The sequence below is a fragment of the Numenius arquata genome, chromosome 9, assembly GCF_964106895.1.
Source record: "Numenius arquata chromosome 9, bNumArq3.hap1.1, whole genome shotgun sequence".
NCBI classification, from domain to species: domain Eukaryota; kingdom Metazoa; phylum Chordata; class Aves; order Charadriiformes; family Scolopacidae; genus Numenius; species Numenius arquata.
In genome coordinates this window covers 20,388,924-20,533,102 of record NC_133584.1, presented here as the reverse complement: position 1 = coordinate 20,533,102, position 144,179 = coordinate 20,388,924, and the positions used below count along the sequence as shown (strand labels likewise).

The window sequence follows — 144,179 nt, the reverse complement described above, 5'->3', positions numbered from 1 at the left end:
TTCACAGAAATAACCTTCTGCTGCCACTTCTATTTATAACTACTTCCCTGACCCTTAATGATTCACCAGTTATGTTAGCTTAATGGATGTGTCTGTTTATGCCCCTGTCTACTCTACACTTTCCTCTGTGCTACCGACAGGATCCAACACATCTGTAAAGGAAAACGTCAGTCTCTTATACACTTTCGACTGTCTCTCCTGAATGGTAAATCTTAGATAACAAATAAACAAACAGACAGAGCAGCTGAAATATGTCTTTTTAAAACAGAGAACATTTGTATTTCTATAATATTTACATAAAAATACTATGAGCTATACACACAGGCATGATTATATTCAAAGACATTCTAATGCTTCAGCAGGACTATCCTCTTGCTTGAAAACAGGCATGCACAAAACTTTTTACAGGACCAACTGCATGACTCGAACACCCTCTGCATATTATTACATGCTGCTTGTGAACCTAAAGCACAACAGCAGCTCAAATTGTCAAAAGCAGCTGAAGTTTTAGATGCAAAATTTCTTTGCATGTCAATGCAGAAAAAATCCCCACAGAAAGTTTGTATGCAGACAGTCAAACAAACAAATCAACAAGCAAACAGGAACCAGGTCTTGCATGCAACTTGTTCCAAAACACAGCCAGGTTTTGTTTTCAAACATGTATTTTTTCTGCAGACAAAGATTCCATGTTTTATTTTCCTGTCCAAGAAAATGGACATTCGTCAGCCTCCCCATCACCATCTTCCCGCTCTCTGTTGCTACTCAGAACTTTTCAGCCATGAAGGCATTTGGAAGCATTAGTGTCAGACCAAGGGAAACAGCCCCATTTCTTTCATCCAGTGCAGGGAAAGGAGACTCTCAGGAGAGTAAGAAACCCCCCAGCCAAGCTTCGAGCTGCATTCAGAGACTGGCAAGCCTTTAAAACCTGGGAATAGCTTTTGCAAAAGTCCTGCAGCCTGGGAAAAGCAGGAGCAGTGTTGCTGCTGGAGGCAGCAACCATCCCACTACTTAAAGCACTGTCTCAAACGTAACTGCCCAGAAGCTGAGGTGGAAGAGCCCCCACAGGGGCTCTGCACAGAGCAGCCTGCACAGCCTCAGCCAACAAGTAGCATGAAGGACTTGGCACAGTTTCAGCACAGTAAGAGACATGCAGCAAAACCAGTGTCAGTGTTTAGAACACTGGTGTCAGAGAGCTTCTCCGGCCCTCACTCCATCAGGGAGAAGGAACAGCGGCCTGCCACCAAAGGGGAAGGACTGCCTTATTTGTCTCAGTTTGTGTGTGATGTGAACCAAGGTATTTTAATTCCTGCATTCACATGAAACATCTGATATGAACTTAGGCTGGTTTCAGAGATATCTTTTTTATAGCACAGTCTTAAAAGAGATTCAACTGGATAAACAGAAACAGCAGGAAAGTCAGGAGGAGCCTTAGTGTAAGGACAGGAATGATGAAAGGACAAGGGGAACCTTCCTACCTGAAGGACTGGAGTGACCCTCCTGTAAATACAGTGTACCCACTGAGCCACATCCCTGCTAGCCCCTGGGACCCTCGGCAGCTCCCTTCAGAGAATGACTCCTGATCCTCCTGCACCATCAGCCAGAAAACCACACACACTGCACAGTGATCTTACACATTTAATAGCGCTAGCCTTTCTTAAAACAATGTTTTTCTCCTTGAGTTTTTTCACTGTTTTATAAAGGATATATTCACCCTCTGAGATGAGGGTACATATTTCAACTCACAGCAGCAGCTGTGAGAAGGGCAGGGAAACACAGCCCTTCTTCCCAAGGGGGCTTCACCAAAGGAAGACAGCTTTAAAATTAAGCCAGAGCTCCGCTCTGTTCTCAGGATATACACCGAATTAGTGAGTGAGCCCTGATGCCATCTCTCAGTTTGTACCAGTCCCCCCTCAGCAGACCTATACACTTAGCACTGCAGGCAGCTTGAATCCGGGCTTTTTTTTTTGCACAGCTGCATGGACTGCGGCCACTTCAAACCAACCAAAAGGCAGGTGACATCTCTGCAAATAACTAAAGAAATATTGGCTGCTTCTCCAGTACAGACATCCTGTTTTCATCAGTAGCTTGGGCATATTCACATTTTGCAATCATTCTCCTTGGCTATACACACAAACTCCTCATGTACCCACTGCCAAGCAGAATTTCCACCCCTGGTATATTGCACACAACAAGTCCACCAGCAGCATGAACACAATTATTCACACAGAGCAGCCACTCTCCTGTAGCAGGTCCTGCCAGGGCAGGCTCAATGAACTACCTGCCTCTCCTTGACACCTACCATGGTCCTTCCATAGACTATGGATTGGACGTTCCCTCACGTCACAAATGCGGGCTGAGTTCCTCCTCCTATGCTTTACCAAGGCGCTCTCACTCCTAACAGGAACATTTGAAAGCTCCCATATCTGAGCAGGCTGCAACTCTCTCATACTCTTCCTGCAATTTCTGAGCAGAGATTGTCAGTTATCCTGTCATAGGTGTGGGCCCTTGTCTTGCTGTTTTAAGACGCTAGGCCCAGCCGTAAAACTTCCAATACCACTGCAAAAAATTAAGCTGGTCAATTCCCAGAGTTTCATCTTTGTCTGTTTTTTGCTTTACAATTCCCTCCTACAAAAAGCTGGAGCAGACAGACACACAGCCTGACCAAAGGTTTCTAATTTTGTTAGTCTGTCTGATGGAAAGCATAAGGGTTTTAAAGATTTATGTTTAAAAAAAAAAAAAAAAAATATCCATTCCTACATTGACAGCCTCAGTTTCCTCACCGTGGAGCACATACTGGGATTTAGCTGGAGTTCTGCCAGGCATTTAGGGATCCCCCATCCTGGTACACACCTTCCCCTCCACAACAGAGAGACCAGCCTCCCCTCCTTTCATCAAGGCCTGCTCTGGCAAGAATAATCCCTTCTCCTTCCCTGTGTGCCCCTCCTTCTCCCAAACTTCCTTGTTTTTCAAGCCCTTACTCAGACACCTCTGCCAATTGCTTATCCCATTTGCCACTCTACTCTCTTCAGAGCAGACTTTAACATATTTCCTTTGTTCTTTGCCATCTTCACACACCCTTTAATAAGCCAGGCAGATTTCTTAAAATTTTAGTGTGTCACGCTAGTCTGCCTACTCACTACCAGGCACAAACACAACTCCCACATCTCTTGAGAAATACAAACTTGGAAAGCTGGACGCACACTCTGCCACATTTTTGACCAGATCACTTCCCCAGCCCCGCTGGCCACGCAGCTGCCTAAAGGCATGTGCCGAGGAAGGGACAGTGAGGGATCGCAACAAGAGACCACGAGTGGGAGAGAACAGCTCTGTCCCTGCGGCAGCGATAACTGTTGGTGCTGCCTGAAACTACTCAGTTAAAACCCAAAGAATGGCCAAATGCAAGCCACCCAAAGGTACATTCACACACTATAGACAAACACAAATAGCTGAATTCCTGTCTTGCAGTGCTCCTGCAGATCCCAGGTCCTCTATTACATTTCTCAGAAGCGATTCCTGCCTTCCTCTGACTTTTTGCTCTCAGATTGAAGGAGGTAGTTTCTGCCTTGGCCAATCTGACCAGTATGAACAAAAAAAGCTCCGTAATTTTTTTGAATCCAGTTAGTGAGAAGCAACTTCTTGTACACCTGATTCTTATTAAGTACCTTTTGAGTTCTCCCCAGAAAACCATTGAAATTAAGTGGCTGTGACATTTGATCTTTCTAGTGAAGATGTAGGGTTAAATTTGCATGTTTTGCTGGCCTTTCATCTTCTGATGATTACATACTTTCTTTAGATAGCAAAATGAAGGCCTTGAGTTCTCATCAGCCCCTTGTACTCTATCGCATTCAGAAGCAATATTACTACCAGACCATTTGGTGGTGTTCCCCTCATTGAACACACCAAGTGTCAGTCCTGGGGCTTCCTGCGAGCTCACTGCCAGCGGTAGCAGCCCAGAGTAACTCAAAGGTGAATTATACATTGCTTGGCTTTGCTCAGCACAGCTCTGGGGCTGCTGGTGGTGTGTAGCACTTTGGACTGCGTGTGGCACTCCAGCACCTGCAATGTGAAATGCTATAATGAAACCATGCTGATGAGGTCTGGCAGCAGGCAGGACAGCAGCCAGAAAAAGGGAGTGACAAACTTCTCATTAAGTAAATCTTTAACCTGATTCTAGGAAGATATTTGAAGTATCCTCAAGTCATATTGAGGTTATTAAGCAGTTCTATACTATACTTTCTTTACAAATTAAGTCCTTCAACCGGATTACCTGTGAACTGTGTAGTCAGTAATGAATCTGCAGCTTCCACAACTTTTTTCTACCAGAGCACTACAGAGATGAATAATTTTCTGCTTCCGTATAGTATTTATGGGTAATTATAGTAGATCCCCGCCTAAATTAATTCAAGCAATCCCTTTTCAGCATTATTGGTTTATTAAGTTCCTCTCTCAACCAACTCGTGGTACAAGAATTTTCTCCTTTCCCTTCAGTCAGAATATGAATATAGGTCAGTGTGTTTATATGGAGTGCTGCATATGGTTATCTTTTGCCACGTTTCACTTGTATATTATTCTTTGGGAGCATGTGGCAGAGCATGAGAGGTGCTGGGTGGCAGAGGGGGAAGGTCGAACACTCCACCGACTCCCTCCTTGCAGGACAGGATACAAATACTGACACTTGCCTTTCTTCTGAGACCTGTAGAGAGTAATCTGCTAGTATCGCTGTAGTGTAACTATCCTAAAAAGGATTCACACAGGCTGGCACCTGGGCCGTGCATCATCTTTGTTTAATTTCTTGGAGGTCATCTATACACCTACAGATGCATGCAACTATAGACTGCTGCAACTTTGCTATCCAGTAGCACCAGTGCTTTCTCACACAGAAGTGACTGAACACTGTGCCCGAGTCCCAGATGTTAGCTCCTGTTCAGCTAGGATGAAGTTCCTTTGAAACTCTGTCATTCTGTCATCACTGTTCACTGCCACCCTCACTTAACGTACTCCAAGAATGAAGTGTCAGACGTTACTTTAGAAGATCAATCACGAACAGAAATCTCTTTGGAAGGAGCACTCAGCAATTCTTCTAACTTGTTACAGAGAGAATCACAAGATATTCACTGGATCCCAATGAGAGCTGAATTTTGAGCTGCAATTTTAAAGTATTAATTGATAATGGGATACTTTCACTGCACAATGGCCATTATAATTGTTTGCGTTTATATACCTACGAACTAGAACCTCATCAGAATCCAGAAGAGGAGGATAAGGAAGTATTAACCTGTGGCAATTAAAATTTCACATTCAGAAAGCATACACAAAAATAATGACTCTAAGAATGCTATTTAGTTTACAAATCATTCCCATAAAAGCCAGGGAAAGTTGAAACTGTCAAATTTAGGCTGAATTCTAGTGAATTACTATATTCAGCCTCTCAGAGGAAGGAGGAGAAAGTCACATGTGAATATATATTTAAAGACTGTCATTTTACTTTGCACCTGGAAAAGTTAAGCAAATTCTATTATATATAGCAAATTCTATTGTATATAGATGAGCCACTTGCCACCATCAGCAGCTTTTGAATATTAAGTTTTTATCCCGCATTAGTAACAACAGTCAACAACAGGGAAAAACCACCTACACTATTGCAGAAGCGAAACTGGGCTGACCTCCCTACTTTGTTAAACTTAAGATTTACCTTAATGAACCTGGCCAAGATCTTCTTTGCTTTCTTTTGTTCCCAGCTCCTCCCAAAGGATCTCATAAACACATCCAAAGAAATATAGGCAACTTTAAGATGTGGGAAGCACTTGAAGATCCTCTCTCCATAGCTACATTAACAATTTTCAAATACTGCTAAGGCAGAGCCTGTTGCTGATGTTGCTTTTGAGTAATTTTATCTGGCAGGATATTTGTAGTCTATTCTTATACAGGCAAGAAGCCGAAAGAAAAACAAACAACCCACCTACCACTACAAGCTAATCCAGGAAAAGAAGGAAGAACGATTGTCAGCATTACATAGATAAAGGAGTATTTTCTTCCTGCCAAATTTCAGGCCTGCTAAACAAACCCACAACCAACAGATTAAAACTAACATAAAATGAAGACGCAAGAATGGAAAACTTGAGCCCATCTAAATACAGGTAGTTTTTACTGCACCCTTGTATCACAGAGCTTTCCAGACAAAAACATCTGATGCTCTTCATCTTGATTCTGCTATACCTGCTGCCACTGTAGCTACAATAGGCAAAAAGACCATACAGGCAGGTAAAGCTAATAGCAAAGAACCCTTATAACAGTTACTTGCTCACTGAAAGCATTCAGGGCAAGCTAAACTTCGGTGTTAATATAGATCCACGAGTCCCCTCCTAACTCCCAAAGATCTCTAGTTAGGTAAATGGAGACTTCTGTAGAGTTCAACAACAAGCAATGACCTATTTTAATTAAATACAATAAGCATTGACCCATACAACATCAATGATTAGAAAAAGGCACCCACCGTCCTCTGAAAAATTAGTCTATGTAGGACAAGTGTCTTTAGTGGCCACAAGGAGTCAGGACAGCCATTGAAAAAGCTAATGAAACTGCTAACAGCTATTGCAGAAAAAACACCTCGTGATACTGCTTCACAGTAAAGAGAAGTTACTTACTGCACGCCAGCCTGAGATTAAATGTAACCCGTAATTCTTCCAATGAGTTGAACAAATAAGACTTCATGTCCTTGTCAGCTCCAACAAGGGTTTACTGGGAGTCTGCTCAGAAGTTTTGTCAGGGAAGCATTTGTGATTACACAGTTGTATAGAATCTGTAGACTTCCACCCAAAAACCAACAAGTCCCCCTCTGTATGAGTGAAAGGTTACAGCTTCCACAGATACTGTTCATGGCCTTACCCTGACCGCTCTACCACTTTCCTTAAGAAAAAAGGGGAAAAAAAAAAAAAATCTCCAAACTTGCACATTCAAATGAGATGACAGGGAACAGGGCAAAGAGATACTGTCTATTTCTCTTTAGCCAAGGAATCTATATGCTAGCCCATTTATTGTGTGGTTATACATCTGCAATTTCTCTGGCAGTCAGACTAGATACCACCATTCATCTAAAATGATAATTTTGTTACTACTTTAATCTGCACCAATCAGCCAACCAGGAGGTGGGGCTGGGAAAGGTTGCATTGAGCAGCTCTGCAGTACAAGACACAGAACAACTACAGACTGCAAACTATAGCAAGATGAATAAAACCTGCATTTATCTCATGTTTTGGTGTAATGCAACTGCTAGGATTTATTACCCTGGGCATATCTCATGGCATGTGAGAATCTCTATGCCTGGGAAGAACGTGGCTGTATAGCACACCACAAAAGTGCAACAACTGATTAACTGATTAGTCAGAACACAGCTATTTTTCTTTTCCCCTGCAGTCTTTTCTCCACTTTTCCCAGAGGCTTAGCACTGGTACCCATGTACACAATACCTTATCTAAGCTCATAACATGTTGCAATCCCGCTGAATACACCATCTATAAAGTTAAGATGCCTCAGCATACCTTTTACAGAGCTACTCAAATATAAAACACCCAGCATCTAACCGTGCCTCTCAAAGTTTTTTTCTCTATCCTCAGTGGAGGTAATTCCCCATGGGCCGTGGAAATATACATGGAAGTTTTATGTATAACTGTCCATGACACAGGAGAGTAAGACAATCAAAACATTCTGATTTTTTTTAATGATACATATTTTTGAACATTTAAAAAATCTACCAAAGATCTGGCAAAAAATTAAGTCCTATTGTCCACAAAGATATTTTTTCTGTGAAATATATTCTTCCATCATCTGAATTGAAAAACCCAATTGGTTCATATATTTCGCCTGCCCTTCCACGTGACCTTGCAGTACCCACCTCACCTTTCTGAGGTCTAACTGCTTATATTGTCCAGCAAGTAACAAACTGATTATGGGGACGCTTCCTTTGAAAATTTTAACAGAATTTCCAAAACACTTTTCCAGGGGGATCTGGTATATTGATTTAAATTAAATCTATATTTAAACCTATCTAAATCTATACAAACGCAACCATATCATAGCAGCTTAAGAAGGTATTAATTCAGCTAGATGAGAGCACCCACTCTAAACTAAATGCAACTCAATTCTGATGCCTTAACAAGTTGTCTCTTGCCAACGAAGACAATGCATGAATTCCAGTGACAAAACAAAATGAACCATCTCATAATTGAGGAAACAGAGAACATAATGGACAGTTACATGAGTGGGGTTTTTTGATGGTGGTAATTTGCTTAGTGACTACCTCAGGTTTGGTTTCATGTCTTAGACACCAAGGAAAACCAAAACCACCCAGGCTTGCAAGTGAAACAGCCTTTAGCGCAACTTCACTGCACCAGTTAAAACCATGTGCTCTATCATAACACTGCAACTCACTGATGCAGATGGGCCACTGACTTTCAGATCCTTTCTTCAGAAGACCATTCAGCAGTTTCTTTAAAGAAAACAATTATCTACTGATAGACCTTGACAGAAATGTGAGGTGCCTAAAATCCTACTGCTAGTTTGGAAAAGGATTTAATCTCTAAAAGCAGGAAGCCTCTGAATTGCTTATTACAAATACAGGGATTTATGATTTCTTTTTCCCTTCTGTCAATAATGCAGACCCAACACATCTCCGAGCCAATGAGACAAAATTCACCCTGCTTCCTGTTTTATCATTGAAATTGACACAAGAAAAAACTCTCAACAGCTGTGCAAGTACAGTAAGGGTTTGGAACAAGCTCTTCCAAGCTGTGGTAAAGCTAACAGGATGCCAGAAGCAGTTACTCTTCTGCCTCCCAAGGCAGAGCTTCAGTGTACACAGAACCACAGTACGATATTTGCAAGCTCGTTTTTCAGCCTTGAAGAGCAGTGCTTCCCATCTCCATAAACTTAGTTTATCATCACACAGAGCATCTGTCTGAAAATCCTACTAAGTGCCTTTAGAGAAAAGAGTATAAAACAGTATCAAATCCTTTGCCAGCCACATACTAGAACTTGGTTTTGCATTGGTTTTGTTTGTTTGTTTTTAAAAGAGTACAGCCAGCCAGTTCAGCTATTTGAGCACAATGTAGCCATCCAGCCCAATAAGCAGAATTAACAGCATCCACTCATCTTGGTTCTGTTATCCACCCTTTGGTCCTCAAACTTCACATTAAATAGCAGTGCAAGTCTTCCAGACTTTAATAGGAACAAGGATGCAGTGAAAAATTAATTAACTGCTGAATTTGACCCCTTTCTATCATTCAAAGCCATTATAATTCTCTGGTTTTGCCACACTATAGGAAAATGTGATACTAAGCAAAATTAAACATTATTGGTTGGAATATGGTGGAATTTTTGTACAGGAAGCCTTTTAATTTTTACAAGAGCCATCCCAACCCAAATTTTAGTGAAAACAACAGAAATGCTCCCATTGACTTCCCTCCACTTTGGATCTGATCCTAAGTCTGCAGTTTTCTTCCACACTGTGGAAAGACAGACTCAGGATAAAGCTCTCTGCAGCTCTATTTATTCAGCTTGTGTCGTGATGGCTTACGAAAAAATTCCCAGTTATTCCTCCAGTAAGGAAATAAACTGAAAATAAGCAGCTCATCAGAGCACCAAAGTGAATGGAAAGATGAGATTAAATGCCAGCATTTTACACCTCTATTTTGTCTTCCTAAAACTACAAAGACACTACGGTTTTCTATCTCAGCAGAATTGCTTCCCATAAAAATCAATAAAAGCATCATCACCAGCCTCCAGGGGAACAGAGCTGGGACTATACAGGGTTCTTTAGAAAAACCCCATCTTAAACTCCAAAAGCAGCATTTATCACTAGAAGCTTGAAAGCCATTTGTGAAAAAAGCCAATCTCAGTATCTAAATGCACTGCAACAGCAGCTGGTCTTGTCAAAAGAGGAAATGTAATTCCCAACTACTCCACTCTTTCCTCTGTTGCTTTCTGCAAACAGCAGAGTGTGGATCCTGCTTTCAAATGAAGTTAGCCAAGGTCCAGGAAACTTCAAGGCTCAAGGTGGCCTCAGATTTCTCTAGCCAAAATGCTTGCAATTCTCCTGCCTAACATGGAGTTTCAGAGCCAGACTGAAATCGGTGATATTGCTACTCTTAGTGTTCTTTCATTTTATAATTTATTGAGTGCTAATACTTTCCTCTCCTCCTTGTACAAAAAGGAGTTTATGACCAGTCAAGCACCAGAGACCTGTGTGCTGTAATAAATCAGGAGCCAAGAGCAGATGGAGAAGGGTTAGGAAGCATACTAAAGTAATTCTTGAGTTACAACTATGGTATATGGTCTACTCAGAAGATTTTTGACCTCATAGCACAGGCATTTGTTTTCAAAGCCGGCAACAACGGCAACAACAAGAGAAGGGCAGCGGGGGGAGAGAGTGTGAGGTGGTGTAGGTTCCATTTAACAAGAACGCACAGACTCTACAGATTTCCACAACGAGGATCAGTGAATATGCAAATCTGATTCTTATTTTTTTTATATATTGGTCCTGTTGCATTATGAAAAAATGCTGCTAGGAGTAAATTCAACCTTTTGCTACAAATTCTGCTGGCATTACATCAAAAGTTGTAACTGAGCTTTATAGATGATGGGATTGGTGTGATTGCTTGAAGTTAACATTTCCATTGTGCGCTAAATTTATACAGTGTATTTGGTCTCCAGACCACATTCCTTTTCCTGCATTCATTTCCATCTGTCATATCATCTCTGTATTTGACCTTGAATGTTGTTGTAGCTTTGGAATACAATGTTTCTGTGGCTTTTTCTCAGGCCACTACTTGAAAAATGTGTTTTTTGTGGTCTCCAGACCAATATGAGGCAGAACAGATAAGACTCCATACTCCCAAAGACAAACCAAATACGGAACCCAGAAGCTCATGCAGAGGTTCTACTGAAGTCAACAGAAGTCACATGTGGCCATTCACCTATGACTTTGAAAGTTTTCATCTTTGTCATTATTGGGGTCAAACCAACATAACTGGCTTACATTTGTCATAGATCAGCTTCTAGCAACAAAAAACATAAAGCAAGTGTATGACAATGACGTCTACTTGAACAGTGTCTGTTCAGACATCACTAACCAATCCCTCCACTGCCACGGCATTCAATTACTGCTCTTCCATTCTTAATACAGCCTCTGACAATGCAGGTTTCCTTTTGCAGTGTTGTATATTTTTCACTAACTTAGGACATTTAAACAAAGAAGTTTGCTTGACTTTTGGCCTGAATACTACTTTTGTTTCATTTAAGTTTTTGAAGAGTACATTAGAATATTTTTCTTTGAGGAAAAGAACAAAGGAAAATAATTCTCTTTGACATCTGTTCTTTTGACTTCCAGCTAATTAGAAAAGCTGTATTGCTGAGTGTTGTTTGCTGTTGTTTTTCGAAAATATTTTCCATCATTTCCCATAAAATCCTAGGCTAAAATATCACTTAAAGCATCACAGAATCTGCCTGTTGCTAAGAAGATGGCATTCGCTCCTTGGGGAAAAAAGATTGCTCTGCTTTTGATATGTGTGTATAGGCATGACAATTAAAAATGACAAAATTTAATGAGACAATATTTAAAAGGAAATAAACCATATTTTTCTACTAGAAATATGCTATTGCCTTGACTTTCTTGATCAGGGCCTGTTTTCTGAAAGCAGCAAGAGGGGTAAGTCCATGTTTCCAACAGTAGAGTTGACCTTACATAACTAAATGGTTCAACAGTCAGCAACACCTTCTTGCTATCTTAGGACGGACCCTTACTGATAGTAAGGGCACTACGTTACAGCATGCCAACAGTGGGAGGGAATTGAAAATAAGTGAAAATGAGCTTCCTAAATAGATTTATCTAAAATAGGCAATTCAACAACAGGTTTGATTAAAAAAAAAATAAAATAATGAATTCTCCTGTTGCTTCATCATAAAACAAATTATTTTATGGATGCGTTGGCACATTTTTTCATAATTGTCAATCTGCAATTTCCTGTATCTGCTGTGTTTACCACAAGGAGGGCTGGTCATTCCAAATTTGCCAACATCTTGCTTTTGTGCTTAAGGAGGTGAGTTGAAAACTCAGGAAACCAAACATCTCTTTTTAAAATTGATATAAATTAGCATCAACAACAATAGTACAGGCTTAGGGTTTCTTGAAGGTACTGCTTTGGACAGGACTTTCTGTACTCCCTTAGCTTTTCTGCCTGGGCTTGCCAAAAAGTTTGCAACGACCAGCTGTAAAGTCAAATGGCAATGATACAGAATAACCATCCACAGGACTTGACCTGCCAGCACCAAAACTAAAGCACCACTTTACGGTAAGGTGTGCGCGTGTGTGTGTGACATCAAATTCAACAAAGTCATTCGATAGTGAGAACAGCTTGCTCAACTTAATATGTCCCCGATACTACACAATATTTTTTTTTTTCAGCACCTGGAGCACCCTTATGCGAGGATAAGTGATATTCCTGCTAATGGTGGGTGCCTAATATTCACAATGAATGTAAAATAGGATGTTCTCAAAATAGTTCTTTAAACTAATGATTCCTTTCCACATTAAACATACATATATCTCTGCTGACTGACTGACAGACAGACATTGAGTCTAGTGGTTGTTCCTCTTATCTCTGTTTTTTATTGACTTATATCCTAGCTAAGTGACTTATATGGTTTTCTTAAAAATTTAAAACACAGTGAGAGCCCAAAATCCAAAACTTACTTTTATTGTCTGTCCTTTATCTTTGAGTTTATGAGAGATAAAAATAAAGGCAGCAAATTCAGTGGACCCACAAGGGAAAGAGAGACATCAACTACGCAGATTACATCACTGGCCGATTTCATCTTCCCAAAACCAGAATATGTTCTATTGAGTTTGATGTGCCAGGACCAGAAATTGGGAAACATATCAAGACAAATATTTTAAGAGCAAATACACATTGTTGCTCCGAGATAGGATTGTTTAAAATATAAACAGTTATGCAAATAGGAAACATATTGCCTGAAATATGAAATGCAATGCACAATAACCAGCTAAAGTAAAACTGGGCAGTCAGATCCTTACTTGGATCTTCTTAGCCTAGCTACTTTGGCATCATGCAGCTGTGCCCTTTTTACATGAACTAAAGGTTTGGTCCAGATGCAAGTACAGATAAGGTGTCATAGAATAGAACGGTTTTGGTTGGAAGGGACCTTAAAGATCATCAAGTTCCAACCCCCTGCCATGGGCAGGGACACCTCCCACTAGACCAGGTTACTCAAAGACCCATCCAGCCTGGCCTTCTCACACCAGAACTAATCAAATAAGGCCATAGTGCTATCATGTAAAGGTGATCCTGCTAATAATTAATATATTTGCGACTTTTTTTTAGAAAATATTTAATTTCCAGCATTTCATCTCTGCAGGTTGACCAGACAACACACAGTTCCCTTCTCGCAGGCTGCACGGTTTATCTGCAAAGCCTACCGACCTTAACTACAGAGGCTAAAATAAACTATACCCCACAGAGAGCTTTGTGTTTCTGCTTTAAAGGGAGACCAGAAGATCTAAACTTTACCTGCCTCAGCTGTCTTTCCTTCAGTCTTGCTCCACTCCCTCCATGCAATCCCACACTCAGCCGTGACTGCCATTAGTTGCCCCTTTCTTCTGCAACACTTTGGTTTTACTTCCTGGACAACAGAAAATCAGGGGAAAAAAAAAAAACACCAAACAAACAGTAAAGCTGTCTGTTTGGTCATCGGACTTTTTAATTCTTCCTGAGAAATGAAGTAAAATTAACTTTTTTCTTTCTTAGGTCAGATGATGTGTTCATTTTTATGGTATTTCCTGGATTTAGTCTCTCCATTCTTTAAATTCTGTCATAAAGGTAAAATTCTTCCCACCCAATCGGAGATATCAAACAAACTAGGGTATACTAAGAGTTTTCTTAGTAGTGATAATTTCTCTAGCTCTTGACTAGTCTTATGTTGGAAAAGGTGAATTCTTAGAGATCACATCTAACATAGGTGTGACTATCCTTAGGCAGTACTGGAAACCTATGATGTCCAGCAAAACTGCAGGTCTACATTTGCAGTTTCTCTCTTTTTTTTTTTTCTTTTTTTTTTTTAAATTATGCTTTCTTCTTTCTCTTCCCAACAGAATTCCCTCAACTTCATCTGAAACACAGACTGTGAGCTACAGTGCATCCATACAGCCCATCGGAACAACAGGACTTACTGTATACCAATAAATTATCCCTGATTTAAGGCCAATGACATTCATGAGACAGTTGTTCCAGGAGAGCGGTAAAGTTTTGCAGAGCTGCAAGAAAGTTTTAAGCTATACAGTTCTTCTCTCTACCTTTCCTTGGGATTTGGCACTCACTAGTTTATCACATCAGTGAAAATCTCCCCCAGTACACACAGTTCCTGTAGGGTCTGTAAATTAAGGAAGGCATCAGGCATTGTGGAATGAATGGGAAGAAACTGGGAGAAATTATTGGTCTTTCTTCACTGCAGCTTCCCCGGAGCTATGGCTGATGGGCTGGCTGAGCACAACACAGAAGACAGCCTCAAACACAAATGGGAACGTTCAAACCTGATTTGACTGGATCAGGACTGAGAGCCCAAGACAATGGCTGGTAATAAAGTCATTGTGCTGGGCTCGGTGCTGCCCACCACTGCAGCTGCTCTCACTTGCCCGGCTGAGAGGGGATTCACATGAGGGTGGCCAACCCAGGTTTAATCTGCAGTGAAGACTTATATTCACACATAGCAAAATCATTTCAAGAAATGAACACAGCTTCTCTGACTGTGTAAACACTGGTATATGTGCACTAAAGGAAGTTGACAAATTTATGTCAGTAAGCTTTTTTAATTAAGTTGGTGCTATAAAGGAGAAGACACAAAGAAAAGTTAAAGATGAGGCTGTAGCACGGATCAGACAAAATTTATCCACCTATCAAGTAGCTGAGATGAGCAACAAATGAACACACCCAGCAACGAAAGTAAATAACGATAGTCAGTTCAAAGGAGAATTGGATCCACAGTTGTGGAAGAAAGCAGAAGCCGCAGCCACCAATTGAACTTGTTAGTTCACAGTGGTGATGGATTGGTTGATTAGATTTTTTCAGGGTTAATAAGGGCAGGCCTCAATGGGTCAATAAGATTCTCTCATCTTGTATACATTTTCCTGGTATGTAAACTGACAACATTAGACAGTCAAAGCAACCAAAAACAAAATCCAAAAAACATGTGATGAGGCTCATTGGTTCCTCAATAGCTGCTTTCCCTTGTCATAAGGTTGATGTGATGAGCTGTGGAATTCTACAGCAAAGCCTGATTGTAAAACACTGCATTTAGTTTTGACCTAAGCACATTTGGGTGGTATAATGATGAAAGACAAGAAGTAAAAGTTAAAATGAAAAGTAAGGAGACAACTGAGAAATATAAAAGCCTAAGGTCTTCACCTTTCTCCCTTCTTTTCCGAGTAATGAAAAAACAAGTCACAAAGAACATGACACCATTCAAAAGAAACACATCCCACAGTGTGTCAGGGGAATCAATTTATTTTACTGAAGTCTTGCCTGACTGTAAGTGGACAGAGTGTGAAATCAAAGCAGAACTGCAGCAGAAGATTCTCAAGAGAGAATCTGCCTACCAAAAAGAAATCAAAAATCATTCGTCCAAGAGCGGTCAAACACCCCAAAATTCAGACCTTGAGAAAGATGTAGATCCTTGGATCCTCCTGGGAAGCAGGTCAGCAATAACTGTGAAAAGGAGGAGACTGAGGCAAGCAGCCTTCAGGCAGGTGAAAACGAGCAGAGCATGTGCATCCTCTCGCACTGAGAGTCAAAGGAAAACAGGCAGAAAAGGAGAAAGGCTGAAATTTCTCTATTGTAGAGAGGGAGCAGCAGATGGCAGAAACTAGCTAGATGCTCAGGTGATGAAAAACTAGACTCCAGGCTGATTTTCAGGGAGGGAGGCACTGTGTATGGGTCTTCAGTGACAGAATTTGCCCCTAAGTTGAAGATTGAAGCCCAGTCAGTGTAAACAAAACTTTTGTAACAGAAACCAACTGCAAACCCGTGTGACATAAATGGACTAGACAGATTACATGGCTCACAGCAAGTGTGAAACTGGAAGGATTTTCAGAGGTCCGTCCCCAGCTCTGGTCTGCCCAGAGCCAGCGTTTATTGAACCTATTCTTAAAAGACTCCAGAGAAGGAGATTCTTACATCTTCTTCTGTTAGCTAAACCATCCCTCATCTTGGGAAGCTTTTCAGAATATGTAAGTCTTCCAAATAAAATCAAAGTGCAATAAAACTTTACATTCAAAGAAGCCTAAAGTTTTACAACTATATTCCAGTCACCCGATCAGCTGTATTTAAAACACTTTGCATTGTGACAGGAAGCTCTTTCTTGAGTTTTTTTTTTTTAAAAAAATGCTCTATTAAAAGTATCAAGATTTAGTAACCACACTTCCACAGTTGATTCCAATTTTCTATAACAAGGAAAGTGTTCCTGGAAACATGATTCTTATTGTTACTTCATGTTGATGAGTTACTCAACCAAAACTAATTAATTCTAGAATGGAAAAGTTGTGTATGTGAGTTAGGCACAGTCTCTGGAAAAAAACACTGTTGTAGATCAGCTCTCCTTTACAGGATAAAGGCAGGAAAGGTAGATAGACTATTTTTGAATTCTACAAAATCCATTCGGGTATTCCTGTGCCTTTATCTTCGTGCTCCCTATTAATACAAGCAGAGCACCATAATTGCAATTATTTTTAAAAGGGCAGGTAGCAAGAACAGAAAAATTACTTCCCAATTTCAGAACTGCCTTTGAAATGTTTATGAAGTATAGGTCATTCCAACTTCTCTACTTGGCCAAGGCACCACAGGGCTGATCTGTTGAAGTGATTTATGTCAGCAGGTAACAACAGCCAATTCAGACTGTCCTCTGCTTTGGCCTTGATCACACCATGGGCTCAGTTGTATTTGAACAAAACTAGTCATAAATTCAAGATACTCTGCAGTTTGCCAACTTATAATGGAATTAAAGAGGCACGAAACTAGGCCACAGCTACTAGATATTTAGCAAACTATCCTCCTGTATTAAAGATGCATTGTCAGCCCTCAAGAACTAAGCACATGCAAGCCAATGTTCCAGATCTCAGAAAAGAAACAGATTATACTCCTTAATTCTCCAAGTAATTGCCATGTTGATTCAATTTAGTATAGAAAGGAATAGATTATGACTATGAAGCAATCTTAGACAAAAATAATCCGCCCTGTTTTACATACCACTGCTTTTTCATATATAGAATTCCTTTTTATCAAGTTGATAAAAAGGAAGTAAAGAGATGTTAACCTAGCTGATTAGTGGCAAAAGAGACCCCAGAAGCTGATACATCAATCTTAAAATAAATGTTTAAACAAATGAGTTTAAACACTCTCGGGAATACTCCCATTTCACTTCATTAACCACAGAGGGTGCTTAACCCGAGTAGTTTTGATTAGACTGCTAAGAGCAGAGCAGATGAAACCCCATCCTAATTGACTGAAGAGGAAGGGGGGAAACTAAAAACTAAAAATAGAAAAACCCACAAGAAAACCCTGCACACACACTGACTTAAGTGGCAAAATTTCTTGAAAAGCCCAGAAGCTGTAGCTCAGTCATCAAGACGACAACCAGGTTATTTCCTGCAGTCCCAGCAATGCAGAGATGCTTTATCTCAGAACAGTTTCTGCTGGATTGCATGTAAAAATCATCATGGGAACGGCAAGGAGACATTTTACAAATGGCAAAACTTGCTACAGGCGAAGTCATCAGTTTGCAGCCTAACCCCGTGCAGGGACATCTGGACAGGGAGATGTGATTCAAGAAGTTCTGAGTCACCAAACTATTGTTATAGCTATTTTTTTCTGCCCCCAATTTTTCCATTTGTGGGTTTTCCATTTTTCAGCAGGTTTGAAAGGTATTGTTTTCATGGCAACTTTCTGCAGGGGCTGGAAAAGAAACCACTCTTTTACCAGCTCTCACTAGAAGGAAGGAAAGAGAAGAAGAAAGAAGAAGGAATTCCCAAAAGATCTGGACAAGTTCGGTTAAATTTAAACATGGTTGAATTACATTACATCACTGAATTGCTGAGAATTGTTAATCAAAGCAGTTTCCCAAAAAAACCCATGAGAGATGCCTGAAGCCACATTTCTGTCTCCTTAAACACCGATTCCAACATGAAGCACCAAAACCATTTGAAGTGGTGGTGAACACCGATTTAGAGTCCCCGAGATTTGCATTTCATCCAGCAACAACATGTAATGTAGGAATGTTAGACCTGAAATGTACAAACAAAAGTAATATCCAAGTGGACAAAACCAGTGATGAACAGACATTACAGAAATAAATCCTTTTGCATCAGGGACTAACAGGATACAAGGAGAGAAAAAGATCTGCATGCCGACTGGCATTAAACTTGGAAGAGTTTGGAGACTTTTGGAAAACGCTGAGTGTCCAAACCTGAGCACAAAACTAATTGAAGAAATTTAATTCAAGAAGTTCAAACAAACAAAGCACAGACTCTCATATTTTTAATTTGTGCAAATGCAGAAAAACACCGTGAAATTAATCTGTTCTGCACTGGGTGGTACCCAAGCCCCCAGAGCTTTAAGCACTTTATGACCAGTCTTTCTGTAAATTATAGAAATTCAGCTCACAGTTGGCTGACAGGTGTCCTGTTTACTGACTCAAAGAGGATTTTCAAATGCAATTTAAAAAAAAAAAAAGTAGGGAGGAATAAGAGATGTATGTATTTTTTTTTTTATAAAAACCAGCAACAATTACCTTCTGGCAATGGTGAAAAATGACTCAGACTGAGAATAAAGGATCATATTTTCTTTTGCAGGAATTTATGGAAAAATAAAAGTAAATCACAAAAACATTATCTGATGTTTTCATTTTCTTTCCTGAACAGCCATACATAGTTTAGAGTGCTCAGACCTACACAAAATAATTCAATTCAATGGAAGTGAGGGAAGTTTCTTACAAGTCCATATGAGGAATACTGGGCAGATCCTTAGCTGGTATAAATCAATGAAGCAATGTTGACTTCAGGAAAAGGAGACTGATTTGCAGTAGGTGTGGGTCTGAGGAAAAGAGAGAGCCCCTACTAAAATAATAACATATACCCCTAAGAAATTTATTTTAGATTAATCCCTATAGTAGATATTTATAAAGGATGGCGTTTTCAGTCTATGCTGATTCAAATCTAATGGTCAGCAACAGATCTGGTAGACACAAAACTCATGGATCAAATTCCTCTCTGGGACACACTCTATCAGCTGAAATAACAAATGTTCTGGATTTGAAACCCTCCTGCTATCTGGCACACATAACCCTACATCTCACCCCTCTGAAAAGTACCAAATATTTGGGGGGGGGGGGGGGAGGGCGAAGTGCAAAACAATAAGAAGAAACCTTTACACCTGCACAATGTGAGCTGCAATAGCCAGTCTGGAGAGAGGGGGCACAACTGGTGCAATAAACTTTCATTCCAGTTTGTGTGTTATTGATGGAGAGAGAAGCAGGTAGAGGATGCCCACAGCTAGAAGAGACCCGCACAGAATCCTGACAAATGCACAGGGAGGCTGTAACAGAACTGCAATCAGCTCCGACAGAAGTGACTGATGTTTTCTAAAATCTCCATATTCCAAACACAGGAAAGGACCTGAAGCAACTCAAATCTGAGAAAAGATAACTAGCCAGCAGAACTACAGAAGTACAGAACTGTGAAATCCCATGGTCTGTCACACACAAGAGGCAAAGATCCCATCCAATCAAAACATCTCTTCCTTATAGAGTGTATATTTACACAGTTTTAATCATGAGTCATGCCAGGACATAAACACACAAGTGAAAGAGAAATCCATTGTTTAAATAGCATCTAAAAGTGGCTGAGAATATGATTAGAAGTGTTGATATTTTTATGCCTTCTCCTAGTGCAATTGAGCCATCAGACACAAATCATGAGCAATACCTGTGTGATGCATCCCTTTCACCCTATCCGGACAATTCTCTTGAGCAAAAGGAAATTTTTCTGCATGACACAATGGTGTAATTCAGAGCTGGCACACCATTCTCACAACAATTTTCGTTCATTAGCTGAAAACACCAAACATGCTCCAAATAACACAACAGCACTTCAGATGTTATGGCCTTCTGAAACAAGGAACATTTCATTTTGCGCAGTTGATTGCAGTCCAACAGGTTCAAGAATGAGAGGCCACGGACCTTGTATTCCCTGAGATTCTTTTGATGCAGAGTTGCTTGGTTGCATTTTTTATTAAACCCACTCATTTATACTTCCATATATAGATATAGAATAACTATGTACAACAAAGCAGTCACATGAGGGCAGGATACAGATAATTTTTAAAGCATCATTTTAAATGCAAGTCGTGAAAACAATCAAAATGTTGGTATGAAGGTTTAACGAAAAAAGCTTTAGCTGTATACCAAGAGGGATATATTTAAGTTTAGGCACCACCTAGAGATGTAAATTAGAAGGTTTTTTTTGCTTATCCTATAGGGCCACTGGGACAGAATGGCTTCTCCGGCTGGTAAGAGCTGCAGCTGCAGCACCTGGGCCCACAGGAAGCCTCGCCTCTCACCAACTGACTCCGCTCAGTGCCTAAAGCTGGTTGCTGTGAGCAGCCTCCCTGTGCCAAATTTAAACAACTTGCATCCTCCTCAGATGAGCTGTGCATCTAAGATGATGTCAATATAAAGCTAGAGAAAAAGTTGGTTTATATCCTCCACATGCTGATCTTGTAGCAATGAAACCAAAGCTCTGTTCACACACGGATGTAGGATCAAAGCATACAGATGAAAGTTAGAAAAACACGCCTTTTTCTTTTTTTTTTTTGTTTTTAAAAAGAAAAACACTGAAGTGACTTGAGAGGGCAATTAGGGCAAAACAGATTCCGTTTGTTCATGACTCCAAGGCTGGAGCCAAGCTTCACAATTCAGCAGCGCAGTTTTCTCTAAATGACCACAAAATGAGAATTGTCATTTATTCTAGAGTGCTGCTCTGAAAGCCAGGAACCCCACCAGGCTAATAGCGCTCGCTGCTGAGGGCAGATTACACTCCCTCCCCCCTGAGCCCATCAGGATTAGCTCTGATAAGCAAACATAAGGGAACCCACAAGAGGCTCTGACAGTGCCACTCAACTGCAATTAACTCATTCTCTCAAAACACAGCAGTTTGGATGAATCAGCAAATACCAGGGAGATAGAGGAAAGAAGAGAGAGAAAATATTTCACAAAAACTTCCGACTACATACTTTAAATAAAACCACATGACACTGCATGACCGAGGCATTTACATGATTATCTAATGATACTGTGCATCAAAAAGTTTCATAGAGACTTACTCAGGTTCTGTTGCAGTAGTTCACTACCCCTATTCATCATGCCCTTTCCAAATCACAGATGCGTATCTGCCTATAAAATCCTCCATACCTGATCCTCTCGACCCTGAGTAGTCACACCACGTATTAAATACAGGCATAAAAATGCTATCTCTGTGACCATGGCAAAGGACGAAGTGGTCACTGTAAGCTCTTGACAGTTATGCCAAGATTGCAGCCAATATTCAGGACACAGGAGGCAGAAATGATGTCAAGAGCATGCAACCCACGGAGTTGCTACTACCCAAGGAGTGCTTTGCTAGGACAGGGAACAGGGACAGCTACCCCAGCACAGCACACTGGGCCTGACCACAGGCCTCTAAGTGAACCAGAAAAATTACAATTTTCTTTCTGATTATTGAACATACATTGAGTATCTTCTTCTACACACAAGGATACCTATCCATGTAACCTCAGCTGTCAGAATCTCTTATCTTTGTGTTAATTTTATGGCCCTTTCAGTTCTCCTCCTTGTGGGATGAAAGCAAGTCTATGGAGGGGAGGGGTCACTGCCAAACATCATCTATATTTAAGGCAGTTTCATGTGCTGGGTCACATAGTGACCAGGCTGAAAAGAAGGCTCTGTTGCTGGGACTTTAAAAAACAAGTTGAAGGTAGTGTGCAGTCACACTACAAGCAGTTGTCAATCAGTTCTTACTGTGCCTTCCAATTTTTTCAGAATAACCAGAAAAATTGGCAGGTTTTCTCTAAGCACGCCATTCTATTATAAAGGAAAAAAATTCTTTGGACGGTTCACATTAATTTCATTATAAACAAGGCCACGGGATTCACTTATTCCCAGTAGCATGAGCTCTGTTAATTCACTAAGCTTACTTACACGGCAAAGGATTTGTTCTTACATATCCCACATCAAAAAAAAAAAAAAAAAAAAAAAAATCAGCCTATTTCAGCTGCTTAAGTTTGTACTACATATTGCTGCACTTACTGAGGTTCCAAGTTCGGGAAGCACACTTGCTCAAGAAAACATGGCAGCACATACTTAATTTTAAGCATGTGCTTTCCGAGTCCCACCGCACTGGTACCCATGACTGAGGAAAGGCTGCAGTACGGACTGGTGTGCTCCTCTGAATCCAGGCCACAGGATACTTAACCGATTCCATTAAGTCATTTTAGATGTTCCTCTGATGAGGAAAAGATTTTCTTTCAAAATATCAGGCTCTGTCTGTCTATGCATACAAGTATGCCACAGATGAAGTGATGAAAGTTTGCAGCATCTGACATACAAATTAGAGAGAAAAGAAGGTAGAGACATGTATAGCATCAGGCCTGCTTTAATTCAGGCACACTAAATTTTTCTGGAATGCAACAGCGGTCACTGCCGTGAAGGTTTCCATGCATGAATAACCACAGCAAAATAACACTCAATGTCTACGGCTGCCTACAGACTCCAGGAAAACTTGGTTGTATACATTATATATTTTAGACTCCCCACGGAAGCAGAAAGTTTCATTTGTAGAGATCAGAGCTGCAAATAATCAAAATGGACCTACAACGTAAGATTCAGTTCTAGACATCTCACATACCAGGAAACACCAGAACTTAAACAGTCAAATCAGCTTGCTCCAGATTTACACTAGTATGAGGGCACTCCAAAGTACCTGCCATTCTAGCTGGTCCTGCTTCTCTCTCATATTTTTGGCATTCAGGGAATGACAGACCCTAATACACTAAAACACACATGCGAATGTGTGTATACACATATACATATAATAACTCAATACTTAGCAGCATGGGTTTAATCAGAAGTAGACCTTCTTACAGACCAGTTTGAGACAACTACAATATTAATTCACAAAGGCTAAATGGAAACTGCAACATGCCTGTAGTTCAGTGAAGCTTTAACAGAGTATCTCAAAATTCTCCAACTAAATTCAAAGTGGATGCCTCCCCAAAAAACAAGAACAACCCCCGCACATCGGCTGCAATGTATTACAGAGGGCCACATAAATTAACAAAAGGTATGGGAACTAAAGCAGGATTCATAATCTACATTGTTTTAGCATGTTTCTTACTAGTAAGGAAGAAGGAACAAGAAGCTTCTTAGCAAGATCACCAGATGAATAATACTAATTCAGAATACCAGTAAACAGAGAGGGGAAAAGAAAAAATACAAAACAAAGACAATGAATCCCTCTCTTCTTGTGATGCTAAATCTTTTAAAATTAAAGGCACTTTAGTATGATGTAGAACCCAGTGTTGCAGATGCAAACACCCTCTCCCTCTCCAGTTCCTGCAGCATCACAGCCCCTTGCCTGGGCTAAGCCTGTGTTATGGCGCTTTGTACTACCCTCCCACTTTCCCCAGTGCTTAGTCTGGAGCAGACTGGGCACCTCACAGGTGTAAATCATACTTCACAGCCCATGGCTTGCCATGAATGGGGTTATTTTGGCTCTCCTATTCCCATTTCACACCCCATATGCAGAAAGCCAGAAGTGGCTATAAAGGAGATTGACAAGGTTACAGACCACATGCTTCTGTGAGCTCTGGAAGCACCATACAAATACTAGTTTCACACATAAGAGAAAGAAAATGAGGTGAACAATTCTCATATTATAAGCAATGCGCCAACTGCCTCAGCAATTTCACATCATAGTATGTATGCCATTTAGCCGTATCCTCTCCACCCTCACCCCCTTCTCTTTTCCCGTGCAGACAGACAACACATCATGCTATAGAGAGATCAGAAGTTACAGTGCCTTGTCATGTTTCCTTCTGCCAAGGGAAAAGGATGTATCTTTTCCCCCTCATTCTCTCTCCACACCAATTTTTCAGTCAGAGGTCTTCCTCGTTCTCCAAAATGGACATTCGGGGCTGTGCACAGGGCTTTAACCACACCTTCAAAACTAAAACTTTTCTAACTCTAGCTAGTTCACTGCTGTAGATGTGAGGAGGTGCAGATCAACTGAAGTTGAAGCAGCACTGAAGTTCAAGAATCACTGTCTGGGCTGAGGATACGCCTGTGGTGCTGTAGTATCCAAGTGCTCCCTCTCATTTGTTACTAATAAGTAAGGTCTCCTGGGCAGGGACAAACGGGCTTAGACACGCTGAAGAAGAAAGGCTAACAATGTCACCAACATGCCCCGTGGCTAACGTTTACAAAGAGACATTTTTACTGCTGCATGGAGATAGGATAGGAAAAAGCCTCGTCTTGGCGTACACACACACGCAGGCACACACAGGCGTGCACTCTGCAAAATTGTTTGAAGAGCTTGTGGTCTTGTTGTTAAATGAGTTGTGAATGTTTCCAAAAAGTCTAAACACTAGACAATGGCAGCACATTGCTGAAGAACGTTTAAGGGATTCAGGCTGATCTGATAATTGCCTGGTAAGACAAAAGCAGAAACAGTTTACAGAAATAAAGAACGTGGGTTTGAATGAAGTTTCAAAAATATTGATCTTTAATTTTTAAGATGACATAGTATACACGGCAAAGAATCAAACAACACTAACTACAAGGTAAAAACAGAACAGACCTTCTGTCAGAAGAGCAAATCCACATTTACACACCCTTTCGGAGGACAGCCATCCAGAACTCCGTGTTCAAAAGATGGAAGTCCCCCCACTTGCTCCAAGCTGTTATAAGACACCCAACCAAGAGAGATTTTAATTTCATACAGTCCAAAGTCAGGAGCACGATGTGAGCACGGATGACTTGAACTTTCATTTTTTCACCCCAAACTTTCTAGATGAAGCAGCCAGGACACGTATAACATAGACGAAACACTGATTTGTGCAAGAACTGCAACTCTGGTCTCGTTTCTATAGTCAAAACCATTTAAATTGGAATTGGATGAATCCAGCAAAAATACATCTGTGAACATTTTCTGGCCTGTTCAAATGCTTATGTTCATACATTTCCACATCAGTATTCTGCACATATCCCACCCCCACATTTAGACAAAAGGAGTGGCCTCTGGCTCAGATGGTCCCTGAGCAACAAATCCTTGCAGGCTAGGCAAGTACAGCTGAGAAAGTACCACCTTATTCTTATTATCTTCCTTTGGCACAGCTATGGGAGACAAAGCACTATGATCGGAGCTGGCACGGCTCTTTCTACAAACACCCAGGCTGGTAAGTGGGAAGCAAGCTGTAGTTTTATGAGAAGAGGGGTGTGCATAGCATCAACCTCCTTGCTCGCACACACGCCAGAAACACTTAACATCCCATCAGGAAACAGGAACAACAACATCTGATCGCTCAGCCTAGGCTGAATACATATAAAAACTTTTTCTAAATATTGAAAGGATCAAAAGTCTATACATCCCTAAAATAATCATCACAATGAACGCTACACGCTTAAGAAAAAATCAAATTCTTTACATTATAATTCCACTAGCAGAAAAAGAAAAGTTTATTTGTTCTACTTTGTTTTCATATGCATATTAAGGAAAAATCAGAGCCTACCTACCACCTGAAAACAATTACTGTGCTCAGATAGACCTCTGAGCAGCAATTGGATCTGTAATGCAGATACCTTAAGTGTATCTAAGCAGTCCTGTAAATTGAGACACCCTAGATAAGAAGGCACACAAATGAAAGTTCTGGAAGACAATACACACGTGCTATTACAAAGCAGTGTCTGTCGTATCACATGCACAGTATCACAAAGCAATAAGCACTGTTCTTTTATATTAAGCACAGCGATATGTTCTAAGTCAGAATTCTATTATAATACTTATTTTATTAAGCAGGAGAAAAAATTAATAAAAAGATGGCAATCTCATGTATTCAGTAAAGTTTGTGCAACATTTTAGCAAATATTTATTGGAGATACAGAGAAGCCATTCCTCTCATAGGTTTGTGATCAGCTGTTGTTACCATTCACTAGGACTGAAATGTAAATTTAAATGAGAAACTGGCAAAGAATAAATACATGTAAGAGATGGAAAAGGCAAGGACTCCAAATTCACTGAATACACAACCTGCTTTTCCACTAGATGAGTTTTAATTACATTTTGCAGATGTTTTTCTGAATCTTTTGCCATACCATGTGAAATTAATTTTTGAGGGGAGGGAACGCAAGAGGAGCTTTTCTATATTTACATGTTAAATAGTATTTGCTGGTCGAGGCATGGTAAAATGTTTTCTGCTATTCAAGGGAGGCACTTTCCAGGGACACTACACACCAGTTTCCAGGTCTGAACAACCCAGAAGAGGCAGCATTCCCCTGGCGTGGGTATGTGCATACACAAAATAGTCCTCTGTCTTAAATAAATTCAGAGTCTTGACATAGGATGGATTCCCATTCTTGTCCCACCAAACTGGAAGCGAAAACTAAAAATGGCCACTTTTCACTGTCATTTTAAAGTTTACAATATTTAGAAAAGTCACATTCCAGCAACAAATGGATTACAAGAAATAGAAAGAAAGAAACTTCTTTTTCCATTACCTATTTTAAGCAATGCTTTGATTTATTGTGAGAGGGACAGCCAAACAAGATAAATGTGTAGATCTTCACTTGAGATGTAGGCAGCAGAGACAGTCCGGTGCATTTTGCAGAGTATTTTGGTTTAAGGAGTTCAAAGAATACTTTCTTCTTCAAAGTCAAATTTCACCACCACCGGTCGGGTCATGTTCCACTTCTTATTTCGATTCCTGTCCTCGATGAACTCCTGGTAAGGATCTTTCTTTGAAATAGCTTTCTTCGAGCGTACATAACCAAAAAAGACAGTTAATGCCAGGAAAGAGTAAAACAACATGACAAAGAGGATGAAGAAATAGGCGTTGTCATATGGTTTGTATTGTGGCTCTTTTTGTTCTGTAGCATTTTTCCTTGTGTCCAGGTTCCTTTCCAGAAGTTGCAGAACACATTGCGAGATGAGAGAAGCTAAAGCTGTTTGGTTCATGTTGGGGAGTTAAAAAGCATGTCAGAAAACACGGAGGGGAGTGAGGATCTAGGGGCCCCAAGCGATGCTTTGCTGAAGTGGGAATCTATTCACTTGCTTTAACAGGAGTTCGATCTGGCCTGTAATCATTTCCTCTTTTGGTAAGGAATGCTGTTAAGCACTTATTGGGTCTCAGTCATTTGATAATGAGGCATTTGCCTGATAAGCCTGCCTTGCCTGTGAAGTGAAGGCTATTAATAATAACAATAGTGGAACAATAACAAATCCCCAAGACATACATCTGCCAGGCAGTTTTAAATGCGTGAGGTGGTGGGAGTTTCCCCCCCCATCTCCCTGCCCCTACATTTGCAGAACAAATCTGCTCAAGTCACTTAGCGAAAGGATTGTAAAAGCACCAGTGGGATACGATAGGGGTCTAGAGACAGGAGAAGGAAAAAAATGAAAGAAAAAAAGAATCACATCCTCAGTTGAGGAAGGTGTATAAGTCCATCTCTGAGTTGAAGCACGTAAACAATCTCATATTTTCTAAAAAATATTTCTAAGTGCCATTCTCAAGTGCTTTCTCTCAGCATCACACCTGGAAGTCTGTACGAGAAGATGGCCTGGATTCTGACACCTTTACACACAGTCCCTAGAGAAAGGCCATCAAGGTCTCCTGCCTGTGGAACAAACCAGCATTCAGGATAATAAAGGGGTGTTGGATGCTGATGTGGTATTTCGACCAGTTGCTATCTGTAAGTTAAACATGACAAATTTCAACTCAAATATGACAGCCTCAGAGCTTACGTGGAAAGTTGGATGTTTTAATATGTCTGTGTAAGTATTAGGACTGGTAGTCTGTAGCTGTTTGCTGCCACAAATATGTGCCACACTGGAAATACACAAGAGAGTAATATCCAAACTGAAAAGAACTGCCTATAAAGTCATTCTGAAAAATGAAACCCTTAGACTGCCGCTGACAAGTGGACTACACTGAATATTTTCAGACAAGGAGCAAGGGGGTTAAGTCTTCTCCAGTGTGGTTTGTCACAGGTCACGTCTACTTGCATGATAATAGCAGAGCAGTGCTCTGTGGATTCCTGCTCCCTATTGTGTTTTACAGGCTAGGTCACTCTAAAGTAAATTGTTGTTTTACAAAGTAGTGAAACCTTATCTTGCTACAAAAAAAAAAAGTCCTTACTGCCACAAACGACAATGCCAGCTGTTTCTGTCTGTGATCTGAATTCTGGGGAGTAAGCACCATGACTTTGAAGTGGAGAGCACATCACCCGACTAGCAGTTTGCCAACTCTGCACTGTTTCTTTAGGCCTGACCCCCTGAACTGATTGTATGATGACTAATTCACATGCTAAGATTGCAGTATATCGGTATCACTAAACAGCCTGCATTTGTCATTAAGGGCTTCTTGTAAAAAGAAAGATGAAAGTGAAGTCTGTAATTTTATATGAGCAGCAGACTATGGTATAAGTACATTTAGAATATGCAACTTCTAGAAGAAATGTTCAGCTCCACATTTTAACTATTTGTTTTAAAATCAGCCTTTAAAAAAGAAAAAGAAAAAAAGAAAGAAAAAGGATGAAAAATCCCCATAAAGAGCAATGCCAAATCCTGTTCTTGGTTAGGGCCAAGTTATGAGACAGATCTTACTCACCTATTCTTGTGGGTAAAGGAGAACAGATTTAGGGGACCTAATCTTGTTTTGAGGAGAGAGAAGAAAAGCTTTATCATCAGTTTAACTACAAATAAAATACATTTATTAAACTAGTATAAAATCTTCAGGGGAACTATGCCCAATTTATATTCATGTAACTGGAAAAGGATTTTCATTTAGTTTTTGCAACTTTTCCAGAACTCTGTAAACTCTTACTGTTTGTTTGTTTTTTGAAGCGTTTGCTTCAGTAAAAGAAGCATGCAATTCTACATAAATTAAATTGGACACATGCTAATCTCTGTAAATTTCTTGCCTGCTTGAGAAACACATGACCTCCGTTGGTCAAGTTTCTGGGGCTTTTTGGTATTGGCAAAATAAATTTAAAAAAAAAAAAAAAGTGGGGTGGGAGGAGGTAGGACACCACAACTGAATAGAGAAACAAGCAACAGAAGTCACATCAGTTAATTCACAGTGACCGTTTTGGGTGCGCCATCAATAAACCGTGCTGTGCCTACACTTCACCATGCCTCTTAACACGGCGCTGCCACACCCTGCTTCCTGAGGTGCACAGTCCTTGTTTCTTAAAGTGTTTTAATTCACATTATGCTATACAGTGAACTGACAGCCTCACATGTCTAAGCAGTTTCTTAATGAAAGGCACACAAAAACTTGTACTTTCTTTCCACACCTTTCAGACTGTCAGATCCACATCAGCCTAAGCCTAGGAGCTAAATTACTGCGTTAACACTGGGCCACGCTTGTCAGTACACAGGCTTCCCATATCCCACAGGCAGCTCGCAAACTCAGAACCCAGCCACAATGCTCTACACCTTCCTTTCCAGACGTACCGTAAGGTATCCAGGTCTCCCCACAGTAGGAGCTACTCTAGGCCAGAGTAAACCACCCTTAACATAAACAATATTACGTTTCACCGGTTTCCATGTGACTACTCATGGTATAACCTCCATACCACCTAAGAAAGGATTACACACAGAGGAAAACTTGTAGCCTTAGTGCTGCCCACTATAGGAAAAATTCAAAGGAATTGCATACACATGTACAAGAAAACTACAAACCAAAGTGCACACATACCATAGCAGACAAACTCTGATGCCTCCAAACTCAAATGGCTAGACTGGGCCTCCAGGCACACTGCTGGGTAAGACGTGGGGGCCTCAGCTGCACTCTGATCAGCCTTGGGAAGCGTTACACCTTCCAGCTACAGCATAGCTTATTCCCTCCTGCTTTGGAAGAGCTGGGAGAGGGAAGCTACTCACTAACGGCCCATAGAACTCACCTGTGCTGCCCTCTTTGCCCTTCCTGAAATGCTCTTGCCCAAACACACCTGCACCAAGTCAGATGATATGACCCAACCCCAATTCAAGGGAGATGTTCATTCACCCTTCTGCTCCTCTAATGTAATCTGGTTTTATAGTAACTTCCGGTGTTTCTGTGCACTGTTTCTGCATCTAGTTGAACAGATCAATGTTCTGTTAGGCTACACAAACAAACATTGCTTTAAAGTTGCTTTTTCTCTCCTTTTTTTTCACCCTCCCCCAAACAGCTAGAAGTACATAATGGTGCTTTGAACAAGATCCTAAAGAGCTATTTCCATGAAGTGGTCCAATTCTTTTTAGAGATGCAAGTACAAGAAATTCTTCAAATGCGGGGGGACAATGAATGAAGATTAAAAAGAAAGTAAAAGATTAAAAGGAAAAGACCATAAGAAAAACTCAAAGAGGGGGGAAAGATCAAAAAGAGGATTAACCATGTTACTTGTTGTTTTTCAGAAATTAAAGAAGTATGGAGGATAAGGAATTTGTTTCCTTTTGGCCCTAGAAAAATGCCAATTATGGTAGCTAAATTGCCAGGATCACATATCAGTATGCTTTGGAAATGTGAGAAATGGATGGGAAATATAAACACAGGGCAATAGCTTACAGTTATGTTATGAATTAAGCCACAAAAATATCAAGATTTAGTCACTGAATAAGCTGCCAAAGTTAATCTTTCCTGATGAACTTGAGCAGAATCAGAATAGAAGCAACAGAACTGCAGTTTCACAGATCAAAATTGCCTTGTTCACTCATCTTTGCTATCTCTGGGTCCTCATGCACCGAAAATTTCCACTAAAAAGCAAAGGAAAGTGCCTAGGTGCACATGGACATAAGATGGAGCTCCTTATCTACTGTGTGTTCTCATTTTATGTGTTTTTTTAAAGCTATAGGGATAAAAACATTAACTCCTCTGAGTCCCTTTTCGGCAAGTGAGCTTGTTATACTATCCACACTAGCACAGCTTTTGTTTTCCTTTATATTTTTAGGACACAATAGCAAAATAACCTTTTGAGAGATGGAGAAACAGCTTCTTTCCAGGTCTTTTAAATATATGGCATTTATGTAGCCTTTTACAGATAAGGATGACAAAAGGAGGCAGGCGGGGACTTCTGCCACAAGCTTGATGAGTGTCTACATCTCAGATATGATTTCCCAAGTTCTACTGGGTAATTTTGCCCAAATGAACTGTTTCTGCTGAGGCTCAGCAGACAGTTTTGCCGTGCTCGGCTCTCACCAAGGTGGGGCAGGCCAGCCTTGCACCCTGCCACCGCAGCTGGGGACAGCTGCCTGGCCTGGGATGACACCTGGGAGGGCCCGGCCGCCCGTGGGACTGACAAAGACCTCACTCCGTCATGATCTCAACACTGAATCAAGACTGGATCCAACAAAATGCTCTGAAACCAAAGCCAGCCTAAAGTGAAGACTCGCGGGAGCAGTCTGGGCTGGACCCCAAGTGCAGTTATTAAGCAAATCCCCAGGAGCCACTCACCAGCGACCCTGATCCCGACCACACCATGTTGCTGCTCACACATAGGTCACCTGGGACCGCCGCAGCACTAATGTAGCTCCACCATGTCCCACAGTAGCACCTGCAAAGGGAGCGGGATTTAGTTTTACGCAGTGCTCCATGTGCCAGGAGCCGAGTACAGAAACAGCACAGGCTGTTCCCAGCCGTTCCCAAAGGACAGACAGGGCTCTGCCCAGAGGCACCCCCCTGCCGGGGTGGAACACCTCTGTCCTGGCTGGTCCCCTCAGCTGCCCCTCAGTGACCCCACATGCTTGAGAAAAATGTGCTTTTAGGGGTACTGAGGGGCCACGGCACCATCTCCCCTCCCCACCCGCTGTGTGCCTTCCCTGGGACAGCAGCACCCCTGAGGAAAACTGTATTTGAGCTTCACCTTCAGGAGAAACCACCCTTCCGGTTTCTCAGAAGATTGCCGGCATGGTTCCTGCTGGCAATCGCCTACCCATCCACAGGGAAAGCTGTGCTATTGCCATTGCATGTGGCAGCTGGACACCCCGGCACTGGAGAGACGAGATGGCTGACCCCTCAGCCCTCACACACCACAGAGCCCAGCCCTACCACCTCTCCTGGTGGGAGAGCCGTGCTATTGCCATTGCATGTGGCAGCCGGACACCCCGGCACTGGAGAGACGAGATGGCTGACCCCTCAGCCCTCACACACCACAGAGCCCAGCCCCACCACCTCTCCTGGTGGGAGAGCCAGCCGAATGCTAGTCCTCTTTCTGCTCACACCCCCAATCTTCCCCAGCATGTCAGAAACCTCCCCCAGCAGCGGCTGTTTGCCCTGCTCAGGGCTGCCTGCCCTCACAGCCTAGTGGCTGCCATGTTGCCGGCCGCTCCCCACAGGACGGATGCTACACAGTGGCTCCCAGTGCCCCCCACTATCCCTGCCCCAGGCCCACCATGGCTACACTACACTGCTCTTAGAAAGCCCTCTGAGCTCTAAAAGAAAAAGCTGAACTCCACACTTATTCACTCAGTTTGGGCAGGTGCCCACCAGCACCGCTCTGCCCCGGGGCCAGTCAGCGGGAAGCCATGGCAGTGCAGCCCACCCTGCTTCCTGCAGCCCCTGGGCCTGCAGCCTGAGGCCCTCATGGAGGCAGCAGAGCGGTGGAGCATTTGGAAAGAGCAGGCAAGAGATGATAAGTTTTTGGTAAGTTATCAACTTTACGTTGATGCAGGCTTTGGGAAAAAGCTCCTTCTGGTGAGGTCCAGCAGAGTAGAAGGGCTCAAAGTTGCTGGAGAGCCGCAGGGGAAAGGGACATGGGAAGGGAGCAGCCATGACACCGAGGGAAAAGGGGTGTCTTCTACCATGTGGAGACTTTAGATGGAGACAAAGGAGAAAGGGTCTGGTCAAACGCTGGGTAATGGACCCGACAGAGGGGTGAAACCCTGACAGGGCTCTGGCACTGCACAGGACCGGGATGATCCCTGCCAGCCCCACCACCCCTCAGACCCACGGGCCCTCACTGGGCTAAAACAGCATTTCAAAAGCCTCTGGAGATGCCTACATTTTGGAAATGATTCCAACACAAGGATGGGCTCCAAAGAAATTTCGTCCATCTCTGAATTGCTGGATTATAAAGTATTATGGGTTAAGGGTGCAGAGTACCTGTAACAATCGTCCTTAAAAAGCTAAATTTTTATGAGTATATCCACTTGAGATCATTAGAAAAAAATGCATGTATATGGGGAGAAAAATACTTGTGTAAATGAAACAGAATATGTGAGAAAAAAACCCATGGATATTTGTACGGGGGCATAAGACAAACTGAGAAGATAATTGTGTACAGCAGAAGCAAAGATACCCATGTGAGAGCTGAAAGGAGAGTGCGGGAAGAAACAAGTAGCTTAACATTTGGTTATGGCCTAAGGGACAAACTTCGCTGAAGATGAAGACACCGAATAGTTAATAAAGCTTCTGAACTGTTTCCAATTCTCAGACAAGGAAGCAATAGTTCTGCTCTTATCAGCAACTGCTCTTTCATATTTGTGTATCGAGCTAGCTTTATTAAATTATTCAGCAAAGGTCAAATGTGATGTGTCTTCCTAGTTTTATTATGATTTTTCATGACATTGCCTGAGTAGTTGAATAATAAACAGTGCATGTCAAAACGCTGCAGTGCCCGAGCTATCCACAGGCTCTGGATTATGAGCCTAACTCGGTCATCAGTTCTGAGACAATATAAATGCATTAAGCGAAGATTTCAACTGTGTGCGAGCACTGCAAAGTGTTGCTTGTGGAACCACGATGGGAAAACAGAACCGTACTCCAGCACTGTGTTTACGTATTGATTTTGAAGCCTGCTTGTACAATAAATACTTTGTAAGTATTTGAACCTGAATAACCATCGAGCTAATTAGCACTTTGCTCCCTGTGACTGATGAGAACTTCCCAGCCTGTGATGAGCTGCCCAGAAGTGCTGGGAGAGAACAGGTAGCGAAAGTCTCACGGACCAAAGGGCCTATTACCTACAATGACCGCTGCAGTCTGCAGAAACAGACTGCAATTTTGGTTATTTTACAATAAACAAATATCTTTAACAGATTCAGATCAACTCTTGCGATTCTTTAAGACAACCCTATGACTCCGTATAAATACATGCACTGATTTATGATAAACGCGAGAATAAACTTAAAGACACACAAGCCTTTTTCAGGCAGTGGCAAATGAGCATTACAATGTCATATATATAAGCTAAACAAAATACCTATCTAATGTCAATTGAACAGAAATTTAGCAATTTAATTTAATGTAGTTATTCATATTGTTCCATATTATGTTTCTCTGGCTCTAGGCAATATCTAGATATCATTGGAAAAGCCAAAAGAAGTTAAAAATGGGATCTTCTAATCAGGATGCAGGTTTTCTTGCCATTACTAAGTGAGCAACAGAATACTGAAGTGAACAATATGAAGAGGTTTATGAATTCAGGCTGCTTTAGTTTCTGATGCTCTCATTGATATTGCCTTAATTTAATTTCTTGTTATTATATACAGATACAGCTTTTGGTAGTCCCCTTTGTAGACTTTAAGGTCCGAAGACTTTATGGATAGAAAACATTGAGAACTTTCATGGTTACTAACACAGCAGAAGCCTATGCTTTACACATCAGCAGTAACCAACAGCACTCTGATGAGAGGGAATACGTTGCTTACGTGTATGAGAATATATCACAGATTCAGACATAACAAACAATTTCCATGCTATAGTCCATCATACTTCTGAGAAAATGCAAATAAGTTCTTGCTACAAAAAAATATTAGTAGCATTTGATAATTTGGGGTAGGTTTTGGATTTCCAAAGTTAAGTTACTTTGCATTTTTTCATTAAGTTTGGAGATCTAAGTTACAGATCTGTAGCCAGATTTTTTAAGTTTGAATTTGCACAAACCTTAATGTGGGGATTAAAAATCTAGCTCTAATTCCACTTATATGCAGAAATGGATTTCTGGGGACATAGATCCTGTTTAGCAATCAGCTATTTTCAGTGAAGGTTTGTAGGCTCAGGGAGGCATTTTGTGCCTTTCAAAATAGCTACAGAAATTTACAGTTCAACAGCATTTGTCAAATGGAAAGATGTGAGTCTTTTCAGCAATATTGAGTAGAAAACCCTCTGTGATTAATGGAGAAAAAATGTTTATTTATAGCTTTTGTTTAAATGGGATACACTGAATTATCCAGGGAAAACAGAAGAATAATAGGTGCCATTAAAAATAATTCTTTTCCTAGCTCATTCATTAAATATGACACATGCTCAAATAAAGGAATAGTAACATATACCAATGTAATGATCTGCTGAAATGCATATATTGGGTATTTTCATGGGAGTGGAGGTTACTTGTAGATAAAGGAAGATTTAAAAGCAAAGAATAAATTAAAGATCATGGTTGTGCCATAAGGAATAAATATTTTTCATCAAAGCCTGTCTCTCAAGAATTTCCAATTCTTACTATCTGTGAGATGACAGAAAATTGTTTAAGCAGCTGTTGTTATTTATTTCCATCTTGTAAAATATGCAAACCCCCCCCAGAAAAAAAGAGGAAGGACCCTGAGACCCATCCTTTCTGCAATCATCAGTGAGGCGGTTTGGGAGTCCGTTACTACGAGCACATTCCTCCGAGCTGTTCCATGGCGGAACACAAACGCAATGACCACGGCTGGCTCAAGCCCCTTTGACTTTCCAAGTGTTCAGGATTCGAGTTCCAGAAACACATGTGGCTCCCAAGAACCTCTTCAGCCTTGACAGTGATAACGAGCAGGATCAACAGTACCCCAAGTAATCCTTCTAGCTCTGTCAAAGATTCCTATGGCACATCATAAATCAGGGAGCTGCTTAGTCCCTCTGCCCCAGGCTCCTCACTTTCTTCGGCAAGAGCTTGTCCCGGCTCCCCGCTCGCATGGCTTGAACGAATGATTTTTCTTCCCATCTGTCTCATTTCCAGGCTCTCCTGTTCCCAAGGAAGTGCTTGGGAGACACTTAAAAAGAGGATGGAGCAGCCAAAATGCCCTCTGTCTAACTTCAGGTCAGGAGAGCACCTCGCCAGCAGCGCTGCAAGGAGGGAGGCAGAAATCACAGCTCTATCCCACCCCACCCCACCCCCCAAATCAGCTGCCAGAAAAGAAAAGGGCAGACAGCGAAGGTGGCGTTTTTCACTCATGCTGTGACAAAGGTACACCCTTTCTGGGAAGGCGTGCTCATACAGATGTCATCCACTTGCAAACCATGCAAGCGAGCAAGCTTCTTTTCTCCTGGTCTTTACAGCAAAGGCACTGCAAGTGGGGGAAGAGAGGCTTATTTGGCCTTTGCAACAAGCCGAGGGCACAAGACAAATGCCAAGGGCCAAGTGTTCCGGCAGGGAAAGGAACATTGAAAAAAAAAATCAGATAAATTAGCAGTTTAGAGCTGAGAATTGATATTAATAAGACACTTTTAAATTTTGTCACAGAAATTAAAAGCGTATCAGAGAAACAGAAACTGGAAGGAAAAAAAGGAAATCTCCTTTCCCCATTTTTCAGCATTTTTTTAATGTTCTCTTTTCAAAAAGTATATTCCTTCCTTTTCCAACAGAAGAGGCCTAGAGTTAAAAGAACAAGCTAAAAATAAAACAAAAATAGAATGCACACAGAAGCAGGAGATGAAAGAAATTCAAGGTGGTTACATCCCCTGCAAAATGGTGAGGAAATTAAATGTCCACAAAGCCTAGTGTGAAGTAAAATTTCCTCACACACTGATGTGCCACTAAAACTTACTCCACTCATTTTGAAGGGTCTTCCCTGTGTTTCTATCAGCTTGTACGTAAGGCTATTAAAAAATTCTTGAGGCTTCCAAGAAAAAAAATAAACTTCAGGACAGATCCCACCCATGACTGATTACAAAGTTCCTGCACTGCATGAAGCCACCCCAGTTGCCCTACTTGTGCAGGGTTTAAGACTGTTTTATTTTCTCTTTAACGCATGGCAAAGGCACGACGCCTTTCTCTTGTTGGGAAGCGCTACTTCTGGTACCAACAGCACTTGAAAAATGCGTAGTTCATTAACAAAGACAGAGCTGGGAGCGGCACATTAGCAGCACCTGGGCACAGAGGCTGCCTGAGGCTCCCGCAGCCCTAGGACGGGTGCAGAATACACTAACATAACCAATACAGTTTGCATTGAAGATAACATGGTTTATTTCTTCATGATATTCAGATTTAAATGTATCAATGTATTTAGCACAATACTACATTTTAGGACAAAATCATCAGTGCTTTGCAAGTCTTCATAATGTTTATTCATTATAAATAGTAAATATTTACTGAACTTTTTACATGAAAGACGTTTGTTTTTTGTTTTCTTTTTTTTTGTTTTTTTTTGTTTGTTTGTTTTCATTGGGTTTTTTTTACAACACACTTGTTGTTGTAGAGGCTGCAACACAAAGATAATATTTCATTTTTCCATCACCCTTAAGACCAATGTGTGAACTAACCTCTGTACTGAACCTAGTCTAACTACTACTTCATAGTCCTTAACGCTAAAAGGAATGTATTTGTGTTCTGCCTCCCTCTTTGTTCCAAGAATAGAGAGAAATAAATAACACCGCCTTCCATCTTCCTCTTCCTCTCAACATCACAAAACACAAATTTATTGACATTCTAAAATGTCACAATGCAAACTTCTTGTAAACCTTGGTTCCTATAATTATATTTTCTATATTGGATATCGCTGTATAATTTAAACAAATGCGTCAAATACAGGTCCATCTCTGTCTATGTCCTGTACATCACTAAAAAAAAAATATAAATGTAAACGTAATCATTTCTTCGTATTGTTTCCTGAAAATGACCTTTAAATCATGATTAGCAAGCTGGATTTTAGTTGTCCAGCAGACTGCAACATTTCTGTATTTTATCATCAGGAATTATGCACTGCAAAAATAAAAGTACCTGCAAAAATATAGTTCTGATTCTATCTCTATAACTTTGGATGATCCCAAAGTTTGTGTGAGGTACACGGTATTGCACATTGCTAGGCAGTCATGAAAAATCAGTCGCATTGCTGTTGATTTTCTTTCTCCCATGTTTGTTCAAAAAGGTACAACGGACTAGGAAAACTCCACATACAAAAAAGGTAAAATCCGTTTTTCATGTTACACAAGATCTCATCTCTTGGTAAAGCAAAACTTGTAAGTGACATTTATTGACAGCACGAATACAAAAGTGTGGTAAGGTAACCGGTAAGTTGCTCTGGAAGTCTTTCGCAGTTATCCTAGCTTCCTATGGACTGTGACATTTCCTCTCGATGACAATTTCCAGTGTGTAAAATGAAAGAGGTTCTCTTGCCCTTGCTTCAGAAACTGAGCAGTTTTACCATTAGACTAAAGTCAGCACTGGATGTCAGATGAGTCAGAGCACACAGAGCTCAACTGCTCTAAGTTTCAAAATGTTCCATTTGTCCCAATCAATGCACACTAATTTCAACAACAAAAAATGGAATGTTTTGCCAGGCAGTGATATTAAATACTGCTCTGTTTTGTATACCCACTTATAATGAACCGTGTCGCGTTTATTTATTCATTATTGCTTTTGGCCTTTGTCTTCTGTAGAGCTTTGTCCAGCCTTCAAAAGTCTACTAATAGCTATGACTGGAGAGAACATCACAAGCCTGCTCCTCTCGGTGGGACTGCCCCAGTTTAGACTGCAGCATGTTGAGAAGATCCCTCGTATCCAAGCCTTGGAGTGAGACCGGAAAACAAGACCAGCTTTAACTTGAAGTGGACAGTTCATTTACGCAATATCTGGCTTCAGATAATGAAAGGCACCTGCAAAAAAGCAAAAGAAGCTTTTCAAGTCATGCTGTGACAACCTCACAGCATGGGGCCATGCCAACTACAGGTTGACATTGTCATATTTAATACTGATATATCAAAGGAAAGGGACTAATATTTTTATTCCTAGGACAAGTTTGACAAAACTCTATGTATCTGGGATTATATACTGTAATGATTCTTGAGCTGACCTCATTAAGAACATGTGTTTCTAATAGTGGAATGCCAGTGGTTATTTCATTTTGGACAACCCTTATGTTTTACCTAATGGCAATCAGGTTTCATGTCTCAACAATTAATAACATCAAGATGTTGTTGACATCACTTAAGAAAATAATTATGCAGCAGAAATCTTGCTCGAACAATCAGCTATCTCACCAGTGTGCTCCACTTGGCTTTGGAGAGAAGTGGTAGTCATCCATCGGGATTTCTGGTCATAATTCTCTTTGTTACAGACAGAAAATACAGACTATCGATACAGGAGTACAATATTGCCCTTCCCGGTGCAAACGTCCAATACTCACTTTGTCCGTACTGTCCATACTGGTAGCCTGTGACAGGGTCCATGCTGTACCCTGTGGTGCTGTAGGTCGGCGGGCAGTAGGACTGGGATGTAGGCAGGCTGTCCAAACTCTTCATGTGATCCAGCCGCTGGCTGCAGCTGGCTGAGACAGTGGTGGTGGGCTCCAGGCCTCCAGTCAAAGGCGACAGGGCATAATCAGTTTGGGGCTGGTGAGGCACACCACCGTGGTTAGTCAGGAGTCCCATTACCTAAAATGAAAGGTCAAATAATAGAAAGAGTTAAAATAGGTGAAGAGCTGTACTGCTCACAGAGCCACAGCAGTTCCCAAGTCTATCATTTGATTTCCTGAAGTTGGTATTCAGACTATGCTTTGAGTATCTAATCCAAAGAGGAAGTGCAATATGGTTGCATCATCCACCAAAATAAAAACTGATGGCTGACAACCAATAAAAAGTGATACCAAGGACAATGAAGGAAGCATCATTTAAAAATCTTTTATGATTTTAGAGTGCCTGATTCTCCCATGCCCCAGCTGGGATCTCTGCAGGTGCTTATTCCTTGAGGACTCAGAAGAGACTAAGCAGCAAGTAGCAGCTCTTTAGCCATGCTGTTCTGAATCATCTACAAACACAGAAAAGCTATGAAAAAGCTCACAATATTTCCCCCCCCCAGATCAGCAGTCATTGAAATGAAATTAATTTGGAGCAGATTACAGCAACAGTACTGATGGAAGTAAAAAAGAATCCCATCACCCAGAACAACGTGAACATGTGGGGAAGGGGCAGAGCAGCCGTAACTCCTGTGCTGCATGCCCTATGTGTCCGTCTCAGAAGAAATTCATGTGAAAGAGTAAAAGTTCTGGTCATAACACCAGCCCTCAACTTCATCCGCTGAGTTAGAGAACCCAACAGAAATGGTCAGGGGTTCCAGACCAGCTTCAAGTCGACTGTGACTCCCTTAGTGAGCTGCTTGTACACAAACAGTTATGAAATCAGCAGTCAAGATTAGTTGAAAAGAGATTACAGGAAAGTACACACCTGTCCCTAGAAAAGCCCAGCCCTCTAGGCCGTAATTTCCAGTAGAAAAGAAAAAAAAAAAATTTCAAAACCATCTGTGCTTTCAAGCAGGAGTGAAGGAAGCTACAGTGATAAATTACTGCGCAGAAATCACTCACACGATATGTTGCTGTGCATTTCCTTTCCCAGCACATCTCTATAGCGCAGTTTGAAAATAAGTACTACTGAGAGAACCGCTTGCTTCAGTTGGAATAAGTTGCACTCCAAAGCCTGAGGAAAAGTCTGCCGCTTATAACGGGTGGATGACATACAGCTTCTGCCAAAACAACATATTCTGATAATTTACAGGTTGTTCTTCCTCTGAAAAGGCGTTACAAATATCTGACATATGCTATTTGATAATCATTTTGCTTTACTGCACCTCTTACCATAAAATAAAAAAATTATTAACATTGGAGTCTATTTTGGGAAGACTAAATCTATGCTCATATGAACACGTCTGGCTCTGTGTTGTTCCCTCTTGAATTGTATTTATTTTCCATTGCAAAAGAAAAGGGATTATTATTGTAGGGAATTTGTGGTCCCAGCACTGAGGGTTTTTTTTGTTTTTTAATAAATAAATGAAACAAGCCCCAGGGGCCATGATTTAAGAAGGAAGGAAGACCCATCCAGGTCTTACACATCTGATAAGGAAAAAAGCAAGAGGCACGAGTACTTCAAAGAGAGACGCCCTGATACCTGCATCAAGAATACAAAACCTCTCTGCATCAGATGCACCCAAGACACCTCACCGGAAAAAAAAGTGCTGAGCAAGAAGTTCAATTACTACCTACAGCACTAGAATGTTCACTTCTGTTTCACTAAGCAGAGCAACATGAGTTTAAGTGATGGTATTTTCTGAAAGTTTCACAAACTGAAGTAATCATGCAAAAAGAAGTTTCAAAATATATCCAGAGACTTTATTTAGATACTTGAAATCTTCTAATTTTTAAGTTAATAACACAAAAGAAGAACTTGGATTCAGGCTGTAAGTTATTTTCTATTTAATTCAAATAATCTTTTGAATGCACAAAACCTATTAAAAGAATTTGAGGTTAACATGAAGCAATTTAAAAAAAATCCCTGGAATCACCACAGATTGAAAAATCATGTTATTCGCACAGCAACCTGCACAGCATATTGTCCTCAAAACCCCTAAGAGCTGAAATAAATGGGTTCTCAACTTTTTCTTTTAAAAATTGGTTCCTGAAAAGTATTAAAATTTCTAAAGATTATTTTAGTAAGTTTTTCTAGTTTAGGAATTACAAATATTTTTCTTGTACCTTTAGAAGTTGATTGGGTCCTGAACATCTAGCATGCTTAATGATCCTACAGTACATCAGCTGGATACAAGACTAGAACCTATGTTCATTTAGGTGATATTAATCCTTGTCCTTTAAAATTAACACTAATAGAGTTAAAATAAGAGAAAGATCCACATAAAACTCCATAGCTTAACTTCAATATTTACATTGAAAATTACTACCTTGGAAAATATTTATATTGGCACAAGTATCATGGTTTTGACTAGTTTAACACACACATGGTTTATCAGAAATCTGAACTAAGCGCACAGCCCTTTCCATTCCCGCATAGCACCCGTGCAATACCAACATCTATGGGGCTTTACCACGTTCTGCTCCAAGTTCAAGAGCAGGGGCCGGGCCGGGCCAGCGTCGCCCTCACAGCCCCGATGGACTCTCTTCTACATGAGCGCTCTCACATCACACAGCCTCTACCTGGACTTGAGGACCAATTGCCAAGTTGGGCAAACAGTTATTTTACCAACTATACACACTTTAACTAAACATTTTTTTCTGGTTTAATATTTTCAATAGGATACAGCCCAAGACAACATCATGTGGACTTTGCCAGCAAAACCACTGAACTCAAAAACTTTGGGACTGGAAGTTATTTTAGAGATCAGCCTTGAAATTTAAACCTGGATCCCGACTTCGTCTCAAAAGCCACTCAAATTTCAGTAGCATCTATATTTGGATGAAGATTTATCTTCTCTGACAAAGTAAAATTAGCATTTGATGAGATTTACGTTTTAAAAAAATTTAAATTAATCAGAAAATACAAATCTTTAGGCATCTTTTTATTAAGCACATATGTACCCAACAGACACTTTGGAGCAGAACTGACGCAGCTCTCTATCTTTGAGGTGGAGAAAACTGAAGTCTGAGCTGTAACCATCTTCTCAGAAATATCTTCTTCAGAGGCCTTCAGAATCATCCTGCAGTTGATTAGTATCTAAATAATTAGATTTTTGGTTGCGTCTGTTTTGAAAGCTATGAGGGCAGTAGCCTCCAGGCAGAAGTCTTTCGTATGGTATGTGCCATGACCTTATCGCCCATACAAGGAGTTCCAGGAAGAGCATGGCTGACTTTCACCTAATCAATTAGAAAGCCATTAATGGGCCACGTCTGCAAGATGCTCAGCACCCTCAGCTTAGTGGTGTGCAAGAGACACACTAAGATCTGGGTTTTGCAACTCAGATCTTCTGCTGGTATAAAACAGTATAGTTCTAAATAGGTAAATAGATGTGATTGTTTTACCATAATTAAGAAAAAAATAAATTTCTTCAATCCATATACCATCCAAATTACTGGAAAATATGTACTTCCCTCTGAATTACTTTGGGAAAACCCAAGTAGTAATTGTCAACCTTGCTGATCTGGGTGCCAAAGAAGTTGAAAGAAAAATCAAGGGCTGATCTAACACCTAGAAACAAATGCTGCTGTAACTACTCAATTTATTTTGGTAAAGAAGTCCTATAAACACATAAGAAAATAAATCAGGCTGTAAGTTTTTTGGCTACATCTATTTTGTTCTCATTTTTTTAAGAACGCACACCAAAACATTGATGCATAGCCTTTGAGCTTATATAATAAAATACAGTATATATAATTGATAAAGTAGTTCTATTGGAAAACAAAGGTGCAATTAGGAATAAGCAAAAAGACGACAGTGAACTGCAACAACCGAACTCTACAGGAAAGTTTTCAGAGAGCACATCCCAAGCAATCCAAAATATTCAATAGGACAAATCCCTTGCTGGTGGGCTCAGCACAGCATCACTAGCTGATGATTTGATCCAGAAAGAGAAATTGAATGATGAAAGCCTTAAAGACCACGTACGCAGCATCTGGTCCATTATCAGCAATTAGAAAATACTTCTATTATCAACAAAATAAAGGCCATTAGACCAAGAAAAAGTTTATTCTATTTAAAAGAAACATTATGCCTGTTAATGTGGTTGGTATTTTAGGATGTAAGCCCTACCATAGGCACAATAAAATTCTCATATGTTTTAATTCATTTACGCATGCCTGCATTTAATATGCTTTGTGACCATGTCTGCAATTAATATGATTTATGAGAAAAGAACATGTGCAATATTTTTTGGGTACAGTGATACGTTTTTTTCCCCTCCTGTGAATGAAAGATTTAATGAAACAGCTCAAGGAAAATTGTTGGCAGTTAACGTATTAAGTTGAACTGACAGAATCATGAGTAAACTTTAGTGGAGTTAATGATATCCTCTTATCTGACCCTGACACATTTGCAGCATGTAATTTACAGAAGCTCTGTCCAGGGAATCTTGACAAATGCTCCTAACGATGTCAGGGCAATGTTCCATTCTAATGTAAAACAGATGTGGGTCAGATACCCTCATTCATCACTAACACTGAAAATTTCAAACTCCTTCTGAGATAAATGGCATTACCTGCTGTTAACTCTTTTCACTGTAGAAAAATCTCTTAAAAACAAAATATTGCACAAGAAAGAACACAAAAAGGATGGCTCCAAAGCATTAGAATGAGATATTTTAGAAGATTAATTAAAATTAATTAGCTACGTGGATCTATACCTATAGGATCCTAGAACCATGTTGCTGATTCATTTTCTATATATGAATATTTCTGCCGAATATATGAAGAAACCCAACAGAAAGCGTTTCCATGCCAAATGGCAAGCACTAGGAACCACATACTTGGTTAATGAAAATAGGAGCAAATACACTGACTTTGAACATCTGATGATCTGACCTTCTGCATACTCATATCAAACGAGACCTCATACTGATTTCACACCACTAGACATCAATGGTAGCTACACTGAAATTAGAGAAGGTGCATTGGTGTACGTTTAGGGTAATTAAGAGGATAACTTGATCCTTCATGAATTATATTTTTATCTACAGGAGATTACTAATGTTCACAACATTATCACAGGCTGTCACTAAACTCGCGTCTTTTTTCAGGTGCTAGATCACGGAGTCACAGGGCTACATAACATTATCAAAATAATTCAAAGAGAAGCTAATTATCTAGCTCCTGGTTGTATAGAAAAGCTTAAAAAATTTCCAGACAAGTGAAAAAGTAAAACAGAAAGCCCAAAAACGAACATATACTCCTAATTTATATATATATTTGAATATATAAATGCACATATATATAAAGTTAAACATCTCAAAACTTTTTCAGGCAGTCTCAGAGACTGAAGATTCCTGAATTTAAATGCTTAAATATGGCAATATTCCATACAGCAGTTGATAACAAGCCTAAATTTGAGATTACTTTGCTCTCTGCCTGTGAATCCTTCTCCTCCCACCTCCTACTCAACCCAAAACACAAGAGGAAGATTCTGGCCATGATGAAAACCAGCCCATCTCTCTCTAGCTGGGCTCTCACACACCTTCCCTCCACAAATGGGATACACAGGTTTGTTCTCTCTGAAAGGAAAACAAACAAAAAATACACCTTTTTTTGTTTTTAATTGAAACAGTATTCGACTTTTGTCTGCTGGCAGGTGGCCAGGGAATGGGATCCGGCAAAGCTTTCACAGGAAGACTCTCACCCAACTCAGCGTTTGGCCCTACAACAGTAGCTATTGCATGATCTACACCTACAAGGCTGGATTTACCATCAGGAAATTGCTGCAAAATCCTAGCCACATAGGTAAAAGCAGTAAGTTGTCCATAAATGTGTAAATGTGTGAGGGAAGAAAAAAATAATGGACAAGCATAAGTGGAGGAATCCAACCAGTAAGGAAGGGTTCACTCATGAGGCTCCCAATAGTGTATATGCCAGGGCCTCTAATCTAGCCAGCACTGGGAAAAACCAAGAATTTTGCCTCTTTGTATTCTGACTCAGCACTCAGTCTTTCATTTTTAAGAAAATTATTACTATTACAGATGGCCCAGCAAAAATTAAGATAAAAATAAAACAGCTATCTCTAGAGAGGTAGGAAGTTTTGAAGGAAATTGAGTCCAATGCATTTGAAGCCATATGGATACGTGGCTTTCTAGAGTGACCTTGCTAAGGATGAAATTCTATTCTTTGTGATCCCACAGCAATATTTGCTTTTCACTGAATCATGCCATGGTATTTTTAATACCTTTCTTTGGAAATCCGAAATAGAGAGCATAATTAAGGATTCCAGTGAGCTATCTGCAATTACTTATGACAAAGCCCACATTAATGTACCAGTCCTTAATTGAATAAATATGCAAATATTCAGGTTCCTGTTGATATTGCTATTTTGTAAATTCATTAAAAATATTACAAGTTCACCAATGCATGCCAGTCATATACTCTATGAAGAGCTGACTCATACTTTCCCTTAACAAGTGGTTCAAATTGAACTACAAGCAGCAAAAGCAAAAAATTATTTTAAGGGCTACAGTGATGCTGAATACTCAGCCTGTGCATATTCTAAGTGGTACAAATTATTATGGAGAAAGATAAGTCAGTTCTGTGAGCAACGTCATTAAAAAAGGGTTAAGAAAACCAAGAAACTTTTTATATATATTCTATCATTTTACTATTACTATTTTACTTAAGATATCTATATTTTTTATTGCATTTCCAAACATTTTTTATCACAAAGTTACAGTACAATTGGCTTAAATCTCCAGAAAAGTCCAGGGCTTTTTCTATCTCTATGTAAGATTTTTCCAAGCTGTATGAGGAGAACTGCATTTTGGAGGCTGAAGCCCCAGAGAGAGAAGTTAAGGTGGACATTCAAAATGTGAAGTCACCTGATTATTGTTGTTGTTATATTAATATATTATATAGGTTGTATATAAATATATTTATAGTATTTAAAATATTACAATATTTACAAAACAAATAATAAATGTTATTATTCTTGCACAGTAGCAATTACGAAACTATTGGATCTCATCTATTTGTACTCACTCCAGAAACGGAAATGATCAATCCCATTGGCTGAACCGTTTTGGTTTTTTTTTTTTGTTGTTGTTGGTTTTTTTAATTAAAAAAAAAATAAATATCAAAACACAGACTCGTGCTCTTGAAAATGATATCATGTGAATTAACTGTCTTCCTCACAAAGAAATCCCTGATATTTGTCTCATGTTCTTGGGTCATTAAGCAAAGAGCTCTCAAAGCCAAGATCATTGTGACAAAGATCATGAGCTTCTCATTGGTGTGGGACTTGGATCCAAATGAAATGTTTCTGTGGGCAACCAGTTGGACAGTAATTCAACAGAAGTTATAGGAAAAAGAATAATAAATTCATAGCTGATTTCCCCCTCCCTCCCCCTCATCCCTCTTAAGGAGGGAATGCAAGTTTTTAGCCACTGGTTCCTGTGTTTCCCTTAAAAATAGAGTTAACAAGACAATATGAACAGATCTAACTGACTCGACAGCTGCATCAGATCCATAGTTCAGGTTAATGAAAACCAAGTGCTCTCGAAGACTTAAGAGAAGCCAATTGCCTAGGATCTATCTCACCAAAAAGAGTTACAGGATAATTCTTAAACTCAGGCAGTGAAATGTTTTGACAGTAGAAGAAAGAAACCTTAAAACAGCTTGCATCTTTACTACTGTTCACGGGAAAGTTTGGAATTTTCTTATCAAGATTTTTCCTGAATTGCAGGTAATGCCATGAGAACTGCAAACTTTGTTAAAGACTGTTATGATCTTCTATGCAAACATTCAACATTCAATCCACTTCCCATTTTGAACCTTCAGTCTTGAAAGCTACTGGTTTGACTCAATTATGGGGAAAAATGACAAGGAAGAGGAAAAAGCAGAGCTCAGGAGTTTTCTAGAGAGCAAGGAGGAAAAAAAAAATTATGTCCAGTAGGAGACAGGTTCTGCACATCTGTTCTTTTTCCAGTAAAAACTTAACACTGCAGTAGTATTTAAGCCTGGGTATCCTACAGGTTAAATACAGGAAGGAAGCGGCCTTGTGGACAGCGATGCGAGCAGAGTGATGCCGCTCCATCTGAGTCCACGAGCAGTCCAAAACAGCAGGCTTCAAAACCAGCAAACTGCCTGGTGTAGGGCAAACTCTGCTGCTTTGACGTTAATAAAAAGCACATGACAAGGTCAAGGGATGCCCATGTACACCGGAAAAGCCTTTTTCCTTATCTTAAATGAAGCAATTAAAAATATTGATATCCTGTCTTAAAAACAATCTGCTCTCTAGTAGGACGGTACACCTGCAGTTGCAAGACAAATGTTTCTGCAGCCGCTCTTCTGCTTTCCATGGAAGAACCAGCGATGACTGTTAATGCTGGGATTGCAAAGTGGCACACTTAAGTCCCGTACGCACATATTAACGCATAGATATGCTACTCCCTAATGATTCTGAGTTAACAAATGTTTCTTAAAAGAAAATGCACTGAGCAACTGAAACCTAATTTGAAAAGGAAATACAATATTCCCGTAAATGTATGCATGAAAGCCAAGAAGCTGCATAATAGGCATAGAAAACATAAAAATATGCAATTTACATATATTACACACTAATAATCTCCATTCTGACATTATATTTAAAGAGCTCTGGCTGAGATAGCGTGCTTGCAGTTTGGCTGCTTTTTAATGAAATACAAACAAGGACACCCCTGGCTACCAGTTCCCCGAGGCATTAATCCCTGTCTTATCCCTGCAAAAGTCAACCCTTTGCAGGTCTGCAAGACAGAGTTTGAGAGAGAACCCGGTAGTAACGGTCAGGTTACGAGTAAACCAGAAGAACAAGGAAAATCATCAGTCATGTAGAGATCTGTAGATCTTGTCTTGATGTAAAAACACATGGCGTATTACCAAGGTGGGACTCTTTCTTTCCATTCCCTTATTCATTTAAACAAGAGCAACAACATTTTATTTCCCAGCCTGAAAGACAGGTATGTTACGGAGCATTCTGCTTCCTAAAACTGACCAAAACATACAGTCTTCTCTAACTTTCAAGTTCACAGCTAACACGATAAAAATAAAATTACAGCACCGTAGCCATCTCTGCTTGTCCTCTGCCTTCACTCAGTGCTTGTCTTAAACAACATACTTGTCCATCATACTCAAGGACAAAAGTTAGAAAGGAAACACCCTGTGTGGAAAATAAAGCTTCCCCGGGGGCTGCGTATCAGACCCTCATTTGGAGTAAATTGAAGTCAAAGGGGAAGAGGAGGTTTAAGTCTACTAAGAATATGATACCAAGAATTTTAATATTAGATTTTGTTCTTCATGTTCTGAGGGTTGTTTTTTTTTAAACCACAAAAGATTATTCAGGCTTCAGACAAAGCCCCCCCTCCTGCTAAATTCACTGTAAATTCAGCTTTACACACAGTATGTCCAGAGCGCTTGCCTGGGAGAGAGACAGTGATGGGTGGAAACATTATGTTAATTGCTCACACACCCAGATTTATTGTGGTCAAAAATCCACCAGCTAGTAAAAGGACCCTCTCTCCTTCTCATCTAAATTCCACACACACAGGCAGGGCACTGCAACATGCCCACTCAGCAGGAAAACTCCTGTTTTCTCTTTCTTCGTGAAATTCCCAGCACAGGACTGCCTTTCGACTTGCCAGCTGCCACTCAGCAGCACCTGGGCGCCTGCGGGAAGATCCCCAAGGACGTGTGACAAAGGGACACGCTGCGACACACCCTACAACTAAGGGACAGTTCACACACAGTAACATCACAACATACACGCCAACATCCAAGGCTCTTCTTTCTGGCATAAAGCACAATCGCTGTTTCGCTGGAGTCCCAGAGCATGTAATTTACATATTTGGGGCTATACCACTTCCTTATATAAGCACAAAGCCTAGGTATATCATGTTATACATACGTATGTTTGATACGTGTCTCTAAGTCATCGTTTAGGCCCCAAAACTGTTTCAGAGAAGCTGTTGGTAACACTGCATGAATTCAGGGCTGGGGTTTTTGTTTGTTTGATGGAAAGATATTTATCAGCCAGTGAAGGTACTAATAATTCAGTTGCCAAGAAGCTGTTCAAAATCTAAATAGATATAAGTAATCTCCTGTGAGATTACTTATAGCAGTGATGAACACAACACCAGATTTTGATAACAAGCCCTCTTCTAAACCTGTTGGTAGAGGTGCAGGACACGACCAGGAGCTCTAAAGCCCTGGGATAGGAAAAGGTTTCAAAAGCCTAAGCAAAACTAACACAAAAGAGAAGTTTCATAGCGTAAAGACAGAGCTGAGTGTAAAGAAGCACAGTAACTGATTAAAGCCATCTAATCTGCTCTGGGATGTCCTTTTGATTATATCAAACCTCAAATCAGCAAGACTTTGAGGGGAGGAAACCTGGCCTCACTTTTTTGTCCCACTTTGCCCAGACGTCACAAGATTTCTTTACTGTTGTGCTCCACTTCTGTGTCCCAGGCAATAAAAGCTTTGTGAAAAGAAAAAAGATCATGTTTTCCATAGCCAGAACCAATATACATTTAAACTGACACTAACAACTACTTTTGATGGATTAACGCTGAGTCCCAGAGATATTTTTGTCAAAATTGTGAAAGCCTTGCACACTACAAAACTGGCCATTTAAGAAAAAAAATAAAAAAAATGAAGCAACTAATATAATGTCATGGCTTTTGTTGGAGATTGCATTTAAAAATCAGAATTCTTTAGAACAAAATCCATTCAAGTCTCATTGGAAGTACATCCGTTTGTTTTTCTGTTGGTATTTTTTTCCTGAGGTTTCAAGCCATAAAGTTTTGTACCCCACTCTATGCTATAGGAATCTGTGAAACTTAATTACATTTACTGTTACAAAAAAGGGTTTATGAACTTTTGCCTTTGGGCAAAAATGTTTATTTCATTGCCTTTGTTATTCATTCTTTTCAACTCCAGTGCCTTTGAACTTTTCAGCTGCACAGAGTTATCACCGTTGCACAGGAACCAGGAACTGTACTCCCGAGATGCAAACCACAAGTTGAAGAAAACGAAGGAGGAAAAGATATACGAGTCGTTATTTTGGCCACCCTTTGTGCCATTAAAATCTCATTTTCTGCCTATTAGAATGCCCTCTCCCTGCTTAGGCAGTGGTGATAGTCAGTGATTAGTGTGTAATTGAGTATAATTGTCTTTTCACTTTTCATTTGTGTCATTCTGAGCTTCTCTCTGTTTTTCTAACCACTGAGAGGAAAAAAGGGTAGAAAGAAGATAAAGCTGTTAAAACTCTCACTTTCAGCCCTGAAGAGATTCCTGATTGTAATTATAGATTGCATCCTCTTTGTGACTTCTCAGAATTTAGTGGACATCTCTTTCCAAGCACCTGGGCAAAGCTCTCGCTAATAAAATAAACTAGCGTCTATTCAAGCTTTAACTAATAATGTCAGCTTCAGACAGATGCTGCGTGTAGGGAAATTTAACCAACCTTTTGACACTCAATTATCAAGGCAATTTATTAACATGATTTCCTAAAAAGAGCTCATGCAAATTAGAAAAACAATTATGGTATTCATGCATTTATATATTGCCAAAGAGCAGTAATACTCCTAATTTATGTATTTATAACTCGATTATAGCTCATCTCATTGCACACTGCTCAGCCCTTGGAACTCTCCTGGTACAACTTGCCTGTAATTTTCCTGGACCATTTGGTAAAACCTTGGTGAGGTTATCCTAAAGAGATATTTTAGTCATAGAAAAACTACGTGATCTACTTCCTATACCTAGCCACTGATCTTCAGGAAAATAGCAGTACATTACAAACTCTTGACAACTGAATGTAAACATGAAGCCTGCATGATTACATTATAAATCACTTGAAATTAAATATAAGCTATGACTCTTGATTCAGCCAGTAGAAGGAAAAAAAAATAAAAAGGAAACCAGCAAACTGAAATCATGTGGCTTGTATAAAGAATACATTATGGTTTAAATTTGGCAATTCATTATACTGTGGCCTGAGGGAATAGACTCTTTGGTTCTGGTATACAGCAAATCCTCTGTCTGAAAACACAGGACTGACCTGAGGTGAAAGGCCATTGCCAATGGCAGGGTTCATGGGATTTGAGGGCCCGGACGGAGGCACAAAGCTGTCTGTATAGCTGGAAAATCCATGCCTGGTGCTGGGGAGGCAATAGGCAGAGCTGCTCTCTGGATTCGAAGGGAGGCTGCTTTGGTGTACAGTGCTTGGAGGGAGAGGCTGAGGTCTATGGACGGTACTGCTCGGATCAGACACGGCTAGAAGCAAAAGAAACATGTTGATATGTTTTCCTCCTTTTTTTCCTGGCATAATAAGTTCATTATGTGAAGCTCAACTTGACAGAACTGCATCAGGACTTGCATCTAAGTACTGGTTAAATAGAAAGGTAAATCTTTAATATTGCTAGGAATTTAACTGGCCAGTAAGATTACACAAATATTCTTATATAGACTGTAAAAATCAAAACAGCAGACACATGCAATTTTCAGACAATCCTTAGAGGGCAGATATTGTTCAGAATTGATACAGCAATATTTTTATATATATAGATTCACACACACATATTAAAGAAATAAAGGAAAAGCTTTATTTGCTTAGGAGACTGGTAACAGGTTTTCCCCTCCTGGTCACAGGAGCTTTGAAAAATTCCCTTAATTAGAACATCCACCAGCAGTTAGGATCTAAGTCTCAAGGAGGGAGCAAGAATAGCACAGTAACTCATTTTATAAAATCCACCTGTAAGGTTTTTCTTAAACGTAAAATCTAGTGTAGCCTAGAGTTGAGGACGTGTTCCCGCCCCCGCAATCCATCAATGTTCACAGAAACTCTGATAACATTAAGACAAATTTTTACCATACTGTGACTTGCTACTATCTGATGTGAAACAAGATGGTCTGAATAGGTGCTTTTTCACTATCAGATAAATATTCAGAGTACTTACAGAAGTCTTCAGTGCATCATCATTAAAAGCAACAACAAAGACAGAATGCAGCTGCTGCCTCCTTCCCTCAGCGAAAGAGACCAATGCAATGGAGGGGTAGGGAAGCGTGTACATTCCTTTACCAACACTGCACCTCTGCCATGCAAGAGGCTATTATTTCTCTAGCTAGCACCCTTCATACGTAACCAGCTCTTTCTTGCAGCAAAACAAACCTGTGTTCTTAATAAGCAGGCTTGCAAAGCCCTCACTGACTTGGACCCAACACCCCTTTTCCACATTAGAGAAGAAAATATTTCTACAGTGGATCAACAGAGAAAACCCCCCCGATAACAGCATGTTAACCAAGTACCTGTTGGCTACTGTACCTTGGGGTATGGAGGTGGGTTGATAGGAGGGCTCAGAGAGCTGGTACGTCGGCAAAGTTGGCATGGCACTGGGTGGAAATCCTCCTGGGATCAGATGGTTGAAAGCCATCAGTTGATTGGCTCCTGCCTGTTTCCTCCATCTAGCGCGACGGTTACTAAACCAGACCTACAAATATTTTAATTAGGCACATTTGATTGTTGTACATTTAATATGGGTGCATCAGAAATAACAGCATTGTATTTTAAATGCATTCAGTGTTGGGGAAGAGAGATACAGAAGATGCACACTGGGCTCAGAGCTCCAAGACAGGAAAGGAGCCCTTTGAACACACTTCCTGGGTTCATCAGACAGGACACAGGAATCCCAAACCCTAGTTCCTCTCAAATACAGAGAGGAAACAAGCTGACTAATGCTTTCAAGCTTTAGTGCTTTTAATAACTATCAATCACTATCCTTATTGTGCTAGATTTAATTAGAAAGGGAAAAGGTTTCTCCATTTGATCTAAGTGCCAGCCAAAGCTATTTGGCCTGGATTGGATTGTCTTTGTATTTAAGTTGCTGACAAGTTAGCGGCATCGCTTAATGCACTGTTGGAAGGTGCTTGTACTTATATATTGGGATACTACATTGCCCTAATGTTCAACAGAACCTTAAGCTTTTAATTTGAAAAATGCAAGCCCCGTGTACAAAACACACAAATCCCTCCCAGCAAGTTTTCATGTATTCACATATGTACAAAACATCTCTTAATAAACTTGACATGAAAAGTAGATCAGCATTTCAGAACCACTTTGAAATCTGTTCCCAGAACAGGGTACCAAACAGATGGTATTTAGATTAGTGGGACATTTTAGCTATAAATCTGCTTTCCTTCACGTCATTCTCAGTTCACGTCTTAAGTTTTCCAAGTCTTAGATGGCTCTTATTGCCTCCAAGAAAGGAAGAGGCAAATGCAGACATAATAAGAGTTGCAAAACACATAGGTTAATATTGATATTACAGTGATTACCATGCCACAAATCAGAAGGGCCACAGCCACAGCAGGGCTGCCTGGACATTAAATTGAGTGCATCTGCACTGCCCTGCCCCAGGTTTAAAGCAGCTTCTAGATTACAGCACTCAGGTCCAGGAGGTGGACAACTGCAGAAAACAAAGTTTGTTTGAGATAAGGGAGGCTAAACAAGCAAACAATTACTCATAATCATACACCTTGAAGCAGCTGCAATGATCATCCATGGATGCTATCAATTAGACAAGACCTTAACCGAGTGGCAGCATCTTACAAGGTACATCTGCACAGTCTGTGGGGCAGACTGGCCTGAAAGCCACTGAGGCACGTTAGCCGATGAGCCATGTGTAGACATATTTGTAAAAGTAAGCTGGGTCTCAGATGTGTCACCCTTCCTGCAAGCAGCCCACGCTGGCTTATGAGTCGGCCACCACAGGCTGGATTTCTCAGTGTAACATCATTTACAAACCGTAAGTGGCCCTTACATAAAAGTGTAACAACATTTTGGACTACACTCTGGGCTTCTCCTCCATTTACTATTTCATAGCAGGAGTGGTTGGACTCACTGGGCCATCTGGTTTCTGATGTGGGCCATCTGTCACCATGTAGTTTGATCTGGCTTCATCCTCTCTTCAGGATGAGATGCTCAGTTCACACAGCTGCCTCCTTCTTTGGCCACAACGTCTACTCCTCAATTACACACTCCCACTCCAACTTAAGATTTAGTACAGAGGGATAGATGGAGCCTCTCTTCTACATCAGAAATTACTCTCTTGTTTTTCTGCTGTACAAACTAACCCTCCTTCTGCCTCCCCACGAACCATTTCTGAAAGCAGCTGGCAGGCACAAGGCACCAGGGCAGAGATGCGAGACCTGTGATGAGCAATAGTTGAGAATGGGTCTAGATTCAGCAATGTTTTACTTTCTCATCCTATAGACATCTATATCCTTTTTCACCTCTCTCCTTACTCTTTATTTCCCTCACTGACATTTAAGTCTAAATTTCTTATTTACTTCTCACAGACTCTTTCCACCTGCTTATGCCTCCCAAAGCCCACCAGTCTCACATTCCTGCAGCAGTATCTTTTGAAGACGACCAAAGAGAAGGAAAAATAGGCAATACATGCTAAAGAGGGAAGAAGAAGCTTTGCTAAAGAGCCAAAGAGCACTCAGGAAGGATAATGGAGGTCAGAGAGGGAGCAGGGAACAGCAAATACATGTTGTAATTAGCCTACCCGGGTCATTAACTACGGCTTTCTCCATGACACTCTCCCTTCTTCAGGTCAAGAGGGTTATCTGGCGATCTTCAAATGCTTTGGGAACAGTAACTGAACTACACTACGTGAGTGGATTTCACCAAGGAAAATGAGGTAACAAGATTTTGTTTCCTCTACAGATAAGCATTTGCCTTCAAGCCCTAGATCTTTGTTAAAATGAGTCAGATCCCAAACTTTAATTCTGTAGTGAGTGACTTGCGTTAATGCCAAGTTTTATGCTTTTATTTACAGGTAGATTTTGGCTCATTTTGTAGATCTACATTTTTCCAAAAGTGCGTGTTAAACATCTGTTATGTATGTTATCATATGTTAACATGTTAATACATACATTATCATATGTATGTACATATCGTGTATATATGTTAATACATATGTTATCATATGTTAAACACATGCATTAAACATCTCTGAAAGGGACAAATGGTATCAAAATGGTATCAAAATGGTATCAAAAACTGTACAGCAGCCCCGTGATGAAGATATTTGCGCAGAGCTCTGTTGCCACCTGGAGCCCCATTAAATTAAGTGGGACTCTGCAGAGACACAGGAACCTGCCTGGGCTGTGCAGAAACAAGGCTGTAAATGACCACCTTGGTCCCATGCGATTGGGACACGCCAAATGGGTGCTACTTGATAGGCCCCCATGTCACATGCTGCTGGCCCAGTTGTGGCTCCAGGCTCATCAGCTGTGGCCACTGCTGCTCCACTGCCCGCCTGCCCCATCAGCCACAGCACACACCTTCTGCTGCTCGCCCTGGATTCTTACTTTCCCCGGGTGGCAGGAAGGCAGACAGCACCTGACTAGCACCACAGTTAGCCCAAAATTAACTCCCCAAAAGCCCTTAAACAAATTCAAAACCGTGGAGCAAGTTTTATTGCCACTAATAGCACCCGTACTTGTCACTACAGAATGCTAGAGGCACATAATAGAAAAAACAAAAACAACCCAAAACAAAATACAGAACAGCCCCACACCTTTACAGCAAGCACCAGGGGTCCGATCCACACATGTACTTGTTTCCCTTTGATTTTAACAGGCTTTGGACCAGCCTTGGTAACGATACTAAAAATAATTTATCTTTAAAATGAGCATAAGTGTGGCGCCAACTCTCACCATCACACATTTTTACAAGTGAACACACTAAAGTTCGGAATCTCTAATTCTGGATGTTTTAACATAACAGTTTTTACTAATCTTACTATTTACTGTCATGGCCTCACCCTTCTCACATGGCTTGAGATTGGGGTTGCAACTGTGTTTAACTCCCATTTTATGCCAGGTAACTGCAGATTTCAGATACTGTGTGTGACAGAACACAAAGAAGAAATAATGTTAACAGTAAGACAGCGGAAAAAAATACAAATAAAAATAAATGGGAGACTTAAGTAGAAAATCTGTTTTGGGAAGTCAAGAAAAAATTACTTTAACTCAAATCTAAATATTTTGTTTACATTCCATGTAATGTTTATTAAAATTACTCAGATCCCAAACTTTGTTCAGTAGCAGCGATATGTTTTCTATATTAACTGAAAGGATTTATTTTATTGATTTTTTTTAAAATCATAGCATTTCACGTAAACTATGCTTGGCTGCCTAGACTTATTCTCAAGAGTTCAGGATTTTTTTATTTATTTTTTTTAAATCAGCCCATATCATGAAGAATCCATTTGTACTATTACCATTAAATAAAGAAATCTTGAAAAAATTTGCCACTATCAAGTCAAGACTTAAAAATAAACCTAGTCACCACAAACCAATGTGTCTGCTTAGAAACAAATTGTAAACACCTGAGAAAATATTTGCTTTTGTCTGTACATTTCCAACGTGATTTAAACACAAGATCCTCTTATGTTCAGCAAATTTCAACTTCCACCAGCATGACAAAATCCCCGTCTTACGAGCAGCCTTTTCAAATCTAGCAGATCTCCATAGGATGCTTCTGTTCTCCCACACCCTCCCTTCCGAGAGGGCAGCGATTGTCCCCTGGATGCAGAGATGCTCAGAGTGTAATGCAGCCCCTGGTGAAGATTCTAAGTGTCATACTATGAGAAAGTGGGTGCCCGCAGTGGGTGCAACAGAAAACTAAGCTATCTTCATCTATTTGATCTGACAAACTACTGTATCTTGTGTGTTGGCTTCACCAGCAACAGCACGGATCTCAGTGGAAGGCGTATCCATCCTAGACAGTCCCTCAAATCACCACGACCACACGGAATTCCCCCATGGAAGCAAAAGCAGTGGATAAGCAAGCTCCTGCATTTTGGAGACTCAAAAATTTAGCATTCTTACACAAACAGTACTGTGTCTGAAGGAATACGATCTACTTGTGTTGGTGTAACATGCAGGAGCTCTAAATTAGATCAGCATTGTGCCTGGCGCTGTGCAAATGCGGACACGGACAGAGGAAACACGGCTTGTCTGAGGGACCCAAGCATCCAAAAGCAACGTCTGCACCAGAAGCCAAGTCATACTCATTTTAGCGAGGCTCTGGCTCCCCAGTTTCTATGTCACTGTCAAAGATAGAATTACCCAGATGATTCAGAAACAAAATTGAACCCCAGTATCTGGCCAAAATTTACATCTCAAAAACAGGACTGAAGAGGATAAAATTTAGAGCAAAAGAAAAAAAAAAAATAGTCCTTTAAGGGAAGTAAGTATTGGAGGCTCCAGTTTTTCAAGCATCTGGAACTGGACTGACCAAAAAAAGAAATCACACCTCGATAGAATATAAAAAAAAAAAAAGTATTCTGCATCAATGTAGAATGGATGAGGTGAACTAATAGGTTTGTCCCGTCTCTATTTTCTAACATTTAGATCCTGCCTTTTATTATCATTTTTCCTTTAAGGAGTTTGCAGTGATCATGCCAACATCTTATTTCGTTGATCTCAACAGGATATTCTTTAAAAGATGCATTTATTCACTTGGGAACACACTAGTGTAATTAGCCTTGACATTTCAACAGTCTGATCATAAACACAGAGTGCTCTATGTGCTTTTAAGGCAAAAAGATCTCTGATTCAACAGGGCAAAACATTCGAGATGTGAATTTTGCAGAAAACCCGTGGATATTTTGTTATACACAGTCCTGACCATTGCAAGCACGAATGCCAAAAACACACAAAGTCAAAAGACTGATGTATTGTTAACGGCACTTCTAATTTTAGACAGAGGGCTTTTGGTTGGTTGAGAGTTTTTTTTCCCCTTTTGCCTTATATTTTTCATGGTAACTGCCTTCCCCACCCCTCCCTTTCCCAAAATTCACATGTCCAAAACCAAGTCTGATTGTCTGAAAGCAGGGAAGGAATCTGGGGTGTGCCAGAAGCAGTGGGGCTGCCTTGCGAAGAGGGGAGGCTGAGGAAGGACACTGGGCTAATGAAGCTGGGTTGCACCAGCCTGGTGAGAGCCGACTCCATTACCTTTGTGAAACACGGCAGCGTGACTTCTAAAGACACCCACAGTGTTCGGTCCTGCAGTCCCTGTTGATGCCAGACCTACACTTACTTCAGCAGCCTTCAGAGCAGCCTCTGCGGGCACTTGCACTCTATTGCCAGTCCATGGGGCTGACACCAGCCCTTGTGCTGGCCTGACCTGACTGGGAGTTCATTCAAAGAACACAAAACAGCAGGGGGACAAATGAATAAAGTTCGGTTTTTTCCTGTTTCCCCCCCCCCCCCCCCTTTTTTTTTTTTTTTTTTTTTTTTTTTTTTTTTTTTTTTTTTGCAGTAGGGCAAATTTTCATGCTGGCTTGCCATGGCATCAGATGAGCTCCAGGGAGAGCACTGCCAGGGACCAGCCATAGCAAGAAGAAAAACAGTAGAAATGGAACTGCTTTTTAGCAATAACTAGTTGGTAAATCAGCTTCACTGCGACATCTGCACACCCCCAGCCTCACAGCAATAAGGTCTACTGCGCACACACAGAGGCATGCCATGTGTAGGCCTGTTTCCTCACAGCATCCCACAGCAGTGCTGCTGGCCTGTGGAGAACAACCTGCTGTGAGCACCAGTGGGAACACCACGAGGCTGCAGGTTCTCCACCTGGGATCTGCCTGGAATGGGTGTTTATGGTGATGGGAAGTCATGCTGGTTGGGGTACAAGGAGTTATCAATGTGATGGAAACCAGAGTTCTTTTAAAACTAACAAGGATTAAAAAGAAAAAATAAAAAATTAAAAAAAAAAAAAAAAATCAACACAACCATGGCGGGGGGGAGAGAAGAGAAAGAAAAACCCACCACCACCACACACAAAATAAAAATACTAAAAAAAAAAAAAAAAAAAAAACCAGGTCAAAAAACCACTGGGCTGTGCCAAAGGGAAAGAGGACTTTCAACCACCTCCCAGTGTGATCCAACACACTCAACTCTCATAGGTTTCTTTGAAAAGACTTTGACTCAGTCCTACACAAATACTTCTAAAACACTGCAGCTGAATAGTTCTGCAAAATATTGAGTAATAAGCAAATTGAACTGTGTATTTATAAATTAAAGCGCCACTAATTTGAGCCCTTAGGCAGCCAGGACCAGAAAAAGAGAATCAAAATCACATCCCCTCTTTTCCTTTATATTTAAAAAGGTCTTCTTAGGCCTGCATATGTTTGTAGTTGGCTAATTTACTCATAAGAATTTCTCCTTTACCCCAGGGGGAAAAAAAAATATCTGCAATTACAGGGTTATCTACTACAAGAATGCACACAGCATTTTCTTTCTTTATCCTATATATGATGCAAGAGGGACAGCCTCAAGAAAAGGCACTATAAATTCTCCATAAAACCACATCAGGAATAACTGTAAAGATCCGCTGAAAGGTTTTAAATGTTGCTGAATCTGTCCCACATTCCTTCACCCCGTCTTCCCATCGGACTGCACAGTTCAGCGTACAAGCTCAAACCATTTCAGAGGAGCTGAGGGCAAATAAAGACTTTTTTTTGGCACAGGTCCTCCCTCCCCCATGATTTCCCAGTGAATGCTTTTCACTGTTTGCTACTGAGAAGAGACTATCAAAGCTGAGAGATCAGACTTCAGAGCTTTCAAACCTTACTGCTAGCTTAAGAGTCATCATTTCTTCTCTCACTTCCCCCCCACTATCTCCTCCAAACCATTTCTTCCCCTCCCTGTACCACAGTGAAACAAAGAAAACAATATGCAAGCACAGCACTTAAAAATATCTATGTATTTATCATTTTTCTTCCGGCTACTCAAGACTTCTGAACTCTTGGGACTTCTTCTATTTGCTGAGACCGTAATAAGCTTTTTACAAAAGCTTACAAGCTGATTGCAAGTTTGACATGGGAACATTCAGCCCCATCCTAGCAGCCTGGAGAGATCTGTCTGAATTTTCAGACATGCTCTTCTGTAAAACAATATTTTTATTTTTGGAAGTTTTCAATAAAACCAATTTAAACCTGTGATTTGGCCGAGAAGAGCCTTTTCAGGATGGGATGTACTCATGTTTCAGAATTCCTCCCAGCTTCCCCTGCTTTTTCACCATTATTCATGGACTATAAGAGTCCAAACAAATTTCTCCCATTGCCTTTAGGGTTAAGCAGGAAGGCTGTGTGCCAGCCACTTCTCACAGCAGGACCTCCTACCCCGCACAATCCCATACAACTGGGGGCACATCCTCAACCTGGTCCAATACGCAAGTCTCGTGCATCACATTTCGGATAATTTGGGAGGCCTGCCCTCAACACACAGCCCGAAAAGATCTGTCTGATTGACCAGCCCAAATCAGCCAAGGCAGGCTCCTGGCCCTCTGTCTTCCAACAGGACAAAGCTGAACCTTATTTAAAAATCCTTTACCAAAAGATTGAAGTAAACACCTCCCACCATCAATCTGAAACAGGCTCCAAGCTCCTGCCAAAGTTCGCTCAGTTCATCCAGGTCTAAAAATAAGCCTGAAGCAGGAATCAAAAGGTGGCCAGAAAAGATGCTACCCACTTCATTCCTTATGCGCTGTTACAGAAACCATAACCGCACTGCTCTGAAGCTCAGAGCGAGCCTTTGATCTTTATCTACAGTGGGGGAAATTTCACTTTTAGAATTCGCCTTCAGATTGAGTCAGTAAAAATAGGCCACAGGCCTTAAGGGCCTACTCTGCAACTTAATGATGGTTTTAATGATTTTTTTAAACTGGACCAGTAAATCACTGCATGTCTGTGAATTTTACTCACAATACATGAAGCTTTAACCTCACATTCCCAGGTTATTACTACTTTTTTTTTTTCTTTAATAAAAGGCCATCCTAGACCTTTGGGACTCTACTTCTCTGAATAGTATCTGATGAATGCACAAGGCAAGAACTTTCCCCTTCCTGCTGCATCTAATGTACAGAAAAGAGCTGGATGCCTTTGGAAGAGGCAGCAGAAGAGGTTGTTCTGGCTCCACGTGACATCTAGGCTCAAACACTGGGGAGAAAAACCCAGCAGTCCTTGAGTGGAAAGGTGGTGCGGGAGGAATTGCAGGGAGTTTTTTAACTCCTTATTACACCCAGTGCTGAAGTATTTGCAGTGGTTACAGTTGTACATCTCATGACTCTTGCAACGTGGAGCTTGTTGCAATACTTCTTTCCCCAAAAGCCCTTCCTGTCCCCACGATTAAGTACACAAATAACATTCACAGTGTAAAGTCTGTTTTCAGTTGCTTGTAGCTTTAAAAAAATTCCCCTCAGGGGCTGAAATGTTCCAAGTTTGATCTCAGCCCAGAGGCGACTTTTTTTCCCCCCCTTCCAACCAACCAGCTTAGAAACATGCATTTGGTTACCCTTCAACAGTGGGAAAGTGAGAAAATAGATGGTTCAGAAGTTTAAGACTCTTCCTTTCACGGGTGTTCAGAGACTGCCTTGGGGAATAGAAGGAAAAGGGAAGCACGGGGGCGACAGGGTAGAAAAAACAAAACATGAGATGCAAGCACAACATGGAGGAACAGAGGGAATAGCAAGGTTAGTCCAGTTGTAACCAATTAACTAACTTCCTAGACAATGTAAAACAACTCTACAAAATTGGACCTTACAGCTCCAGAGAAAAGTAAAAAAAAGTATTTTCTGGGCTCAGCTGGAATCAGGCTGCAAAAAGCCAGCTCTTTTAGATGATGCTTGATAGGGAAGCAGTCAAAGAGATCTTTGCGTATATATCCATATAAAATTTGGTATCTCTGATCTCTGTCACCCTATTACCAAAAAAGAAGTGTGACTAAGAAAGCTTGAATGCTACATCAGTATGACTATCCAGCCCTCTCAGCCTCAAGTCTCTTAGGGTTATTTTCTTTTCACAGGTCGTCTTTTATTTCATGCCCATCATAGGTGGCTATTTTAAGGGGCTATAGAGAGGTGCTGAATGCTGATAAGGCAAATCCCGTATCCCTTAATCCACTGCTAAATCACTCTGCCAGGCTTCAAGGGTACCAGACAGATGGAGTGCACTAGGAAACTGCCCACAGGCTGGCTACTTCAACCCCAGCTCATCTTTAATCCAGAAAGGTTTTGTTCTGGTATTTTAATCATTGATTGACTGGGAACTTTCTTCCATGCTGGGTTAGGTAAAATATCCATATGTCAGAGGTACTAGGGAATTCGTGAGGCTGTAGATCATCGGAGTGGTGTGAGACAGGATGCGTCTCAAGGGAACCAAGGAAGCCATAAGGAATGTAAAAAGTCACAGGGTTAAAGCCACATTAAGACAGCTGTTATGTTAATGAGAGTTCTGCTTTTCTTCTAGCTCTGGGTCATTGATTTAGAAAAAACACAAACAAAGTCTTTTTCATTTTATCGTATTTTTCCACTGAAGCTAACGTATCCCAAAATTTCATATCCTAGATCTCATTCGTCTTGCTAACAGAACTTGTGTAGCAAGTTATCTTTATTATGTTTGTGTGTGGATGATTCCCAGTGCTTGATTTGGTCTTACCTGGCCAAGTCTATATATGAAGCTGTTTTGCAAGAATTTCACTTCGTAAACATGTTAAGGAAAGTCACGCACCACTGAGTTTGCCTTCCAGACAAATTCATCCATACATCTGATTTTCTCTCACAGTCATAACAAACACTTAAAAGAAATGTGGTGTGAAGTCTTCTGCAAAAACATTTAGCAGGTAAAACTGAAAAAAGTCTGGGCCTTTCAAGACAGATACTCAATAATATAGCCATGCTGCAATAGACAGCAGTAGACTTGTCTTAAAAAGTCAGAGGGATATTTTGTATTGCTCATTTCAGTTTGCAGAGTCTGAATACCTCAGGCTGAGCTTCACAGATCAAAACATAAAAAACAGAGTTTCACCAAAGCAACCAAATTCACCTATATCCTTGGTTAGTTACCACTAATTTCCCTTCCTTGGCTAGATCACAAGCTCTAATATTTTGCTTGTCACCCAACTGAACATTTGCTTATGAAAACTTGCAACTCAGACTGATTTAAAATGGTCGTCCTTTTCCAAATCCCTCTTAGTCCATTAGTGAAAGAGCAGCAGAAGATTCTGCCTGTGGTATTAAACATTTCACAGGATGTGCTTCTGTGCCGTGAAACAGATGAAGTCCTAGTCTGAACCTGAACTCCAGAGTGCAGCTTATTCCAGAATTATTTGGTTGCTACTTGCCTGGTTTTGGACACCTGAAAACCCAGGTTCATGCTTTTTTTTTTTTTATTTATTTAAATCAACTCCATGGTTTACTTCTTCAGCACGCTAACTTGTTTTAGACAATCCTTATCTACATGAAGTTATGAAGACCTAACAGTTATTTGAGGGTTTATTTTCTTTTGAATTAAACTGACAGTGGGAATAAAAGAGATATTACAAGGTTTAAAACAAGTCAACTTCAAAAGCTAAACTAAAAGTAAACTGTAGATACTGCACCAGTAACCCTGTTCACTTGCCTGGCTCTATAGACACATTGTCCTTTTTAAAATGTTTTTCTCTCCTCTGTTAATGCCCGAAAGACCCAAACAACAACAGATGAAATCAGTTAAATAACTAAACTGGCACAACAGCTGACCTGATTATATGCAGAGTGTTGTCAAATGCATAAAATAAACAAATTGGGAAAATAGACCTTCTTCTCCAAAGGCTCGGTAATATATTCATGGTAGGTATGGAACAATTACTGGGGAAAACACAAAACTTTTTTCAAAGCAGTTGTTGCCTTAAACAGTTGGAAAACCAGTGTCCACGTACAGACACAAAATCCTCTAAGGCTTTAAACACTGTAGCTTCACATTCTCCTTCTACCCTAGGGTGGAATCACATGTGCGTATAAGAGGACCCAGCATGCTAACAGAAAAAGAAATTCCCATTGTTAGGCCGCTTTTAAATACGTACCTGGACACGAGCCTCTGTGAGTTTGGCTCTTTGCGCAAGTTCTTCCCGGGTATAAATATCAGGGTAGTGTGTCCTCTCAAAAGCTCTTTCCAGCTCTTCCAGTTGCTCTGCTGTGAAGGTTGTCCTGCTGCGACGCTGCTTTCTTTTTAAAGGCAAATCTGGTTCAGAATCGATGTCAGAGCCTTCATCTGACTGGGGTGCTGATGCTCAAAAAATAAAGACAGACAAAAATTAGCTTTAGTTGAGATGGAAGAAAAAGCAAAATATTGGATCAATCGATGATACCCTCTTGTATGGAAGAGCTGCTTTTTCCCCATGACTCAGAACTGAGTTGACAAACTTCAAAAAAGTGAGAAACAAATCAGAGTTAAAAGTTACATTGTACAAATGTGTTCAAACAAATAAAGACTTGTCAAAAGTTCAACTACAAGTTTAGCTCCTCTTCCTGGCCCAAGAATATTTAAGGGCATCTTAGCAATCTTTTTGAGTAAATTAATTATTTGATTCGTTTTAACTTCCGACTATATAGACACATGTTCATGAGACCTTCCTTACAGATCCATCACTAAAATATTATTGCTAAAATGGTTATGGAAGTGATCACAAAGGTATGGGGAGCGCTAGTAAAGAAACTAATTCTTATACACAAATATTTACTTCATGTGTATTATTTGTCCCATACTCTGAACAGTATTTTATACATTTGTGTTAGTATATCCCAGCACATTTAAACATTCCTTCTCGTTTGCAACTTACTTGTCTGTCTTAGGACCACCTAACATAACCTTAGGACAGACCAGACAAGTGTTAATATTAAAAAAAAAAAAAAAAAATAAAATCAAACCTAAGAAACAATTGAGATGCATATTGCACAGAGAATTCCTGTAAGACTAGCTCAGAGCAATAGTTTGACTTGACTCTTTTGGTTATTAAAGCGAGGACATTCCAGCAAATGTGATGACCAGACCTGAAATACATGTACTGCATGCTTCCGGCACTAAGGTTTCATCATTATTCCTCCTAACCTTGGAGGTTTTCCAGCACAGAGCATGGCTACACGCGGATGCGTTGATGCTCAGCCTCCAGGCAACAGGCCAGGACGTGACTGCAGAACAGCCAGGCTATGTTGGACCAAAGGCCCCTCACACCACACCCCAAGTCAGTACTTAAGGAAAGTCGGCAAGAAACAGGCCATGTACAGCATGCCCATGTCCCAGGAAGGGGCTACCAACTCTTGCAGGCAGCAGTTTAAAGAGAAATCAGAACCAAAAATCTTACTGGGTTTCAGGGACATGGAGAGAGTGAGATCACACACACACACAGACAGCTCCTGGCATCACTGCTTGTTTCCCCTGGGCTCCCCGGCAATCAGGTAAACTCCAGCTACAGCCCAGCCGCGGCTGAACCCATAGCTGTAGCTGTGAAGGCAGCAAAGCCTCTTGCAGTACCCGACCAAGTTCTCTTTCTCCAGCAAACAGTAACGAACGAAAAGAGTAGATTTCCAAAGCCAGTCTTCAATCCCATCAGCTGCTGTCCCAGGCAACAAGCATTTCTTCTTGCCCGAGTCTTCAAGGGAAACCACCTAAAGAGGGCAGACACTCCCCAGTGATGCTGAAACTGCTTGCTCAGTTGAAATACAAGCACCGCTTCTACTGCTTCAATAATTCCAAATAAATTATTGATACAGACATTGATTTAAAATAATCTTCTTAACATGATTTATTTGGAAGTAACTGAGAACACAAAGCCAAAAAGAAATCAGTTTCTCAAGCTCCAGCTAAAACCCCCCACCATGTTCATTTCTGGCTATCTTACATTTCCAATTTCACTCAAGCTGTTTGAACTAATAAATACACCTAATCTGTTTACTTGGTCTTACAGCATGAGAAAGACAAAGTGCTTTTTCAGACAACTCAGCTGAAGAGTTTATGAATTTCTACATAGCAAAAAAAGAACAATTACTGCTAGACCAGAGGCTCTTATGCCAAAGCTATCTTCATTGCCCAGACACCATCAATATTTCAGATCCAACATACACAGGACATCAGGAGAAACCCAAGCAGTTCAAGTTCATCCCTTATTAAACATGCAGTCTAGGGTATCCCAAAATGAACACAACACATTGTCTGAACTAATGACAAATCCCAAATCTTCTCACTTGGGGTCCCAGATGAATCAGTGACACCTGCCTTCCTCAGCAACTGGCAAGTTACCACCCTCCAGGATGGCTTCATGCTGCTATTCAAGAATAAAAAGAAACAAAGGACATTTAAAATATACTTTCCCTATGTTAGCCTCATATGTAATCACCCACCTTAAGCTAACAGGCTCATGTTGGCTGGCACTGCACTCTGACTGTACCTAATGTGGTAGGTCTGCAACAGAGCTCAGGAAGGTCCCTTTTGAAGACAACACCTCTGACAAAATTTGCCTTCGACTGTGTACAATGACTTGGGATTTGTTTGTTTTTTTTTTTTTTAAAAAAAAATGTCTCAGGAACTCTTTCAATACTCTCAGACTCTACATGTATGTATGGAACTTCTTCAAAAATTTACATATATGCCTATAAAAATCCAACTTAAACTGTGCAATTTAAAGTCGATATTTTTTCACTAAATTTCTGAAGTGAATTCCCTCACCAACTCAGTGGAAAGTATCAGGAGACCTATAACGACATTTCTAAAAATGTTTTATAAAGACTTAGCAAAATCTTGTGATGTCTCCCTGCATCTTGCATTCATGAAGCAGTAAGAATGCAGAACTGAAAGACTGACAATTTAATTTCATTTTGTTTTGTCTTTACGTTTCATTAAGCAGTATATTTTAGCAGGGCCTGTTGCAACAGGACAAGAGGTAATAGTTTTAAACTAAAAGACAGTAAATTTAGATTAGATGTAAGGAAGACATTTTTTATGGCAAGGGTGGTGAAACACTGGAACAGGTTGCCCAGAGAGGTGGTAGATACCCCATCCCTGGAAGCATTCAAGGCCAGGTTGGATGGGGCTCTGAGCAACCTGATCTAGTTGAAGAAGTCCCTGCTCGTTGCAGGGGGTTGGACTAGATGACTTCTACAGGTCCTCTCCAACCCAAACTATTCTATGATTCTATATAAAGGCAAAAGGTAAACCAGACAGAAAAAAATGAACAAAGTACCTAGAAGTCCAGGACAATACATCCAACCAAGTGCAAACATTTAGAGAGAAAGGAGAAAATTTATATCAAATGAAATGGCTTTCACATCCATCTGATTTCATTGGTATTACCCTTCACCAGGCCTGGCTGCTACATGCAGCTTTATTGAAACCATGGAGTTCCTTTCTCTTCTCTGACCTGCAATATTAAAATCAGACAAACATAATATCAAATGATAGCTACAGGTCTGTACTACAAACCGCACTATTTTTATTTCTTACAACGTCTTCTTAATTATTATTAGTTTCAAGGAAGTTTTTGTTCTTATTTTTTCCTATTAAAATACCATTATTAGACTTTTATATAGGTAAGAAGCCAATCAGAGTATTGGCTAAGCACATAAATTGGACACTCCTCAGCCTTTAAGAAAGCGGTATTTATTTTATATATGCTCAATAGCCATAGCGTATTGCCTTTTACTAAGTATTATCTCACTAACAGATCCACTGACTTCCATGATATAAAAAGATACTGTTCAGGACAGGTAAAGGTGGTCAAATTTTAGCTGGATTGTTTCCATCTCCATCACCTCCACAGACACACAACACACACATCACTAACCTTTACAGTTGTCCTAATGATCTTAATACTCCAACCCCTCCAGCTATAAATAGGAGAAAGAAGGAGACTCACCAGTGTCCTGAGCAATCCCTGGCCAGAACCCATGGGCTCACCAGTACCCCCCGCTTACTTCACAGCTCAAAATGGGAGAGGCAGCCAAAAGCACCACCAGCGTCTGAGCCATGAAGCTTAATTAAAGAAGGAATTACAGAATTAAAGAGCAATTTTTTTGTCCCTTAGCCCCTCGTGGCCTGTCTGGTGGCCTGAGGAAATGCTGCGTTCCAGTTATCACTTCGATATGCAAAAACCTCTGCCCAGCATCGTAGGCATTCGGTCACCTGGAGCTCTGCAACCATCCCTTTTCCAAACACCACAAATAGACACATTGGGGCAAAAACTGAACAACAAAATAACACACAAGAGGCCATTCTGTGGGTTGTTCTTCCTCTCAGCAAGACATTTCATTTGAATAATTAAATAACAAAAACATGACAACCATTTAAAACCCATGCATTGTGGCTGCAGCACAGCACACCTGACAGAGGCAGGCAGAGAGGCTGTCCTGCAACAGCACAGCTTCTCTGGCAGTCCTTCAGTCACTGTGAAATATTTAATCAAATATTACACAGCCTCTTCCTCTGAGCATAAAAGCTGGGGTCTGCCCTAGATAAATTCTGTTGAGCCGTGGATCTTGCTAAAATAAGACCCCCAAACTCCCTCCCCACACCCCCCCCCCCCAGTATACCAAAGGCCAGGGAGGGTTCTGGTGGCAGTTTATTTGCCAGCTACGCTCCCCGCATCTTCTCACTTCTTTCTTTACACAAGGTTAATTTCCCAGTTTTTCCCCCTTGTGCCACATCTCTGTCGCTCAGGGCTGAGCAGGGGGTTCCAGGGGGGTACTGGGGGGCTGCTGGCCCGACGCGATGGCTGGCCGGTCCCCGCAGCCCCTCACGCCCAAGGAGAGGAGAGGCAAGTGACCTCCCTCATGTTTACTCGGGTGCCGGGGAGGAGAAGCACGGGGCGGGGGGGGGAGGGAGGCTACCCCCACCCTCAATGACAAATGACACTTTCTCTTTGTGATCTTCGGGATTTTTGTTGACTTATTTGGAGGCTTTTGTTGGGCCCGAAGAAATGGCCTGTGGCTGAGGCCTATTCGGCCGATTTCCACGCTCCATCTGTGGTATCCATCAGCAGGGCCTTTGCCCGCATTCAGGGCTCTGACACCTGCCTGGCAGGATGCGGGAGGCACAAAGGAGGCTGTGGCGGGGGCCGGGGGGATGGCGGGCCGGGGGGGGCCGGGGAGGGCGGCCGGGGCCAAGGGGATGCACAGCAGGGGTTAATCCAACCCCCCCCCTCCCCAGCCCCGAACCCCAGCACCTGGAGGCGGCCCCCCCCACCTCCTCTCCCTGCCGGAGGTAAGGGGGCTCAGACAGCAACCCTCCGTCCTATCGGCAGTGGATTAATGAGGAAAGGGAGGGACAGGCAGGAAAACCCTCCCAGGACGCGGGGGGCCGTCAAGAGTCACCCCAGGCCCCCGCTAAACAAACCCCCGGCGCTGGCCCTAGATGGCCAGCAGCGCATTCCTCCCGGCACCCTTGTTTGTATTGGGGTAGGCTTTCAGCAGCTGGCTAGAAACACGTCAGGCATCCTTTCCTTCCTCAAAATAAAGCCCACAGGAAAATAAACCGGCATCTTTATTTCCTACTAAGAGCTCCCTCCCCTCTGAGCAATCCCGTTTAGGGGCAGGCTCATATTTGCACACAAAATATAATGAAGACTCTGGAGCCGACCGAGTACCTCCCTCCCTGCGCAGTGGCTCTTCGTTTTGCTGTATTTGTCTGGGGAAACATGACGCCGGGCTCCCCTCTCCTCCTCCTCCTCCTGAAACCTCACTGTCACAGCAAGGAGCCATTAAAAAGAAAATACGTCCTGCCAGGTCTGTGCTAATCAAAACAGGACAAATAAACTCTGACACTCAACAACTCCCCAAGTGCCGGCAGCCCTGGGCGGAGAGTACAGATTAGTTATGAATATGGCAGGCAGCAGGGGAACGAGCTCGGGGGTCTGCAGTCACCCCTCGGCCACCTGCAAGCTGTTTAAGGCACCACAACTGGATGCCATGTTTCTCTAAGGTAAAGCATGCTCCCGAGATTAGAAGAGCATCCCCAGGTTTTGGGTCGTGGTGCTCCCACCAAAGCGCTTTTGGCAAGTTTACCAGGACTCAGAGCTGCAATTTTACCCAATTCACTGTTCACTTTCTGTGCTTTACCACCAACGGGGACAGAGGACAAAGGGGAGACTGGAGCACTCCAAGTTTCACCCCATTGGGTCATAGCCCAAAATTTGTTAGCAGTTGGACTCCTCTTCAAGAAAAAAAGGAAAACCAAAATTTCAAGAAACAAAGAACAAAACAAGAAGCCATGAAAGATTTCTCAGTGGGGTGAAGATAAAACATGCTAATGCTGCTGCATACTCCTATTTCCCTGTTAAATGTGAAAATTTAGGAGCAGCAAATATGTAAGAAAATCAATAATCTTGCTAGAAAGCAACAGAATACCCAGTACAATGTGAAATAATCACAAATAGTAAATTTGCTTTTAACCCTTTCTACCAGCATTTTGACTATGATATATTAAAAAACAAGAAACAAAAACAAAAAGCAAGCCACTGTTCCAGACATGAGTATCGCTCATCTAACAAGGATTAAGTCACACTTCAATTACTCCTTTGAAAACTGCTGCTATTTGCAAAGGGCATAGTTACAAAAAAATTGTAAATGTTTTTTTTTTAAACTCCACAGGCACTTTACAAAAGTCTGCAGTGAGAAAATGAGAGAAATGGGGATAAAATATGTTGCTGTTTAAGTAAACTGATTAATAAGAGTAATTAATCAGTTACTGGAATTGGAAAAGAGCAACTCCATCTCCCATGAGCTCTGAGCTGGAAAGTCAGCACAGAAAGGGAACCACCACCACAACAGTGATAAAAGTGATGTCTTGAGAGAAGTAGATGGTATTTTTATTTTGTTTGGACTGATTCACACAGAGAAATGTGCTTTGTACAGCTGAGTGAAAAGGAAAACAGTAGCTGCAGTAAAAGGAAATGGCCAACAGTGACTTTTATTTACAATTACCAAGAGACAGGCTATTATTGACCATATGTGCCACAATCGCCCTCCTTATCATGGGTTGGCCATCATGTCCATTGGGAGCTGTTAATGAACTGGGTAATTGAGCTGCTGACATGTGTTACCAAAACAAAACAATAGGAAGAAGAGACAAATGAACATTTTATTTGCCAATCAGAGTAGGTTCCGCTTTTCAGAGCGCTGTGCCTAAGTAAGTGGCTGAATACATAAAACAGTGCATTGAAGGCAAGCAGATGCATGCACAATAATGGTTAACTGACAGCCTATGGCCCATCTGTGCTTAACATTTTGTTAAAGAAATTACTTGACTTGCTAAAGAGACAAATCATACAGCTGCCCCAAGTGCTGCATTATAAGAGATAAATCATTAGCTAAACTGTTTCATGCTTAAAATGACAATGCATATTAACAGTTATGCAGGGACATTTTGTCAGCACAGCTTGATGCAGTTATAACTTACAAAAAATGTGACAGCTCATAGCTATTCAACGATTTCCACTTAGAAGAGAATGACAACACTGTGAAAACAATTTCACCGCACAAACAATAGACAATTCACAGGCTCTTCTTTCAAAAAAATATATTTAATTTTTTTGAATGATGAAATAATATGGAAAAGGGGAAAAAAAATGGCCAGCATCTAACTGTTCTGCACCATTAATCTGCTAGCATGTACTTCATTCAAAACCACAGAGCATCAAAAAGGAACACATTCCATTTTAAATATCAAAGACTGCATCGCCAGCACTAAGAATAAATGGCTAATTCTCAACTGTGCATGAAAGGATAAAGAATTTCTAGAGTGAAAGGAAGGGAAGAGGAAACTGCAAATACAACTACAAAAATCTCTTCTTATTCCCCCACCTCCTTTTCCAAAAAGAGATTTGTTTTGTTGATACAAGTAACATTAAAGTACTTAACAGCTTTGCATGTGGGCCTGATCCCACTCTCAAGTTTCACTGCTGTAAATTTGCACTGGGAATTACTACCATTATTGTTTTATGTTGTAAACTAAATATAAAAGTAACTGCAGTCAGATCCTATTGAACAGGTAGTGCAGACACACAGGCATGTATAGCCCAGGAAACCTGCCCACGGGAGGGCAGAAAAACAGACCCCTCTCCTCCCGACTTAGTTGCACGGACCAGGGCAAGCCAGACCCTCAACCAGATTTACTTGAGCAACTGCACTACCTGAAACAACAACAACAAAATGCTATTTGGTAAAATTTGTGTGGCCTGCGGGATCTTTCCCTGTGGTTTCAGAGGTTGGTGCCCGCATAAGGGTTAGCTCAGGCTTAAAGACTAAATAAAAGTTAAACTGCTACAACTTTCCCCACAAAGACAAAACTGGCTTGCTGCCTTTGTGCATGTTCTAATCACCGACCTCAAAGGACTATCCTGCTGTTTGCACTGGTATAAGAGCAAAGCTGGATCCAGGCAAGCTTTGGCCCTCGCTCAAGCTTCTCCATCATTCCCAACAGATCCAGGGAAGGAGTTCAGCGAGAGGGAGCCAGCACTGTGATAACCCCGGGCAGGACAAAGCACTCCAGCACCAACCGGTACAATCACACTGTCACTGGACTCTGAGTCACCCCAGACAGTCTCTCTGAATACAGCCTATTGACTCGGAGAGGAGGGATTTTTGAAAAGCATGAAGAGGAGTCACAAGGGCATCCCATTGGTTTTCACCGGGAGCTCACGAGCGCCCACATCTGGGGGCTTTTCCAACCCTTCCTACAGGGAGCATCCACGGTAATGCTGCCAACACAACTCTTGTATTTGAGCATTGCAACATCTTGTCTTCTCACATAAAAAAAAAAAGGCAACCACACTAGGAGATTTCAAGAGAAAACTTCCAGAGAACAACAACAAAAAAAAAAAAAAAAAAAAGAACTTTTCCTCCTAAATTTAGAAAAAGGTGAAGGAAATTAAATACTCAAATCTGAAAAATCTGAATAGGTTTGCTCTCAACAACCTTCAGGAAATTGATATTTTAGGCAATATTTTAGTATAAAAGACAGGGAGACTTCAGAGGAAAGCTAAATCTTTCTTTTCAAGTCCCAGAACATACTAAGAAACGGTTGGCATCATGTCTTCAAGCCAGTATCAGCTGATGGAAGAGCTGATCAGTAACCAATTAAGACTGAAAACATTGAGTATCCCGGGAGATGGAATTTATCGGCTGAGAAATTAAATAAAGCAAAAGAAGGAGTCTCTGGATAAATAATGAGACTGTATTAGCGAGTTAAAGCACTGCAAGTAATTGAGCTGTCAGCAATCTCTCACTGTGTAGGCAGCGTGGATTCTCCAGAAGAAGAAAAAAATAAGAATCTGTAAATTATACTTGGCTCAATCCTTTGCAACAACAGCGTACAAACAAAACTCCTGAAGTTATGCAAGCCGATCAAACTTACTGGGCACACCAAGATGGAAAAAGCTTACAAGCATTTTTCAAAAGCGGCTCTGCATTGCTTTCCCTGGGTTTTGACCAACTTGTAGCATTGCTAGAACATTTTTGAAGAAAAAAGAAACTGTACAAATGCCTAAGGTAAAAAAATCTGATAATTTTTTAATACATACCCTATCCCCCTTAACTAGTTCTAGCACCTGAATTAACACCATCCTTGGGTCAAAACAGACAAACATTGACAGAGCATGCTGTTGTAGATAGCTTCATCTGAATGTCAACATTACAGTCCTCAGAGTCTCTATGGGAAATCAAGGCTATCATCTCTTCTTAAACCCGCAGCTGCAGCCAGACCACCCCTCAAGCCACTTTTACCTACTATAGAGCTAAACTGAGTTATATGGTCATCTCTATTTATCATTCTCAGGACTTAAAATGGCCAAAATACTTCCAGACTTTTTTTTTTTTAAACAGAATATTGGATTTTGTCATTGAATACTCCATTTCCTCTAGAAATCACTTAACTTTGCAGAATATTGCTGGGTTTTTTTGTGAAAGAAAACTGAAGTGCTGACATTTTCATTTTCTAGGCTTCAGTCAACAAAAAAAAGGTCACATTTTTCACCAGAAATTTTTCCTGTGATTTATTTTCCAAGGTACTACCTACTCCTGCCAAATGCTTCTTTTCCAGTCAAATCTGTTAGTAACTCAAGGTCACTCCCATCACAACTACATAAGAATTGGGGTGCTGACCTCAAAATCCATCATCTTCTGTCATGGGACCTGGTCCTACTGGGTACCGAGACCTCCGGTCCCAGTGGTGAAAGACAGTCTCTGCCTTTATGGTTGTTTCAGTATTTGGGATGAAAGGACCCCACAATGGTATAGCAGTGGGGTGCCCAGCACCTCTTTGTGTTACTTCCCACAGGGTTTTTCATTCCCAGCTCCCACCTTGGGTGCCAGCACGGGGGTGTAGGACTCAGCGCACGAGACTCCCTGAAGCACACAATGCTGTTTAATTCATCATAGTGCCTGTGATGCCGTTACAGTAATTAACTTGAGTCCATCCAAGAGCCAGTCACCTGCAGGTTCTCCTTGTCTTTTGCCCTGTGGAGTTTGTGTGTCAATGAGCTCCTGGTGTCATCCTTTAATTACCCTTCCCAGTGACTGTCACCTGAGAGCTCGCGGTACAACACCTACACATGACCCACACTGCTCTGGTTGGGTGAAACGTGAGCAAACAAACCTCGCAAAAGCTATTACAGCTCGTAGATGCCACCTGACCGTACCATTTCTGTACTAGAGATACTCAGACATAAGAAATTAAAGCAAGACATTTTCTACTTTTTTTACATTGAAACAACTGAAATTTGGGTGATTAAAAAAAAAAAAAAAAAAAAAGGAGTTCCACGCACACACACAGTGACACTGCTACGAAGAGATTAACACTGTGATTTTCTAATAATGAAGCAAGGTATAGAGCTTACTATCTGTTCAAAAGAAACATGGGGTGCTTAATTTTCAAAGAAAACTCACAGTTCTTCAATCCACTAAGAAAACCAGAACAAAGCCCAGCATCAGTCAACAGAAGGGACTGATGTGCCACGCTGGACTGCGGCCAGCCCTACAGCACCTTTACAGCACAGAAAATGTGTCCAGCTGGGAGTCACTCTTGATCCATTCTCTACACCACAGGCACATGTAATTCCCATGCATTTGCTCTCATTCACTACTTGTTGACAGATGCTGATAAATGCTCTTGAAAACCTAAAAGACTGGTGGCTGCTGGTGAATGCTAAAGGGTAGAGATGTCAAAAATTATTTGACTAAACATACACACATTTACATACATACATTTGAAACCTCTACAGATATTAACAATAAATATATAACTGTCTCTCCAAAATATTAGCAGCCCCAAAAACTGAAAACGTAACCCTGCACCAAATTTTATGAAATTAAACACACTGATTTTTCTTAACTCTGCCTCCATACACATAAGGCAGAAGCAGCAAAATACCTGTTGGTACATCCTGTAGGCTTTGCTCGGATACTAATGTTACAAAACATATTTTGACTCTTGTTTCTCCTCCTTCACCCCCCCACCCCCACCCCCCGTTATTTATTTCAAAAGAATATTTGTACAGCAGTGAAAATGAAATAAAGTTTTAATTGATATCAAGCCCCTTTATATAACTGACATCAACAGAGATTTAAAACAATGAGAAATGAAATGTGCGTGTTGATGAGCATGCAATCCATGGTGTGTATGGAGCACAACTCGCATAATACTTACATTATTATGCCAATATAAAATGTTAGCTTAACTATTGCCTTCACAATATCAATTTTAGCAGACTTCACCATGGTACTTTGCATTTTGTAGCTGTTTAAAAGGAACTATGATTTTATGCACTTCCCCCAAAAAATTGACTGCAAGGCATTTCCCAGAAAGCTGCAAATTTAACAAATTAAGCCAGGCAAATTAAACCATAAATAAGGTTGCTTCCATTTTGGGTGGATAGGAAAGTACCTTCACTCTATTTTAAAATGTAATTCCCATAGGCATTTAAAGAACTGTGTACACCAGTGTTACCCAACCCTTATTGAGCCCAGGGACCACAGCAGTCCCAAGGAGGACGGTCTGTGAAACGCCTGCTGGCTCCCAACTGCTCCCGGCACTGCCTGGGCTGTGGGGCCACAGTCAGCCCCAGATACTGCCCAGCTTTTGGCAAAGGGTTGTGATGAGGGTTTTCAAGGTTTTGGAGGCTCAGTGGTTGGCTTTTTTTTTTTTATTCTCAGTAATTAAAACTACTTAGTTTTATAGTTGCTACTAAGTATGTTGTCCGTTTCCCAGCTTTCTCTGCTGCAGTGCAAAAGAGTGGAATACAAGATCCAGGGATTTTCCTAAAAAGTTCTAGGTAAGCCTTTAAATAAGCAGAAATATTGAAGAGCCGGAGTAAAGGGACAAAATTTTGGACTGGTGCTTAGATATTTGTTCAGTTTCTAAAAGCCTCACGGATCTGAGTCTGTCTTGGGTCATTTAGCTAATCTACCCTGTATGTATTAACAGCTGTGAAGCAGTATAGACCCAACACTACACCTCTGCTACATGTAAAGCATGTGGGATAACTCCTCCATCCCACCTGCAATTACGGTCTGCCAGGTCTGATACCCAACATGCAACCTGAGGTGCCACATCCCCAGCTCTCACTGACTTCTCCTCCTGGTTATTTTCCATTCTCGCACTATCTCACACTGCCTCGCTGTTTCCAAGTCTAGCTTATGGTTCTTCACTCTTGCACAATGCAAGGTGTTACAGGATGCCAAAATGCCTCAGACCTCTGTAGTACTGCACTTGCTGACGCACCTGCCAAAAGAAATTTGACAAATTATAAAGCACTCTTAAACTGAATCTTTCCTACCGCGAATTGGAGTTGTATCTTTTCCTGTCTCCGCTTCCACAGACTTAAGGAGTGCAGAATATGCTACACACACTATCCTCAACATGCAGAGCCTTGCCACTGCAAAAATACACTACTGGCACACCCTACATACAGAGTAGGTGTTAAGTGCATACACAGTAGGGCATAATCTGCAAACTGCGTGCATGCGTGAAAATACAACACACACCTTGTAAGGGGGCCAGGAACAATCATCTGTTATAAAGACAAGGAGAGAAAAGAAGGCAGCTTTAATTTTACAAAGGATCTTTCATATCGTGAGCACGCAGATCAAGGCAGTACTGCGATACACGAGTGTTGCACGTAGTGTCCCTACAACGTAATCATCTGGAGTTTCAATGACTTAGCGACATGACTGTCTAAACAGAGAGTGTTTAAGTCATATATAAGATACAAAAGCACACACTACCATCGCTCATTTGCTCCTTGACATTCCTTATGGAAGGGACACTGAAGAATCTAGTTCTTCATCCCAAGTACTAAATGGAAATCTCATCGTTTCAACTGTCTTTAGATCCAGCCTCTAGACTTGGATGTAGCCCTCAATCACCCACAGGTGTCAGGAATTTCCATGCACAGAAGACACAAGGTAGATGGCCTTTAATTTAGTTCCTTTTACCCAGATAGGAACCCAATGAAACAGCTGGTGCTTTTTTTGGAGCATGAAGATGAGTTCATTGTTAGATGATCTCCCACACACTGAAAATCAATGGTTTCATTAAAGTTGATGGTTTTACCCTCCAGAAATAGGGCAAATTCTCTAAGATAACAGTGAAAGCGGTCCCAAACAAATTTCCAGTGTTTAGAACTAGAAAAAAAGACTACCAAAGTGCAAACATATGAATTCAGAAAAGTTGTTAAATTGCCTAGTTTCTGAGCTACAATCTTTCATCTCCGTAAAATCAGCTATCTTACACTGTTAGGCTGTAGGGTTAATTGATAGCATCTATTTAAAGGTTCTCTTTGTTTCCCATACATCCTCAGCATTACAGGGGGAAGAGGGGGAGATCTGGGAAAAGCTTTAGTGTCAAGTATAAAACTAGAAAAATTCTGGCTACTGCTTCATCTTGCCTTCCAGTGCTGTAGCACCACTGAGCTGAGTCCCTGCTTGTTCCACTAGCACAGGACTAAGAGCACCCCAGCCTGCAAAGACTCATACATGTGATGCTGGATGCCCAGTGACACCACAAGTGAGAGTCTTGATAACTCCACCGTAAAACATGTAACGAGCACTTTCTTAGGTGGAAATAAAAGTAGTTCTCATTTCTAATTTCTCCCGGAAACACCAAAATCCTCCTAATACTGTACCACATTCAAAAGCAAGATGGTTTCTTAGAAGCAGACTCTTCACAGCTCCAGGGTGCTTGGCATTTGCCTGCCACCATATAAAACCATAACAAGTCCTAAAATGGGAGCTTGGGTTTGGCTGCATGCGAGCTGTATCTTGTCTTGTAAGTCCAGTCTGAAATAGAAATATCCCCATGATGAGTATGGGAAGAAGTGCAACCACTAACACACGGCCCGCTTCCCCCTACCTGTGCATACAAGGGGTACATATTTTGGTGGACTTTTCTACGAAGGTTAGAAAACACAAGTATTCAACACCCACTGAATTTCAGGGGGAAAAAAAAAAAAAAAAAAAAAAGCATTTTGAGATGTAATTCTCTGAATGCTTTGGGTCAAATCTGGCTGAGAGCCACGAAGTGTAAAATAGATATTAGGAGGTCAAAACTTAGCCTGCAACCCAGCCGGACAGAGCCCGGCACCAGGGCCTGACAGATGCCCCAGATGCGTGCGGGGGAGCCTGCCAGAGAGAACTCCGCACAATAGCAGAGAGACAGAAAAGAATAAAAGCCGCATGCTCCCAGCCAGCCTCCTGTGTCTGCAAAGGAAAACAGAGATCAACTGAGAAATGAGCTCTTGCAGCTTTCCTAAGCTGCTTCCTTTGCATTGTTAGAAAAGCAGGGTAAGGAGATCCAGGGTCCCAGGTTTAACACTGCCCAAGGGGACCACAAACCACCGAAACAAGGTGCAAGAGAGCTGTCTGTGAGGGACAGACTTGTGAATGTTTTTTCTTCAGCTACTGTTGGCCAGTGTTTTTCTGTCCCTGGTAGCACCTAATGTTGTGCCTTTGGGCTCACAGTAGCAGCCTAGGACATTTGTTGTCACAACAGACATCAGACAGGAATAAACAGAGGCCCTTCATTGCTGTGACAACTTACCAACATCTCTGCTGCAGTTTGGTTATCAGTGGGCCGAGACCACTGCTCATCCTAGAGCTCAAGAGCCTCCATCTTTGCTTTAAAGTCTGAACACGCCTGTGCACCGTCATATGCTTACATCATTAGATCCTTTTCACAGGGACATCTCAAGATCTGTGTTGGTACAGCTCCCAGCACAGCGGCAGTCTGTGAGCAGGGCTCCTGTTTACCATAGCAACACAAATAACAAGTGGCTGAGCAACAGATGGCCTGGAAACATTTCTGATGTTTTCAGTGACCATCACCTTATTCAGACACTCCAGTGAGACTTTCCAAATCATGGTCTAAGGGCTGTTACCAAATAATACCTTACAAACAAACTTTGACTCGGGCTGTGCTCTGGTCAATATTCTCTTAATTGTGACATATATCATCATGTATAAATGGATTAACCAATATGTGGAGTGGATAACTTCACAGTGAATGCTCAGATTGCGCTCTTCAGAGAAGGGGCTGCATCTGTCTTTAAAATTGGTAACAGTCATGCTGTTCTGCTAAGGTACCAGAACTTTTGCTGCTAAAATCCTTGCACTGTTTTAAAAGTCTCCTTCAAACATCAGAATTGTTTTGCAAAATTCAAACATCCAGATTTTTTTTCTTCCCCCCTGCCAATTTGACTGCTTGGGAAAAAAGTTTGCAGAAGTTATTAAGTCAAAACAATCTCATTCAAGTTTCCATGGTCATCTTTGTCTTGCTTTTTCAATCCCACATACCTCAGAATATTTCCTATATTGCTCTATATAAGATACAAAACCAGTATAAGTGCCATTGAGATTTTTTTATCAGGATCTAACCCAAGAAAAATAATTAAGATCAGGGTCTGTGTGAGGAAGAGTCTAGACCATCTTCTGAACAACTTGCAGTAAGAGGGACATCTTTCTTTGTCTCAGAACAGCCACACATTTAACTAGAATGACAAAAACAAGCATCATTTCCTCCAGGAACATTATTGCATTGGAGACTTGAATTTTCATTGCAACCTGGGACCATCAAGGTTTAGTAGAAGGTTTGCGATCTTTCTAAGCAAGCCTGGACTTGGTTTTGAATAAAAAATGGGCCTATTTATGGTTTTGCATCAAAGTCATGTGAAATGTGTGGTTTTGCATGGATTCAATTAGAGACAAGCCTGAGGCACAGAAAGTTCAGATCCTGATCTGGATGCAGACCCACCCAAAGCTGAGGGACATTTAGACTAAGGCACTTGGTTGTTGTCCATCTCCGATTCCAGCAGGAAAACCAGGTGGGACTCACTTTCAGCAAACCCCCACTCCTCCCCAGATTTTTGCAGCTTTTCCAACTTGACATGTCAGCAGCAGCAGGAGAGTTCTTACGACTCCTGATGGGATCTGAAAGCCATAAGACACTGTCTGAGTCCCTGCAAACCAAAACCATGGCATCTTCCCAGCTCTCACAATTAAGCTTTAAGCCATAACGAAAAAGGAAAACCCAAATTAACAGCCATATTGACAGTTTTATAGAGCCCTGAGGGCTCTGCCTACATCCAAAGACGACAGTGGGGCTTTTTTAAATTAAAGAGAATTAGCAATCAAGTTCCTAAGAAGGATTCATTTAATAAATTAAAGAACAGAATTCAAAACAATTTCAAAAGTAATCCTTTGGCCATAAATCATTTTCTGTTCAGTGGAAAAATGGAACATTGTCATTCTGATGCTTGTCTTAATTGGCATTCAGTTGTTTTCCTCTTTTAAAGTAACTGTTTATTACATTAGTGGACATCATCTTGGAGTAAACTCATGTTGCCATCAGCTCCATTAGTAGCAAGATAAGCTCCTAATTCTTTTCTGATAAATCCAAGGGCATATTTGGTTAATTTTTGCAACAAGAATTAGGGAGAAAGAATTAGAAGCAAATTTGATCCTGCTGAGCTGCTGAAGAAACCAAGTTTCCCACCCTCCCCCTCAGCCTTCAAGTCCACCAACACACTGAACAAACTTTTGGTTTTCTGAATTTTGCACCCCACATCCAGCATGGTCTCAGGAGCCTGTTCCCATGACGTGGGGTGAGCCCTCAGCTCACATTAATTAGCAGAACTGCGTCAGGACCAGGCTCTAGCCCGAAGTATTTTAAAGGGCTTAAACTCACAGTTTAGCAGTACAGATATTCTCACAAAGTTAAAGTCAATCCTTCAAACTCTTTTGAGTGTTTATATCAAACTCAACGCAGCTACCATTAAAAGTGACGACTTACAGACTCCAAAAATGCCATTCCCTTTAATATGATTTCCTATGGTAACACACAATTCATTGGAAGGCCTTTGCACCGATTTAGGAACAGACAGACTTTCAAATTAGCTTCAGTGGAGCCATGACAGATTATACCAGGAAAGGTTCAGCTGCTCTGTCATTTGGGTATGTTTCTAATTGATGTCATTTCATGCTTTCAGACCATGGTTGCAACTTGGTGAGGAAGGGAATATTTGCCCTTCTCATTTCACATTTCTCCTTCCAAGTTTTCTCCCCCCCACGTCCCCTGTTCTGTGCTAGCGGAAAAACAAAATCTTGTTAAAGTCTTTCATGAAAAATGGAAAGAGAGGGAATCATCTGTCTCTAGAGGGAGAGACGTGTGGTCGTGGCTCTCGTTCAGGATGCTTTAGAGTAGAGATCAACTGTGCACTGGACAGTCTCTGAGACCAGTACCTCCTTCTCCATTTCCACTCTTAGAAAGGTCAATGAGCGGTTAAAAACAAACAGATCAAAACCCAACCAAGCAAAAACCCAACAGTCCTCCACACACATCCCCAAATAAGCCCCGAGCATTTGAACTCGGATCTCCCACACGCCAAGCAAGTGTCCTAATGCCCAATAGATGGTAGTTACGCAGATGAGGTGTAGGAACTCTGAGAGACCCAAGAGAGGTCTGGTTACAGCTTTTTCCTTGGCACCAGGGAAACACATCCCTTCCTTGAGGCAGGGAGCTGCCCTGCTCACAGCAGATGGGACAGGTACTTGTTCCTGCTACTTCCAACCAGGAATTCCAGCTGGAGTCAGGAAACTTCTAGTAGATGTTATGTGCTCCCAAGAGAAGTCTGTTTTGTCCAACTGCCAGGGCCTGAAAAGAAATGTATTTTTTTTGTCTAAAAAACCTTGAAGCTCAAGCTTCCTTCCTATTACTTTCCTCATATATTTTACCAACACAAAATTCAGAAAGATTTACCAAAAGATTTAATTAAGAGGCGGGAACTATTCTGGGATACCTACACTGAAAAGCAGCAAACATATTACTGTTTTCATGAGCACACCAAGGTTTGCCATTATGCTAATTGATGTCTCTGGAGTTTAGGGCTTTCCAGTGGACAATGTTATGTACTAAATACACAACTCAAGGCTACAATATTCACACTACGCAAGTAAAAATCTAACAAATAATCTCATTTCTGTCACTTCGTGTCACATTGGTGTGATGATAACTTGGTATTTCTGAGAACATTATATTTTAATCGCCATTCAATACAAACATAATCAGCTTTAGTGAACGGTCATATTTATTATTCCTACAACTATGCTGTGCTCTTCTCTTCCCCTCCAAAGCATAGTCAAAGTTGCACCGTTCAAACCAATCTCTTTAGAAAGTCAGGCAAAGTGCCTCCTAACGGCATCAGAATAACAGTATTTAGAAGAACTGTAGTCCACTTTTTTTTTTTTTTGCTTATTTCAATGGGGAGCATCTTAGCGTGGAACTAAAATAAGTCAACACCACGAAGCACAAAAGATTGCAAGGATTTTCTGCAGCATGGGCTTGTCAAAGCAAGTAGGCAGCCTTTGTGTGCTGCGGCACAGCGGGAGCATTCCTCCAGGCCTGAGCGGCGGAGTGCCCCCGGCCGCGGCTGCCCTGGGCGCCGGGGTTCCCACACCCAGGGTGGTGGGAAGAGGAGAAAGCAGAGCTGCAGAAGTAGCGTTGTAAATGGGATGAACTGGTCAACACGCTTCTTAGGAAACGCATGGCTTCCAGGAAGAGTCACGTGGAAAGATTTACAATACCTCCACATCAAAGGGTCTGACGTTGGCTATACTGGTTCTTTCAAAAGAAAGACATGTCTGTCCCCTATAGCATCAGCTCTACTGACTCAGGAAAGAGTGCAAAGACCTTGCTGAGAATCCTGTATGTCGATACAAAAGTACGTCTTAACTTTTGATTTAAAAAGAAAGAAAAATCAACAAAAAATAAAAATAATTTAAATACAATCCCCATTTTCCTTTGCTCCATTAGGGATGCCTCAATTTAAGTCTCAGTCTTCAAAAACGTTCTGATAAATTATTAAGTTTTCCCAGTTAAAACTTTGTATTTCTATTTTCCTTTAACACCTTGCACTGAGGCAGCTTTAAGGGTAACGCCTGCGTTAGGAGCGTGAATGCGTGACCCTCCAATACACACTGACCCAAAGATAAACTTTGACCTGATGTTTGCCAATAACACTTCTTCTTAAGATGCCTTGTTTCTTTTATGAACTACTGCTTGACTCTAGGATCTAGAAGCTGACATGCATTAATATACATCTCTGGCTGCCCTTTGACTTGGCCATCAAGACCCTTTGACCCTAGACTTGATTCCTAAACCCTGTCAATTGTTTACAAGTGGAAAAAACTTATTTTCTAGTAATAATTAATTTTCGTCATGTTTTAATAAGCATTTCTCTTTTTTCAACTTAGTTGAATTTAGGTACAACGGATGCTTATTTTATTTAGTGGTTTTCCAGATTACAAAAAAAACCCCAAAAGCCTAAAGGTACTCCTTTAGAGTTTAATCCTTTGTTTTCAAGCTTTGTAAGACTCCCAGTAATACTCAAGTGCCTTGACATTTCAAAAAAAGCACCCCATGAACAATAATATATTCTAAAAAGCCTCCTTTTGTGCACTGCTTTTCAGATTTATGTGTATTTCTGGAGCTTCACAACTTTTTTCAGATAACTTTACAGCACGCTTCACACGTGATCCTGCAGCCATAAAAGCCGATGGCAAAACTTCCATTAACTCGCATATCAGCAGGATCCGGCCCCTTGGCTGAGGCACTTGCTGGTGGTTTCTAGCCAGCACTTGATGTAATTTTTAGACTTACTTCTTGAAAGAAGAAATTTCTGTGTCTACACAAAAAAGTAGATATATTTATACTCACATGTATTTATATAGACGTATATTCCTACACTCTGTACCCTCTGTTTTAGCAGCCATATACACACACTGTGTACTAAAGGAGAGGGCAAGGAGCCCACCACCAGCCCATCCCCACCGGCCGAGGCACACTCCCGCTTCCTGGTACGTTCCGAGATGGAAATTTCTAATTCCTGGAATCATGTTACATTATGGCAGGAATTGCTGCACTTCTGCCTGTTTTACATCAGGACTGAGAGATCGCACAAAGAGAACGAACGCTTTCCAGGGCTTAGATGATGTATCAAGTGTACGTTGCACACATAGCATTATAGCAATCAGCATCTGGTAAGGAACACCATCAAATAAAAGGCCTCCAGTCTCAAGAAGGAGCACTGGGACATGGCAAATGAGGGGTTTCAGCAAAATGAAGCAACTAGCCTTTATTTTTGTTCATAAAATGCAGTACAGCCTCAGCAATTATGATGTTATATTCTTAGAGCCTCTCTGTTTTCTTGCTAGGCAAAAATATTTCCCAAAAGCTCCGAGAAAATGCAGTTAAAAACTAAGTTGTGCATTTAGAAAAACAAGCCCATACACCACCAACCAACACTCACTGGAGAAATCGAGTTGGTCAATTGCACCAACAGGGACAGGCAGCACCCAGTTCAGCAGAAGACACGCTCACGTTCCACTTCTTCTTGCCATGGGTGAACGAGACTCTGATTTGGGGCAGTAGAATGGCCAGATGAGAAATTTTGTGCTTCCAAGCACCCCACAGCCCCCTGAGGGGTGCATGCCAAGGGCTTGCCCCACATCTCAGGTCACCTGGCTGACACGTGGGAGCAGCCCCGGGCAGCCTTGGGGCACACTGGGACACAGGGGCTTCTGTCACACTCACGGCATCCAGGAAACCTTACTAGGTAAACAGCAATGATCAAGGGTTGGTTTGTTGGATTTTTTTAAATCCCTGCGCATCTCTGAAAAGACCTAAAATGTTCTTTCTTGCTTCCACAACAGAACATAGCCCAAACAATGTGGGGTTTGGACTAGTATTTTCAGGTCTTTGAGCCTGGTGCCTCCCCTGGATCAGGCAATCACACAGATTTCTGCAGGGCTAAACCACGAGCAGAGACAACCGCAGCAGAGAAAGAAGACCTGCTCTAAACGAGGCCCTGGTGGGCAGCATCAGTGCCACTGACACAGTCTGCAGCCAGGGCTCGCTTGGTTTGAAACCAAAATCCCCAGAGTTTATGGGACTGAGACTGAGGCAGGTATCCTGACACTCCAGATTTCCCCAGAACTGGGTATTCAAACTCCAAGTTGTTTATTGTATGTTTGAATAATAGATAATACTCGTCATGAGACTTGAATGCTTTCTGGTTTCTTTTGCTGGCTCAGCTGACTCCATCCAGCCATCCTTTCTTTGCTCCATTCGTAACCTGAAGACTTCCTTTTTCAGTCCTACCCTCCAAATTTTAAATCAGCAGAGCCCATCAAATGGGTATGTTACGCAATAACAGAGCAAACAACCCCTCAGGGGTGTGGGCTAACCTTCCTTGACCCGGGCAAATACAGCGACCCCCAGGACGTTAGGACACTGCACTTTCCATTTGCAGCAGAAGAATGAAGTTTAGGTAATATCTGGAAACAGCTTAAAATCAAAGGAAAGAGATGAGGAAACCAGACCACCTGGCAAACTACACCAAACAGGACTTCCACTGCCATGCATCCTGGTCCAAGTCCAGCTGGAGATACCAGCAGGGAAGCTCACACGAGCTAAGGCTCTATGCTCCTTCTAGAAATCCTCTCTATTTTCAACTGATACAATGATATTTTATCAGTCTTCATATATTCAGAGGGATCCTTATAAAGCCTTATCCTCACAAGGCTCTAATATTTATGAAGTTCTCCTGTAAGGGGAGAACCTTTTAAAACCAAACAAAATCAATTTATGGATTTTAACTCCAACAGACTATAGATAAAACCCTATGGGCATCAGGAGGGACACATATAGAAGAAAGAGATCATTGGTTCTGTACAGTTATTCCAGCTGGAATTCTTAGACAGTGAAGTGTTCACATAGTGCCATTTTTTCCTATTAATATGTAACTTTGAAACTATGCTATGCCTGACATATACAGAAATTCCTCTTCTTTTCCTCTCCTTTAAAAAAATACAATGGGCACTATAAAAGAAAAGTTGATATTTCTTCTTGTATGATGGCAGAACCCTTCATACAAGCACAACCACACTGAATACTCTTTTAGATTATTTGTTAGACTGAAGTTCAAAGGAGGGTGCAATGTAGCCAGGAAAAAAGAAATGTCCCTCTGGTTAAAATTTAGCATGCAAGATCTCAACAAAAGTGATTTTTGACTGTGCCAATGCTTTTGTTTTCTCAACAACAGCGACAAAAAATGATTTCTTCTTTCTCCCCCACAGTAAACCATTACCAGCTGCTGATGGAGTATTTTTTTAACATGCGTTAAGTCATATTGTATATTGTCCATTTCATGTGTGTAGAGCATTTTTTGCTACAAATTCTTTACCATGTTATACCAATAAATCCAAGAGTACTGCCCAATCTTGTTATACGGTTTAGGGCTTATTAACTCAAGTGGGATTTCACCAAACAGGATCATGCTGGAGACTAAAGTTACTTTTACGCAAAGGTGATCATACTCAAAACAACGCACAGCCTTTTGGCAGACTTTGCCCATACAAAGCAACAGCCACTCTTTCCAACTACAATCCATTACACATTAGAGAAAAAAAAAAAAAAAAAAGATACAAGTGCTTAAGTAATACTTCATGTAAAAACTTCATGTATTTCAAGATGGTCCTCGCCACACACTTCTGTCCATGTGTCTGCACAGCTGGATCAAGACGAGAGCACTCCGCTCACATTGCAAATTCATTACTATCTCCTTGTTTCAGTAACAGGGACAATTTAGTGCAACTATGAAGATAAACTCAGGAATCTTTTCTTATGCCAGGACCTTAAAATATGCCTGTTTATGGGCACATCCATTTCTGCAAATAAAATCGTGTATTGGGTTTTTATGTGTAAATTCAGGCCAGTGGAAAATTAAGCCCCGTGGGGATAATTTAACCAACAATACAAAGAAAACCGTGAGGAAAATCTGAAACTTTGTCCTTAATTTACCCTATTAGGGCAAAATAAGGCAGAAATCTCATACCATGTGTGCTACAACACTTAGGTACAACAGCTCATGTTAAGAAAGGAGAGTTGCAGTCTCGGCTCTTAATCTCATTGTTTATTGTGGTTTAAAGTCTGACCCTTAATGTTATATGTGGTTTAAAACTATACTTGGAGGAAAGAGAGCAAGAACGACTCTCCTAGGTCCGTAAATGTGTTTGTCTTTAAGGTTTGTTCCAGAGGAAACCATGCGTGCCTTAGCTTGCTCCATATGCAAACCCTTACACAATTTTTAAACATGCTAATGCTCACATGCTGCATCTCAGGTTAATCGCGAAGGGTTTTTTTGTTGGTTTTCTACTAGCAGCTTGCCTACAGTCCACCAACCCACCACTCTTTATGTATATATGTTGAATAATTATGAAGCAGTGAGTATTTATCACCTTTTCTGAGCAGTAAGCAGAAAGAAATACAATACTATTACTTCCAGCTACTGGCTTTCCCAAGATAATTAGATAACACAGTGGACTGAAGCCTTGGTTAGTCCAATGCTGTTCAAGTTAAGTGATTGACATGCCTCTGTCTGGCTGCTCTATTAACTGTTTCATTTTGTTGCTATTTGCAGTTTGCTTGGCTAATACTTCGAACAAATACAGACTGTTTCTTTAGCCCCTTTTTTCTCTTTGACCTTCTCCTGCCCATTTTCTTTGAGTCACTTCAAACTGCCTTGAAAAGGCCTGTTGAATACGCACAGTCCATCAGAGTCCCAGGTTCATCCCATTCCTTGCCCTGAATGCTTTACTTCAAAGATGGGCCGCATTCTTTAATTGCCCTTTGAATTAATATCAAAGGGTCACAATGCGAGTGCCAAAAGAGAAAGAGGCTTTAATGAAGCAAAGAGCTGCCATTCATTTGCAGATAAGCACGTTTTTATGCCTGACTGGTCACCACGGCTAAATGCTGCTTGAAGGGGAGGCAGGGCAAGGCGAGGAGGCTTCTGCTTAAGTGGTGATTAGTTCAAACAAACAAGAGTAAACAAATAAAAAAAAAAAAAAAAAAAGAAAACCACAACACACCACCACCACAAACATCCCGGCAACAGAAAATAAGTTAATATGCCTGAATGTGTTAAAAAACAACCAGCATCCCCTTGTGCTAATACGGCCATTAACCCTTTGCAAAATGCCGGGGTTCGGCTGCTCCAGCCCCCTCCTTCCCCTCACCTTCCACACAAAAAAAAAGAAAAAAAATATTTTGGGGGTGAAACTTTCACCCTTCGTCTCAGACCAAAGACACAAGTTGTTTTAATACAATTGTTTTCAGAGGTATTCAAAAAAAAAATAATCTATCTTTGCGATAAGGAATAAAGAAAAAGAATTAGCAAGTTAACTTTGCCTATTTTTTTCTGAGACAGGGCATATTCAATGCTTGGCATTTTAATGCCTATGCAATAACAAACTCTGTACTTAAATTATTTATTGATTTACATTTTGCTAATGCGTCCAGTCACTACTGTGTTAAAATGTGAGCGTTCAGCTTTCTTAATTGCCCAAAGGTCTCTGATATTTTGTTTTAAATTTCAATACTCGGGGATTTTGTTTGGTTGGCTGGTTGGTTTTGCTTATTTGAAATCTATGAAGCTGCACTAAGAAAACTTACTCAGCTTTTTAATCCTACCTATGGAGTCTTCTATTTTCTTTTTAAAATATCAAGAATATAAAATTAAAATAAGAAACTTTAACGTATATTGTAATGTAATTACAGCTACAATGCAAGTATACAGAAACAAGAAGTTCACAGGTGTCCTCTTTATAAATTCTGACTTATTATTTATAGACTCAGGCTTCTCTTTGCACAGAAATAATAACTTACTTAACAAATACAAGGTTGGTTTATTGCAGTAGAGTTATCCCCCCATGAAAGAGGATTAGCTATACTCATAACAGTGTAAAACTGCCTTATAAGTGCATTCACATCAGGAATTGTGCTCGTATGTCCCATAACTAAGAAGGTTGTAGGGGTACAAACAACCCAGAGAAACGCAGACCACATTTTTAGCCCCACTTCTTCAAAAGGGTTTCTCATTAATATTGCATACACTTAAGCCTAACCCTGTGTGCAACCTGTCACAAGACTTTCCTTCACTGACGCTTCCTGTGATTTATTTTATTTTACCCCTCTGCCACTGCCCTACTCCTGCCTTGCTCAGCAAGAGCGCTCATCACCCCGATCCCGGCACGGAATCTTTATTACTCACCAGAACGTGAAGAACTTTGACCTTAAACATCCCGCTAGAAACTCGGTACTGACAAACGCTGGAAAAGCATCTTGCATTTGTGAAGAGGAGGGGGGAGAGAAGCATAATAATGAAACACAGGGAACAGAAAGGTGTCAGCTGCAGAAGAGGCACAGAAGTGGCTTGGAAGTTTCATTGCAAACACCAGCATAGCTAAATTACATCTTTTTCAGAATATAAAGCCGTATGTCGAGCAGCCTGCTAGGAAACTGCTCAATTGTACTGCTTTAAGCTAATGGTACTACTGAAACTTCAATTTTGGTGCTTTTTTTGAGCTAGCCCGATTTGCAGTCCTACTTTAATACTAGTCAAGACCCTAGAAACTCTGGATTAACTCTGAGATTTATTTCAGTAAACGTCAAACACCACCAAGGTTATAGCATTCTTCTAACACCTGATGCTCTTCTGTTTCTGAAGTGTTCCATTTTCCAATACATTTTTCCAAAAATATTAGCTAATTTATTTTCCCTATATTTTCCATATTTCAGATGATCACTGTCCTTCAAATGTTCACAAACAGTTCTGTACATAAGGCTAGATTATGCTATTAGCTAGTAATTAAAGACATTTGAATTCCCCTTCTAAAAACCACAGTGCAGCTGACTTCTCAGCAACACCAGCCCCAGCAGAGCATCAGAAGTGAAACCACGTCACACTACATTTAGGAATAGTTTCTTACACGCCACCTCCACTCGTGTGATGAGAGCGTCCTCCCACATGGCACAAGCTCAGGGCTTGTTCCTGAGGGCTGGCTCCAAGGCGAAGGAACTGGCTGCTTGGCGAGCTCACAGCACCAAAGCAGCCTCCTCGGGACGTCAAGCCAGGCACCACCAGGCTTGTCAGCACCACAAGGAAAAGATGAGGCTCAGATACAGACATCAGAGCCCCAAAGCTGGCACAGCCCCAACTTCACCACCAGGAGGGATCTCATGACCATTCACAGCCATGAGATAGACACTACATTGTCATTAAAGGAGCTGAGACCCTACATTTTGACCCATGTCAGGTCAAAACTAATGCAAGTCAAACACATCTACCCACACGCTAATTGCCACAATTACTACATTACTGGAATAATCACCAAACACATGGACTCTTCTCTCTCGACTAGCAGTACCAATGGTTCACGGTTTGAATAGATCTCCTTTGATACAAATTGCTCTTATTCATTAGTACACAGTCTAGAAAAACAGCAAAGTGTCATAGTTTTAATCCCTGAGTATATTGTATAAGAGGCATATGCAAAGCTAGATGCGGATCTCCAGCACAGATCTCCAACAAGGATAGCTACATTTCCCCTTTGGAACATGCTAAGAATCAACCTAATAAAATAATAAAAAAAAATAGTTTAAATTATTTCTGTCTTAGGTAACATTGCTTTACCCTTACATATTAAAAACATGCAAAACATTAAAACAGAAAAATAAATTGATTTCCCTGTTAATTTAAACTCCTTATTTTGTCTATTCTGTCACTCCAGCTTCTATCAGTACATGAAATGTATTTAGTGTTACAGTAATAACTGTTTTAGAATAGCCTAATTGACGGGCAAACCAGAAAAATATCAGTCAAGCCATGCCACATATTAAGTACCATAAATACAGTTAAATCACTATATTTCATGAACCGTGGGAACTCTTTATTATTACGATTATCATTATTGAATTATCAAGAACCACCATAAAATTTAAAACATAAGCAAATGGATTTCTTAATGTTTTGTATTACATCAATTCTTTACTGATATAAAGCAAAGCAGCACCATTCGTAGATGTGAGTCACTGCACACCTGACAGGGGCATGCACATGACCATCGCTACTCCCCTGTAATTAGTTAGTTGTCCATCCAGTTCTGCCTGGGGCGCATGTGATCACAGACATTTTCTTGGAAGTTTTGTGACAAATAACACAAGACCATTTTTGGTAACTGGATTCAACTGTTCCCTACTTTTTGTCATCTTTTCAGTGTTATTCCTGGGCTTGGTTGTCACCTGAATAGCTTAACCATCAGGCTTCAAACTCTAATTATCCAGCTTTTTCTACTATCTGCAACTTCGCTAGCAAATGCTAAACAAAGTAATTTAATACTGACAGTGGGTTTATGTAATTATTATTGTACTAAACAAAACAGGGGGAAATAAAATGCATATAATGAAAAAAAAAAGAATCAAAATACCTTTGTGCATAATAGTCACCATCTAATCTTATCTTCAGGAAATTGAGTGAAAGTACACAACTAAAACTTGGAAGAACAGTATTCCCCTACCACCTAGGTACTCCATGCAGAAATAGAGTCACTAACCTGATACAATCTGCTCTTTGCTACCAAAAGCGATCTCCTGGCCACGTCAGTAACTATTTGAAACCCTGATATTAAACTGTATCAACACATTCCCCGTTCCATACTCCACTTAATGCAGAGATCCCAATACAAATACTACCATTTTTCAGTCAACTTACGGTTCACAGGGACATCACATTCACCAGAGCACCATTCATGGGGTTTATGCAGAGCCTAATGCAGGTGGGAAGGTCCTCGCTCATCTCCTGCCCAACCCCTACCTTCGGCTGGGACATTTTATCAAAATCTTCAGGTCTTCTTTAAGAGCTTAAGGAGTTTTTGGGACAGAAGTTCAATGAAACTGGAGTTAAGTTGAACAGACGAATCAGCATCTTTTTTTTAAAAAAACCTTAAAGAACATTGAAGCTGAAAAGAAAATCAGATCTTAGAAAACACAAAAATTCAAAGTCAAGGCTGAATTTCTAACAAGGCTGAAATATATGGGAAAGGACCTACATAAACTTAACTGTGCTGCCAGCATTCAAGCTCCTCCGCAGCAGGACAGCCACTCTCCCAAGGCGTCCAACACTAACCAGAACAGAATCCGTGGAATCCAAAATATTTTAGATTTATTTTCCAAAATTTTCTTTATTGAATTTTAATTTTATAAAGTTCAGCTTTCCAATTTAATTTCCAGCCATTCCAAAGTTGTCAAGAAGAGGACTTATGAGTGTTTATAAAAAAAAACATAAAAAAAATTTTAAAAATCCCCCCCTTTTTTTTTTCCCCCCCTACAAGTTTCATGGTACATCTGCTTAACCTTAAGTCCAAATTAACAAAAGGGTTTGAGGGTTTTTGGTCTGGAAACGTTCAGTGACAAACTTATCAAAAAACAAACACTACAGACAGTTACAGAATAGGGCTTCTAGTTTTCACACATACAACTGTCTTCAAGGAAAATTAGAAGCCATACGAGAGAATGAAAATGTGACCATATGTTAATTCTTTAATCTTAAAAGACCATTGCTGTGATCCCAAAGCACATGCTATGATGTAATCTACCCTAAGAGACCAGCCCAGAGGGCCCAATTCTACTCCCATTAAGCCAGCAAGAAGCTCACATGTTCTTCAATAGAAGCAGGCTGCTCCACCAGCAGCTCCCAGCCCAGGACAGCAGCATTTATTTGGCCTTGATCAAACCACCGGTTCTGAATCCCGGAAAATATTCCATTTGCCATTCTGATCAAATGAAACATCACCTTCATTTCAAGAGTTAGAGGAGAGGCAGGAGGGACTCACCTGAATTTCTGTCCTGCACTTACTACCACAGAGCCCCCCAGAGCACAAGCATTTAACATGAGCCCCACTTTCCCCCCCACCTTAGTCCTCAGTAGATCCCAAAACCTTGAGGCCACTTTTTCTGATCCACTGTAAAGAACAAGCAGCCACTGTCGTGCAAGCTAACGGGATTTAAAGAGGAAAATAAACAGGATTCAAAGAGAATTTCCCAACAGCTATCCTGCTGAAGGTCTCAATAGAAAACATTTGTTATGAAGTAATAAGAATTTGCATAATTTTGGGGAATACTTTGTTTTCAAAGTAATTCTCTTTTTCACCTGCTTAGGACTTGACCATGTATGGCTTTAGTTAAGTTTTGTTGATGGCGGCTCATGTTTAACCAACTGTTTTTAATTTACAAATTAAACTTGTCAGAAGTAGAAATCCTTCCCTTGGAACCCTTCCAATATGTCAAGAATTAATTCTAATGAAAACGGCATTGCCTAAATGCAGGATGGCCAGTTACTTACTTTATTTACACAAAGTCCTTCTCAGTTTCTTTGATAAAAGCAGCTAAATCTTTTTCCTCTTTCATGTTTTGTCAGCACTTGATTCCTTTTGTCCCCTGGCTATTTGCCTAGCTGTGGACAATAAGGCAGGAAGAATAGAAGCAGATTGTTGGAATGGCCCTCAATAAACCTAATTATGACATGTTGACTGCACTCACCATGACATATTCAGGAGATCCAGGCTTATTCAATTACCCTTGCCAGGTTTCTCTTTCAGACCTAAAGTTATCCTTTGACTGTTTGTATTTCTGAACAGTATTCATGTTCATTGTGAAAGAAAATCCCCTGGACTTTGAGGGGTTTCTAAGTTGATGCTGTTATTGTAGCTAATTTTTATTAACTGAATGATAACATGATAAAGAAATAGACTTTTGTTATGTAATAAGAACAAATCAGTGTGTGCTTAAAGTTACACCTTTCTTTCCTTTTTTTTTTTTCTCCCCACAGAAGACTGACAGCACCCATAACTCGAGTTAATAAACAAAACCGTTTTCTCGACCTGTATTTAAGTATCAATGACACTGAATATAACCTCACTGAAAACTTTTGGCAGCCCCAGAAATCTTCCTAAAACAAAAACTGTATCGTTCTTCTCCCCACAAACCTCTTTATCCCCAACATCCAACAGCAGCAGAGGTGCTCAGCCCTGTCAGCACCAACGACCATCTTTCCACCCGTACCTTTATGTCAACAGCTATTTCTTCATCCGTTTGAAACGGCATAGACAAATTTATATTTTTTTTTTTTTTAATTTAAAAGTTGGGCTATACATTGGGGAAGCAGTTTACTCTATGGAAAGACTGTTCAGGGACCACGCCAAGAGTTTCTGCAAAGCTACTTTATAGAAGCTGCACGTCAAGTGGACAAAAGAATGGAAAAATGAAGGGATGCTAAAAGGAGAGAGAGAGAAATAGCCCCTGAACAAACTCAGCTTATGCATCAAGCAGCTCTAAAAAAATTGAATATTCATGTCTTTATTTCAAACTACTGCTCAGTTATAACTAACTGCGCTGCTGCTATCTTGTCTGCCATTTCGCTGAACAGCTCCTGCGATTTTAGGTTAACAGAAAGTCTGCAAAACAAAATGAAAAAGCCTTAAAGATATTGCATAAATCACTTGCCTTTTTGAGCTAAGCAACAAACTAAATTCAGTCATTACTAACGCTTCACGGGTGGGGAAAATATGTTGCTCTAATAAAAATGAGTACTTTTGCTGTAACAACTTTTCCTTTCAGGGTCTGACCCGGCCAGTGAAGTCAGATCCAATACTGCAAGTCCTTCCTGTCTGCTCCGGTGCCTACTGTCGCTGGGTGCTGCTGTGCACAGAAACGCTCCGGGAAACAGCCACCAAAATCGCTTCTTTACTTCGTCCTACAAGAGGCTGCCAACTTCTCCACATCCCACGGACTAACTGTGTAAACCAGAGACTGGGGTCCAGGGAGGGGAGGGGGGGAGGGAGTGAAAATATTGTTTTTGACATTTCCTTCACAGTCAGTCCTCTAAAGGACGCTTTTTGGAGTGAGAAATTCGAGTCCCCAGAGAAGCTGGATATCTTGGCGTTTGTTTTCCTTCTGGTTAAGACAGAAATCTGAATATGCCTCAATAGCAGAAAACTGTAGGGGAAAATTCTTTCTGAGTACATTCGCTTTGTCTCAAAAGTAATGACAACAAAAAAATTATCAGTCCTTTAATCTTCATTTTAAGGGTAAGAGTTTAAAAATTAGAAACAGCATTTAAAAATAAACAAATAAAAATATTTAGTTCTGTAAAACGTTAAAATGAATAAAGCCTGAATTCTTCCTGCCTTTTGTTTTCTTCAGAACAAAATGCTGCCGTTACTGCCATGACTTGATGGAGTTTCATGCTCAAAGGCCTTGTATCTTCCCAGCAGAAAACAGTTCTGAGATCTCCTGATCAGCACAATCTCAAAATAGCATTTTGAAAGACAATAGCACAAAGTATTTCAAAGGACATTAACAGTGCTCACGTGGAGTCGTGCCAGAAAACTGTCTTAGAGGATACACCCTGGTTTACTAAATTATCCATCAACAGAGCATATTCATAGGATCGGGTTTTGTTTGAAACCTGGGGTTTGGGATGGGTTGTTTGTTGGTTTTTTGTTTTTAATTTGGAGACTTTAATGGGTGTTGAAGCAAGCCCTCTAAGCAGCAAAATAAACTCTTCCTAAAATATGCAGAAAATCTTCATTTTACAAATAAAAACAGGTATAGCTTTGCTTAAATAGTTACAAATGCATCTGTTGTAGCGAGTACATCATTTTCTGCCGTCTGCACAAGCACCGTGCCTGGTCAGACTCAGCTCTGCCCCAACACCGCCATAGCTTACGCACATCTGCTGTGCACATCTGTATGCTTGTGCATGCGAAATATGGCACACACCCAACAAGCAGAAGTTACAGAGCATCGTTCCTCAAGATTGGCAAGATTTTTAACAATACATTCAGGGGACTAATACCAGATTGAACACATACATCAGACTAAAGTGTGTGTTACCACCTTATGACAGAAGCTGTATTAAAAGTGACCAGAAATCTTTCAGATTTACCTAAAAACATGCCATTACTCATTCCATAACTTGTTTTATATAGAGAGTAAAGATTCTCTATAAACATCAACTAATACCCCCAAAAGAAAATTAGAAAAATAACTAAACCTTACAACACAGATAATCCTATACCTGGCAGTACACACTACATGCCTTTGCTCAGGAAAAAGTCTTCAGTTGTTCAAACTGTACAGAATTATCCATAAAGCCAGATTAGCCAGATTCAGCTCTCTGTTACACTGCTGGAAATCAAGGGGCTTCCACAAAGGAACCACTTTGATTTGATGCCAGCACCAGAATCTGGTCTTAAAACATACTCCGTATTACGGCACTAATTCCTGCCAGTTTATTGGAACATTTACATGGAAGTACAAATTTGTAATGCCTCAGTCCATTATTCTTGTTTCACAAGACTAATTAGATTAAGTCAGTACCTCAAATTATGCTGGTTTCCTCTTCATAACCTATCAAAACATATGGAAGGAGATTAAATATTTTTCTCTTACTAAAATTCAAATCAGTGATACACAGTAACCACAGAAACACACAGGAAAAAGAAGATGAAGGTTACTAAATCTAAGTATACTGAACCTGATGCTGAGCTCTTTACACAGGTTTCTTCCCCATACAATCAAGGACAGGGACAGATAAATGCCCAAATACATCCTGAATATTGTGCAACAGAAACTTGTCAGACAAATTTTCAGGCTTTTATTCTATTTTGATACCTTTAAAGACTCATTCTGTAAGTGCTCTGCGAGTAACTAACGTCTGATGAAAAGCAGCAGCAAAATAAGAATTCCTCCTCGTCCTCAACTTTCCCCTATCTCTGGCAAATTGCCAGAGGTTTAAATTAGGAGAAGGAATAGGGTAAAAGCAATACCCTGAATTTATCTATCACTTTTCCACTAGAGAAGTCAATGGACATTTTATTTATTATTTCATAAAAATAAATAAGTACTTAGGAGATGAGAATACAGAGACATGATCATGGTCAAAAATGTTATATTCAAATTCCATGAGTCTAAAAATGCTCCATGAAAGTGGGAACCAAATTCTCTTATTTCCCAAATATGTTTTAAACTCTGTACAGCTGATGCAAAACAAGGACTATTATCCAATTCTCACTAATGGTCTAAGGCTGTCAGCCCACAACAGAACCAGAATCCAAAATACCCCATGTTCCTTTATTTTTGGAAAACTAAAATCCCACTGATGATGCTCTACCAACGCCAAACCTGCTGTCCCATTTTTAGGTCTAATTTGTATTTATTCTTTCATCCTTTTCCCAAAATGGAAGATAAAATTAATTGTAACTGATTGTTCACAGACTTGATTTTCAGAGAGCTAGATGGCATTACGTTATGCCAAAAACCAAACAAACAAAAAAACAAGAATAGGTTGTGGCGCCGTGCATTTGAAATTTATTATAAAATAGCATCTGTTGAGATGACTTCTGCACAATTGCAAGCATCTCTGTTCTGTGCTCCCTGATGAATGCGAATACCCCTTTGCTTTGCTAACGGAACCTCTCTCAGCAATGAAGCTGAACTCACCTGAAATCATCAATGCAGCGGTCACCCATCTTTTTGCCACTTACAGAAATTTTCCTTAGAAGTTTTCTTCAACAGTTGCGCAAACCCCTGTATAGCACGTCTAAGCCAACCATCACTAAGCCAGCTTTTCTCATTAACCTTCCACTGGTGGCTTCACAGCAGTCCATACACTCTGCCTAGACAAATCATGCAATGTGCTCCTAGCAATTATCACCGCAACTGCTACTGTTGTGGGCAAGTAATTTATTGTCAACCTAAACTTCACAGAAACCCCGTTTCCTTCAAACAGCCTGACCAAAGCCAAGGTTGCCTGAGCACGTACAACAGGCTCAAGCCAAAAGACAGAACATGCAAAAAGATCTTCCATGTGATCCCAAAGTCTTGTTTTCCGTTCTTGAAGCCACCAACTCAAACACAACCTGGGACAGAGTTACTGAAACACATTATCGCCAGCTCGTTAGGAATTACGTAATTACTAGTTAGTCTTCCCCACCGAATGACTGAGTGAGGGCTGTCACAGAAGGGGACTCAGACCTTAAATCTGGCCCAGCTAGACAATCAGGATAGGAACACAGAGCAAGAACACCCAATAGCCACCACCAGTCTCCTCTCTCAGTGCTAAAGCGCAAACACAGGCTAGCACCAAACACACTTTAAAGAACAGCCTACCTGAGCCTTCTCTGATGCTCAGATAAATTGCTACATGCTTCATGAGGAAGGTGACCCGGGGCTCTCCTCCCACAGCTTTGCTTGACAACCAGCTCTGCGGTGGCACAAGCCACATTAGCTGATGCTCACGTACCACCCTGTGAATGTGGGCTGGCAGAAGGGTTGCTCTCTTGCCTGCACAACCACTTCTCGAGTATTAGAGCTGAGATGCTGCAATATTTCTTTTGTACTGAAAGGCGGTTGTCTTCCCCTACCCCTCTGCCCAGAAAGCGAATAGCCTTGCACGCATCAGCAGAAGAGTCAGTGTAGTTCCACTGAATTTTATGCCGGTGGTATGGACGACTCCGCTTTGTGGTCTTGGGGACACAGGAGAGCTGCCGTTAGACATTTTCTGGTTTCTCTGTTGTCCCTCTGCCTTTAACAAAGATCGATGTGACGTGCACAGTCCGCTAAAGTGGCAGCTATTTTTTTTGCATGCCTCCAGAACACAGCCTTGCAGGTGACACTAAATTATACTTTTAACCCAGGTAAACGACTGCTGCATTTAACATCATGTAAATAAATTCCCAAGTAAAAAGCTTTCAGAATTCACAAACCAAAATGATGATATAAGGTCACGCTGAAGACCTTTCTCTGGATGTTATTTACATGGCAGACATGAAGTTCAGTGGCTGATTTAATGCACAGCAGTTATATACTTGGACTACTTGTATTAAAACACATCGGGGCTATTTTCCCCATCTTAAATGCAGTTTACAGTGTATGAATAATGAGTATTTTCTGGAGGAAAAGAAACAGTTCATCTTCCCTAGGAACACATTTAGAAAACAGCCTCCCCTTCAATCTGGCATGGTGCCTTCCCAGCAAGGCAGAAGTGGAATTTCTGAGACCTTTTTATGAATAAGCAATAAAAGACCCATGAGGTGGGATGGTTTAGTACCTTCCAAAAAGGCACATCAACTGGAGACACAGATAGCTCAGGCTAGGAACCTGGGTTTGCTCATGATCTATTGCCTCCTCTGCTGCAGGAGGAGAGCACCAGTTCCCAGCATAAACGGCTCTCCCCGTCTTACCTCAAGAGAAACCTGTCAGGAAAGAAAGAGCCCAGCAAGTTTTTACTTTGGCCTTTGAAGTTCTTCCTTGGCTGACTGACGCTCGCCCATACATAGCTAGAAGAAAAGACTTCCATTGTGCCGCTCTTTACACCAAGCGTATTATTCTCCAGACAAAAGCTTTCGAGTCTAACTTTTAAACACACCTCTCTTTAGGGTGTACTGTTTCTAAGCCATAAAATCTTTTTTGTTCATTAAAAGAAAAAAAAAAATAATAGACAGCTTTTCCCCCTCAGGCAATCTACTCTGCTTGTTAGTTTTTTGTATTAGTTTTTGCAAACGGATACCACAGCCACACAGCAGTTAGCAACAGAACAGCCAGTTCTTGTCCTCAGAAATACAGTGTTTTTCCCCAGCACAGTCTCCAGTGGCTTATCCAGCACAGTTTTAAACACGAAATATAACCCTTGTAGGAACTCCCTGGTTTTAGACAAGACCTGGTGAATAATCGCTGTCCCTGCAAACATCTCCAACATCTGGCAACTCGCTGCTATTCGCGGGGTCTGTGCGCTGGGTCAGGGCAGGGATGCAGGAGCAGGGCAGGGGGTTAAGCAATGAACATGCTCAGCACCTGCTTGCTCTCTGCCTGATTCTAATCAGTATTCTCCTCTCATGCCCAGGAATGCTAGAATTCCCCTGTCTCCTCAGAAAAAAACTTTTTCCCCCTTAAGGAAAGGAGAGGGAAACAACAACAACAAAAAAAAAAAAAAAAAAAAAAAAAAAAAGAAAAGAGAGAAAAAAAATCTATTAGTTGAGGATCTGAACAAATTTCATTAAAGACAATGCAAGTCTTGCCATTAAATTGAATAGGCTTTTTTGAGGTTTATGAGAAATCTCACATGCTTGACACTATTAATTAGAGGAATTAGTGGTGTTAAAAAAAAAAAAAAAAAACCACACCACAAAACAAATGCCACAATTTTACTATTTAAAAAACTGACTGTAACAATACCATTTTCCTTGAAGCTCTAGAAATCTGTAAAAACTATTTGTATCAGCAACTCTGGAAATCAAATCTTGCCTTGCTGCAAGTTGCACTGCAGTTGCACATCTAAAATCTTTTCTTTCTTTTTTAAGACCTGTTGACAAGTTCAAGCCAGTCTATCAACTGGAACTGGCTCCTCAGTTTTTTGGCTCATAGCTTTATGTCCAAGTCACTAGACTATTTCTCTGTCAGCAAAATGTTTATAAAGGAAAGTACAGATTTAATTTTTAAAAAGTTTAAAAACAAACCAAAACAGTTCATCTCTAATCAGCCTGTGTAATAAAAAATCCCACCACTAAAAAGCGCATTCTGTTGCATAAAGACTTTGAAAGCTACAGTTTTAAACTATAAATACTAGCAATATACAACACAAGAATGTTTAAAGCATGATTTGACTCCTTTTTCTGCGCAGGTCATATTTCTATTTAACAAGCACATTAGTTAAAAAAAAAAAAAAACCCAATTTAAACAGAAAAAAATGTTTTAAGCAGCTCTCCAGAAGTTACAGTATGTTCTTAGCAAATGCAACAGCAACACCCAGTTCTAGAAGAGAAAACAGTGCGAGACCTGCACGCCCAGCCACAACCACATAAATGTCAAGCATTGACTATTTGCTTAGAACCAAAGATTATTTGCATATATTATTGAATAGATTTTCCACACCCCATATTTGAGAAAACTGCAGGCTATTCATGGGAAACCCAGCAAATCCAGCAAAAAGTATGTATCATTAATTGCTGTACTGCCCTAAACACGTTGTGGCTCAGAGCCTCAATGTAAATTAAGGCAACACCTCTAAATTCATGAACTTAACCCCAGAGCATATTAGTTATTGATCTGCTTTTGCTGTAAACAATAGTAATAAAAGCATTAGAAATAAAAATGCCGAGTCTTGATCTACTTCAGAATGCACTCACCTGCTGCTCTGAGCCACTGTTACTCTGGTCAGTTAAGAGGTGCTCCACACCACGGGCCACTGGACCGGAGGGCACTCACTAGCCCCTCTACAAACAACCTAGTGTTCCCCAGGTCTGCAACCCCAAAGGCTGTAAGCCCAACTGCTCTTCCAAGAACAGGTTACACCTCCTTGCTAGCCACAAAGCAGTCGTTCTGAATCATTATTTTATCTGGATTTGCAGTTTCAACAGATGAGCTAGAGCAGCTGATCCTATATAACACTTTTGATTTCTGGATCCCAGACATGGGGAAACAGCATTAATCCCATTTCTAAGAAAAAAAAAAAACCTCGCACAAAGATCCAAGGAGTAGATTTAGCCAAACAGGAGCACCTAACACAGCCAAATCTCCTATACTCCAGCCCCTTCCCCACCGCACACACTGCCAGGATGCACAGCAACAGGAGAAAAAAAAAAATAATTAAGGAGAGCATAGAAAGCAAGAAAAAATGGCTTCTTCCTGCTCTGGGTGATCATGATCAAGCAGAGGCAGAGACCAGTAACTGGGGAAGGGGAGTGAGCAGTCCCTCCTCAGCTGGCCCCAGGCACAGGCAACACAGAAAGTCACTCTGAGAAACACAGGGCAGATTATACCAACTCAAACCAGTTCTCTTCCAAACCAAACCCAACTCTTCTAGCACTAATTTTGCTATGACCACTTTTTTTCTTGTTTGCTTGTATTTAGGGGTATCACTTACTTATAAACGCATTAGTCACCAAGATCACTCTTTCCTACTCAAAAAGGGTATTAAAAAAAGCTCCCTTGTCCCTTCCCAAGGATGCAGAACCACACTCACCGCAGACCAGTCAGAAGATCCTTAAAGCCTATGGAAAGATGCCTTTGGCAGCCCCTCTCCCACAGCTGTGGGAACTTCAGCAGCAAACCAGCACCAGCTGTGCAAGCGGGGGGAAGCCATTTAGCCCAAATCAATGGGACCTCAGGCATCTACTCACAGAACCGAATGTCACCAAGTGCAAAAACACCACCTACAAAGCACAACTGCAACCACATCTCCACCTAGACAACACAACAGTCCTGTGGAAGCTTTAAACTTTACATTAAGAAAAAAATAATATGAAAAGCACTTACAAGTTTCCCAGAAGAGAAGGGCAGAGGCAGAGCAAGGAGCTCCCCAGGCTGGGGACAGGGTAGCACCAGCTCCCCACTGGGCTGGGAGCCACCCCTGCGCTTAGAGGTACTGCATGCAGCCCTGCGGGGCTCTCCTTGCTGTGGTGAACTCAGGCTCAGAGAAGCACAATGGGTCTTTTAACCAAAGGATCCCACCCAGCAAAACTGGTCCGAGGCACCCCGAGGCAAGGCCACTCCTCAAAACCCCTGAAGCTAAAACAGGAAGAGTTGCATAGCAAGAAAACAATGCACATCCAACGGAGTTCCCCCTTTGCTGTCCTGGGAAACCCATCGTTTCTATGTGCCCTCCCAGTGCTAGCCAGTGGCCAAAAAATAAGTGCCAGGTGGCCTGTTTCTTTAACAGAGTGACTTGTGAGTGATAGCACCCAAGACTGGAAACAGCTGAGTCCCTACTCCATTCTTTGATCACCTTGAAGGTGATCACCTTTTTTTTCCCTTATAGGACTTTTTGGGGGTGTTTTATTTTTTATCTATAACTGCCATTATCTGGATTCAGATACTAGATGTATTTAGGATTCTTTTAATACTCACTCTAAATTTCTGTCTCTGATTTACTCTTCCAAGGCTGACAAGTCTGTTCCTGATGTCAGATTAAGAAAAATATTTATGTCATCAATCATCACTCCATCTTTTCAACTGCCAACGCAGGACAAGAACAGTAACTTTGAATCCTGGCTTGTTTGAAGTTCTTCCTTGTCCAAGTTACCTCTAAGAGCTTGGAGAAAAATCCTCTGTATGCCTGTCATTGTGTAGGGTTTGATAACCGTTTGAATTAGAGCTCCTGATTTCTTTCCCAAAACTTCATTTGCGGTGTTGATTAGGGTGGGAGGTTGAGGGCAGGAATGCCATTTGGGAGGACAGAGCGCACCTCCCCTTGTGATACCCTTCAGCCAGGGAGGAGCCAGAAATCCAAGAGAGCGAGCAGACCCTCTGCTTCCCGTCCTGCCGGGACTCCGGGAGCAGATTGGTTACAGAGCCTCTCACAGCAGAGGGACAGCGGTTTCGTTTGCCTTTCTTTTTTTTTCTGCTAAATCATGTGTTAGAAAATTTTTAAGTGCAGTTCCCTAAAACATCTCTTTTTAATTTGCGCTGCTTGTAACATTTTATTTGAACTACACTTACTTGCCATGTCAGATCTCTTATTTATCCATGAAAATAGCTGTTTAGCATTATAAAGTCTTGCTAAGTCTGAGAGAGTGAATGAGTTCCCTCAAAGCTGAAACATAATTAAACTTTTGTATCAGGACCAAATTCAACCCTAAGCAACCTGCACAGCCCTTGATGAGAGCAGGGGATTGCTCAGATGTAAACGACGGTACAATTTGGTTTTAAGAAACTCTTTAAACATAGAAGGAGCAGGATATAATAAAAAGATAAACAAAATGTCTGCTATATGCAGCCATTTTGCATTTTCACCAGGAGAAGTGAGCATCTCAAGAATCTGCAATACTTTTCAATGCTTGAGTCCCCGCTGTGCACCAGCTCAGCGCAGTTCAGCCCGAATCACCTACCGCAGCGCACACGATGTGCGGTTTATCACAGAATCATGGAATGGTTCGGGTGGGAAGGGACCTTAAAAATCATCGAGTTCCAACCCCCCTGCCATGGGCAGGGACCCCTCCCCCTAGGCCAGGTTTCTCAGTTTATGCCAGTCTCACTGCTGTCCAGAAGAGGTGGACAAGCAGTTCGTTTTAAGGGCTTTTCAAAAAGTTCCACTGTATTTGTTGGAAAACAAATTGTGCTAAAGCAACAGGCATTTGTGTGATTTTCTGTACAGCTGCCAAGTATTTGAGCATTTTTGCTTGATCCTGTTGATTTAAAAGGAAGCAGGTCCAATCAGCTGTGCTAAACCAGGGATGAACCCACGGGGCTTTTTCCTAACTGCAACATCTATTGTACGATCTTCTAAATAGATTCCTAAATGTTCTCTTCTACTAATTTCCAATTCCACAGATGGCGGCAAAGTACATAGTTAAGCTATATACCATACACATAATAGCTACCACAGGAAGCAAGAGAGGTTAGAGCATACGATGCCTTTCTCTGCACCGCATGTATTAAAAATGTAAAGAAAAATGTACAGAAAAAAATCGTAGACCTCCCTCCCTCCAAAATACTGCACCATAAAGGTTTGAAACATCACTCCTTGTGTAAATAGTCCTTAGTCAGATTCTGGATTTGGTGAAACTATTAGAAGTGGGTGAGATTAATTTGCAGGATAGTAGTTATTTGAAACTATCCCTTCTTGTGTGTAAATACTGATTATCTAATTCAGTGTTTGCTCACACACCAGCGTCAGTCCAGCAGCTGCAGTGGAGTTAATCTGGATTTCTACCTCAGTAAATGGATTTCCTGAGGTTTTCCTTGGAGTATTTTTGGCAAAATCCATATTTCGCAGGATTTAATTGTGAAAATGGGAAAATAGCTATTTCACCTTTCATTTTCACATTTCTTGAGCTAAACATTTGCCACTTCCCTTTTTTTTCTGTTAAAATGCCTCCTTTCTGAAAACTTTTTATCTTGCTGTTCATGAAACCAGTGCAAAGCTGACTTCCAGATAGTTCTGTGCAGGTTTTTTCTCACCACTGAGCCTGACTGGAGGGGGTGGGTAGGTGTCAGAGTCTTCATTCGGCCACTGTTTCCCTTGGTTCATGACCCAACTCCTCAGCACTTCACACCAGATCAAACACCCAGCCCTTAGTTAAAAATGGGAAGGAAGTCCTGCCACATCATCTTCAGTAAAAAAGGACTTTCTGTGGAAGCATTCCCTGCTGCCCCTAGTTTCTATAAAACCTGTCTGTATTCATCTCCACCTTTCCCCAAGCCAGTTAAAGATGTAGAGACGGAAAGGAGTTTTAAGTCCAGTTTGGTTACTCCGAGTATGTTGGTGCTGCTGCCTCACAGGGGGTGTATGGATTATACATTGGTTACATTTTTAACAAAGAAGAGAGCAATTTAGCCCGAAGAACTGTAGTTGTTACTGCTTTTCTGGGCTGGTATATGGAACAGATCCTGATTATATTGGCATGAACAGTCCTACTCATTTAAATAAGGTGAACAAGATTTGACAGGGGCTGAATAAGCTGTCTGGTTGCAGAAATGTCAGCTGCAGACAGCTTATTCCTCGTACGATTCAAACCGCAGTGATCTATGTGACATGATATCTGATAAAGAAATTACTACATAGTCAGTTTTGGATCAGACATCCAACATGAGGCATATCATAAATACAAAAATCCTTAAGACAGGTCCTTATATGGACTTGTGCATGATATAAACATTGGTCATGTTTGGCAGAAAGTCTACATCCAGGCACATATCCATTAAAAAAAAAAATATAAAAAGGTAGAATGTATATCACTGTCCTCACTGCAGCTCTCCATGGAAATGAACAAGCCGAGTTCATGGACTTTAAGGAAACTTGTATCTAAAGTGCTTTCAAAGAATTTTAGCTGTTACTCTGGGGCAAAACATCTGCTAAAGTAGCTGAGTACTTGTAAAGTATGCACAGACTGATATTTTATTCAGAGATAACCAGACAAAACGAAAACAGTGTGTATTTAAGAAAGGGAATGAGCAACTGCTGACTAAAAAAAATCTAGTTTAGCCCTTTGCTGTTTGTCACTACAGCAGAGGAGGTTCACGCACATATAAATCAATGTGACACCAGGAGAGGCTCCCCAGCTTTACCAGGCTTCTTACTGCTGTTTGTGAAGCTGAATTTCTGTGTCCAGATGCACCAGCGGCAGCAGCGGGACCTGGATCTAACGCTCACGTACCCTACAATTCAGATGAAACTTCATCTCATAATTACAAGCCAACATAACACATCCAGATTGCGCAGCCTCTTCTACTGAGGATGTGGTGGAATGTATTTTACTATCTCTGAAATAAGTACAGCTTGCCGTAATGCAAGAAGGAACTGATTATTCTCAAGGACTCTTGCTTGCTTTTCAGCACAGCCTGGCCCATCCGCCTCTCCCTGCTTTGCTGAGGAGAGGCAGTACAGCTATACTCGCCAACGCAAGTGAGGTCTATAAAATCAAAACTGAAGAAAATGCACAAAGAAATGCTGCAAGCTCGTTTGTGTCCCCTTTATACCAAGAGCCCAATCTGGAGAACTGGCTGACTTCTCAAACTGCCTCTCTTTTAGTGGCAGCCCTGGACCGTCTATCTATGTGATTTGGTACCAAAAAAACCCCACTTTTTCTTTTTCTTTAGGCTGCATTCATCAAAGAGATTACATGCAATAAAATTCGTTTCACTAAAACTCAGTGAAATACCACATATTTTACCTGTTGTACTACTAAAATTTCAGTGCATTATATACTAAAAATCAAACAATTCACACAAACCCAAATCCAATACTGCTAAACAAAAATCCCTCACAAAACTGTAAGCGTGTACAGTGCATAAATCCAACAGACCATGCAAAATAAGGATTCCATTCAAATTTCACATCTCATTAAAGACAATTTGGCCATTAATCCATACGGGTTTAGGAGCAAAGAAGGATTTTCCAAGACAGATAAACTGAAATGATCCTCCTTTGATCTCCGAGGTTAAGAATCAGCGACAATGGAAGATGAACAACAAGGGGCAGAACTACTGGCCTTTTTATGTGCCACAATGGCATCAGCAAACAACTACTTAATCAATATTTGGCCAGGGACACTGAAAACTTCCTTTTCAAATTTTAATTCCTAGTTGTAAAACAACTGTAGGGCAACCAGCAAGATAAGACATTAAACTGACTGCTTAATTGCCTTTTACTGTCTTACTAGTTATATATGCACATTCTTAATAGTTTGTGAATCTTTATTTACTAGGATGAATAAATGACCTGTCGGCAATTACATCAAACTCCACTAACTAAATAATCTCAGACCATGACACACTTTAACTCTAATGTGTCCTCAGTGAGTTTTAATTTCATTACACTTCACTTTTTTTTCTAGGCAGGGTGATTTAAACTGAATTAGTTTAACAGCATGGGGCAGGAGTACTCCAGGGCAAGTAAAGTAAAATGTGGCACTCACGCTACGCTAAACAAGGTCTTGCGGTGAATTATGTTACTGTACATCATTTTTATTAGCCAGAGAGCTCAGCGTTTGGGGAACACTTGGAAATATCCTGCATTTTTATTTATATATTTCTTTCTTTCTTTAGCCACATGTGTTTGTTACATAGGATTTAAAGTGACATTTACATGGAGAAATTCACATTGACTGGCTTGCTCTGATTTATTGCTTTGCGTTTCACTCAATTTCTTCTTAAATTAACCAGAGAGCACTTTGTAGTTCTGCTTCATTTCCCAATGCAGTTTTATTACACAGCCCTGGGGACTTGTGATAATTTATCACTATCAACTTTATTGGCTTCCCTCTTCGACACCCTGTTCCAACCCTTATCAATAAGTAAACCTAATATCAAACTAAACCTTCCCTGAGCAAGTGTTAGATAAAAGCGCAGTCTTGACTGATACAACAGAGAATTACTATTCAAAATCAGACCTGGAAAATAATCTCTTTTAAAGATTCCATCAGCATCAACTTTTACTTTCAGCATTAATTTCTAGTATTTTTTTTAATCTAATTAAAATCTCTATCTGATTGCTGATAACATCGCTACCTTTGTGTAAACACAGATAAAGAGGTCCTTGCCCTCGATGAGAGTTTTGCCAGAGACTTTCACTCGGGATTAGAGCCACACTCTTGTTTAGTGGGTACTTTCCATTAACAGAATAGAACAAATTTGGGGCCCATTCCTGCCTGCCCCAACCCACGTGAGTAACTTTGCACACATGAATAGGCCCTTTGAGTGGGACTCCGCGCTGTTACCCGCGTGTGATAGCATTTGCAGAACTGAAGGTCTGATACCCGATCCAGTAAACCTAAACCTGAGGATTTCCCCCAGCGCTGCAGTTGCTCAGCACATTACAGAGCGGGTTTCAAGAAGAGCCTGATCCCTACCATGGTAAAACCCTGCTGACGTCAAGGATTTTTCAGTCATAGGAGAATCCAGAAAGCCAAAGATAAAAATCGCATTTTCAGAGCAAGTCCTAGCCACACCGAAGTTGACTGATCGTGTTTCTTTGCCTCAGCCTGTCCAGAATGACACTGTAAGTCTAATAGATTATTAAGATTTTAAGAGCAATGAAATAAGATGCAAACTTGACAACAAATTCAAGTTAATCAGCTGCTGAGTGTGAAGCAATCCTGATACTTGCTAAAATAACATTTGCCTTTGTTCTAAATATATGCAATTAGAAAAACTGCAAAGGATGCCCACAGCCGTTCTGTTATTTGAATAGGCACAGAGTCTTTTTAAGTTGAAGAAAGTTTTCGTAAGATGGCAAAACTTGCAAACCCATTAATGAAATCATGATTTCACAAAAAGGATAAGATGTATCTATATATTACTTCAGGGAGACGCTGCTACACTGAGTAACACCCTTTCTTCCCACACCTGGAAGTATTACTAGTGCTTAGGGAAGGTGATTAGCGTGCAGTTAGTCTGCCAATTAGCACTCTCCTCAGAGCCCCCCAGCTCACCCTCAAGACAGGAGGGCACGGGCTGCTCCTGGCATCTCTGCGGTAGCAAACGCTGCTCTGAAGCCACTCAAAACACAAACATAGTGCCTTTCTGAAAATACTCAGCATGCTGGGACATCACGCTCTCACTTGTTGGTGACTTATTGATCGCTGAGGTCATCAGTTATTATTTTTAGCTCAGAATAATGATTTGGAAGCAGGAGCCTGGCCCAGAGCCCCACAGCAGCAACAGGTCAGGCAGGAGAAACAAAGCTCAGAGCTACAGTCCAGATAAAGACTTCATCACCTGTTTTGATTTGCACTTGTGCAGCACCTGGCTTTCCTATTCCAGGTCTGGACTCACACACACTATTGAGATACGGGGAAAGAAAGGGAAAAGGCAGACAGAAAATACTGTTAGCACTATCTGCCTTGAGCCAAATCCGGGAGTCTCTTGGGACTTTTTCTTAATTAAGCACTATTTTCTTGTCAGTTCTGAGAGCCTCAGAAATGAAATTCTGTTCGAGTTACACGAGCCGATTTCTTAGACCTACTAGTGACCAAATATGCGACGTACTGTATGAAATTCCAGACTCAAGATGATAACTGCCTGCAGCCACAGTCATCACGTTTCACTCAGTAAGTGAATCTTTACCGGGAACACTGAGCGAGGGAACATACCGTGCTTCTCAGCCGTAAGACACAACAGTATTTCGCATGAGTAAGTCCTCCCGCCCCGGGATGGGATGCTGGAGCAAAATCACGACAAGCCCTGAATCAGAAAATCACAACCATAATTCTAACTCGGCATCGGTCTCATCCCACTCTCTGGCCGCTAACCCGACAGTCTATGATGCAGAAACGAATGGGATGATTCAAACTGATATCTGGTGCCTGCATGTTAATCCTGTCCCTTAATAAACCGCCTTTATTAGTTTACCAACCTAAAAATAACTGGCTGCATGATACTGACCAATGCTAATCAAAACATCTGCAAGCCCGTATAGCCCGAGCTACCCTTTAGATCATGTGCCACCACTTCAAAGCCTGTGCATCAAGTCAGTAATTGTAACATTGCATCTAAATATTTAAGCTAGGGGCTGGTAGTCGCGTGTCCCATTTACAGTCAGCATCTGTCCTCTAATTCCATTACAGTACAAAGCAAAAATGTTTCCCAAAACTCGCAAACAGGAAAAGCATCACACAGCTAGAGAAGCAGCAGCAGCTTGAACTTTCTAGCTGCTGAGCAGGGCTTTTGTGCTAAGGTCCTTCCCCCCCCACCCCCCCGCCTCCTTCAAACTCCCCACATACACACACAAAAATAGGGGTGGTGCCGAAATTGTATTAATGTGAGCCTCAGGCACACAGAAAAAAAGAAAAGAGGAAGGGGAGGGAGAGGGGGGAAGGGTTTGGTCCAAGATGAAAGTAAGAAGGAAATAAAGGAGGCAATTTAGTCTGCTGTAGCCTGAATTGCTCTCAGTACAGCCAAGGGTAGAGGCTTGGGATGAGTAGGGCCCTTTTTGGACGGGTGCGCATGACTGGGGGAGGATCCGCCAGGACAGGGCCCGGGGGCCAATTCCGCCGGCCGGGAACAGAGGCCCCCTTTGAGGGCAGAGAGGGGGGGGTCCCGGCCCCGGCCCCAGCCCCAGCCCCAGCCAGCGCCGCCCGCTCGCAGCAGCCCCAGGACCAGCTCTACGCCCCATCGTTTGAGCACTGGAAGCCACCGGTTTCTGCCAGAAAACAACAGCTATCTTATGAAGCGGGGAGTTATCAGATTAGTCAGCAAACCAAGCCGCGCACAGCTCCGGCTCAAGGTACAAGCGGCTCCCTCTTCTGTAGCGGTTATGCTAAAAATATGCCCTGATGTGCCATATAAAGGCACAAAAGTTTCCCTTTCATGTTCTTTATTTATGGCTTATGCCTTTAAGAAAAATATATCATGCATGCAGAAATACAGATATGCTATTATAGAATTATAAGCTTCCTGCTACGCATTGTGACAATCAAGGTTTTCTTTAAATATATAGCCAAGATCAGGGTAGAGGGTGACACTGACAGAAATGCCACAATACAGCAAAGCGGGCGGCACATGTGGCATCTGTAAATGCCATCGAGAGAATCAGATTTAAGTGTCCGTGAACAGAGACTGAAACAGAATCACAGCGGGGCATACAAAAGTTTACCTATGCTTATATGTGTGATGGGAGAAATCCCAAGCCACATGATATACTGTTTCTATCACCTATTTTTCAAAAATATCATGTTTCTCTTTTCTCTAATCCCACTCTGCTGTAAGTACTCCCCAAATACCAAACCTTGAATTAGGTACCATTAAAATTACAAGAAATATTATCCTTGCCCTCGGAAAAAATGCCTCTCCCTGAGCCACCCAAATGCCCACGGTGAGGAAGGGATTTCAGGCAACGTCAGCAAGTGTCCAGCACTAGATATGTGCTCCAGAGCAGGAAAGTGATTCCCCGCTCCATGCTCAGCCCCAGGACTTGTTTTCTGACCAAAACAAATGCCTTCCCTTGCGTCTCCCTGCACCCACGCTCCTGCTACTGGGATACCTTGAGGCCCCGAGACCAGAGCTATGAAAAAAATATTCAAACTATAAAAGGCTCCAAAATACTGCACTTTCTTCACTCTGTAACACAGAGCACTCCCACGGAGAGCCCCTGGCAGTGAGCTGCCGTGCCAGGGTTTTGCTGTTTCAACCTTGGGACACACTGCAAACAACCCAAGCGCCAGGGAGGGCACCCGAGATGCCCTGCCAGCGGGCACCCTCTGCCACAGCAGGCCTGGCGGCCGGGCTGGTGGGCACGGGCAAATACGATCCTGCGGCATCAAAATCCTCCGGAGCGCTGCCAGTTGTTTCAGTAAGAGAGCAGGATCTGACCTGACGATTTTTATAGACGGGGTGAAATGGAAGCTCCTCTGCTGGCAGTGGGAGTTGAAGCAGAACCCTTTTTGCTGGCCGGGTACGGGAAGTAGCGGTGGACTTATTTTATGGTTGTTTTTTTCTTGTGTTGTCCCTATAGTATCACACTATACTATACGTGAGGCATGCGTATGGCAACAAATCCTTTCTCGAGCAGCAGCTCTCTTGCCGAGCAGCATCCCAGCCACTCCGGTAATAAGATTAAGCAACAGCTTGCTAGCCAGGGAGGGGGAGCAGGCATTGCTGCGGGGAGGAGCACGCTCTCCCTCCAACTGCCAAACCTTCCCAGGCACTGCCGCAGAAGAGACGGGATTATCAAGCTGCCGTTTGCACGGAACTGCCCGGCCACGTTCATCCAGAAAAAACCCGCGTGCGCTCGGACAGGACAGGGCTGCGCTACCCCATTGAGTCAGGGGGGATTTTGCTACTGACTGAACTCGGAAGAAGCAAAATAGGACACTCAGGTCTGCAGAAAGTGAAGCAGAGGGTATGTCGGAGAGCAGAACACAGGCCCCCTCTTAGGACGGTGCTGGGAGGCAGAAGCAAGCCCCCATTCGTAGCGAGGGACCGCCAGCCCCCCGTGCTTTTCCTGCCAGAGTCCCAGGGCTGCCCTGGACTGGAGATCAGCAGCCACACATCCAGACACTGATTTACAGCAGATCAGGAGCCCTGCTTTAAAGAGCTAAGAGTCAAAGAACAGGAGGAGTATTTCAAAGAGAATTAGAGGGGTGGGTTATAGTGATAATAATATTTTTTCTCTTGCTGTCTCTATTAATTAATTTTGCTCCATAAAGCAGGGATATTATCAAGGCTTCCTATCTTCTGTTTTTAATCTCTGTCGAAAAATTCGGGAAGGCAGAAAAACTAGATATTTTAAAACAACTAGGGCACTGAGTTTAGCTATTTTTCCCTTGGTGAACCTCCCTCAGAACAATTCTCTGTTGCAGGAGGTTCTGGGGGAGACTGTGACCCATCATACAGGGACAATCAAACTGTGCCTTTTCGCCTTAATCTATTACTTCGTTAGCATCTTCTGCCTGTTTGTATTACATGCATCCACACAAACACAGACACACAGAAGATGAGGCTTCCCTGAAAGCTTTAGTAACAGAGTTGAAAACTGAGTTTTGGGAGTGTTCTAAGGTTTCTTCCTACACAACAAGGAGATAGCCTACTTTTAAAGAACAGGTTTCAGTTTCCTTCTTGAGTGGCACTCAGCATCTCTAAATGCCTAGAAATGCTAGAAACATTTCCTAGGTAAAAACAGTTACTTTTTCCTCGCTGGAGAGAGTCCATAAAACTGCGTGGAGCATCAGCTATTAGGGGCTCATTGAATAATTCATCCCTCATTGCAAGCCCATAATGTCTTTTCTCGGCCTTTTGTGGGGCTGTTTTCTCTTCTTTTCTCCTTGAATTATAAAAAGGTTGCCTTCTTTTGTTCACATCAAGCTGCTGCTAGCTGAAGCTTTGTCTGTGCAAAGCCAAAGTGTGAGTTTCAATGGACTCCCCCCTCTTTGTTTTCCAAGTTCATCTCCAAGTGTAGATTGTGTATAGAAGGCCTTCTTTGTAAAAGCTGGAAAAGTTGTACAAATGTTTGACCAGCTCATTTGGTACTTTTGTCTCGCCTTCACCAGTGCCTCTGCATGTGCTGGGCAGCCACTTCCACGCACAGGCCGCCCAGCAGGGCCCTCGCTTGCCCCTCCGCTCCGGCCGGGCCAGGGAGCTGGGCACAACCACAGCGGGGGCAGCGGCTGCCCCCCGGAGCAGCCCTTCACCTCCGCCTTCTTCAGGTTGCAACCTCCTCGCAGCCCCTGGCCAGCCACCAGCACAAGCTTTTCCCATCAGTTTTAAGAGGAGAAGAACCAAAACATGCATCTCCCTGCCCTGCCCACGGAGACTCGAGGCTCCGCAGCCTTTGGCTACAACTGCCCCTTCTGTGTAGCTGCGGCCTTTTGCTCAGCTTGGGCTGGCAAAGCAGACCCTGCACGGCCGTGCCAGGGGCTCCATGGCCAGCTCCAGACCTCCCTTCTCCCTGGCCCCCATCCCTGCTATTGAAAGCCCAAGCAGTGACAGGCCCCATCTTTGCCCCCACCTCCGCACCATTCCCACGCGTCGCAGGGTCATAATGGTGGCGGAACGGGATGGGATGGGATGGGACGTGGCAGCCACCCCATCGGGGCTTCCTCCTCACTGCACTGGCCCCAGGACGACCTCCGGGAGGAAGGGGAGGGAAGAGGGAGAGCAATACCCACTAGCACCCCGGGCTGGCACGGGCCAGTCCTGGGGTTCCACAGAGAGTGGGGGGAAAATGGGACTTTACCTCTTTCGCTGAGGATGCCGTCAATGCTGTGCTTGGCCTTCTTGTCGCTTTCCTCCACCTCCTTCCTTTCCAGCTCTGCCTCCTCTTCCTCGCCTTTCCCAAACTTGCTCCGTAGGATGCGGCTGATGGAGCTCACTTTGGGGGGAGCGCAGAGCTGTGACCGGCCTGGTCCCCAGCAGCCCCCCCTGGCAGCCGTGCCGTGCCGGAGAGCTAAACCCCGCATCCCCCCCCAGCCGCTGCCAGTTGGGGATTTTTGGAGGGCAGTGGCCTGCTCCCCTCCCCGCAGGGATTTTCCCGGGGCACTGTCCTGGCACTGCGCTCCAGCGCCGGCACAGGGGCCCCATAAGTGCTTTTTTTCCGGAGCCCGGGCAGCGGGTGATGAGAACAAGCCCATGGACACCCGTACAAACACCACCCCGGCTCCGTGTACACCGCACACACCCCCACCCCGCACAGGGAGTTGCTCCCTCTTCCCGGCTCCGGGTCTCCGGCAAACCCCGAGCCGTCCTGAGGCGGGGAAGCGGAGGGAGGAGGAGGGGAGGGGGATGTAGTTGCGATTTAATTGAAAACACCCCCGCCGAGCGCAGGAATCCTCCCGGGACGCGTCTGCCGGTACCAGCGTGCAGACGCCGACCGCTTCATGGGCACCGGCCCGGGGCTCCGCTCCCGCCGGGTACGGAGGTCGCCCCGGCCACCACGCTGCCCTCCTCGTACCCCCGGGACGTGTCCGAGCCCCCCGCTGCCCGGGCGGCGCCCCGTACCTGACGGCACCGTGTTGCGGTCACACACCCCGTCCTTCAGCAGCTTGTCCCGGATCTCCCAGCTGAACATGCCCGCGTTTTCCCGCTTGTATTCCTCGATTTTCTTCTCAACATCCGGCGTCGTCACCTGCTTCAGTAAAGACAAGGCGAGCGGGCACAGTCTGCGGGAGCCCGGGCTGTCGCCGCCGGGACCCCCGGGGCGACCGGAGCCTCCCCGCCGCCGCCGCGCCGAGCCTCCCCGCCGCCAGCGAGAGCCGACCCCGGCCCCGCTGAGAAACCCCGTTATAACACAACCCGAGGACGGGCAAGTTAAAATCAGAGGGGACGTAATAGGTAACAACGGCCCCGCGTAGTACAAGCACTCCCCGCGTTAAACGAAACTTCCCTGGAAAACCTCCGGGGCTACACGGGAAGGTGGGATCGAGCCCTCGGCAAGGAAAACCCCGAATTAAGCAGCCCCGGCTGCGGTGCGGCCGGGAGAAAAATCTCGGGGAAATTCTGGGTCGGGATTAGAGGAGGACTCCGTGTCAGCGAGGCTCCAAGTCTGTGAAGTTTCGGCTGAACAAAGTTCGCAACACCAAATAAAGTGTCGCGTAATAAAACCACTGAGAGGTCCGAGTACCGAGAGATTTTTTTCGACGGCCTCGTGATTTTAAAATTAAGCCGAATTCAAACAAAACAAAGGACTCCCCCCGGATGGGAACAGCCTGTCGTTCGGGTAACACGCTTATAAAAAAAATATCTTGAGTTCTAACGCCGAAAGGGAAAGTTCAGGCGTTTCTACTTTAGAAGCAACAATGGAAAAAATCTAGCAGCAACTTTCAACACAAATGCAAACCTTTACTTCGTTTTTGTGAGAAAGGAAAACTACAGTAGGAGGAGGCTAATCTTGAGACAAGGATCCATATTTGTCTGCATTATTGTGAGCACGAACTTTTTAGCTGTGGAGCTATAAATACACGCAGCTTTGGAGCGGACAGAAAAATAAACAGAGCAGGGGAAGGAGCAGTAGGCAGGGCAGACAGAAAAACAGGTAATTTTTTCGGGCTTTGTAACGAAAGAAGCGAGGGCCCGATCCCGCTCGCTGTGCAAGCCCTGACGTTCCGACCGATCGCTTCCCCGGTCCGTCCCGGCAGCGCCGAGCCCTCCCGCGGCTCCCGCGGGGCTGAGCGTGGGGCGCTCGGGGCTTTGGACAGCCAACTGTTCACAAAACCACCCCTTTCTCCCCAGTTTCGTTTGAGAAGGTATTTTTTTTTTTAAATGGCGTTTTCTTAATTAAAAAAAAAATAATTTCCACAAAACTTGAACAGTATTTTTTAAAGCCTTGGAAAGTTTCAGAACAACAGGCGGGGACGCGGCAGGCGGTGCTGTGACCGGTGGGTGTCTGCACCCACCCCGGTCCCCGGCACGGTCCCCCCGACCCTCCCCGCCCGCTGCCGGCCACCCGGGGCTGAGTCCCGGCCGGGCCTCGCTCCCCGCCGCCGCGTCCGGGGTTTGCCCGCCTCCGGACGGGCACGGATGGGCTCACCTTGGGCTTGCTGCCTCCGATGGCCCCCGGCCGGATGGAGCCCGTCTCCTGGTACCTGCAGAGAATTTTGGAGACGCAGCCGTGGGACACTCGTAGCTGGCGTGAGATGACACAGGGCCTTATGCCATGGTGGGCCATCTCCACTATCTTGTGTCGGATATGGTTGGGTAAAGGCCTGCCATTGATAAACACTCCTCCGAGCTGATTGACTCTGCCCTGGCCTAGAGGAGTAGAGACTAGAAAAGGAGGGGAGGGGAGGCAGGAGGGGGAAATGGCGTTAACGTCTCCTTCGGATCCTGCTGGGTCTTTTTTTTTTTTTTTTAAGTTATTGTTTTTTTTTTTTGTCGTTGCTTTTATGTAAGGCAACTCTCCGCCACCCGCCCCCGCCCGCCCTGCCGCCCCGCGGCGCGCCCGGGGCCCGCCGGCCCCCGCGGAGCCCCGCGCTGCCGCCCCGGCGGGCAGAGGAAGGCGGCGGGGCGGCTTCACCTGTTGCGCTCGCACCGGAGCCGGGTTTCAGGGCTTCCCCGGCCCCAGCGGAGAAGAACCGGTGCGCGAAGCCGGCGGTCCCCCCGGGTGGCGGGGGGCCTGCCCGCGGCTCGGCTGCCCCCGGGGTGCGGCGTCGGGAGCCGCCGCCGCTGCTCGACCTCCCCCCGGCCGCGGGCCCGCGGGGCTCCCCGGCGCTGCGGGGCTCTGGCACCGCCGCTGCCCGGAGGAAGAACCACCGCTTGCAGCGGCCCGGCCCGCCGGGGACGTGCCCTCGTTTGTAAAGTCCCTTTCGATTTCGTTTGCGTCGCTTTTATTTTATACTAAATCTTTTTTTTTTCTAACTTTTCCCTCACTTCTTCCCTAACTTCGGGCTCTCCAAATCACTGCCCTTCACTCCGCTAAAGAGCGGATTCGGGGCCCGCTGCGCCCCCGACCTCCCGGGTCGGTTCCTCCCGTTCCTGCCGGCCGGAGGGGACGGACCGCTCCCGGGGTGCGAGGCCAGAGCCGCCGGCCCGCAGCGTCCCCAGCCGTGCCCGTCCCGGGAGAGGGCCCTGCGCCAGCCGCCCGCGGGACGGCGGCTCTGACAGCCCGGGGCTGAGCCCTGCGAGTTGCCCGTGGAGCCGGCTCTCGGCGGGCCGGGGGACCCGGGGGCGGCTGCTTTGTCCCGGCCTCCCGGCAGGGAGCAATTCTCGCTTTTCCGAGTGGGAGCAGCCCAGTGGAGGCCTTACCTTCCAGCGGGAACCCGCTGCGGGGGTAGTTCTGCCCGGCCCCGGGTCGCATCATCCTGGGGACAGCTCCGGCCAGAGTTGTCATCGCGGCGGCGGCGTCCCGGCAGGGTTATATCCAGGTGAGGGCTGATCTAGGAGAGATCCGCGCTGTCAGCCGGTCCCACCGAATCAGGAGCGGTCCCGGGAGGGGGTGGGGGATGCCGCCGAGGGGCGGGGAGGAGGCAACTCCGCCGCTGCCCCTTTGTCAGTGACCCGCGCTGCCCCGCACCGGGAGGGCCGGGGCCGGAGCCCCGCCGGGCGGCGAGACTGGGCGCCGGGGAGGGATGGGGGGCTTTTTTTGGGGAGTAGGGGGGATCGGCGGCGCTGTCCCCGGTGCGGCGGGGAGCGGCGGCCGCGGGGCCGGGAGCATTTATCGGCTCCGTCCCCGGCGCGGCTCCGCGGCGGCGCCGCCGCGATTGGCCGCCGCCGCCCGGCCCGGCCGCGCCGCCCCCGCTGATTGGGCGAGACGGGCGGGTCCGCCGCATCGCCCCGGCCGCCGCGGCGGCGGCACGGCCCGGTACCGGCCCGGTACGGCCCGGAATGGGGGGGATTCGGTACGCGTTGGACCCGGCCCCGGGGAACTGCTTGGTGCCCCGACGGCCGCCCCGATCCCGGCCCCGGTGCCGGTCCCGGGGAGGCGAGCACCAGCCTGGGCCTCGCACCCCATGTCCCTGCCGGGGCTCCGCGGGGCCGCAGCCCTGCCCCGCTGGGCACGAAGGGGCAGCCCCCGCCTCGCTGCCCGTGGAGCGCTTTGTCTCCCGGCTCTGCTGTTCCGAGTACGAGCGGCGGGGGGTCCGGGGGCAACAACCTCCCGTCCTCTTTTTTTTTTTTTTTTTTCTCTTTAAGGAAAAGCTTTTTCCTGCCTTCTATTTATTTATTTTCCACCGAAATCTCTCGCCGTCCAGCAGAAACATCCCTGGGCCAAACAGTGCTAACGGTTCTGAAAGCCGGAGCTGCCAGTGAGATCTCCGTGGGGACTCCTGCTTTTAAAACTCGATGGCACGAGTGTGTCCCTGCGGTCCACGCGTGTGCCTTAGTGTGGACACGCGGGTGTGTACGGGTGCGAGGCGGTGCGTGTTAAAGTCTTACTAGCAAGCGTTTGTTCCCAGGAATTTATTGTAGTATTCAAACTAAACTGCTGGAAAAATAAAAGAGGTAAAGTCTGCCTAGGAGCTGAAGTGACCACAGCAGGATATGACGCCAGGAGTGTTGTAAAGACTGTCTGTCCTTAAAGAAGGTACTATTGTGCATGGCCTTTTATTTATAACTTGGTAAGTGCCAGCAAACTCGCCTCCTTTACACTCTGAAGTGCCAGCCCAGCTTTCCACAGTGCTCTTTATTTGCTATAGTCTATTCAGTAACTGTCACTCCCGAGCTTCAAGTTATTCAAGACCTTAATCAATCAAAAGGATGAGAATCGTTCAGGTTTCCCTCTTTGAAATGAGGGAAACAATGTTTTCTGGGCTCCCAGTCCGCTTTCCCTTTACGGGTCGGGCGATCGTTTCGGGCCGGTACCGGCCCCGGGGAGGGCGGGGGTTCGCGTTATTTAGGCAGAAATCCGGAGCCGGAATACTAAACGAATCCTCCCGCCGAGGGGAAGGCGGCAGCGGCGCTGGGGGAAACGCGGAGTTGGCCGGCGGGCTCCGCACCGGGCTGCTCGGGACGGGGAAGCCGGCATGCCCGGTCACCCCGTAGCACCCAGCGCGGCGGTGGCCACCCCTCTGGCCCATGGGCCTTCTCTCACCACCCCCCGGCCACCGAACCGAGCGGGTTTTAAACGCATAAAAATAAACCCAAAATCCTGAGAGCGCGGCGGCCGCCGTCTCTGCTCGGGAAAGCTTTCACGCAGCCGAGAAACAGGTTGGCAAGAGAAGTTCGCAGGACGGTAAAAGTCCGCGTGTGTTTTACACGGCGTTTGCGTTTTACAAAAGCACCCCGGTGACCGAGGCTCCGAGCGAACCGCTACCCGCGCCCCGTGGGCCCCGGCCCCGTGAGACACCGTCCGGAGCCGTGCGACGGAGCCCCGCCGGGCTCGGGCAGCCGGAGGTGTGCGGCTCGCACAGCCCTCGGACACCTTCCAAAGTCCCCTCCACGCCACGAGTGTTTTACTCGAGGAAGCAAGGCGGGAGAAGTGTTGTTTTTTGTTGTTTTTTTTTTTTAAAAAAAAGGTCGAAGCTATTTAAGATTTAACCGGGAGCGCACACGGCGCCATCGGTATCCCCCTGACCGCCCCCCCCGCAACACCGGCACCGCTGCGGCCCCGGGCGTGGGAGCAGACACCCGCCGAGGCCGAGGGCCAGAGGCGGCGGGGCAGGGGGGGGGGTTCCTGCAGCACCTCCCGGTCCCCCCGCTCCGCGCCCGGCCCCGTGAGCCCCCGCCGCCCCAGCATCCCCGAGCCCCGGAGCCCCACGACCGAGCCCCGCTCCCCCCGGGACAGGCTCCCGGGCCGGGCCGGGCTGGGGTGGGAGGTGGGGGGAAAGCGGTGTGAAACCCACCTAGTCTCGTCCTGCGCTACCAGACACCGGGAGCACCGAGGGGAAACAGCCGCATCCTCCCGCACGGGAACTGTTAAAAATTCAAGGGAAAAAGATTAGGCACGAATGCCTGGCCCCGCTCCTCCCTCCCCCTCCTCGCCCCCCACCCCCCATATTCCAGTCCTTAAGGCCAGCAGAGATGATTTCACGGTTTTCCAGTGGAAATAGCTAAAAATGCTCCTGCTAATTACAGAGCTCTTCCAGGCCAGGTGCACTTTTAATTGGATTAGTAAGTGCTCTATATTAAACCTGCAGCACATCAAATGGACAGTGAAAATTAGAGCTATTAAGAACACAGGCAATCATTTCTGAACGATAACATTACTGGTTTCTCCTCTATTAGAAATAAATCAATTATACTGTTTCCGGGTTTGCGCCCATGCATTAATTTCTCATAAGGATTTTGGAGGGAACTATTTCGAGGGGAGGTGAGAGGGAGAGGAGAGTACAGGTTGTGAGAGAAGGAAAGGAAAGGAAAGGAAAGGAAAGGAAAGGAAAGGAAAGGAAAGGAAAGGAAAGGAAAGGAAAGGAAAGGAAAGGAAAGGAAAGGAAAGGAAAGGAAAGGAAAGGAAAGGAAAGGAAAGGAAAGGAAAGGAAAGGAAAGGAAAGGAAAGGAAAGGAAGAGGAAAGGAAGAGGAGAGGAAAGGAGGAGGAGAGGAGAGGAGAGGAGAGGAGAGGAGAGGAGAGGAGAGGAGAGGAGAGGAGAGGAGAGGAGAGGAGAGGAGAGGAGAGGAGAGGAAAAGCAGAAAGGCAGGCAGGCAGGGAGGAAGGAAGGAAGGAAGGAAGGAAAGAAGGAAGGAAAGAAGAGAAAGAAAGAGAGAGAGAGAAAGAAAGAAAGAAAGAAAGAAAGAAAGAAAGAAAGAAAGAAAGAAAGAAAGAAAGAAAGAAAGAAAGAAAGAAAGAAAGAAAGAAAGAAAGACGGGCATAACTAGTGTGTATAGCTCCTGTAATTTCCCATTCCTACTCCACGCTTCCCTCCGCATAAACTCCTCCCGAGGAACCTGTGGGGTTGGGGTCTCTGGCGTGGGTTTGGGGTCTCCCTCGGGGCTGGCCGGGTGGGTTTCACCCGCTGCCTGATGTATCTCTCTTTACACAGGTTTCCCTCCTTCTTCCCCTCCAACATCGACCGTGTCTGGGGGATCTCGTACGGCGCGGCGATGCGGGGCAGGGGATGTTGCGGGGGAGCCTGTGCCCGGCGGGGTGGGGAGCTGGGGGCTGCGGGGTTCTCAGCAGCCGCCGGCCCGTCCCCAGCTTCTGCTCCGGGTTAAGAGGGTCCATCCCCGACACAATCGAGACGCGGGGGGGTGAGCGCTACCGCGGACCAGAGGCGAGAGAAACCAAACCGGTACCGACTTTCTCGGACGAGAGTGATCTGCGTACGACGGCTGTAAAATGCCAAACTTCAATACTCTTCTAGTAATTTGGGGACTAGGGTAATACGAACGGTTCATAGATCCCCTGCTTTGAGCAGAGGACGCGATGGTGGGGGTGGGCGGCGGAGCGGGGCAGGGGAGAGGCGGTAGGTGATGGCCCCCTGCGGCACTCCGCGGGCGGCGACACCGGAGAAGCGACCGGTTACAGCGACAGCCAGCCCCTACAGCCCAGTTTCCTTCTTGGAAATAAGCTCCGCGAGTGGAGCCCTCCCAGGGAAAGCCTCTCCAGGCCGCATTTTTGCATATCACTCCCTCCCCGTTTATGGTCCCAGAAGTGTCCGGGGACGTCACCTGTCGAGCCGGGGGCTGCGAGAGAGCCCCGCCGCCGCGCCCCGGGGGGAAGGCGGGACGTGCGGGGCTCGCCCGGCTCCGGGACGGTCCGCTTCCCCACCCGCCGTGCTCCAGCGCCGGGAGGGAGCCAGAACCCACCTCCAGGTTTAGAGGGGAAACGACCCGCCGGGACACCTCCCCCGGCTTCACCAAGCTCCGCACTGCGGGGACAGCGGCCGCCGCCGCACCCGCGCCGAGCCCCCGGACGCCACCGCCCCGGTGTCCCGGGAAGGCCCCGGGCCGGCGATGGAGCGGGCGGGAGAGTCGCCCTACGACCGACTCCGTCCCGAGCCTTAGCAAATATTTCGAGACAAGTAGCCTTAAGATTAATTGTTTTAAGGGCTTTTTTTTTTTTTTTTTTTTTTTTTTTCTGGCAGAAACATAATACTATTTGGCGAAAAAGAAATTACCAGCAAAGGGCCAGGGAGATTAACATTTGGAAACTTATGAAATGTAATCTGCATATCCAATTGATTCCCAGCATATCAGTTGAAAGGATAAAGATGCATATCTCCATGATGGATATTGCATTAATAGGCACATAAATAAAGGTTGAAAAGTCATCACCGAAAGCTTTGAACCTTTTTGCATCGCTTTTATGTCTCATCCGCACGTCTCAGCACCGTATTTTATTTTTTTTCCCCCCCGTTTGAGTTGTTACGTTTTCATTAATTTACAGCCACAGCGCGGTGGGCAGCCCCAGAAGGGCTCGGAGCTGGCGGGGCGGCTCGGTACCGGAGGAGACGCCGTGTAAGGACAGGGGACAGCGGACAGGACACTCCAGATCCCCCCCTAACCACCCCGACACCTCTGGGGCGAGCCCGGGGACCCCTCCGGAGCCCCGCAGTCCAGGTCGAGGGGAAAGGAGGGGATTTTGCCGCTGCCCCTCGTAAGGAGGAGTTTTCTTCCCAGGGTACGTCCGCGGGGATCGCCTTTGCCAGGACCGCGGAGGGAAGGGAAATCCGGAGGATGAAGGCAAAGCACTCACGCGGGTGGGCAGATCAGGGGTGGCTCGCCACCGGGGCCCCGACAGAGAGAGCGAACAGCCCGGGGAGCCCCCTCCGCTGCCCGCCGCCCGCCGGGTCTCGCCTTCGGGGGCACCTGCCCGCCGCCCGGGCACCGGCCGTGCCCTGGGATGGGAGGTGATCCCCGGGAAGGGAGAAACCCAACTCCCTGAAGGCCGGCGAGGCTGCCCGTGGGACAAGGCTGAAACACTTAACCCTACTAATGGCTCCCTTTGCGGCACCGGCCGCCCTCGCTCTCCCTGTAAAATGGCAATAAATACAACATGTATTTCACTAACTCCTCACCTTTCTGATTACTACCAGATCCTGCAGTAAGCGATACTACAGCTGCCACTCCACGCTAACGTATGCCTGCCGGGACGAGGACAGGGATGCATCTGCGGTCCCGGGGCTGAGGGGGCTGGAGGGACGGTCGGTGTCCCCCAGCCCCGCCGCCGGCCCCCGAATCCCGGGTTGGGGGGGGGGGACTCCATCCAACGGGCCGCGGCGGCGAGGACGGGCTGGTCCTCTCCTGCAAAAAGACAGGAGGAAAAAGGACCGTGTTAGTCCCTTATTTTTGATTTTCAAAGGCTGCAATCGAAATTTCGGATTCGCCTCGGAGGGGGGAGTTTTACTGCAGTCAAACAGGAGGGTTTCACGGACCCAAGGTTCGGACCGGTCGAACAAATACATTTGCCTTCGGAATACGGTATTTTCGCAGCAGCGGCGGGGGGGGGGGGGGGGGGGGGGACGGACACACGAGGAACACGCGTGGCCTTGCGTTACCCACTCCGGGGTCAGCTGGGGAGGAGGGTCAGCGTGCGGGGACCGTCCTCCTCCCCCCTCCTCTCCCCCGTCCCCAAAACTTCCAGAACAACTGGAATGTTACCTATTTCCCAGACGATTCTGATACTTAAATAATACAGGGAGGTCTAAATTATCCTCAGAGAGAAACGTTTACTCTCCGCCTAGACGAAAGGGTGGTTTTCATTTTATTTTTATGGTTAATTTACTTCAAAATCTGCAAAAGTTGCAGCTTTTTTTGTCAGAAGAGTATTTTTCTGCCTTCTAATATTCCCTAGCTGAGTAACAAGTCCTCATTTACAACGTGGAAATTAAACTGAAATTATTGCTCATCACCACAATTTCTAAGTCAAAAAAGGTCTCATTCTTCCCATTTTAAAGGAAAGCAAATTTTGATTTATAAGGCAAGCATATTTCTCGAATTTCAGTCCTTAACCTTCCCCACCCCCCCAAACCAAATGCTGTTATTGCTACTTGCTATTAATCAAAAAGCAACAATAATAACCAAAAATAATAACCAAAAGTGGTTTGTTAGATTTTGCTAAATGGTTATACAACTAGAGATAGGATGGGGAAATGTTGCTTACATCTGGACCTGTAACAAGCTGACATGCTAAGATTTAGATTCCTTGACAAATCAGGAGTAGGTTTGAGGGACAAATAATAATTAAAAAAATAAAAAAGTAACAGTGTCTCAAGCTATTCCTCCCAAATTTCAAAATCCAATGAGACAAACCAACCTCACGATATTTGTTCACTGTAAAAATCTTAAAATAGCTGAGATATTTCTCAACTGAAGCTATTTGTAAGAGACTACAATCACCTTGATTCAAAATCTCACAATCTGCATGACGAGAAAAATACAGCTGAGACTCAGAACCAGAGCTGGGAGGCCAGTTTCAGACCTGGATGGTTTTAGTAAGAGAGATACACACCAAATGGACAGCAATATTGCTCCTTCCCCATAGCACAAGCAAAATATTCTGCATTGATCAAAGAACAACGTAGTTGAATACATCTAGTAGGAATATAAGTATCCCCCATGAATAGAAACTGCATTTTTTTAACACAGTTTTAGTATTTCTTCCCAATATTTACATTTCTACAGGCATCCAGATAAAACGTAGAAGCAGGATAAGTTGCAGGGCTTTAATAAAAGTGAGCCACCAAATTTAAAGACCCTTTGGAAACATTAGAAATCATAGTCACGAGAGACCCATGGCTCCGGCTGTAACACAAAGGCCACATTTGTAATGTTTGTGTGAAGACCTTGCACCAATGGGCAACTGACAGAGAGCCACCTCTGATGTGGTTTAAATGAGCAGAGGCTAATACAAACAAAGATTGAAGTTTTCTTTGGCAATATAATATGCTAATAAAATTAACGTACTTCCAGTGAGATAAATCATATTCTCTAGAACAAGAGAGCAGACAGGGCTGTTATATCTACAAAATGTCTGTAATATAGAAAAAAGGACCACTGAGCTCAGGAGGATTTCAGCGCACACTCAGAGCTCTGACAAAGTCAGGCAAACAATTCTCCTGCAGTTTTCTTTCCAATGAATGTTAGGCACTCAATATCGTGTCCAGAAAGATATCTCACACCGCATTAATATCAAATGCACTGCTTATGCTCAAGCCTGCAGGTCAGAGATGATTAATAACCATTCCTCTGAATAATGTACACATTCGTATTTAAATAGTCATCTTCAGCAGCTGTTGAATTTTCACTGGTACACAGAACACACTGAAACGGGAAACACCGAGACTGGACCATGCCAGGCATGAACATGAGCGAGGGAGCTGCACCAGCACTTCCCCTCCGCGTTCACAAATATCCCCTTAAGTAAAGATTTTCAGCACCAGGTCTGATTACATGGATTGCACACTGTTTTTTCTGGAGAAGCGTGTAGTTCACATGCACCCAAAATTCCCATTCAGAGGGATTTTTGTCTCTTTGTACAACCAGCAGCCTTGGCCAGTTGGAACAGTTCACCCACTCCACTGGAATTGCTCACTGAAGCAGGATTTCAATGAAAATCCACATTAACCCTATAACTACACCCGTATTCTTCAGAGCCTGTGGTAACTGTGTGAAGGCAGCTCACTCTTCCATCATCTGCAAAAAGACATTTTATACGAAGCGTTATACGCAACAAGCTACTTTGGGACGTAAACCTTGAAAGCAAACCTGAATCCCCGTGTACGGTAATCTGAGCTACAGAAGAAGAGCATTCAGGTAAGAAGCAACAGTATTTCCATATGCACCTGTAATCCACTGTATTTTAATAACGTATTCTTACAGTGCAAGGAAAAAATAATGGAAGTTTATTCTTTTCTGTTCTCTAAGGTATAAACGCAGGCAGAAACTTGCTTTTCAGAGTTAAGATGGTCTTTTGGGTTCTCAACCCACAATAATACGATTCAGCCTGATTTTCAAAACATGCTTCCAAAACGCTGCCTCAACCCAGACAAAAATAGATTGGACCCAAACTACCAGTCACTTTTGGAAGTTCAGGTCTTTTGATTGTACATACATCACTTGCAGGGATGTACGACGCAGTACCCACTGCTGCTAGCTACTTTTTCATTATTTGGCTCTGTGGTACATTTCTAGTGATCATAAATATGAGAGTAACTTCTAGGTTGCTCTTTGCGTGATAAAGGAATACAAAAGTATCTCCGAATGCAGGCCTTTTAACCAATCCAACTAGACAATCAAAGTTTTTATTCCTTCCATGCATTTATGAAATATTCAGGCGTTTTTCTGTCAAACTTGCCTTTCAAAAGATGAATGCTTATCACTATATAAATAAACATTGGATGATTTTTTACTACTTGTGTGCTAGTGATGCAGAAAGGAATATGATTTCTTCCCTGCAGCCACAGTATTTCCCAGAGATACCTCCAAAGGAGACAGCAAAAATAAAAATTTCTACACCGTGGCACTGAAGGCACATGGTATGTGTTAAAAACACAATAGTGCTTTAAAAATTGAATTCTCGAGCACATGTTATTAAGAAGGGCAACATGATAGAAGGAAAGTTGTAATGTGGTAGTGATTGTCCTAGCGCATCCCCATACACGGCAAATGGCAGAGACATGTCCTGAGCTTTATCCTGCGGCTGCAGTTAGCTCCAGTGAGAACCTTCCTCAAACAGAGATGGTAGTTTCCTGTCCCGGGTAAGATGGAAGAGAAGAGTTTACAGTACGTGACCACCCACCTGGGTTCTGAGTTGGGAAGCTGGGTTCTGCCCTCCTATCTTGGACTAATAGCTCTGATGTGTGGCAGCCAATTCCAAATCATGAATTTACCATTCAACCAGATCTTCCAGTCTGGAGTCCAGCATGCTCCACTCAGGTAGAGGAACAGGGGATTACTGCTACACAAAACGTAAGATCTTTTGGCACGACTGGAAACTACAGTTCTTCCAGAGCTCACACAGCCTGTGATCTCACAGAGGTCAAAAATTTCTTGAAAAAGCTTCATGCCTGTTTCCTTTCCTGGTGCTCCCATTTCTTGGCTGTAGCTGCTTGTGCCTCAGACAGTGTAACGCAGAGAAGACTTGCACAGGGGAAAAAAAAAAAAAAAGTGCAAGGGGAAAAAAAAAGAAGGCAGCAGCTTGTATTTCCCATGATTTTCCCCACAGTGTTGTGGTATACCCCGCCTTCTCTGCTTTCCCACAGAGTGCCCCAAAGCACCATTTTTTCCCTGTAAGATGTGTGGATAGTGTAACTGATGCAAACCCCTTCAGCTGCAGTCCCCGTGCGTTTTTAAACAACTAGAAAACACAAGTGTTCTGACTGAAATAGTTACGATAATAAACCACCACCAGCCACACAGATTTTCTCTTTTTGTATTTTACTTTTTTTTTTTTTTACTGAAACTTGAGCAAAGTTTGACTTTGGACAAGCGATCTGTACACTCAAAGGAACCCAAAATACAAATATAATACTGGGATTCTACAGTAGCCAGAGATGTATACAATGCATGTTTTTTTTCTGACTGGTACTGTGATGTGGATCCAGACTAACGCTCCTGAAACCAGTGGAGTTTCCCAAAATTTGCATAACCAGAGAGAAGGATTTGGCATATAGTCAGACTGTCCATTTTAATTTGGCTCTGAAATATTTTCAAATATATGGGTAGGAACCTGATATGTAATACGATCGTTCAATTGTGTGTAAGCCTGAAAATCCTGTTTATGCCCATGATCTTCAACTTTTTGTAACGTGCCAACCTCCAAACATTTTAAAGTTGACCCTCACGTAACAGATTTAAGCTTCTGACGATCAATTTGCTTTTCTTACTTACCTTTCGCAGATCCTTTAGAAGTAGTCCATGGATCCCAGTTGAAACCATTGGTTTAGTCAAAATGGCAAATACTGTTTACAGAGAAAAGGCAAGAATAAAACTATAATGTGGAAAGGAAAGAAAAAAGATGGAGCACACATTTCTAACTGTAATCAGTATTTCAGGGCAGAGCTACGTAACAGCTTCTGTTGCGACTGCAGCTCCTGTAAACATACCCAAGGTGGTGTGCGCTCGCTCCGACAGTGCTGGTAGCACATCCGCGCTATCCCAGCAGCTCACTGCAGCCGGGAAGCCCGCAGGAGCACAGCAAGGCAAGAGCTACGTGGTGAGTTCCAGCTGAGCCTCACCAGCCCTGGGAGTGACCTTTGGCATGTCTACACGAGATGGGAGTTACAGCAGTGGCTGCTGGGTGGGCTCCTCTGTACCGCAAGGGACCGGAGCTTACCTGATCGAATAGAAATGCTGATACGCACACTGCGTTTGCAGTAGAAGCACAAACAGGTAAATCATATATTGGTGCATATGATGTACACATGTACATATTTTATATATTTATTTTTCTTAGAAAACATTGCTGCTGTGTATGTCCATTAATTTACATATATTCATCCTTACGACAGTATCATTTATAATAATACTTCCATCTCTATAGCACCTCCTCTTCAAGGATCTCCAATCGCTTAAAAACTTTATTAAAGCCTCACATCTTGCCTGTGAGGTAGGTCAACGCTATTAGCAAACTTTACAGATGCATTAACTGAAGAACAGAGAGGTTAAGGCCAAAATTTTCAAATGTTTGTACCTGAAGTCAACCATCTAAATTCTCATTTAGATGCTTAAATAAAAGTCTCGTGATTTTCTTTGGTGCAGAACATCCACAACTACTGCTGAAGTCAACAGGGGCTAATAGTCAGGCCTGATTTTAGGAGGCATATACCTTTTACATGGCTAACGAGCAACTCCAAGTTTGAAAACACTGGTCTAAATACACAAACTACGGTCAGAGCCACAGTTGATCCCAGTAATTTATCTCCTCAGGGCCTTTACATTATGATACATGACTTTAAAAGGCTGGTGCGGATCTTTTTAAATAGACATAAGTGACACAAAAATCATATAGTGTTTCCACAAACTGTGTCCATCCTAACAGAGTCTGTATAAACACCGCTTGGGTTTGTGGGTTGTTTTGGGCACCAGGGGGTTGTTTTTCACAGATTTGTGATAATCAAGACAATGCACAGTACACATCACTTGTGCGGTCATAAAACACATCACACACCTTCACCTGCTGTCTTTACAGTTCTACATAGTAAATTCCTTTGCACTTGTGATAAATAGAAGTGGTCAAGTAAAGGTCTATGAAGAGGATATTTGTCAGAATATCATGCAGACAGCTTGCAAAATACACATACTAAAAGATCACTTTTAAAATTCTGGAATTGTTAAGCATGAAAATAATTACCTCATTCCATTACAGTACTGTGTAGAAACACGGAATAAGCAGCATCATCTTATTCCCAATAGAATAGATTGTAACAACTAATTCGGTTAAAAAAATTCAGGCACCAAATGAATTATCCTGCAACATAGAACAGTATCTATATAGAATGCTCCCAATATACTACAAAACCAGCTGTATGGCAATGTTTTTCCATTTCATATTATGAACATTTCGTCACATTTTAAAGACTTCTTTGATATTCCAACCTCACAGAACAAAAACATTTTCTACTGGCCTTTACAGAAAAACTCTTTAACACAGAAGAGAAACTTACCAAGAGGGAAAATCACCGTCTTATTATAGCTACCTCAGCCGAAGGTAAATATTTAATACAGAAATTATGCTACCGCATTCCACTTTTGCAGTGATGCTGAAAGTCCATGTTTTAATGTGGGCTTCTCTCATTCTGTAAAAATTGAAATCAATGGCCAGTGAAATATTACTCTCTACCACAGGAGTCCCTTAGCTCTATATCAGAGCTCCATTAATTAAATAATCGTCCATAAATTGTTTTAAGCGTCCAATGTAGTGTTTCAGTCTCCCACATTAAATGAGAATTTCAAAGAATTAAATAATAAAGCTTATTTTAAGCAAACAACAGAGGGCCGGACGGCCTTCTAATAAAATTATAACAAAACTGTACTTGATACATCGTAGGGAAACTTTGGCTCAGTCTCTTTAAGATAATAAATTTCTGTTACAGCTTCTTCTACATGGACTTGTTAACTTCATAAAAGGGAAAATGCATGGAACACCGTGATCCCGTTCTGCTCCTAACCAGTGAATCTCTCCAATTATCTTCCAGGTGGGGGCAACAGTAAGCCAGTTTTCTTTAACAGGGATTGTGTCCTCCTGCATCAGGGAGCCCAGAAGCCAGGGATCGCTCCCGACAGCGCCGGGAGGACCGCGTCCCCCAGCCCCGGGGAGGCCCTTCACAGACATCTTGGCTAGCGGGACGGTCCTGCCCTCCCTCCGGAGCGGCCAAACCCCTCTCCGGGCCACCCTGCCGACCGTCCCCGCCACCCCCGGCTCCGCCTGAGCCGCGGGGCTGGCCTGGCTGCAGGGCCCGCCCTGTCACCGCGGCGGGCCTGGGGCCCGTCACCCCGGCGGGGCTGCGGCCTGTCACCATGGCGGGCCCGGGGCCTGCCCGGCCGCCCCCCGCCACCGCGCCAGGCCCCAGGCCCAGAGCTGACGGGCCGCTTACATCCAGGAGAGCCACGGCCTCGCCCGCCTCCTCCACCCGCCTCCCGGCTGGGACGGGGCTAACACCAACCTGCGAGCGGGGAGGGGGCCGGCCCGCTGCCGGCCCGCACGGCGCCGGGCCGCGCTCCCCTCTCACGGCCCCCGGCCCCCCTCAGCCCCGCCGGCGCTACGTGTCGCTCCTGCGGGCGGCCGCCGCCCGGCCCCGCGGGGTGGCGTTGGCGGCGGCGCCGCCGGTCGCCGCCTCGGGCCGGTACTTGAGCCAGCAGATGAGCCATGTGACGACGACGGAGAAGAGGGCGAGGATGCTGGCCACCGACAGGCAGATGGGCCCCACCGGCGACGGCGAGGCCGAGGCGCCGGGCCCGCCGTCGCCGCCGTACTGGTTGACGAAGATGAGGCCGGTGAAGAGCAGCACCACCATGGAGAGGAAGGAGACGACGACGCACACGCAGCCGGCGCTCAGCGCCGCCCGCTTGCAGCTCTGGCAGCTCTCGTAGCCGCCGCCCGAGGAGCGCGGCCCGGCGGGGGAGGGCGGCGGGGCGAGGGCGGCCGCCGCCTCCCGGGCGCGGGGCGTGCGGCGGGGCGGCAGCGGCGGCAGGCGGTCCTGGGGCAGCGGGTCGCGGGCCCGCAGCTGCGGCGGGCAGGCGGCGGCCAGCTTGGTGTTGACGGGGAGGCCGTGGACGCGGTGGTCGGGCAGCGCCGTGCGGTGGCGGCAGAGCGGGCAGGCCAGGGAGCCCGGCCGGCCGGGCCCCGGCTCGGCGGAGGAGGCGGCGGCGGCGGCGGGGGGCTGCTGGGCGGCCCGCAGGTGCAGCTGGCTCAGGCACTCCTGGCAGAAGGTGTGCAGGCACTCCAGCAGCTTGGGCGCCCGCCGCTCCTGGTCGAAGTAGTTGTAGCAGATCTTGCACTCGTAGTCCTCGTAGCTGGCGGCGGGGGGGGCGGCCGCCGCCGCCGCCTCCTCATCCTCCTCCTCCCGCCGCCCGCCCTGCCCTACGCCGCCCTTCTGCGCCGGCTCGGCCATAACATCTCGCCGGAGGGGGGACGGAGAGCGGCGGAGAGTCCCGCACCGCGCCTGGCAGGCGGGCGGGGAGCGGGGGCAGCCGCGGCCCCGCCGCCTCCTGGCCGCGCCCGCGGGCTGCGGCGCGGCCCGGCGGGGAGGGACGGAGGGATGGAGAGAGGGATGAAGGCGCCCGCCCGCCTGCCTGCGCCGGGGGCTGCGGGCGGGGGGCGGGATCGGCGCCGCCCGCCCCCGGTGCGCGGCGGCGGGGAGCGCGTCCCGGCCGGGGCGGCGGCGGGGCCCTGCTCCCGGGCCGCCTCGCCTCCCCTCGGCCCGGCCCCCACGCCCCAGGGCCGCGGGAGAGGCGAGCGGCGGGGCGGGGGTGGGCCGTGCCCGCGGCGGCACCGGGGGGTCGGGGTACCGGCGTCGGGCTCTGCCCCGGGGACCCAGCGCCCGGCAGCCCCGGGAGCTGCCCCGGCGCTGGGAAGCATCCGTAGGTGGAAAATGCCGGTAGCTTTTTAGTCCTGAATTGCATTCGTTTCATCGTTCTATCGGTTTTAACAGTTTATGAGGGTTCCCCAGTGTGATGATGCAGTTCTGATTACAAAACATTCGTTAGGCAGCGAACGCCGCTAATCAAGGGTTAATATGGGCTTCCCCATTACGGCAGGTTAACATCTGTTCAGTACATCGCAGCTCGCAGGCTAACGTATATTTTGCTTCTCTTCGGGAAGAAGCTTTTGTGCACTGTGATTTTCTTTCATTATGCACAGTGAAAATAGAAGGTATTTTGTCCAGGAAGCCAGAGCCAGAAGGAGCTACTGATGTTTTTATTTACATCCTGACATTCCAGTAAGATTGAGAGGTTTTGCCCAGGTCAGTGAAAACTATCCAAACAATAAAGCATTCATAGCTTCCAGTGTCATGTGTTAAACAATCTGATAGATTTCACTAAATCAAATTCTGCTCTGTCACATCAGGGAAGTCTGGAGTAACTCCATTGTCTTCAGGTGTAGCACAGGCCATAAAAGTAATTATTTCTCTCTGTAAGTTGTGGAAAGGCAGTTGTGAGTGGGGACAGCTCTAGGCAGGTAAGGCCCGGGTCTCGGGGCACATCGCATCGCCCTGCCGTGGTGTCAGAGCTGCACCTTGGGGAAACAGCTGTCGGGGCTCTGACATCTTCCCCTCTCCTCTGCAGTGTGGTGTGACGTGCTGTATCGGGCGTGCTTCACTGCAAATGCTAGGGGAAACTCCCTCTCCTCCTCAGCACTGGATCCCTTCTTTTATCTGCCTGTGCTGGAACTTCTTGAGACCTGAGCATTCTTGAAGGGCCAGGCAAAACGGGGAAACTGCTAATTGTTTGGAAAGAACAGACTTCTTTTTTTGGAAAGATGAAAAGGCACATATTACTAAATTGTGGTGGCAGGTCTGAAGATTGTCCCTGAGTCCTTGAAAAATAAAACTGGCAAAAGAGGGAACTTCCTTAGAGTTTTTCAGTTTCGCATAAACCAAAGTAATGGGATAAAGTCAAACAGAGAAAAGTAGGAACACTCTCTGTACAGGGAGCCAGATCCTTTTCATAATTTATCCTAGGAGATGGTTTAAAGTGTTAAAAACTCTAGGCTCAACCTCGGCAAAGAAGAAAGAAAATGGCTTTTGCTGTCACTGTCCATAGTGCACAGCTGCTTTGGCGTGTGGAGTCAAAAATCACCCCTTTTTAAAGCCCATACTGGTTTGCGGCCTCAGAGCTAATCTACCCCTGTCACCTGGAGGACTTTTTCAATGTGACTGTTTTCCCAGTGCTGCGCATCATTCCTGGTGAATATGGACGGTTTTCATCTAACTCTGCTATCTTCCATTTTCTTACACTAAATCTCATCTTATTTACACAGGTATTCTTAAATTCTTAAATGTATGTTTCTGGTGGTTTGTCTTGTTTTGCCCCCCTTTTTTGTTAATGCTTGCTATTGTTTTCCTCTTTAGCGTCATCTTTCAATTTAATTAATTAATTGTTAAAAGATATATGTCAAATTATCCCAGGCACCGCCCTTCCACTTAATATTGTTGCCACTTTCATAACCCTACAGCTTTCAAATAATTTTCAAAACACGTGAAAGTCCTTAGATGCAAGCAGATCTGAATTAATTTTTCAAGTAAAATTTTTTGAGGCACTGTATCAAATGCTCTAATAAGGTCCAGATACATCAGCTGCATTTCTAGTTCGAACTGCTTTGCCCCTGTCTTTTGTGTTCTGAGTTTTCTTATCTGATGTGTATCTGCCTTGGGGTCAACTGAAACTCCACCTAATAAGTGTACGAAAGTCGGCATCAGGAAACCTTCCTGTAATTCTGGCGTGAAAACTACACAGAATAGATGGCAAAGTTGAGCATAACCAAAAAAAAAAAAAAAAGCTAAATGCAAAATTAGGATGAAATTTACATTTTTATTTAGATAACTAAGAATGGGAAAAACTGGTGTGTAGTCACAGAAACTTCTTTGCTCATAATTACCCCTGTGAACACAACGCTGTATAACGAGATGCTGCACCAGCAAGGTGATCTTGTGCCGTGCAGTCCCTAGAGAACATTGTTCAATGGAACATTTAAGTCGCGTGGCCCCCACACCTGGTGAGATGCTGCTTTTCTCTATGGAAGGATGCAACTCCTGTTTACCTCTTTGTGTGCCTAGTGGTGCTTGAGGGTTCTGTCCTTACCCTTTTGCTAGCACGGGAACTCATGTGATGCCACAGCATGTTGGCTCATGGAGATGATCCAGCTGAACACTATTTACTTTTTTATTATTTCTTCTGCTGGAACAGCTCAGAGGAGGGGATCGCTGCCTGGGTGCCTGAGGTCTGCAGCCAGTGCGAGGGAAAATGCCGGTGGCTGTGGTCAGGAGAGGAAATGAGGCTGGGACCACAGCGATAGTGATTTGTGTACTTACCTTACTGTGGAACAAAGCCATTAATGATTTCAGCCCTTTTGTCTTAATCCAGCATCGTGCCGTGTATATAATGGGATATTATAGTCCAGAGCAAGGCCTGAAAGCCTGCTGTGACAACCTGAAGAGCAAGCCGCGTTGTTGCATCCCGTGTAGGAGAGTGTTCAACTGTAGCTCTCTGGGGGTGCACAGATTCCCCAGGCAGGGTGTGCGTCTGTGCAACACACACTCCTGCTCCCTGCGACATGGTGCTACCCTGGCTCCTCGGTCACTTGGACCGGCAGAGCACCTGGCCTGGAGCTGAAGGTGGCTTCTTAGCTGGATTCCTCCAGGGACTCAATCCATGACTCTTCACAAGCGGAGGAATTGGATGGACCATGAGTACTAGAAGACATCTTCATGTTGAATTTAAAGGCTTCCTAGGCTGGGATTGAAGAGAAGAGAAAGTTCTTCAGATTTTTGGAAGAGTTACTGTATTTCTTAAGATCCAGATGTATTCTTTCCTTTAGTCACTTTAATTACAATGAGCATTTGTTCTTTGGATTGTCAGCTTGTAGGGAGTGTTCGTTAGTGGGAAATACGTATTAGTTATTGTAAAAAAAATGCCTGAAATGCAACTGAGCCGATTCTGAGGGCTGACTTCTGGCTGAACCACTATTGGAGACTTTGGATGTTATTCAGAAGTAGTGTTACGAATTCTGAGCAAAAGTGGCAAACAACCCTTACGAAATACACATTTTTCCACTTAAAATAATCATCCTGTGGCTGGTAAGAATTGATATTTAGCACTTTAAATATTGGACCTGATTGATACAGCACAGCGTGACAGTGTTATGCTGGTGTGAGACTTGATCTAAGAAGAGCTGTGACACTGTAAAATGAACTCATTGATGAGCCAAGCCCAGAACCTCATAGAAGAATCCTCACATTTTTCACAAGGAACATAACGGGCATATATCCCTACAGCAATAACATCTTAATTAGCTGGTTTACTTCTTTGGAATTTCTGTGTTGTGGTACAATAGGTACGTTTAATGAAATTCGACATCTTGCTTTTTATTTAAAGGTAGGAAGAAAGTTCCCTCTGATAGATGCGCAGGACAGGAATGGATCGGATGGCAGCCTATGCACAGTAAAAAAGTTAAAATCTTTTTTATCCTTGTGTTTTCTATACATTTCAATGATTAAGTAGCTTGTTTAGGACTGGTGTAAAAGTCATTGCAGTCAGACAGCTCTTCAGATAAGTCCTTATGGTTTAATATACTATGATGGTTGACATTAGAAGCTTTTGGATAATATTTTAATATCAGGAGTTTTTTACTTTTCTAAAAGTCCACTTACTGTATGACTTTCTAGAGTGCGTTAAGTAACTAAGCCTAGAGCTCATTTGGTAAATATTTAGAAAAACAGAACTCTCGTGCCTACTCAAATTCATTTACAAGAATTTCCTCCTCCAACCTCATTTCCACTCACTTTTGAGGGGTGGGAAAAGCTGTGTATTGTTTTTGTACCCTATCATTGTATTGTAGGATGCTGCAACATCATCTTCTGCTTTCTTCACGCTAACATTTTATTTCATATAGTGTATTTCTGAATAATTTATAATTAAAGTGCTTTTTTGCCCTTTCTGTTTTGGAACTACTGTAAAAGCTATTGCATACGCAGTCTATTGCATTCAGTACAGAAAGGAATGTTATTTTCAGTATTATTTGTGGGCCATTTCAGGGAGCTGAACAAGGAGAGAAGAAGGATTACAATTATGCGCAATTCCACGTCAGTCACAGCCATATACGGAATGTGCTGTTCTCTTAATGCATGTAATTGGAAAGATGCAGAGTTAAATAGATGCAGAGGTACCATATTTGACATATTATTGTACCCCAAAAATATACTTTATTGTGTTGTAGCTGCAAGATACGGTCCTACTTCAGTTGCCTCAGGCAATGTGGAATGGGTGAAAGACAGTGCCTTCACTGACCAGAGGTGAATACTTGTGCTGATGAGCTCTCCCCTCCCCTCCCCTCCCCTCCCCTCCCCTCCCCTCCTCTCCTTCTCTTCCTCACCCAGTGTTGACCTGACGCCCCAAGCACAGACATGCCCTCATTGGCATCAGACTGATGCCAAATTGTGCAACAGGTTTATTGGCAATAAAAAGGTGAGGGACGCGGGCTTAAAGCTGGAGATGGGCACATCATTTCTGATGCAAACAGTTTCTGATTATTCCCATCCAATTATTTTCCATAGTGCTGTGTTTTCAGCATGTCCCAAATAGGTAACTGCATTATGAGCTTTGGTTAACAAAAGATTAGGAACCATTTAAAAATTGTGAAGTTATGTCCCTTAATGCACTACTCTTCTCAAATAGCCAAGGAATAACAGCAACGAGGGGCATCACTGCGGACTTGCTATCCAGAGCAAACCCATCTCAAAAATGCTAGTTAAGCTGCTGGCAGACGTGGGCTAGCTCAGTGGTTCAGGCAGAGGTGACTCCAGTATTACCCTGCAGACCCATGTCTAACCCAGCTAACGGGAGTATCGACACCAATCGTTTGGGCTCCAGAGCCCTGCGCCCCTTGGGTCCCGGTGAAGCGCAGCCAAAAGAGCCCTCATCTCTCTTGTGTATGGCATCTTATTAACGGCTCCCTGAAGCAGGAACTGTGTTTCTGTGTTAGGGCAGATCTGCCCTGGGTGTTTGCAGGGTTTTAATTATCTCATAGGAAACAGTATTTAAATTGGTGCAGTCTTCCAGGTTGGTTGCAGCATTAGGAACAAGTGTATTTTTATAAAATTTACCTTTTACTAAGCACACTGCACTTCTTCAAACCCTTTGCTGATGATACAATTGAGAAAAGAATCCAGGAATTCCACTTATTTAACTGTTGTTTTTTCAAAAAGGGCCAAGCTAAAAAGAGAAAAAGAGAGAAAACCTCAGAGAAGTCCTTTGTTTTGGCCAGCAGTGTGCTTTCTGCACGTCACGGTAATAGGGAAAATTGAATTAGACGCTGGATGCTGATTTAGGTGGCAGCATGGGGCTGGCAGAGCCTGTTGGGGCTTGTCTGGTGCGGGATGCTGCCTCAGCAGCCTCGCCAAGGAGACAGATCTCTGCAGAGCAGGGACAGCTGTGCCTCATGTGGTGCCTTGGGGCTTGAAATGAGCTAAGTGTTACGGCTCTGCTGGCCACGTTAAAGCAGCTCTGTGGGAAAATAAAGCCAAAATTAATAATTAATAATAAGGGTGATTAGAGTAATTAGTGAATGCCAGCATGGCTATTCGCTTTTGGGCAGTTACTTTCTGCTACCCAAATTGTCCTTGTATTGTACTGAGAAAGAAAAACTATTCCTGTATGGAATCACTTTAAAAGGTTATTTAGTGCTTTGGGAGCTCTTTTTAAAGTACACAGTGCACGTTTCAATTACTGCTTTTATTACGGCATATCTTTGCTAACGTTGAGTTAAAATAGGGATGGTTATCTCTGAAGTAAAATCCTGATCCAGTGAAGCTGGTAAGAATTTTTTCATCAGCTGCAAAGGGGACAAGTTTTTATCCTTGATAATGGCAGGGACATAGTTTTTAAGACAGCTTGGAAACAACTAGTATTGCTCAGACCACAGTATTATGTATATATGCTTAAATCTATTTTATTCAGAATGAGAAACAGATGAAGGATTTGGGGATTTTTGCATTCATACTATTGCGTATATTCAGATATTAAAATTGGGGTGTGTGTGTTTTGTTTTGAAATGAGCACATGGGAGTTTCTTATTTTTTTAGACAACTTTAACGTCTTCTCACAAGAAATAACAAATTTAAAAATCACTTGACATGAACCTAAAACCTGACCTATAGCTAGCTGAAAGCTAAGGGGCCATTTCTATCAATTTCTCTGGGCTCAAGGTTGGTTTTAAATAGTATTTTCTGTTGTAGAAGTATTTCAGCTTTGTGCTCAAGAAGTGCCTGCGTAGGGGAGAAGAAACTTCGTAAACTTCACCTGAGCTTGTAAGGGATAGAAATTGGGTTGCCTCCGGGGTGGCAGGGCTGCGTGCCACCCTCACCACTCCCTGCTCTCCCCACCTCTTGGAAGCCTCTGCATTCCCTACCTGGATCTCTGTAACCCTTGAAGAGCCCAGCCTCTGCTCTTAAAAGAGGTATCTGTCAGAAAAGCAAACCAAGTGTTAGGGGTAAATTAGGAACAATTAAAACATCGTTTTGCCACTGTATCCATCACGTACCAAGCACTATGTGAGCTTCTGGTGCCTCTTCTCTAGGAAGGCAAACTAGGAAGGAAAGCATTCAGGGAAGAGCAAGAAGGACCGGGAATGTGGAGGAGCTTCCTTGCGAAGGAAACCCAATGGAGCAGGACTCCACAACCTCTGGAAGAGGTGGCTCAGAGGGGATACAATAGCCATCTAATTGACTCTGCTGAACAAGCCAAGCCACTCAGACACAGCGAGCTGATCTCCAGCATTACAAGGGGACGGAGACTGCCAAAAGAGATGCTGCCAACTTCTAAACTCGCCCCGCCAAGGGTGACTGTAACTCTAGAAGGAAAGGGATATCTGATTTGTTACTTGGCATACTCCTGCTGTATAGTCCGTTCTGCTGGCCCACTCATTTTCATAATATTGGAAAGGGAGATGAGAAGCTTGTTTCTAATGGGTTGATTAGATATTAAATATTTTGGAACAAGAACAACTAACAGCTGGGATGTCTTTCTGATGGGGGTGAGAAGTCAGGATGTTACATTTGGAGACAAAACTCTCCAATTAGCTAAAAATGCAGTTCTAGCTGAGTCCAGAAAGAGATTCCTTCATCCTAATTTGAAATCTGAATTACTTTATTGAAGAGTGTATGGTTCCTGAGTTTTATGAGTAAGAATAATTGTAAATGGATTCAATTGCCCTTTATTTTTTTGTTCACAATTATTTTCCCCACAAAAAATGTGGACTAAATTTGTACTCCCACTAGTGAATGCCAATTTGGAAGAATTCCACTGGGTTCATTGCAGTTGCCCTACTTGTACCTTCCTTAGTGAGTACAGAATCAGGCCCCGCGTGCATAATTTTTCCACTTTTAGACCTGAGGGAATATAATCAGGAGCCAGGCTGAGGTCCCATTCCAGATCAAGTCTTTCATATGCAGATTATAAAATCACTGAAAAACAAGCTTGGTTTGGCAGTTACTTAAAAAGCGGCCTTTGGATGATTTTATCAACAGCAGAAGAGGCGATTCGTTCTTCATGCTAGAAATCATCATATATCTCATTTTGGGAGATGTGATCTATACTGACTGTTTTTTGCATAGAGAGAAAAATACCATATTTGGGAGAAATTTTCTTAGGGCCATTTAAGGTCTCTGGAAACACTTCTGCCCTCAAAAACCTCATCCTGTAATCTTAGAGAAATATTTTTACCCAATGTATTTAGATCAATATTTTTGTTTTATTTATTTCTATAGTCTTGTCTCTTTGACTGTCTGAGGCTTCAAAAAAGATTTCAGAAGCTTATCCAGAGTTTCTATATTAATTCTGCGAGAAACATGGACACCGAGTTATAGTTGTGGTTCAGATTTGTAGATGCTAATGCAAGAAAGCACCCGAGGAATGCAGCTTCTCTCAACTCTTGCACTACTAGGGACCTCATAACCGCTACGGAAGGGAGTTAAAACATGATTTTCTCTTCAGCCATTGGCAGGAAAGCTGCCAGGCAGATGGATGATCCATGGTGGATGGCCAGCAATCATAATTAATGGATCTGTAGGTGCTGCCATTGCTTTCAAAAGAAATAAATAGAGATAACAGGGTGGACATGGTCGTCCTCTCTAAAACAATCAATGGATGTCTTAAGCCTTGTTGATTTGCACAGTGTCCGTGCAAGGGCCAGGGGTCAGGCTGTAGCACTGGAGATGCTGCCATAACGTCCACCCTCCCAGTCAGAGTGTGCAGCAGCTCTGGTCAGGTGTGATCAGTCCCCTCTTGGATGACATCTGATACTCAACAATTTGTTGCAGAGGAAATATTTTTGCTAAAATAGTTAAAAATAAGGATTATTAAAATAGTTGCACAGACAGTTGGGTTTGCATTAAAGGATGATGACAGAGTATGGCCATGTATGGCCTTCTGTAAAAAATACTGAAAATGCCTGCCATTTGGAGATACTTAAATACATTTCAACAGCAAAATGTTTGCTCTGAGAGTGAGGCATAGTGGAAAATTGCGCCTACAATGAGTTATTAGAAGTGAAGGATCAATGATGACTGCATTCTGCAGAGGGATGAGGCAAGCCATCTCCTCAGTCTGCCTGCGTCTGAGTTCAGTGATGTCCCCACAAGAGGTCTGTTAAGTGCAGGGTAGCCCTTTGTTTCTGTCTTCTTTATGGATCCCTTTTCCTTCCTTCCTTGCCCCGATCTGAAGATAGTCACATTTTTAAGGGGTTACAAACTGCTTCAGAAAGCCAGGGCAGGACAGCCAGGGGCTCTGGAAATATGCTGGTCACGCCTGAATGAAATAGTAATCTCGCCTTCACTTATTCATATGTAAGAATAACAGTGCCCTTGCTTTATCAGTAGCCGAGTGTTAATTGCTAGAATCACAGCAAATTCCCAGAATATATAAAAGTTTTTTTCTTACTGCCCTGTACAGTTCATTTCATAGCTTCCAGTGTTTGAAGTGGATGACTTGTATTATTTCTAATGAATCGAGGCAAATGCCGTCAGACCTCCTAATGATTACTTCTATCTACTATACCATAAAAAAATGTTCGTATGTATCCTTCTTGGTTTACTGCCAGTCAATCAATTTTAAAACATTGACATATGGGTGTGGGATTTTTTGCTGTCTTTAAAATAGTATCAATGACATTAAGGTTTGTCATGTAAATAGTAGAAATAAAGCAAAAAACCCAAGAGCTATTTATGGGTTTAGGATGACATCTGTAATGTGGGTGGAATCATCAGTAGAACGAAAGGTGGAGAATTTCAAAGCTCTTCCTTCATAGTTGAATGAATTGACTGAGCACATATTTTTTAGTGGTTTAAAAGGCGTTAGTTACCTAAAGTTCATGCATACAAACAAAGTAGATCTATGAACTAAAGATAAAATAAATCTATTTAACTACCCTCAATCCATTTCATTTCTCATTTTCTACTCCCACCCTGCCTTCTCTGGACTGTTAACTCCCAAACAGACTTTTTGTTGAAACTCATAAATTACCTGAAAAAAATCAGCAAGTCAGCAGCTGCCAGCAAAAGCCGCTGTTGTCTTTCTCAGGATGCTCCATGTTGGCTGAGTCTCTGTGGGTACGAAACCATTTCTGATGGCCAGGTTAACCTGCACTGGCAATGCCCAGCTCCATACCACAAATAAGCAGTTCAGAGGAAAGAAAGAAATACTCTCAATCTGTTGCATTCCTAACAAGCGTTTGACAGCAGTGACTCATGCCACAGCAACAAACATTTGGAAAACACAATGCTGTAGCTCCGAAAGTGATCGCAGGTGCCATGAAGGCGAAGCTATGAAGGGTCAGGATGGAGAGGTACCTGGCTTTCAAAGCCATCCTCTGCTCTGAACAGGATGAATAACCATGGAGAAATGTGCAGTGCACAAAGGACCTTTGGAAGTGGTCTCTGCCAGGGCAAGATAAACCGCTGCTCCCCACCACTAGTGAGCATCAATGACTTTTCCTCCAGGAGAGGTATGTGATTAAAGTCATCAGCTCCTCTCCTGCAGTCTTTGCTCAGTTTTGTCCGTGCTGGATGCGAGCTGCCTGTTAGCAGCTGGCTGCTTATAGACAACACACCATGTTCAGGTTTCCTTCTGCACCTGTGGGCTCAGAACAAAACCCTTCTAGAATAATAGCTCGCTTGAAAGACAAGGGAGTTGTAAAAAGAGGGTGTTAACGCTGTATTCCATAATAATTACTGAAGAGCTGTCATGTTGTCACCGTTCTTCCACATATGGAATGAACGTTTATTCAAGATAGCATGCCAGGAGATTTCTCAGAGTAAAACAAGCAAAGAGAAAGGACGTTTGTTCAGCTGAGCCCCTCCAGTAGTGACCTCCTCTCTGTAGTAAAGGTGTACTGTCAGCCCGAGTGCCGAATTCCCTCATCTCTGTGTCACCCCTGCAGCCCAGGCACTGACTGCTGTAAGCAGAGACGCACCAGGCAGCAGCATGAGCGCCACCTTAACAAATGCTAGAAAACCTTGTTGTCCTTTCA

At 43.1% G+C, this 144,179-nt stretch overlaps 2 protein-coding genes across 7 annotated transcripts; both read right to left on the bottom strand.

The window, feature by feature from the left end:
• Positions 1 to 39,114: 39,114 nt before the first annotated feature.
• On the bottom strand, positions 39,115 to 118,954 carry PAX3 (paired box 3). 6 transcript variants are annotated; one of them, XM_074152952.1, is made up of 10 exons: positions 118,870 to 118,954; positions 117,656 to 117,891; positions 116,128 to 116,257; positions 115,367 to 115,501; positions 100,089 to 100,097; positions 64,853 to 65,052; positions 53,259 to 53,424; positions 51,996 to 52,210; positions 39,680 to 39,926; positions 39,115 to 39,149 (listed from the first exon to the last, which is right to left on the bottom strand). In XM_074152952.1, the coding sequence occupies exons 1-10, from the start codon at positions 118,952 to 118,954 to the stop codon at positions 39,115 to 39,117; spliced, it is 1,458 nt and encodes a 485-aa protein (XP_074009053.1). The 6 variants fall into 6 exon arrangements, with proteins under 6 accessions (XP_074009053.1, XP_074009057.1, XP_074009058.1 ...); XM_074152956.1 differs by having other exon boundaries at positions 116,200 to 116,257; XM_074152957.1 differs by having other exon boundaries at positions 116,200 to 116,254.
• Positions 118,955 to 132,198: 13,244 nt separating this feature from the next.
• On the bottom strand, positions 132,199 to 133,050 carry RNF228 (ring finger protein 228). Its single transcript, XM_074154117.1, has one exon. It carries the CDS (start codon positions 133,048 to 133,050, stop codon positions 132,199 to 132,201), a length of 852 nt encoding a protein of 283 aa, XP_074010218.1.
• Between the last annotated feature and the right edge of the window lie 11,129 nt (positions 133,051 to 144,179).

Excerpts from the sequence above, each read along its gene's own strand:
- PAX3 (XM_074152952.1), bottom strand. The coding sequence starts at position 118,954 with ATGACAACTCTGGCCGGAGCTGTCCCCAGGATGATGCGACCCGGGGCC. Across the intron at positions 53,425-64,852 it reads TCACAGAGGCTCGTGTCCAG|GTCTGGTTTAGTAACCGTCG; the intron begins GTACGTATTTAA and ends AAATATTTGTAG. Across the intron at positions 39,927-51,995 it reads GCAATGGCCTTTCACCTCAG|GTAATGGGACTCCTGACTAA; the intron begins GTCAGTCCTGTG and ends CTTTCATTTTAG.
- RNF228 (XM_074154117.1), bottom strand. The coding sequence starts at position 133,050 with ATGGCCGAGCCGGCGCAGAAGGGCGGCGTAGGGCAGGGCGGGCGGCGG.